The 142,879-nt window shown below is 44.6% G+C and overlaps 6 protein-coding genes across 7 annotated transcripts; 3 read left to right on the top strand and 3 right to left on the bottom strand.

The window, feature by feature from the left end:
* Positions 1-23,573: 23,573 nt before the first annotated feature.
* Positions 23,574-36,361, bottom strand: C2CD4C (C2 calcium dependent domain containing 4C). Its single transcript, XM_042480203.1, has 2 exons — positions 36,203-36,361; positions 23,574-27,644 (listed from the first exon to the last, which is right to left on the bottom strand). Exon 2 carries the CDS (start codon positions 27,581-27,583, stop codon positions 26,270-26,272), a length of 1,314 nt encoding a protein of 437 aa, XP_042336137.1. The 5' UTR covers positions 27,584-27,644; positions 36,203-36,361; the 3' UTR covers positions 23,574-26,269.
* A 12,062-nt stretch (positions 36,362-48,423) lies between these two features.
* On the bottom strand, positions 48,424-76,110 carry SHC2 (SHC adaptor protein 2). Its single transcript, XM_042480509.1, has 14 exons — positions 76,084-76,110; positions 73,785-74,789; positions 67,488-67,558; positions 65,801-65,861; positions 63,795-63,914; positions 62,294-62,347; positions 59,429-59,480; positions 58,080-58,206; positions 57,203-57,377; positions 55,839-55,905; positions 55,214-55,378; positions 52,566-52,873; positions 51,414-51,549; positions 48,424-49,569 (listed from the first exon to the last, which is right to left on the bottom strand). Exons 2-13 carry the CDS (start codon positions 74,364-74,366, stop codon positions 51,421-51,423), a joined length of 1,911 nt encoding a protein of 636 aa, XP_042336443.1. The 5' UTR covers positions 74,367-74,789; positions 76,084-76,110; the 3' UTR covers positions 48,424-49,569; positions 51,414-51,420.
* Positions 76,111-78,352: 2,242 nt separating this feature from the next.
* ODF3L2 (outer dense fiber of sperm tails 3 like 2) lies at positions 78,353-100,322 on the bottom strand. Of its 2 annotated transcripts, none has more exons than XM_042480510.1 (4): positions 100,148-100,322; positions 82,247-82,357; positions 80,932-81,045; positions 78,353-79,059 (listed from the first exon to the last, which is right to left on the bottom strand). In XM_042480510.1, the coding sequence occupies exons 1-4, from the start codon at positions 100,200-100,202 to the stop codon at positions 78,572-78,574; spliced, it is 768 nt and encodes a 255-aa protein (XP_042336444.1). In that variant the 5' UTR covers positions 100,203-100,322; the 3' UTR covers positions 78,353-78,571. The 2 variants fall into 2 exon arrangements, with proteins under 2 accessions (XP_042336444.1, XP_042336445.1); XM_042480511.1 differs by lacking the exon at positions 100,148-100,322 and adding an exon at positions 83,132-83,386.
* Positions 100,323-103,611: 3,289 nt separating this feature from the next.
* MADCAM1 (mucosal vascular addressin cell adhesion molecule 1) lies at positions 103,612-110,465 on the top strand. Its single transcript, XM_042479324.1, has 5 exons — positions 103,612-103,791; positions 105,108-105,374; positions 106,814-107,131; positions 107,623-108,378; positions 109,335-110,465. The coding sequence occupies exons 1-5, from the start codon at positions 103,740-103,742 to the stop codon at positions 109,499-109,501; spliced, it is 1,560 nt and encodes a 519-aa protein (XP_042335258.1). The 5' UTR covers positions 103,612-103,739; the 3' UTR covers positions 109,502-110,465.
* Positions 110,028-114,783, top strand: TPGS1 (tubulin polyglutamylase complex subunit 1). Its single transcript, XM_042478886.1, has 3 exons — positions 110,028-110,091; positions 112,383-112,773; positions 113,935-114,783. Exons 1-3 carry the CDS (start codon positions 110,028-110,030, stop codon positions 114,467-114,469), a joined length of 990 nt encoding a protein of 329 aa, XP_042334820.1. The 3' UTR covers positions 114,470-114,783.
* Positions 114,784-117,479: 2,696 nt separating this feature from the next.
* CDC34 (cell division cycle 34, ubiqiutin conjugating enzyme) lies at positions 117,480-135,151 on the top strand. Its single transcript, XM_042479821.1, has 5 exons — positions 117,480-117,740; positions 129,595-129,681; positions 130,183-130,280; positions 131,622-131,756; positions 133,829-135,151. The coding sequence occupies exons 1-5, from the start codon at positions 117,564-117,566 to the stop codon at positions 134,037-134,039; spliced, it is 708 nt and encodes a 235-aa protein (XP_042335755.1). The 5' UTR covers positions 117,480-117,563; the 3' UTR covers positions 134,040-135,151.
* Positions 135,152-142,879: the final 7,728 nt, after the last annotated feature.

The following is a 142,879-nucleotide window of genomic DNA, read 5'->3' as shown; positions in this document are numbered from 1 at the left end:
AACAGCCGCCTTCCCAGCTTCATCCCAGAATAGCTAGCGTACCCGATCATCTGTGCTTCTCCGTATGGTCCAGCATCTTTCCCATCTGCCCAGCAACCTGTTGCATGGCTCTCCCTTTCCAGCCTCTTTTGGCAGGGCTTCCCCCAGGGGTACAGAGGAGCGTGGCATGCCAAGACGCTGAACCAACAAAGGAAATTAATGCTTGGGAAAGAAAGAACAGAAGAAGGGAACCTTGGAGGTCTTCAAACAGAGGCTGGATGGCCATCTGTTGAGGATGCTTTGATTGAGAGTTCCTGCATGGCAGGGGGTTGGACTGGATGGCCCTTGTGGTCTCTTCCAACTCTATGATTCTAGGATCCCCAAAGAATCTCAACCAACACAGGGTTAGTGGCATCACGAAGGATGTGGAAACATAGGCGGTTTACAAACCGCCGAAAAGCAACGCTCTGCTGCCACCGCCGGTTGCTGCGTCTGGGAACTGCAGCAGCCAAACCGCGCGGTTCCCGGATGCAGCAAAGAAGAAGCGCCAAAATGGCGCTTCTTCTTGCGCCCCGGGTGGGAAGCCGCGAGGCACTACTCGCGCACTCGTGGCATCACATCTGGGGCACGATGTGCGGACGCTAAGCATCCAGCACGTAAAGATGGCCATCTTTACACCCTCGTCACGTGCTAGGGGTGAGGCTGGTATGGACGCTAGGTCCTCGGCCAACCCCTAGCACATGATGCGGGTACCGCAAAGGCCCGTTTGTAACGGGCCATAGAACCATAGAATCAAAGAGTTGGAAGAGACCTCCAGGGACAGCCAGAGATCCAAAGGATTTCCAAGGTGATGAAAATCAGGAAACTAGGGAATGATGACTGCAGTGCTCTCCTGATCACAGAGCGCCATGAAGTATCATAGAATCATAGAGTTAGAAGAGTCCAACCCTATTCTGCCATATAAGAAGACGCCATCCAAACAGTCCATCCCAACAAATGGCCATCCATACTCTGTTCAAAAATCACCAAAGAAGGAGGCTCCACCATTCTCTGAAGCAGCATCTTCCACTATCGAACAGCTTGTACTCTCGTGAAATTCTTCCTAATGTTTAGGTGCAATCTCTTTTCTTGCAACTGCAACCCATTGTTCTGTATCCTACTGTCTGCAGCAGCAGAAAACACGTTTGCTCCATCTTCTATATGGCATCCCTTCAGATATTTAAGCAGGACTGTCATGTCACCCCTTGACCTCCTCTTCTCCAGATTAAACATATCCAGTTCCTAAAATGCTCCTCATAGGGCTTGGTGGTTTCCAGAGCTTTCACCATTTTGGATGCCCTCCTCTGGACATGCTCCAGCTTCTCAACATCCCTCTTCACATTACAGGAAAATAGATTCCACCTAAACATTAGGAAGAACTTCCTGACAGTAAGAGCTGTTCAATAGTGAAATATGCTGCTTAATGGAGGGTGGTGGAATCTCCTTCTTTGGAGGTTTTTCAACAGAGGTTGGATGCCCATCTGTTGGGAGTGGTTGGGTTGTGTCTTCCTGCAAATGGGCCAAGTGGGGTTAAACCGGATGACCCTTGGGGTCTTTTCCAACTCTGGTATTCTATGTAAGAAGTCTGATGTCCCAAACGTTTACTCTGGCTGTACCTGCTTTAGGTTTGCAATCTCTCAAAGCTCTCAATCCCAGATTTTGATATGAAATGACTCACTTTGGACTCCATTGAGGAATGGGTCATAAGGCAAGTGGAAAATCAGAAGCCAGCACTTTTGTAAGCTGAGAAACGCACTAAGAATGAGACCTGGTTTTGTGAGTCAACGGGATATGACCACTCATCCCCCAGTGGGATTTGAAGTGAGATTTATCTATTCTAATTCCTACTTGCTTCTGGGGCATTGGCTTCAAGGGGGTTGTGTGTGTGTGTGTGTGTGTGTGTGTGTGTTTGCCAGGTAACCAATTGCAGTCCCATATGGGATAGAGACATTAATGACATCCTTTCTAATGAGAAGGGGGATAACAAGAGGACTTGGCAGCCGTCCTTTTTCTAATTAGTTGTGATCATCAGCTCCAGTTTGTTCCCCTGGAAAAAGAAAAGGAGGAGGGTTAGAAAAACAAATGAAGATCTAATTTGCTTGGACTTTCCTTCTTCTAACCTCACTACCATCTCTTTTGGGGGGGAGAAAAATAAATTGACTTACTTGCCTGAATAGATTATTCATTCCTGATTTGGAGCTGGTTGTGAACCAGTTGGCCAGCCATTTTATCATATCCCGGGTCATTAAAAGGAGAAAGTGGTGCTAAGTTCCTCAAATCATTGACCAAGCTGCTTGTGATGTCAAGGTGTGTCCGTGAGCGCTCGGAAAGTCTTCATATCTTCTGATATGTTGCAGATGAAAACCAGGACATATGCCCAGGCAACATCAATATGGGGCCAAGGTGCCAAAAGTTATTAATGGGGAAGGCCACACAAGTTTGGAGTGGCTGCAACAGTTTACTTTTGCCTGAGCCTACTGGGAAGGCAATGGCATCACTGTGGTTCATGTCACCTCACTGTAACACTCACAGCCCAACTGTTGTGGGTTCAAGGGTATGAAGCAGGCAAAAGGATCACTTGGGGCTGTACAGACCACCCCTAAGGAGTGGCCTGCAGCCTCCTCTCTCTGCGCTGGATTGGGGCTGTGGCAACCATATGCCACAGTCCTGATCTCGCCTTTCCACGATGCAAAAAGGAACCCCAAATAGTGTCTCCTTTTTGCTCCCTGGAAAGGGCGCCATAGCTGCTGGTGCCACGGCTTTTGGGCTTTTCAGCACTCCTTTGGTGCTGCATCATGTAGACACAGCGCCAGAGGAGTGCTATGATGCTGTGCACCATGTGGTGCAGCACGCAGCCTCACGCCAGCATGCGTGTCATTTAGGCTCCACATCCCAACTCTGCCCCCAGGCCGGCTTTATTGGCTGGTCTGTAAAGCCCTTCAGTCCTGTTTCTGAAAAAAGCTAGTTTATTTTGTTTGGTCGGCTCAGGCAAAAGCAAACTGCTGCAGCTTCTCCCAACTTGTATGTTCTTCCTTATTCATAACCATTGCCATTTTAACTACACTTTTGCGTTGCTTGGCCACATGTGTCCTGGTTTTCATGAGTGCCATGCTGGAGGGTATTTTTCCGGTACACTGACATTCAGTGGCATGTCCACAGCGAGGAGACAGGAGGAACTGACCTTTGCTTCCTCTGCATTAGCCCTAAGGAGACCTCAAGGTAGGCTTTGAGATGCTTCTTCAGCAGGTATTTTTCTCTTCAGGGCTGAACTCCTTTCTGATCCTCTGGTGGAAGCAAAAAGTCCATTTGCCTGGTTGGGAAACATCTCAGGAGGGCATAGAAGATGCTTTTTACATGAAAAAGAGGAATGCGACAATGGTGGCAATACTGTCTTGCCAAAATGCTGTTTTTGGAACCAAGATGCTGGGTCTGGGTTCATTTTTTGAGCAGCCGATAATCCCTGAAGCCAGCAAAACTGACTCATTCAGGTACCAGATCCATTCCTCCGAGAGTACAAGTGTGTGAGATTAGCTGCAGCACACCTGCTTTTCCGATAATATTATGCCTGATCTGGGGAGAGAAAGAGATTTTCCTCCCTCTCTCAAAACATGAAAATATAGTATCAGTTACCTGGCCATAGAATTGTAGAACTGTAGAGAGGAAAGGTCATCTTTCAACAGTCATCTACTCCAGGAGGAGACAGAAAGCCACCTATGGTCTGCATGTGGCCCCAGGGATGGACAGATGTGTGTGTGTTGTCTCCAAATGCCCCCAAATATTAGATGGAACAGGGATGTAGCCAGGATTTTAGGAAGGGGGGGTCCAGACTAAGTGCCCATTATAATGAGGCTTGTTGCGGCGACGCCAGCAGCACACAACCATTAATCTTTCTAATTGAAAGGGGGTCTGGACCCCAAGAACCCCCCCCTTGGCTCGTCCCTGGAGAATCTATCTATCTCTCCCTCTCCCTCAATCCCTATCTATCTATCTATCTATCTATCTACTATCTATCTATCATTGTCTACAAACACCCCCAAATGTTAGATGGCACAGGGACGTAGCCAGGATTTTAGGAGGGAGGGGGTCCAGACTAAGTGCCACCATTATAATGGCTTGGGTGCGGCGGCGCAGCAGCAACACCAATTTTTTACTGGAAAGGGGGTCCGGACCCCAAGAACCCCCCCCTGGCTACGTCCCTGGATGGAATCTATCTATCTCTCCCTTTCCCTCAATCCCTCTCTCTCTATCTATCTCTCCATCCCGATCTCTATCTATCTATCTATCTATCTATCTATCTATCTATCTATCTATTGTCTCCAAATGCCCCCAAATGTCAGATGGAAGAGACAGACAGACTGACAGATATCATTGTCTCCAAATGCTCACAAGTGTTAGATGGGACCTATTTTCTTGTAATTTGCTTCATGTTCTGGGATGCATCTACACTGCAGAATTGATGCATTTTGTTATTCTTGTTGTTGTGTGCCTTCAAGTTGTTTCTGACTTATGGCGACCCTAAGGCCAACCTATCATGGGATTTTTTCTGGCAAGTTACTTCTGAAGGGGTTTGCCATTGCCTTCCCCTGAGGCTGAGAGAGTATGATTTCCCCAGGGTTACCCAGCTGGGTTTACATGACAGAGCTGGGGTTTGGATTTGCAGTCTGGCACTGCTTTAATTGCCACGGCTCAAGGTTATAGTATAGAATGGTCGGGTTTTTCATTTTGTGGGATGTTTGGCCTCCCTTGTCAGAGACCACTCATGCATGAACAAACTACACATCCCAGGATTCCACCGCCTTGAGCCGTGGAAGTTAAAGCGGTGTTAAACTGCTTTATTCCTGCAATGCAGCAGCAGCCAAGCTTTCCGGATGACCTGGTGAAGCCAGAAGCAGTCCAACCTTGCCAAGGAAAATGGGAAACTAAGGAGTTACTTTTGATAGGGAAAATGTAACTACAACTGTAATGAGCTACCTTTGAGGGCGGAGGAACTGTAACTCAAACTAATTACTAACTGAATTCCCCAGTTGACGTCTATTGCAGCCCAAATGGTTGGAGATTAGGAACAGAAAAGGTGAGAGTCAAATCCAGAAACCTGGGCCTGGCATCACTTCTTTCCTCCTTGGTTTCTTTCCTACCGAAAAGGATAGGTGGCACAGTTTTGGGGACTTGGGGGAGGGAAATATACAATCAGAAGAGAAAAGCTGTTTTTATGCTCCATCTGTATTCCATGCCTGGCTATTGTACTAAAAACTCGACTCGGTTTGTATACAAACACCTCCTTAATTTTGTCTTCGCTTTCTTCACACTCCCCTGACTAAATTGCATTGTTTTTCCAAGGAAACACAGAATTAGAGCTCATGTTTGGTATGTGTGTATACAAAAGAGAAACAAAGAGAACAAAATTGGGTGACAGAAACAATAAAAAGGCATGGAAGAGCGGAGGTGAAGAATGATGCTATTATTCTAACTAGATGAAAGCTGGATACTGAAAAAAGCAGAAAGGAAACAGACCGACTCCTTTGAAATGAGGAGATCCCACAGAACATCTTCAGAGAAGATGCCAGCCGCAGATGCCGGTGAAACGTCAGGAATAAACTCTTCTGGAACATGGCCGCATAGTCCGAAAACCCCACAAAAACTATGGATGCCAGCCATAAAAGCCTTCAATTTCACAAGCCTGAATTCTCCTTAGAAGCCAGAACGGTGAAACTGAAGCGATCCTACTTTGGACATAGCATCAAACGCGTTCACAAGAAAAGAGAAAAATGCTTGGTTAAGTAGAAAGCAGGAGGAAAAGAGGATAAGTCCATTACACTGGATGGCTATAGAATCCTAGAGTCGGAAGGTACCCCAAAGGTCATCCAAACCAACCCCTTTCTGCCATGCAGGAAGACACCATCAAAGCACCTCTGACATCCGGCCTCTGTTTAAAAACCTCCAAAGAAGGAGACTCTACCACTTTCCAAGGCAGCGTCTTCCATGGTCAAACAGCTCTTAGTGTCAAGAAGTTCTTCCTAATGCTGAGGTGGAATCTCTTTTCCTGTAACTTGCATCCATTGCTCCGGGTCCTATTCTCTGGAGCAGCAGAAAACAAGCTTGCTCCATCCTCAACATGACATCCCTTCAAATATATTTAAACAGGGCTATCATTTCAAACAATAACCTTCTCTTCTCCAGGCTAAACATACCCAGATTCCTAAGGTGCTCCTCATAGGGCTTTTATGGTTTCCTTGTGGTCTCTTCCAACTCTAGACTCTATCAGGGAAACTACAACTGCCTTGACTTTGCAAGACCTAAGCAGAGCTGTTAATAAGCCTGATCTTGGCTACTGGAGGCCTCTTGGTCATGTAAGTGTATGATCATGGGCAAACCCCTATCTCCAAGCTCAGAGGAAAGCAAGGGCAAACCTCTTCTAAAGAACTCTTGCCAAGGAAACTCTCCAAGACAGTTGCCATAAGTCAATGTTGTCTTGAAAATATTTAGTGGGAACGGCACCATGGTGCACAGCTTTGAGCATTGGACTAGGACTCTGAAAGATGAGGGTTGAAATCCACACTGGGCCACAGGAACCTTGGGAGACTTGGGCAAGTCACACTCTCTCAGCTTCAGAGGAAAGGCCTTCTGAACATATTTCGTGATGTTATGGAAGCCACCTTAGGTCCTGGCATGGAAGAAAGGTGGCACATAAATAAATTTATTATTATTATTATTATTATTATTATTATTATTATTATTAGCTACTCTGGGTCCCAGTTCTGGGAAGAGAGTAGGATACAAATAGATGTAGTAGTAGTAGTAGTAGTAGTAGTAATAATAATAATATAAGTTGTTGTTGCTGTGTGCCTTCAAGTCATTTCTGACTGATGCCAACCCTATCACTGTTTGCTTGGCAAGATTGTTCAGAGCTGGTTTTCCATAGCCTTCCTCTGAGGCTGAGAGTGTGTGACTTGCCCAAGGTCACCCAGTGGGTTTCATAGCCGAGCTGGGAATTGAACCCTGGTCTCCAAAGTATTAGTCCAACATTCAAATCACGATACCATGGAGTTAGGGTCATCTGAAGTCAGAAATCACTTGGAGGCATACAGCCAGAACAGACATGTGCAGAGTGCATTTGTCCAGTGCTGGAATTTCAAGCTGGGATCTGAGGGATGCCGATTTTTGATTTTGCAAAGGGAGGACAGCTGGGTTGAGCTGATCCGCGTCCTTCAAATCCACCCTGAAATTTCGCCGGAGGGGGGAATCTGGCAGCTTTGCTCTACATTTCCGCCGATTATGGGGACACATGCGGCCTGCGCCTTGACAATTTTTGTCTGGGAAATTAGCCGCTCGGGGGTGACTCAACCCCGAAAGGCCCGGCTCGGTTCCTCCGCTACCTCCGAGCACAATATAAAGTGTCAAAATACGGAGCGCAAGGGGGCAATTAAAAATCACATCCCGTAGAGACCCATCAGCGCTGAGGCCGAGAGACTTGACAACAGAGCCAGGAGGGGATGCGGTGAAGAATTGGGCGGGTGGGTTGGAAAGACATCGCCGAACGTTGGTTGGCTTTCCCCCCCTTTGGTTGTTTTCCCTCTCTAAAAATGTAAAAAGAGAGAGAAAAGTTGCAGAATTGCTTGCAAAAAGAACAGGTGGTGAATTTAGATACAGCTTCCTTTTGCAATGATTCTCCCCCCCCCCCCCATCCTTTACTGAAACAACACTCCATCTCTCGGCCGATGGCAGAGATATGATAGAAAACATAGGATTGAATTTAGTATCGGGACTTACGTCTACATAGGTGAACATCTGCAGGAAACAGAATGGACATTCTTTTTAAATTTTAAACAGGATTATGATACAAACAGCCATGTCTTCTTGTCACAAACATCCAAATGGCTCATCATACCGCCTAAGAGAGACCATGGTGCCGTTCCCACTTGGCTTATAACCACTGTCTTTTTAAACCGCTTTATAGACCTATAATTCGGGTTTTCTTAGATAAATCGATTCAGATTCGAATCTCAATGGGAACGATATTAGAGCAATGCGGGTCAAATTCGCACTCAAATGGAAAGGATGTACCCATAATTCACATCCTGACCCGCGTTATAGGCCAGTGGGAATGACCCCCATCTTTGTTAAATTTTCCTCTATTACATACATTCTAACATTTTCCTCAATGCACTGTTTAATTTATACAAAGTTATAATGTTTGTTGTTGTTTTGTGTCTCCAAGTCATTTCTGACTTATGGCAACCCTAAGGCAAACTTTATCCTGGGATTTTCTTGGCATCCCAAAATGTAAAGACAGCTCTCATATTACCTCTGAATCTTCTAAATGTATTCTGCTACCTAAGATCTGCTGCCATGCGCACTTTTGCTCTCCCAAAGCTGAATATTCATGAGCGTTCTGTAACTGGCAAATTAGTAAAAGGCTCTGATTTCTTGTTTTCTGAGCCTTTTTGATGTGAGCTTGTTTTCTGAGCCTTTTACTAATTTGTTATGAGAATGCCCATGAATATTCAGCTTTACGAGAGCAAAGGGGTCAGTTGTGGAAGGCCCACACATTTCCAGACTGCCTGGAGCAAAAGTTCACTCAGTGGATGCTTGTGAATATTCAGATATCCATGGCTGCATCCACACTGCAGAGATAATCCAATCTGATACCACTTTAACTGCCACGTGCAATTTGGGGAACTGTAGTTTTTGAGACATTGAGCCTTCTCTGCCAGAGAGCTCTGGTGCCAAAACAAACTACAATTCCCAGTATACCATAGCATTGGGGCATGGCAGTTAAAGTGGTGTCAAACTGGATTACAGTAGTTTTCTCTGCATAAACAGTTTGAGGACAGTGAAACAAAACATATAGATAAAAGACTGATGGCTAACCCACGAGGGATAGAGACGTATGCTAGGATATCCAACAAATCTAGAGGGGTTTAAATGTTTAGTGTAACCAATGAAATGTGATTTCTAGTTTTCTTTGTTCAAAATGCTACAAAAACTTGGTTCACTTTGAATTCGGGGTCCCAGTAATTTGGATGACTTTCCTACTGGGAACAATGCTGCAGCTAATGTTTTGTTTGCAATCGACTCTTTGGTCTCCTTGCTGTTTTCAGGTTAAAACTCTGGGTTTAAAATAATCAGTAATCAATAATCTATAACAATGATAGGAAGAGATTGGACCATGGCAGCGGGTTGGATTGGATGACCTTTGAGATACCTTCCAACACTATGTTTCGATGATTCTATGCCCAAGGGGATGGCAAGGCCAAGATTTGGGAAACTACGGGGAATAGGGCCCATTATGGACATCTGTCAGGGTCAAGCAATGAAGAAAAGGGGGAGAAATTGATTGATATTCATTGGATTTCCATTTTTATTCTGCATTTTCCATTATGAATATTTTTAAGGGAAGGAAACTTCCACGATGCAAGTGGGAAGGGCACCCTGAACCTTGTTGGTTCTCATTCCACAAGCAAGCATTGCTTATTTTAAAAAAGCATTTCTTGAAGACCAAAAGACACCCAGCTTGGAAATGCTCCGTGTGCCATTTCCCAGCATTACACAAGAAGAGCCGAGGCATGTTTATGTTTCGAAGCCAAATCCGTTTGTGCATTTCCTCCCTACACAGAGTCATAACCATGATTTCATAATAATTCTGTTTCCAGTACTGGAAGATTTCCCCTAAAAGGTTTTATGCCTCTGGGAATGTGCAGTTTTGTTGCTGTCGTGGGCTTTCAAGTCATTTCCAACTTAGGAGTTTATCATAGGATGAATCCCATGCAGAAACTACATTTAAACTGAAAACAACCCGCATTTGCAGGTTGTTTTTCAGATGACGCTGAACAGAGAGTTGGGAAAATCCTCATTTGCGGGATGTTTTCCAGACGATGTTTGCATGAAAGAGAGCGTGAAAATAACCCAAACACAAAGTCATCAAAACCAGCTCCTTTTGACTTTGGCTAAATTCCCGTTATTTCTCCTTCACGCCAGTGCATCAAACACATGAGATTTTACCAATCCGTCCTCCGAGTGATAAACTTCTAAGGCAAACCTATCCTGGGTTTTTCTTGACAAGGTTTGTTCACAGACGGTTTGCCCTTGCCATCCTTGGACGCTGAGAGAGAGTGACTTGCCCAAAGTCACCCAGTAGGTTTCCATGGCTGAGTAGGGATCCGACCTTGGTCTCCAGGGTCTACAGTACCGGACTACAACTCCCATTTTGCTGTTGTTGTTACTGCGCAGTTACTTCATCCTTAACTACATAGCCTTTACCTCTTGTGTCCTCTCATGTTCCTAGAGGGATTGGCTCACTTCATTTGGGTGCAAGGAGATCCTTTGTCTGATGCTCTTGTTTCTCTTCCAACCCTAAGATTCCCAGGTTTTATTCGAAGGAGTTTATCACACTGGGACTAATTTCGGCATTAAAGAGAGAGTAAAGCGCATTTAAAGCATCCTGCAAATAAAGCGAAAATGGCGACTAATTGCACAAATGGTTATTACATGCAATTGTGCAAGTCAAGTGATATTGGAAATGCATTCTCTGTGTTGAAATGTTTCTCCCACAATGTAAAGGAAGTCAGAAAGAGAAGGCATTTGTCTCTTCTGTTCTCAGCTCATGCCTTGAGGGCTGCGCTTGGTGTGTTTTTTCTTCCACCTTGTGTTTATAATCCAACCTGTTTTGAAGATCTTCCTGAAACTCGGGGAGATTTATGAAGCCTGGCGACGGAGAAAGACAAAGTATCTCACTCCCTTTGCCTCTGCTTCAGGTTGTTGGAGAAAATAAAAGACAACAGGAAGAGCACACATGGTTTTATTGCTAAAGGCCCGAGGCTGAAAGGAAACCAGTTTTTCTCTTTCACACAGACATGCTCTTTGTTTTCTTCAAAGCTGCATCTGCACTGCAGAAATAATACAGTTTGACACCACTTTAATTGCCGTGGTTCCATGCTATGGAATTCTGGGAACTGCAGTGTGTTGGTGCACCAAAGCGCCACATTGCATTTTGTGGTCTTTGCATTGGGGTTGCGCACCCAATACTTTGTGTTGTGGTTGTGCAGCCTGTCTGTTCCATTGTGCCTGTGCAGTCTTGTGCTTTGCATTGTGCTTGTGCCGCCCTATACTCTGCATTGCCGTTGCGGACTGTGCGTCATAGTTGTGCACCCTCTTCTTGGGATTCTGATTCAGCACCCTGGTCTTAACATTGTGGTTGCCCAATCCTATACTTTGCATTGTGGTTGCGCATTGTCCATTGTGGTCGTTCATCCGATTCTTGGCATCATGGTTGTGCACCCCACACTTTACATTGTGGTTGTGCATTGTGGTTGTGTGTTGATTTCTTGGCATTATGGTTGTGCATCCTACACTTTGTATTGTGGTTGTGCATTCTCATCTTAGCATTGCAGTTGTGCACCCTACATTTTGCACTGTGGCTGTGCAACCCTATGCTTTGCATTGTGGTTGTGTGTTGTCTATTATGATTGTTCATCCTGTTCTTGGCTGGTTGGTTGTACATCTTAATCTTGGCATTGTGTTCATGCTTCCTACCCTTTACATTGTGGTTGTGCATCCTGTACTTTGCATTGTGCTTGGGCGATCCTATACTTTACACTGTGGTTGTACATTTTTCCTTGTGCCTTGCACAATGGAGCCTAATAATTGACATGCGTTGCACAAAGTTGCTGTTCCACAGGGTAGCTGTGTAGCCCTCACATAGCATGTCTCTACATGCAGATATTTACATTATGCTGAATGGATGTTGCACTGCAGTTGCACATCCAGTTTGAGACCACTTTAACTGCCGTGGCTCAAGGCTATGGAATCCTGGGAAGTGTAGTTTGTTGCGGCACCAGAGCTCTCTGACAGAGAAATGTCTCACAAAACTACAGTTCCCAGAACTCCATAACCTTGAGCTACGGCAATTAAAGTGGTGTCAACCAGGACTATTTCTGCAGCCAGAGTTGATAGAATACCATGCAAAGGCATTTTGATGCAATCCCAGGCATACTCACCTCAATATTTCTTCTTCTTCTTCCCTCCTCACACCCCTTTCCCCAATTTTGGAGTGTGTTAATAACATATATCGGGCTGTACAGAATTAATGCGGAGGTTGGAAAAGATGCCAAGAACTGAGGGAACAGAAAGCTGAGGCAACCTGTGTCTGAGATGCCAATCAGTCCTAGAAGTTATTTTAAAAAGACTTGTTCCCATAAAGGAGCCTTCTTCCCGCGTACCCCATTCCACTTTCTTTTCTGATTCTTCCTTTCAAACATCAGTCAGTAACTAGGGTTTCCAAGCCCCAAGGCCTGGTCCTGAGTCTCCAGATTCTTTGGGTCATCTCCAGGTAGGAGGCAAAGGCACATATGTTCCACTTTGGAGAGGATCGGCTTTGGGCAAGAGCAAGGGCATCACTAAGGAGGTGCGAGGAGTGCGCATTGCACCGGGTGACACCACTGCTTCCCAAATCTCTGTCGGCAGAAATGTTCTTTGGAATTTGCCTGCATCCCTATAAAATCCTGCAGCTCAGGGGTGAGGCTCAGCGAGTGGAAAAAGGAGAGGCCTTAGGCTTTGAAAAAATCCTTATTCGTTTTAAATTGTATTTAAAAACATCACCTCAAGTGTTGGTAGACTCCTCTCCATTTGAAGGTGTTCAAGCAAAAATTGGATGGACATCCGTTTAAGGCAGCGGTTCTCAACCTGTGGGTCATGACCACTTTGGGGTTGAACACCCCTTTCAAAGGAGTCACCAAAGACCATCGTAAAACACATATTTCCCATGGCCTTAGGAACCGAGACACCGCAGTTTTATGGTTGGGGGTCACCACAACATGAGGAACTGTATTAATGGGTTGCAGCATTAGGAAGGTTGAGAACCACTGGTTTAAGGGATACTTAAGCTGTGATTTTGTCTATTGGTGGGGATCTGAAATGGATGAGCTCTGGGGCCTCTTCTTCCTCCAAAATGCTGTTGTTGGATGGTTTTTTCAGCCTGACCTACCTCGCAGGGTGGGTGTGGTAAGGATAAAGTAGAAGAGGAAAGCTATCTTTGACTACTGAGACACCAACCTTCCTTGCCCCTGTGCCCCTTGGCATCTCACCGGTTTCAAAGCTCAGCCAAGGAATGAGCAAACTCTTTCTTCATGCCTCGACTTGGGGTGTCTGAGAGCATCTTGGCACCTTATCTCTTACAAAGCTCATCCTAGCAATGCAATAAACTTGCTCTCCGACTGCTAGCATCTCATTTCTTGCAAAGGTCCTCCCAGGAAGCACAGCAGTCTCTTGCAAAGCTGATCCTTCCTACCAACAAGATGGAGATGCAATTTCTGGCACAAAACAGGCAAATTTTGCAAAAGCTAAGTCCATTACAGTATCTTCTGTGCAGCAAACTGTTACTTCTTATAATATTTCTGCATAGAAATGCAATTTTCTGTGCAGAAAATGCTGTTTTCTTTGTAAGGCAAAATGTGTGAATTTTGTGCGGAGCAAGTCCTGAACTGCAAAGATTCCCACAAATTCTGAATTCTTCTCACAAGGGGTTCTCAACCCTCAAAAAAGCCATGTTTTCCAAGCACGTCTTCGATATTTTCAAACCGTCTTTCCATCCTTTTCCAGGACTCATTCCATGCCAAAATAAAAAATGCGACTAGGCAGAGAAAAACAGCATTTCCTGCATAGAAAGGTCATTTACTGTGCAATAAGTGCATTTCTTGCACAGAAAATGTGCTTTTCTTCATCAAAAACACCTTCATGTGCAGAAAAAGTGTTGTTTTCTGCCCAATGTGGATTTTTCACAGATTAAATCTGGAACTGCAGATAGCCTCAAAAGCGGCACAGTTTTTGAGCTGCAAGTTTACTCACGGTGGAGGAAAAATAATTCAATTCTTCCTTCTTACCCGTGAGAATCAAATTATGGAGATTTGCTCGCCGAGATAAAGGGAGTGATGCAACGGAAGACATTATTTTGGTGCTTATTTGTCTAGGAAGATTCTCTCGCTTTTAAATTATAGCGAGAGAGTTTGGAAACCCTGATAAGCAAACAAATAAAAATCCAGATTTGAATGGGTTGCATTCTATCTAATCCTTTTAAAGAATGAAGTGTTCAAACACTGTTCCTTCCCGGTTCTTTCTCAAAGGTTATAACGGGAGAATTTACAGCCCAAGATGGCTGCAGCATAGAAGCGAGAGCATTGTTAATTGCTCGCATTAATCATCCTTCTCCCCGTTCTTTTTTTTTCCTCCCAAGGAAGAATAAATATGCGAGGAAGCCAAGTAGTCAATGTTATAATCCCGCTATTAAAAATGATCTCGGCTCACGGATAATGTGCATCAATAAAGGCATCATCAGAGCCGTTTATATCAGCTAATTAGCAAATGATTGCGAGGAATTAATGCCACTTCAGGACCAAAGTGGATAAAGCGGATCATAGAGGAGACCTCCGGGAGATCCCCAAACTGCAGAAAGGTGGAGGGGAAATGTTTGGATGACCTGATTTAAGAGGAAAGAGGCTTTTTTCCCCAATCCAATTTTCTGCAAGGTGGCTTGCAGCTCCTTGGGGTGGTGCGTCTGCTTTGAGTCAAGCTGTCATTCCCAAACTCTGGCCTTCCAGGTGTTTGGGACTTCAACTCCCAGAATCCTAGACCATTGATCAAGATGACTAAGGCTTCTGGGAAGTGAAGTCCCTGGCAAACCAGAGTTTGGGAATCACTGGGTTATAATGTGAAGTTTAAAACAAATCTCTCTCTCTCTCCAAGGCGCGCTGAACCAATTTGAGGGGACAACAGTCATCGTTTCGGTATTACATTCACCACCTGAACGGTTTTGGTATTACATTCATGACAGAATCACTACCCTATTCCTCCTCTTCTCTCCTATTCCTATTTTATGTTCCCCAACCTGGAGCATTTCTAGGAGGGGGGCAGAGAGTGCGGTTCGTACCAGGTGACACCTCCAGTGTAGAGTGTACCATTGCGCTTCTCTGGGGATAGATCAGGACTCTTGGACACCAAATGTCCTGGAAGGACCAAGCCCACCCCCCTGGAAGCAACAAAGAGGCCTACTGAGATGCTCTCAACATGCCATGGCAAACTCCTGGAGGCCTCTCCATTTACCAAATGGCACCAGGGCTCCTTTGGGACTTGCAAACAAGACAGACAACCTGGGACAGGGACAGTTCCTTTAGGTGCCCAGGTCCACCAGCCATTGGCAGCAAGTAGACCTGAGTCTTTCTCTTCCATAGAGGCCCGATCTATTCCTGTGAGGCCATTGGCTTGGTGGCTCCGAACCTGGGGGTGACAACATGGGTTACACCACTGGGGTGACACCAGTCCTAGAGACGCTACCGCCATCAGCCCCATCAAATTTCTTCATTCATGACAGTACTGGTGGGAGAGAAAGGGCTGGTTTTCCTTGTGAATTCCAATGGTGTAACCAAGCAGAGAATGTGCTGATAGGAGAGGAAGCAAATGCAGTTTGGAGGTAGTGTGAGGCAGTGGTTAGAGGCTTGGGTCCAGGCTATCTGAAGGGCCGTATCTCCCTGTACGAGCCCCTGAGAATATTAAGGTCATAGAGAGAGGCCCTTCTCTCTGTCCCACCACCATCTCAGGTGCGTTTGGTGGGAACAAGAGAAAAGGCCTTTTTGGTGGCTGCTCCCAAGCTCTGGAAGTCCCTTCCTAGGGAGGCCCAGATGGCTCCATCCCAGCTGTATTTCCCATGACAGGTAAAGGCGTTTTTATGCCGCCAAGCTTTCGCATGACATAGATGCTGTTTTGTTTTTGTTTTTAAAGAGTTTTAAACTTTAAATGTTAATAATGTAATGTTTTGAACTGTTTGAATTGTGGAGTTGTTTTTTAAACTTGTATTTTGCATGTTTTATTGAGTTTTAACATGGACCGTTGTACATTTGTAAGCCATCTTGAGTCCCTGTACTGGAAGGAAGGCGGGATATAAATAAACATAATAATTATTATAATAGTAAAAAGGGACTTGAGTGAACTAGATTCCTGTCCCCAGTGAGTCCTGAAACTAACTGGGTAACCTTAGGCCAGTCACTCTTAGGCTGTGCTCCTTTGCAGGGAGTTTGTGAAGGGAGGAAAGGGAGGAAGAAAGCCAAGTACCAGTGATGCCTTCCATAACAATGCAGGAGGCAGTGCATCCACTCTGCATTTTAGCATGAACTCTATAAAGAAGCTACCTTGTCTGAAGGATTAGGCTGCTAATAAAGCCAATGCAATTCTAGGCTACATCAACAGGAGCGTAGAGTCTAGACTGAGAGAAGTAATAGGATCCCTTTATCCCGCTTTGGTCAAACCTCCACTGGGATATAGTGTCCTGTTCTGGGCACCACATTTCAAAATGGATATAGACAAGCAGGAGCATGTCCAGAGGAGGGAGACCAAAATGGCGAAAGGTCTGGAAACCACCAAGCCCTATGAGAAGCAGCTTAGGGAGCTGGGTATCAGGGATGTAGCCAAGGGGGGGGGAGGTCCATGGGGTCCAGAGCCCCCCTTCCGTTAGATACAATGAATGGTGTGCACCACTGCACCATCACACCCAAGCCCCATTATAGTGGTGGCACTTAGTCTGGAACCCCCCCCCCCTTCCCAAAATCCTGGCTATATCTCTGTGGGTATGTTTAGTCTGGAGAAGAGAACATTAAGCCCTGTTAAAATATTTCAAGGGATGCCCTGGTGAGGATGGAGCAAGCTTGTTTTCTGCTGCTCCAGTGAACCGGACATGGCGCTGCTCTGGAGACTAGGAAACGGAGCAATGGATGCAAACTACAGGAGGAGAGATTCCATCTAAACATTAGGAAGAACTTTCTGGTGGTTAGAGCTATTTGACAGGGAAATACACTGCCTTGGAAATTGGTGGCGTCTCCTCCTTTGGAGGTCTTTAAATAGAGGCTGGGTGTCCATCTGTCGGGGGTGCTTTGATGGTGTCTTCCTGCATGGCAGAATGGGGTTAGACTGGATGCCCTCTTGGGGTCCCTTCCAACCCTATGGCTCTATGACTCTCTTGGATATCTCTTTGATCATTTGGACTAAAGGAAAGATTTGCCATCTCAACAACGTGGAAGCTACTACGCTTTATATCCAGCCTTGAGCTCCTTGGAGGAAAGTTGAGAGAGAGAGAGATGTGAATTGAATGCATAAATAAATATTAGCTGAAGGGGAGACCCCCGCTCCCTGTACAAACTACACTGAATAAGAATCTATTTTCAAAAGCATCCGGTCTTCAGTCTATCGGTGTATTAAGCCCTGCGCTGTAGGAAGGCTCCCTCTGGAAGTCTTGAGTATTGTTTATTGGGAGGTGTTTGTGGTTATCCGCTATGCAATAAAGGCTGAGAAATGTGGTGCAATCCTTAATATGTTGGTGTAGAATCCAGACTTCTCACTTGTTCAGCTGGAATCCATCACATTTGTTCTCTTCCCTTTGCTTGGCCTGTCCTACTTTGCATGAATGTTGTACAAACCAAAATGTTGGTCATCTTGTTGGAGGAAGGACGAGATTGCATGCAAGTAAAGGAGCAAACACTCTGCACATGTTCAGAGACAGACATATTTGGCCTCCCTGGGAGTTGACTGAATCACCTGCAGCCACATTGGCAAAGTGTAATAAATAGAGGAAATACACTTGCACCTTATAGGGATAGGTAAATTTGTGAGTTTAGGTTACCACACACACAAATAATGTAGTTTGGGGAGGTATTCAGACTGGTCTCTCAGAGACATCTGATGCCTCCCCAAACTACAAATCCCAGGATTCTATTGGATGGTCATGGCAATCAAAGCACTCTGAAACTGCTTTAATTCTGCAGTGTGGATACACCCCAGATTGGGACGAGCAGCATCCCAAGTTGTACATTTTAAATGATGTATACATGTATTTCTTTAATGCATCCATTTGAGGTGCATGTTGTACCCATTAACTAGGCCATGTTTCTGAGTAGTTTTCCAATGCTATGCATTTTTTAAAAATTGTTTCCAATCAATGTGTTTTAAGTTTTTGTTCTTCAAGGTGTACCACAAGCCTCATAAAGGGGGGAATTGTGTTGAGCAATGTGTCCTTGGTCTCACAAAGTCTGGAGAGACGTCAAATAGTTTGTTATGGTGAGGATTTAGAAACTGCCCCAACTCTGTGCCGACCCCATAATTTGGAGCCATAAATCTCATTGAACACATCCACACAGCAGAAATAATCCAGTTTGGCACCGCTTTAACTGCCACGACTCAATATCAGGCAATTTTAGGGATTTAGCTTTGTGTGACATTGAGCTTTCTCTGTCAGAGAGCTCTGGGTCCACAACAAACCACAATTCCCTGTATTCCTTAGCATTCAGCCATGGCCGCTAAAGTGGCGTCAAACCGGATTATTTAAAGCATGACAAAAGAAACCCATCTGAAAGTGAGAATGATATTCTGGTGTGGAGAATGGGCAGAAAATAGTCCAGGACAAAAGCAACATTTGGATGTTTTTTTTAAAAAGAGAAAGAGAGAACTACAGCAACAAATATTACAGATTCCAGGTAATTCCTAATCCGTCTGCGTCTTCTGAAGGATCCCTTTCGCAGGTTTTATGTTTGAAATATTCCAGATTCGGGAACAGTATTCTTTTGAAGCCTCCGTGAGAACTCCAAAACGAGACCAATCCGTTGCCGTGAATATAATATCGGCGGCATGCAGATACATTGGGAAAGATAGCCAATTCCATGCTCTGTAGGAATCTCACCATTCAAATAAAACATGAGGGTTCTCATACTTATTATGTACAGAAACAACAGAGAGAATGAAAAGAGAGAGAGAGAGAAGGGGAAACGGAATAAACAGGTCCATAAAGCGCAATACCTTACGCCCCAAATTCTGCAGCTGTCATCCAATTAGCACAAGATCAAAATACAGCCGACGAAAAGTTCACAGACCGGAAAAGGTTTTAAACGGATAATGAGTTTTCAAAACTGGGTTGCGGAGGGGAAACTCAGAGTCAAAGCGGGTGTGCTTGGAACGTTTCCAGAAAGAACCATGCAGAAATCAGGCCGGTAGATAAAACAGATAATAGATAACAGATAGATAGATAATAGATAGATAGATAAGATATTTCTAATGCAGTATAAACAAAGGCCTAAATCCTAAAGTGGAACCATTGAACAAACTGGATTTGCTCATATCTTGACTCACCATTCACCAGTTGATTCAATGGATCTGCTCTATCTGGGCATAACAAACAAGATTCCAAACAAAGCAAAGGGATACATTAAATTAACATTGTTTTCTCTCGCTTTCCCCCCAAATGTTTTCCCTTTCCCTCTTTCTTTGGCAGGCCCAAAGTTTCACAACCGTAGGGCTTGGCCGAGAGATCTTTGGAGTCAAAGATCAAGACGCCAAAACTAAGGGGCTCCTAAAAGACCATCCAGACGGCAGCAGAGGATGGGATGGGCGGCAAACGTGCCCAACGTTGGCGAGGGCTGCCAGGATTTCAAATGAGCCATAAAGGGCAGTCAACATTCATGACACGCATGACACGCAAAGTTGACAATCAGGAAGGCATGAGTAATTACTTTATGGTATCCGTAAATACCAAATGAAAACATTGACTTAAGTTAACCTAGCCATGTGTTTCTCTGTAAAATCAACCTATGGTTCACACTCATAAATAGCATACTTTTCTGTCTTAAAGGACACTTGCCAGCCCTATTCCCAAAAGGTTCGAAAGGGAAGGCAACGACAAACCTCTTCTGAAGAAACTTGCCAAGGAAACCCCATGATCGGTTTGCCTTAGGGTCGCCATACGTCAGAAATTATTGAAGGCACACAACAATAACAACAAGCCAGCCCTATAAGGGACGAGTTTTCCGGCTCTCAGATAAGGAACATCCCTTATAATAAGGGACCCCTGCCAGCCCTAGCATCAGCCCTAGCCAACCATCTTGTCATCTTTAAAAATACAAACAGTCACAGACTGGCCAGCTGGGTTTGCACATGGTTACCAAGACTAATTTTAGTTTTGTTTTGTTACTTTAAAATCTATATATTCTTCTAAAATAGATGCACGGTGAATTGTGCATCTGGGCATCAGAAGTAAATGTCCCCTTATTCTTGTAGCCATGGCACAGCGTAATTTCAGCGAGTTAAAAATGCAAAACTGTATGTGCTCAGAGCATTACTAAAAAAAAATCTGGAATGGCTGCCTGGATTATCATTTCTCTCCATTCTCTCAAACCTATCAGTAATGGAGAAACCATTGTAAAACATGAAACGGAGGCAGAGGGTTTTTTGGGTGTGGGGGGAAGTAATGTTATATTTTGTTCTTCACGACCGATGCGATACAGATGGATATCTAAATATGGGAGGATGCCCATGTTACCATGAAATACAGGCTCTAAATTTTGGATTATTCAGGTTTTTGTTTTTTATGTTTGCAAATAACTTAGCTGCATCCGTCGGACGCCTGCCAGCATCCAAAAATGGCCCTGAGACTAATATATATGAAAACAATTGGCATTCTGTGAACAACTTTGTGTTTAATGGAAGAAAGCAAAGAGGATTAAGCCCCAAGTTGTTCTCTCTTTGAGATCTGCGGTTTGGTTTCTGCTTTAGGCGGCAACGAGAGAGAGAGAGAGAGGGAAGAAAAGATGCCGCGATTAGCATCTCCAATGAGAAAGCTCCGCCGAACATAAAGGCAGCAACCTTGGCCAAGGTGGACTCTTGTGTTTTGGTTGCGCCTGTGCAATTGCTGTGTACATGCGGGGGGATTTTTAAAAATGATTCCCCCTCCTGCCTGCTGGGGTTGCCAACCTGCCGCTCATCTGTTTATCCTAATTGGCCTCCGGCTGAGAAGCCAGAGTTTAGGTGGAATCGAAAGGTAAAAGAAAGTCAATGGGAAAGGGCATTTAGAAATGAAAAAGAGCACAGCCACCTCGTTGTCGGTGAAAGAGGTTTCCAGGATGAGCGGGAAAAGAGGTTTCCAAGATGAGTGGGAAAAGACAGGATATCCCCAACAGGCATATTTACTGAACTATGAATGCCATCTACAGCACTGACACATTACCAGGAAAACCTTTCTTTGAAGCTGGGATAAGATTCCTATTCACGTGCCACTTCTTGGCTCGGCTCAGGTTTCTAACCGTCCTGGCTTTGAGCAACACTGCAGGGGTGGCGTAGGGTCTTGTGTGCCGCATCGGACACCCACTGCGGAGGCGGAGGGCGAGATCCAAAATCCAAGCGTGAGAAAGTGACATAACTCCAGGAGTGTCATTTCATAGCCACAGTTATATGGCGTGTAAGCACTATTTGCAACATAGTGAAACTGAAATCTACAAAGACTTTTGAAACACATGATTGTAATGCGCAAGGTGCGTCATGTTTTTTTTAGTGTGGAGAAACTGTGATGAGGAAAATCCTGGATTAGCAAGAATTTTCACAGTTCTGGACTAATTCTGTGCAAAATTCACACAGGGTTATTTTCTGCACACAAAAAATGGCCTTTTTTGCACATGAAACAGCCTTTTCTGTGCAGGCAAAGACATTTCTATTCAGAAGTATTATTTCCTGCAGAGAAAAAAATGTTTTCTGGACAAAATAACCACATGTGAATTTTTGCACAGAATCCATCCCAAACTGCAAAGAAGCTTCAGAAACTAGTTTTCAAAGACTTTCTTGCAAAGGGAAGAAAATGGCTAAATTACTCATTGCTCCTTCAAGAAGAAACTTAATAAAACTGAATAAACCGCCCTCCTCTCCATCATATCATCACGGAGTCAAGACGGCAGCGGGTTCAAATCCCAGTCTAGTGCGAACAGTCTGGACAACGTCCAGCTCGTTCAGTGCCAAAACTGGAATATACACTTCTTAAACTAGTGTAAAATAAGTCCGAGTTTGTTCCAGATCCTTCTGGAAAATCCTAGTTCCTGGAAGATCCAGAGACCTCCATTCTGATGCCAGGTGGCTGTTTAAACCACTTCTCTCTGTGCCATTTGATGTGGCTGCCAAGTGACGACAAGGCACTTATTCTGAGATCAGAATGTGGCACCCAGACACACGACCAATGATGAGCAACTCACTTCTGTGGTGGCTGCACTGGGTGGCACAGTTGGACATGCATGAGAACCGCCACCCAGAATTTGAACGGAGGGCCTAAGGTAACTAGGAGAGGTTAGGACAGATCCAGGGCCAGGATACTCTAAGCTGCCTCCAGGGAATCCTGGCCAGTGCAGACAGGACCTAGTGAAATATGACATGTCTAGTCCCCGCAGGTATTCCTGCTTCTGCTCCCCACAGCATCATTCACTGGCAGGACAGGGCTGCTCACATCATCCTGCAAAGCCCCATTTAGCAGCAGCACAGACCTCCATTGCTCTGGATGGTTTTGAAGGTGGCTCTCTGGTTCATTTGCAGTTGCAGCAATCACGAGTGAGAATACAAAGCAGCTAAAATGTCCTAAGCCTAACTTAAGAGCCAGGGTGGTCTAGTAGTTTGAGCGCTGGACTACGACTCTGGAGATCAGGGTTCAGTTCCCCGCTCGGCCATGGAAACCCACTGGGTGACCTTGGATAAGTCGCATACTCTCAGTCCCAGAAAACCCTGTGACAGGGTTGCATTAGGGATGTCATAAGTCAGAAATGATTTCAAGGTACACAGTAACAAGAAGTGATTACAACAGTGATTCCCAAACTTTGTTTCGGACTTCAGCTCCCAGATGCCCCAGTCACCTTTTCCATCAGCCAAGAACTCTGGGAGCTGAAGTCTGCAACACCTGGAGGACCAAAATTTGGGCATCCCTGATTTGCTGCATCGTAACTCAACCACGGTATATTGTGGCGACCAGCAAAGGAGAATTGCTGGTCCTGGAAGCCTCCGGTCAACAGAGGACTACTTGATTCAGATCATGCCCAGCCCTGTTATAGAGAGCATATTTGTCCAGCCTTAGCCACCCCACCAAGCCTGTACTTAGAGATTTAAAGTGCGGCTATCTTTGGGATGGGAGATGAACTAGGAAGAAATTTCTGATGGTAGGAGCTGTTTGAGAGTAGACTATGCTGCTTTGGAGAATGGTGGAATAATGAAGGTTTTTAAACAGAGGTTGGATGGTAACCCAGAGGCTGAATGGACTGCATGGCCCCTCAGGGTCCCTTCAAATACTAGGATTCTGGGATTCCAGAAAAATTCAGCCTGTTATATAAGTTCCCACATGGGAGATTTCTTCTAAATCCAAATACTACTCCCAGTTATAGCAGACCTGTTGAATCAGTGCTAAGTCAACACTTAAGTAAATCGTGTTGCTTTAATGTGGTGGTTTCCAAACTTTGGTCTGCCAGAGGTTTTGGACTTCAGCTCCCAGAATTCCTGGTGGTTGGCCAAGCTGGCTGGGGCTTCTGGGAGTTGATGTCCAAAACATCTAGAGGATCAAAGGCCTGTTACAGACTGCCAAAATAAAGCTGCTTCGGGTCTCTTTGGAGGTATGCTATTTAAATGATGCATGGGTCCTAAGAGTCCAGAGGTCGCACCAAAGCCAGACTCCATTCCTAAGCACTGGAGGGCAGCTTTGGTGCAGCTTCTGGATTCTTAGGATGCATGCATCATTTAAACAGTATACCTCCAAAGAGACCCAAAGCAGCTTTATTTTGGCAATCTAATCATTGCTTTAAAGGATCTCTTTAGGCCTGGTTCTTTGCACCCATAAACAGAGCAGTTTAAGAGGAGCACACACTGAAAGGAGATGGCCAGATGAAATCTGGACAGAAAGGAAGAAAACAATGCCTGTTACGTGGCTTGAATAAAGCTTACCAAAGAAAGTGGCTAGGAACTCATTCCAATTCCTATTAAAAAAGGCCTCTCCTGAGGCTAAAATGGTCCCAGGGCGGCGGAGCATTGCTAATGATATCTCTATTTGAAAAGGAGAATAAGGATTTATCGCACAAAGACCTCATCTCGCTTATGTTATGCACAGCAAGGTTAGAAACTGTCAAAATGTGAAGAAGAAAAATAGAGAATTTATCGATTAAGAATTGGCTAAACATGATATGGACTATAGCCGATCAGAGAAGTTAACTTATAAATTAAGACTAGCAAAAGGAGATATAAAAGAGAGAGGAAAAATTGGTATCACATGGAAGTCATTTGTTGCTTATACTTGTCAGAGCAAGGCTGAATTTAAACCAACAAAAGACCAAGTTAAATTTTAGATTAATAATGAGAGAAATAAGATTATAATAATATCCAAAGGAATAAAATGTAAAGGAATTTGCAGGTGTTAAGAGTTTTAGCAGAGCTAAATATTTCTAATATGTCCTATGAGTTAGAGGAGGGATGGGAAGGAGTGGGTTGTTTGCAAAGAAAGGGGTGAGTTGTTGTAATACTGAGATTGTACTATTGTTAAATTTCAATAAAATTAAATTAAAAATAGTCAGGGAGGGGGGCAAAAATCTGGCAAAAATGCCTCCTGCCTCTCTAGAGGAGATGTGGGACAAAAGAAGAATATTTGACCAAATAAATATTTGACTCCCTGAAATTATGGAGTGACCCCATCACAGTTCATACCATCATAGTCCATGGGATGAAGGCATATGAAAATCTCCAGGGGGAAAAGCAAAGGAAAAGCACCCTCACTTCTTTTAAAGGAAGTGGAAACCCTTCCAGTTCTATTATTCTTTCCAATAGTTCCTTCACCCCTTAGGATATTAACTATCTCTTCTCTCCAGCCACAGGCCCTCTAGTCCACAAAGGGGATCTCTCAAGAAGGAGGAAATCCATACCCTCCAACTATCTTGATTTGCCAGGGACAGTCCTGATCAATCCTCTGCCATCCCACCTTTTCTGCTGCTTTTTAAATGTCCTGGTTTCTTTCTCCTCCTCCCTCTTTGTCTCCAGCTAGCTTCTGTTGCTGCAAAATGAGTTCAAAGTGCCAAAGGAGTTTGCATTCAGTTAGCTCAGTAGGGGAGAAGGGAGAGGAGGATACAGAATCTTGGCCTTTCCAATCACTCAGGCAAAAGCAAACTGTTGCAGCCTCTTCTAATTTGTGTGTCCTTCCTCTAATACTTTTTGCCATCTTGACCACACTCTGGTGTTGCTTGGCCACACACGCCTTGGTTTTTATCAGGGAAATGTTGGAAGATATGCAAACCTTTCATGACTGCCAAAAGCGCATTTGGATTTGCGTAACATTGCTCAAGCAAATACATTTATATGTAAGTTTGTTTGAACTGGGGAGAAGCAGTACCTTTGCCCTCTTCCAGTCCCAGATGCCAGTTGGGCTATTGATCTATGATTTTCCATTGCCTTATTTTCCAAGCAGTTTGGGTTTCACTCCTCTTTGCACTTTCCCAGTTTTAGGTTTCCTTCATCCTTGTTCTGAAATAGCTTCTAATTATTATTATTTAAAAAGATCCGTACAAAAATGCATGCACATGCTCATGTGCCTTCCTCTTAGTAAGTGCATTTGGCTTTGCCATTTTTGCCTAATGCAGGTACATCTCCCTCCTTCCCACATCTCCCCAAAATAGTGCATTTCTGAATATTATTTGCCTCCACATGGGTCTGTTTTGAAACACCTTTCCCTAGCATACATACTCGGAAGAAGCATCGTACCTTTCAGGCCCGAAGACCAAAGGAGAGCCATATTTCAGTTCCCCCTGTGGGTTCAAGAGGGGCAAAATCAAGTAGGTTTCCATCAAAATGCAAAGCGAACAAATCTCTCCCCATGCCAACAGTTGCTAGTGATGGGACATAATCAAATGCAGCCAGCATGAATCTAAAAGGAGATTGCTAACTAGCCGGTTAATCTGCCTCATTGGGAGCAGGGGCTAAAGCAGAGATGAACGCTTTGGTATTTTCATGCAACAGGCATCCACCCGCAGGAAAAACCCAATTTAAGGGACGCTTGCCAATCTTACTCGGACCACTCTTATTTCTACCTGCTTGACTAACCTCCATCTGAGCTATTTTCTTTTCCATCATATTCTCAGAAGAGGTCCCAAAGGATCAGCTCCACATTTTGCAAGATGTGGAACCTGGCAGGCAACGACAGCTACCACCTCCCTTAAAAAGGGGGTCCCACCAAAAGATTTGGTGCTACTATTTGGGGGGTCCCCACCCTATCCCTCTCTTTGCATGCAACAACTGTTTGGGGGGGACACCATTTGGCCATTGATGGTCAAATTGTTGCAGCAACATCCTACCCCTTCCTATTTACAAGGCAGGGAAAGGAACCATCCAAGGTCATAGGTAGGGGCGAGACGAGGTTGAAACGGACGTGCACAAAGAAAGTTTGAAGGGCAGTCTATATAAAAGGGAGCAATGAAGTCAGCGGGAGTTCCTTCTCGCCCATCAGGGTGTCCCGTTTCAGGCTACTGCCTTTGTTCACCACCTTGACTTTGAGGGACATCTTCTTCACGTTCCCGGCCCCCAAGCCGTCAAAGAAGAAATCTTCATTGAAGATGGGGTTCCTGCTGTTTTTGATGATGGTGCTCCGTTGCTTCTGCACCTTGCCCGGGTTCAGGTAGAGGGCCACGCAGCAGTTGATGCTCCGGGCATCGCAGTGCTTGTCATACAGGTCTTCGGCGGTGACCACCCGGATCCGCAGGCGAGCATTGGAAGGGTTGTACTCGGCCGCTAACCGCATGCTGCCACCTTTATTCAAATTAATGATGTGCTCTTTGTGGAGGCGGTCTTGGGAATCCACCACTGGCATAGGCTGGGGTTGCCCACCACCTGTTGCACCTCCGGTTGGAGGAGTGGCGCAGCGCATGCGCCGTTGTGAGCTTGGGCTGGTGTCGGCCGAGCTGTCATCGGTGGAGAGGGAACTGTTGCGGGCCACTGAGTGTTTCAACTTGATGACTTTGGACTGGCTTTCTTGGCTGAAAATCTTGAGGAGGGACACGGAGCGTGAGAGCAATGGAGAACCAAAAGGGGAAGACTCAGCTGATGAGCAAGTGTCACTCTCCCCGCCACTGAAATAGCGGTAGGGGTTCATGAGGGACATGCTGATGTCCGAAGGGTTGAGGTGGGCACTCTCACCATTTGTCTTGTTCCCCATTGAGGGGGACCTCCGTTGGGAGTTTGGTGAGGAAGACTGTGAGGGGCAGAGGCTGGTGTGCTCGCTGTGAAACAATGACTCCTTCCGCCGGGTATGAGGGCTCTCCATGAGGGTTGCGAACCCATATGACGTCTGGGCCTTGGGCACATATGGAAGCGACATGGCTGTCTGGGACTGAGGGTCTGCGTTGGTGCTGAAGTCCTCCTCAGACATCCATTCATCGGCACTCTCAATTTGAATGATGTGCCGACTTGCGGCCTTCAGGAGGTTCTTGCTCTCTGAGACAGCCTTTACGGGCAAGCGGGGACTCCGCTGGGGCTTGCGGGCCGAGAGGTTCTGCTCAGAGGCCGAAGTGCCCAGGTTGGATTTGGTCTTTCCTTCTGCCCCTTCTGCTTCAGGGGGCACTGTTGGGAGCTTGGGAGGGATGAAGAAATCAGGGATTTTATCAGGCGTCAGGACATTACTGTAGAGAGGACCTTTTGACTGTTTGTCTGTAGAGTCATTGCCCCGGGAGCCTCCATTATCCACCGAGCCACGGATTTTGTCTAGTAGCCACATAGTTCGGAGTCCTCTTTTCCTTCCTTGGGGTCGGGAGAGGAGTTGGGGAGTCTTGAGGAACCTGGTGCAAAATAATAATAGTAATAATAATAATAATAAGAAGAAGAAGAACAACTACAACTTACTACAACAATATGATGCTATTACGCCTCACTTTAAGAAGGATGCAGACAAGTTGGAGCAGGTTCGGAGGAGGGTGACCATGATGATAAGAGGGATGGAGAAAGGTTGAAGGGGTTGTGTATCTTCTGAGGCTGAAAGAGTGGGATGTACCCGAGGCCAGACACAGGGCTTCCGTGGCTGAGTGAGGATTTGGATCCTAGCCTAGTCTTAGTCCAACACTCAAACCTGGAATTTCTACATATGGAAAAATTCTGATCAAAAAGGAAGTATAACATAAAGTTCCCTTGGGCAAGTCACACTCTCTCAGCCTCAGAGGATGGCAATGGCAAAACTCCTCTGAAGAAATGTGCCAAGAAAACCTTGTGATAGGTTTGCCTTTTATTTGTTGTTGTTGCGTGCCTTCAAGTCATTTCTGATTTATGGCAGTCCTAAAGTGACGCTATCATGGGGTTTCCTTGGCAAGATTTGTTCACAGGAGGTTTACCATTGCCTTCCCCTGAGGCTGAGAGGGTGTGACTTGCCCAAGGTCTCCCAGTGGGTTTCATGGCCAAGCTGGGAATCAAACCCTGGTCAAATCGCTACAACACACTGGGTCTAGGTTACCCTTAAGACCACTGTAAGTCACTCACAACTGACTTGAAGGCAAACAACAACAACAACAACAACAACATATTTTCACAGGTTATTTGAACCAGAGGCTTTAAAAATACATCCAATTTTTGGGGGGGGGGGATAAGCAAAAAATGGCTATTCCACCTAGTAGAGTGATCAATAAGGTGCATCTTTTTCTTCAGATTGCACAAGGATCTGTCTCTGGAACCACATGGCATATAAACTCTCCCATGACACACATACACACATATACCCATCTTTCCAAAGAAACAACTGGCTGAGCAGAGCCACAAATGCTTTGCTCTGCTATAATATCTAGCCGCTACCATGCTCAGCTTCTCTTGTGCCCAGATGCCAACAGCTGAGCATCTAGGACTGGCAAAAGGGCTACATTCCCTGGAGATGTGCCCTGCTTCACCTCATCTCACAGACATTAAACTGTGGGCCATGCGCATGGGGTGGGATGCGCAGTTCCAGCAACAACAGAGTGACTGGCTAGACCTCTGGAGAAGTGGTCTGCCTTTTACAAAAGCAATAAACATTGGCCCGGTTTAACTTCTTTACCGGGGATGATGGCACTTTCTAGCTGTATCGCTGTAGCAAATTCCATCAAACCATCCTCTCCCCCGTCTCTTCCCCCAGATGTTTTCCTCATCTTTTGCAGTCACTAGTGTGTGTGTGTGAGTGTATGTATATAAATCAATGCCATGCATGTAGGCTAGCCAGACCCAAAGCAAGTATGTGAAATTCAGGAAAAGGATGAGGTTGGAAGGATAAAATAATGGGGCTATGGGCAATTAGAGGAGAAATCCCAGGTTGGAATGAAAGGAGGGTTGTAGCAAATGAAGCAAATGACAGGTCTGAATCTGCATTACAGAAATAACAATTTGTCACCGCTTTAACTGCCATGGCTCCCTCCTACATAACCCTGGGATCTGTAGTTTTGTGGGATGTTCAGCCTTCCCTGTCAGACTGTCTCAGGGATTAAGGCTGCCACCCCATTGCAGAATTAATGCAGCTGGACACCGCTTAAGCTCTCATGGCTCCATCCTATGGAATCCTAGGATTTGTAGCTTGTTGTGGCACCGGAGCCATCGGACCGGGACGACTAAATAGCCCACCAAGCTACAAATCCCAGAAGTCCATAGCCATGGCGGTTAAAGCAGTGTGAAACTGCATTCTTTCTGTGGTGCACATATAGCTTCTGTGCTGCTGTTGTTCCAAAAGAAGATCCAACTCAATTCATCTTGGCTTTTGTTTCTTGAATTTTGTTCCAGGAGAACCTCTCGGTGATCCCCTCCCAAAATCCTTTCGGGGTCTCCTTTTAAATGCTGCAGATATTTATAGCTAGAGAGGGAATTGGCTTAAAGGTGTAAAGTTGGCGTTTGGTGCCACGACAACATGGCATTGTTGTTGGAGAGGTCTTGTACTCAGCTGGAGGTTTAGAGACTTGGGTACAATGCGAAAAACATGATTCTCCTGTTATGGGATTTCCTTTATGACACAACACACTGTCAGATGCAGGTGAGGAATGAAAGCTAACCTCCAGGCTTCTATACTTGATAAAAACAGTAAATTACAAACCCGATAGGGCTTGGGATCAGAGCTTATCCTTCATTCCCCCATGATCAGAATCAGCTCCTTCGAAACATAACTCCCCCAGTTTTGGAGCTCTGCGTGAGCCAACCTTGTTTGCGGAGCAGAATTTATGCACTAGGAGCACTTCGTTCTTTCCATCTCTTTGTTTGTTTGTTTTTAATTTCTCGGTTTTGTACAGAGCGTTGGGAAGGTGCTGGGATAAAAGGTTACAGCGGTGGAAAATAACTGCATCCCTATTGCATGAAGATCTTTTGTGAGCAATGCTCAGGATCCCAAAATGCTGCACCCAAAGAAGCCTGATCCAATCATAGACACAATCCCAGCATGTTCATACTTTTGCAGTGCTTTACAGACACACCGTTGGAGGGGTAGAACAGTGCACCAAAACAGTTATGGTCTGATCATATGTACATTTTCCCCCCTTTTGGCAATGTTTTACTTATGTGCACACAAGTACCTCAGCAAACTGTGGTGTCGAAATAATCTTGCTGCAATCGTACACTCACCCGAAGATCGTTGCGTTTGGTTTGCAGGGTTTCCCTGACACAAAAGTGGGCATGGAAGTATTGGTAAAACAAAACGCAGCAAGAGTTGCAGTTCAGTTGCTCACAGTTGTGCATCGTGAATACTCTTTTGCAGTTTTATGTGTCTGAGCATCAGTAATGTGGAGGAGCAAACCAAGACGAAGCTGTACCTCTTCCAAAAAGTGAATGCTCTGATTCGATATTCTCCAAATTAAACTTGAAGCCAAGAGAAGTAGGATGTAGGAGAAGAGAGTCATGGCTTAGCGGCAAAGCCCAGGCTTTGCACTCATAAATCTCCTGTTTCGATCCCTGACAACTCTGGATGTGGTTTGGAAAAGACTGCCAGTCAATGTAGAAAAATCTGTGCTTGATAAATCAAGGGTCTGAGTTGGTACTTAGGGATATAATTCTTCACTGTGGATGCATCGACACTGCAAAAATTTAAGGCAAATCTATCATGGGGTTTTCTTGGCTAGATTTATTCAGAGTGGGTTAGCCTTTGCCTCCCTGTGAGGCTGAGAGAGTGTGACTTCTCCAAGGTTTCCACTGGGTTTCCATGCCCAAGCAAGACTTTGAATCCTAGTCCCCCAGAATACTGGAACAGTTCTAAACTGTAGAAATGATGCAGTTTGATACCACTTCAGTTGCCATAGTGCCATCCTACAAAGTCCTGAAAGTCCTACAAAGTCTTTTGCACTGAAGGCTGAAGACATTTTGTAGTAAAACCACAAATCCCAAGATTCCATATGATGGGACTACAACTAAAGTGGGTCCAAACAAGATTATTTTTAGAGTGGTAGATGCACCCAAAAGAAGACATTTTAGCAGTGAAGAAGCTTTCAAAAACCATTTTCAAACGCTGTTTGCATGTTAAGGTGCATTATGTGACAAAACTTCCACATGCTTGTTTCCTGCACAGAAAGATATAGTTTTCTAGGCAATTCAACCATGCGCAAATTTTGCATGCAACCAATCCCCAGTTGCAGAATTTTCTGTGCAGGAAAACATCATTTTTCTGCACAGGAAATAATATATCTATACATACAGATCATGTTCTGCATAGAAAATGCTATTTTCATTGCAAAACAACCACTTCTGAATTTTGTGCGAAAGAGGTCCCAAACTGTAAAGATCCTTGTTAATCCAGAGTTCTTCGCACTGGGAATCCTTAACACTTCTTTTTTATTATTTACTTTTTTTCCCTCTAAGATTTTCAAATATTTTTCCACCCCTCGTTGGATTAAGGAAGCCTTCTATGTTCTTGTTTAACTCAAACCCGTGAAGTCTGGAGTTTTGGAGTCGCAATGAGCCTAAACAGAGCACAAAATTCACACACAAAATACATAGGGGCTCAGTCTCTCGTATCTCCAGAGTTTGGAGAAAACCCACAGAATTCCAGTGAGGTTAATGGTAATATCCAGATGGATAATTTAAGGATGCTTCACATGTGCCTATATAAACCAGCCCTTTTTATTCAGAACCATAAGGGCTAGAGTATAGGGTTCTTTTATAGGGCAAGGTTTTGCTTAGTGGCAAAACAGTTCCTTTGCATGTATTAGGGCCCAGGTTCAATTGCTGGCATTTGCAACTAGAGCTAGAAAAGGATCCTGATTCATAGGGTTGGAAGAGACCCCAAGGGTCATCCCATCCAACCCCATTTTGCCATGAAGGAAGACATAATCCAAGCACTTCCAACAGATGACCATCTGGCCTCTGTTTCAAAATCCCCAAAGAAGGAGACACCACTACTATCCAAGGCAGAATATTCTTCTGTCCAGCTTTTACCATGAGGACGTTCTTCCTCATGTTTGGTTGGAATCTCTTTTCCTGTAGCTTGCATCCATTGCTCCAGGGTCTAATCTCTGGAGCAGCAGAAAACAAGCTTGCTTCATCCTCAATAGGACATCCCTTCAAATGTTTAAACATGGTATCATGCCCCCCCCCCCGCCCTTGAACCTTATCTTTCCTGGGCTAAACATCCCCAGTTCCAGTGTGAAGTTGAAAGCCTTCATGGCCGGCATCCATAGGTTTTTTTGGTGGGTTTTTAGGGCTATGTGGCCATGTTCTAGAAGACATTTCGCCAGCATCTGTGACTGGCATCTGTGGCAGGCATTCTCTGAAGATGCCAGCCATAGATGCTAGCGAAACGTCAGGAATAAACTCTTCTAGAACAGGGCCACATAGCCCAAAAAACCCACAAAAAACTATACCCAGCTCCCTTAGCCATTTCTCAGAGGGCTTGGTTTCCAGATCTGTCATCATTTTGGTCACCTTCTGGCTTGTCAGTATTAGAGGGGTAGCATTACTTCCCTCGATCTGGACACTATATTCCTGTGGGTGCAGCCTAGAATGGCATTGGATGAGGTCTGACCGAAGCAGACTATTCAGGAGAGTTGCATAGAAAATCCCAAATTGGAGCTAAATATAAGTTGTTTCTTGCTTTTTGTCCCCTGGGTCCGAACGAGTGAAACAAACATGTTTTAACCGAGGTTTGCATTTTGCAAGCCACGTACCTGAACTCTCATGAAGGACCAGGCTTATACTAGCTTTTGGACACATCGGAAGGGAAATCCATCCGAGACAGAAAACAAAGAGGGAATTTTGGGGGGAGAAAGAGAAACTCCTAGTCCTCCGATTTCTGAAATGGTTCCTCATGACTGTTTTGGAGGATGGGAGCAGCTTCAACTGAAGGAGAAGCTAACTTGGAGTTGCAAGAGAATATGACTCAGGGATTTGGTTTCTCCAAAGGCTTTACAAGGTCAAACAAAACCCATAAATCCCATCAAACAGACCGCCACCTCCTTACAACTCTATTCATAATTATTTCTACAGCACACCATCCACCTGTATATTCAGCGCTTAACTTGTTTTATGGAGTAAGAGAAGCCAATAAGAATAAAATTGAGGCCATCTCTTTGCTATAAAACATACATTCCAACTCAGTACAGTTGACCCTCCATACGCACGGATTTTGTATCCATCATCCACAGCTTGGAAATATTAGATTCCCAAAAGGAAAGCTTGATTTTGCCGTTTTGTATCAGGGACGCCCTTTTACTATGCTATTGTATTTAACGGGACATGAGCATCCGCAGATTTTGGTATCCACAGGGGGCCCTGAAACTAAATTCCAGTGGATACTAAGGGTCCATTGTATGGGCCACGTGTTGTGTGTTACGGAGGTCCAACCAAGGTTCAACTTTTGGCATCTCCAATTAGAAGCTTGTTCCTAAGCAAAGTTGGGATAGCTTTGACCTCACGGATCTTGGAACTCAGTTATGGAGAGCATCATTGAATCTGCACTAGCAACACGTCTGGATACCCTCAGCCCAAGACAGTGTGATCAAAAGGCAGAGCTAATGGGATTTGTAGCCCAAGACCATCTGGTAAGAGGAGAAAGAGTTAGATGGCTTCAGCAAACTCAATGACAACCATCTAGTATGGGGAGGAAGAGTTTGGCAGGCCTTAGAGTGGCCCCTCTCCCTCCCTAGATATTGCGAGACACATTGCTAACCAGCATTTGACACTGACTGGCTGGTTGGACCAATGGTTTGACCCAGTATAAGATAATGGTATATAACCAAAATTTTGCAACATTTCCAACACTGACTTGCACAACTCACTGTAGAGACACAATGCCTTTCTTGGACAAGTGCTGCTGATGTGTCATTGACCTCATCTGTGTTGCCAGGAGCCTTAAAGAAGAGCATTTCATATCCAGTGTATGTCAAGGGTCAGTAAAATCCTAATGGCCACTCTTGAGTCCACCCAGACATATACATCCAGGTGGGGAGACTTAAACTCTGGTGCCAAAATCTGACCCTTCAAGGGCTGACTCCAGCCTCCTGTCGTTCTAACCCAGCTGTCAGTCCCCTTCTCCATGAGACCACTGTATGTGATTTCCCAGTTTTTGTATGTTTTCAGCCCCATTTTAAAGGGTTGAAAGCCCCTCCTTAGGGTGCATCTACACTGTAGAAATAATGCAGCTTGGTACCAAGTTAACTGCCATGGCACCATCCGACAGAACCTGGGGACTTATAGTTTTGTAAGGCACCAGCACTCTCCGGCAGAGAAGGCTAAAGAGCCTGTGAAACTGTAAATCCCAGGATTCCATAGGATGGAACTACAGCACTTAAAAGTGGTTGTCGAACTGTGTTATTTCCACAGCGTAGATGCACCTTAGTTACCAGTAGTGAGACCTCTACGCTAAAATATCCTCGCCTTCTTGGCCCATGCCTGAAATGTGGCCCCTAACAACTTCTCTGAAATTCAGCCCTTAAAGGTTTCCCATCATCCGAAACACCGTTGTTTCTATCCATTTCCAGTTGTTGTAACTGAATAGGCTTGAGAAATTTATTAGAAAAGGCTGGTGTATGTGTGTTGTTCCCCGATCCTCCCCAGAAAAACAGGACCCCTCCGTCTTGGTAGCCCACATCTTTCTTTATCTTTAAAAGTGAACCTCCAAAGGTGAACCACAAAACCTATGCCCCAAGAAACACATACCTTTTCAAAAAGCACACGCACACACAGCAGGTAAAGAAGGGGAGACCGAAACATGGCAAAGCCCCTTGCCTGAAATCTACGACATGTTCAAAATGGGGATTAAAACACACACGCTCATATATATATATATATATATATATATATATATATATATATCTTGGTTGCAAAGATTTTAAGTATACAGTTGGTATCGGCTGGGGTTTGGTTCCAGGACCAAAATCCATGGATACTCAAGTCCCATTAAATGCAGTGGCACAGTAAGATGGTGCCCCTTGTATAAAATGGCAAAATCAAGGTTTGCTTTTGGGAATGGATGTATTTTAAAAATATTTTCAAACCATGGATGCTTGAGTTCGTGGATAAAAACATCTGTGGATATGGAAGACTGACAGTACTACGTTGCCAAATGCTGTATATTGGATCCATGAACCAAGAAGTGAAACCCCAGAAGTTCATTTGGTTGCACACAAACAAACAAGACATGCCCCCTGATCTCCGATACGCATGAGTTGAGTCTTGCTTGCCCATCACAAAAAGGACTGCTCCCTGCATAGGCGCAAGGAAACTCCTAATAGACTTGACACAGCCCAAAGAATACCTCTGGCTTTGTAAACAACTTCTCTGGTGGCGTCTAGCTCGGTTTAACCTGGTTTCTTGAAAAACTCTCCTTTTCTGTTGTCAAATATTTGGACAGGGCTTCTCTCAAACACAGACACTATGCACGCGTCTTGCGACGTCTGGTGCACTTGCAGGAATATTGCTGTTGCTGTTTTAACAGGTGCAAAAGTTTTCTTTCTTGGCGGGTACGGGATCCTTTGGTTCCCTCTGACACTCAAGAAAAACCCTCATATAAAAGTGGGAAAGGGAAGAGAGACCAATTTTGGACGGGTAATGGCTCTCTGCACATGCTCCGGCCATGCTTTCTGCATATGCTCAGGGTATCCCAGGGCTAGGATAAGTTACAAGGCTGTGCCCTGTCTCTCCGTTCCGAAGTGCAAAAGAAAGCCTTGGTCAAATTTGCAAACCACCTGTTCCAACCGTCCGGTATGTCCGGATGCGACAATATCTTAGGACACTTTCTTGACGTCGGATTTCCAGATGCAATTGGAAGTGAAATATACAACTGCAGTATATAGAGAGAGGGAGAGCTAGCAACAACTTCTAGTCTGAGGAAGCATTTCAACTAGGATAAGATCAAGTAAAAGAAAGATCTTCTTTTCCAGATATGGGAAAGTGCACAAAGAAAAGCTTCACCTACCTGTAAGCTCAAAAACTCTGCCAAGGAAGGCAAGGAGGACAGAGCTGTGATATCCCAGCCAGGTTTGGATCCTGCAAACCTTTTCCTTTGGCCACGAATGAGGAGACGAAAGAACCTGCGTTCTCTTTTTATACCCGCTCGGTTGGGCACTGTTCATTCATCGCAGACACCCGAAGAAACCTCCCAATTATGATCTTTCCGCAATGTGGCCGTATTCCTCCTAAAAGAGGGGCCACCAGCAGGGTGTTTCTGTTGTTGCCTGCCTGTGCAAAACACACAAACACACATATGTAACCCTGCCCCGGCTCTGTCGTGGAAGAAAAGCTGCCAACTGATCAAAGAGCCTGAGCTGATCTTGGAAAACTGGAAATTATTTGTATGAAATCTCTCCTGCTCTCCCTACCTCTACACCTGCTGCTGAATTCTTCTGTTATTGCAGAAGTGGAGGGGCTGCCTAATACCCTCTTCACATAATAAACCTAACAAAGACCTGGAGGGAAATATGCAGAATTTAATTTGTTTCCCTTGTTTCTTCCCCTCCAACTCCATGCAGATGACCTTTGGAAATTATATTATCATTCCCAGAGAGTCCCTCGGTTCGGTGGGTTTGTTTTTAAAGACTGTGGCTGTGCTGGGTTTGCCTTCCCTATGCAATGCTCTACTTTAGTTTTTAGTCTTGGGTTGTTTTTATTTGTTTGACGATTTCATGCGATGTTTTATTGCTTTGACGATTTCATGCAGTGCAGGATCTTGGGTTTTGTTCCCTGGCATTATTTCACGGTTCTGCGTCGGTTTTGGTGAAAGCGCACTGAGCGCTCCGGATCTAGTGCAGCATAGAAATGGGGAATTTAGGAGAGGGATAGCAAACAACAAACAAATGCAAATAGGTCTCGGAGCCAACCTAAAACTGAAGGTGAAAACACGCTTTGTGTTCATCTATACACACTTTGTCTTGATCCGAACCTGTTATCAGGCTGCTTGAACTACCCTCTTTTGTTTGGCTCAAGCCTCATCTTCATGCAGAAATAACACAGTTAAAAATGCAGAATTAATGCAGTTTGATACCGCTTTAACTGCCTTGGCTCAATGCTACAGTATCCTAGGATTTGTAGCTTTGTGAGATATTGAGTTCAGATGTCACAACAAACTACAAAACCCAGGATTCTGTAGGATGGAGACAAGGTAGTTAAAGTGGTGACAAACGGCATTATTTCTACAATGCAGATGCACATTCTTTCTCAATTCTCTCTTTTTTCTGTTTTTTCCTGCTTTCTCACGTTCTTTTCTCTCCTCTTCCCAATTTCCTCTCTACCTGCTGAACTGCTGAGAAAGGCTGCATCTGCACTGCAGAAATAATCCAGTTTGACACCACTTTAACTGCCATGGCGCAAACCGATGGAATTCTGGGAACTGTTGTTTGTTGTGGCACCAGTGCTCCCTGAAAGAGAAAGAAAAATGATGTCTCGCAAAACTACCATTCCCAGAATGGTTCTCCGGCCCCCAAATTTCCGACCTTTGCAGAAACTTGAGCGTTTGGAAATAGTTTCAGCAGCCAAAGAAAAGGAGCAGGCAACGTGACCCAGGGAATGCAAATACAGCAAATAGAAGAGTTGTTGGGGGTGAAGGATTTTCAGTGCCCTGGAGGGGTATCACTTTTACTGCCAAATGTAATGCTATGGAATCCTGGGATTTGTAGTTTTATGATATATTTTGCCTTCAGAGTGCTTTGGTGTCACGACAAACTGCAACTCTCAGAATAATTCCATAGAAAGGGAGTAGCCTCTGCCTGCATTGAGAGACCTCCGGACCTATTTGTCTCCAAACTTTGCTCCTCCATCTTTTTTGGACTCTAGCTCCCAGAAGCCCCACTCAGCTTGGCCAGCAGTCAGGAATTTTGGGAAATGACGTGCAAAACCTCTGGAGGAACAAAGTTTGGGAACCACTGCCCATCTTACCTGACATGCAAATAACATCTGAGAGATAATGTAGGCCTAGAGCTCCAACATCATCACTTTTCTTCTTCTGCATGATTTTTAAAACATCTTTTGTCTGATGTTGTCTGATGAAGAAGCCAGTACAACTTTGAAAGTTCACATGTTGTATTTTGTGCATTTTGGTTGTGGATTGTGGATGCTGTTGTACTCCACTGCAGAGGAGACCCCCAAAGACCTTTAGTTCAGCAGAGAAAAGGCAGAAGAGAAAGGCAATGGATACATAAAAGCATATTAGGCCATGCCAAGAGAAAAGAGGTTGGGCACAATGTGCGCTCACAGCAGTGGGCGTAATTCGCATCCTGGATCTAGTGAGGACATGGACGGGGGAGTTTCCCTAGCATTCGACTGAAGGGTGCTTGAAAAGAGATGCGTGTAATGAATCCCCGCCTGAGCATCTTGATCCACTGATGCGCCAAACAAAGCGGAGGGCACTTCAAGGACAAGGCAGCGGCATTGGAGGGCTCTGCAGAGTGCATTAAGTGCTTTAATATTGTGTGGATGGAGAAGAGCAGCAGAAGGATTGCGTGCGTGCATGCGTGAGTGTGCGAGTGTGTGCAGAGACTGCATAGAAAGTGTGTGCGACTGTGCGCAGAGACAGCGCAATATCATGTCAGGCCGAAAACATAGCATACCTTCCAACATGTCACAGATGAAAACCAGGACAAGTGTGGCCAAGCAAGCAACCTTCAAGTGGGGTCTACAGACAAACTAGGAGAAGGTGCAGTAGTTTGCTTTTGCCTGAGCCAACTGGGAACGACATGATTCTGCCCTCTCCTCTCCTCCTTGCTGATCTAATTGAGTGTAAACTGCTTTGGCACTTTGAACTGAGTTTGCAGCAACTGAAGTAAGCTGATGACAAAGGGAAAGCAGGACATTTTAAGAGCATCTGGAAAAGTGGGAAGGGAGAGGATTAATTGGGATTGTCTCTGCCAAATCAGGGGGGTATGGCAGCCTGTCTGCAGAGGCATAACTTCCTACTGGCATTTTTGAGATGAACTGCAGAGTGAAGTAGTATCTCTCCCAATTGCCATTTTGAGAGGAGCTGCGGAGTGAGGCAGCATTACATCTTGCTGACATTAAAAGAGTGTCTGCAGCGTGAGACGGCATCACATCCTGCTGCCATTTTGAGAAGGACTGCAGAGTGAGACAGTATCTCATCCTGCTGCCATTTGAGAGGGTCTGCAGGGTGAAACACCACCACTTCCTAATGCCATTTTGAAAGGGTCTGCAATGTGAGACTGATCACTTCCTGCCGCCGTTTTGTGAGGGTCTGCTGTGTAAGATGGCATCACGTCCAGCTGCCATTTTGAGGGGGATCGTAGAGTGAGCCACCATCATTTCCTGCTATCATTTTGAGAGGGACTGCAGAGAAAAACAGAGGGATTAGGGCCTGTTGTGTGGTGGTTAACTATGGAGGGGGTCTTGAGGGGGGAAATTTGTCCCCTGGCACCCAGAGATTTGCTTGCCCCTGTTCCAACCCATCAATGCACCCATACTGTTTACCTGCCAGACAGCATTTATTTATTTATGTTTGTTGGCATGACTCATGGCACCACCAGCAGGCAAGTCTCACCTCTGCCCATCTCTTCCTCATGGGCACCAAGGGAACAAGTCCGAGAAAGAGAGAGAAGGGCTGCGAAAAGTGGCCTGTGGCGTCACACCCGAGGAAATTAAGAAGATTCATGCCACCGGCAGTCTCCTCTTGTTAAAGGCCCCTCGCTCGTTAATTCTGCATTTCACCGTCAAGCTGGCACAGCGGGCACGGACATCTCATAAATTACACACCGGCATGCAAAAAGTCTCTTTCTTCTATGGCAAACAGTCAGAACCAGGGAAATAGACCAGTCAGCTGTGGTGAATGTGAGGGCCAGAAATAGATCTGGGCTGTGTTGAATTCGGCACCATATCCCACACTTAGAAGAAGATTTGGGTTTCAAGGGTTGAGGAAGTCAGAGCCATGTGCGGAGAGGGTGAACTGCATCTCCCAGTATATCCAAAATATGTGATGGTTGACTGAAGAAAAGTATCACATAGAATCATAGGACTTTATCACACGGGGAAAATTGGAAGGTTAACCAAGGTTAATCCAGGGTCATCCAAGATATTTCATGCACTTTTGCAAAAGATTTTGAAACAACGTCGAATGCAAATGGAACGCAATCCAAACGCAGTCATGAGACATTCCAGGAGTAGCTGAATTAGGAAAAATATTGAATTTATAAATCCTTTTCCACTGCGAATTCGCAGTCAATTCACATTTGCGTTAGTATGAAATGCATCTCCAGTTTGGCCATGGGATTACTATCGGCCATAGGATCCTGTCCTCCCTGTGCATACGCAAAGACGCTAATTTGAGATCAGGAAGCCGATGCATATGTAGTCATGCGATTAATTCATTTGCATTCGCACTGCTTTCTCTTTCGGATGGATGCTGTGTTCGTCTCTGTGTGTGATAAGCTACTACATAATTTCTTATATTTTCAGATTGCCCCCCTCCCTTTCTTCTTTTTTTGGGATGGTGATACCTTCCTTCGTGTGAAAAAGTCATAGAACAGAATAGTTCCATGTGATACTTTTATTCGACTAACCTTCTTGTACATTTTGGTTGGTCGGACAAAGGCATCCCTTTATCCATGGTTTTGTGGATTTTGGACATTGTTGTATTTTGCATCTCACAGTGGTCAGTCATCCCTGAGGATGGTGGTGCTGTCGGCCAGTATATACACATTATTAGCCAATGGTGTGTGTCTGTTGTGTGCCTTCTAGTCATTCCCAACCTATGGAGACCCCAAGAGTGTGTGACTTGGCCAAAGTCACCCAGTGGGTTCCTATGGCTGAGTAGGGATTCGAAACCCTGATTTCTAGAGTCCTAGTCCACAACTCAAACCACACTGGTTCTTCTGAGGATCATGTATTTGTAAGCTGGGCAATGGGGGAAAAGGGTGAGAAGAAAATGAACTCCTTTGAATGCATCCCCTAGCCAGCATGGGAGCTGCAGTTCTCTCAAAATTTTCCAAGCTTTGCCCCAGACAAAGATCAGAACAGACAGCATTGGACAAGATGCGGCGAGAGGCCAAGCCATGTCTCATGAAGGGGATTTTTTGGGTATTTTGCACTTATTGTTGATATTTGTGAGCAAGATCACCAACAGAAATGCTCAGGCATCCAGCCACAAGGAAGGTGAATTCGATTAACATCCCAAACCTTCTCACAAAAACCTGAATTTTGACACCTTGTTCTACACTTATCCAACCTTTTCTTCCTCCCCGCTACCAGCACCATCCATCTGTTCCACTAAGCAAGTGTACAGAATTTCTGCCCATCTGTTGCTGCGTGCACAGATTATTAGCAGAGTTTGGAAACTTTCCTCTCTTTTTTTTTTGGAGCCAGACTCAAAATCCAGGATGGGAATCTGGAAGCCTGAATTTCATTGATTCAACCAGCATAAGTCCAGTGAATCCTTTGTTAATGGATCTAGTCTATCTGGAGTACCAATAGGATTTGCCTTCTGTCGGGAGGACTTTGATGGTGTCTTGCTCCATGGCAGAATTGGGTTGGACTGGATGACCCTTGGGGTCTTTTCCAACTCTATAATTCTATGATAGCTGCCAGCCATACATGGCTGAGGGCGAGAATTCATGGCTGCCCCATAGAGATCTGTGGGTTTTGTGTTGTTTTGTTTGGGTTGGGTGTTGTTGTTTTTGCCCCAATGTCCCACAAAGCTAAACCAGGACTTTCTTTGCAAATAGTACGGTAAATGGTTGTCCTGACAGGTAGGCGGGAGGGAGAACAGAGCAGAGGCAGCAAACAAAAGCTCCAGTGTTTGCATTTTCCCCGACCTGAGAGAAGGAAAACAAATGGCCCAGAACCAGACAGGTTCCTTTATGAGAAACGCAAATGACAGCTGGAAATATTCCAGCCCTGCCCAGCCGCAAACAGTTGGCAAGTGGCTGGTTCCTTGTGTTGTTGTGTGCCTTGAAGTCGTTTCCGACTTATGGTGAACCTATCATGGGGTTTTCTTGGTAAGATTTGTTCAGAAGGGGTTTACCATGGCCTTCCTCTGAGGCTGAGAAAGGGTGACTTGTCCAGGGTTGACTGGTGGCTTTCCATGGCTGAGTACGGATTTGAACCCTCGTCTCCAGAGTCCAGCACTCAAACCACTAAACCATACTGGATCTCCCTCTGAGGTCTCACCAAAGCAGAATAGAGTGGCATTCTTATGTTCCTCAGTTCAGTAAGTGGGAAAGAGGAGTGTCATTTAAAACCATGCGGTTGGAACCAGGTGCATCATTCAGGAGGTGCAGGGGAATGGATTGCACCGAGCAACAGTTCGGGGAAGGACATTAACACCCAATGGGGTGGTCACTCTGCTCATCATCCATCTCAAACCCTCCTTCCATTGACCCCTGCTGCCCCCTGCTGCCAGCCAGGGCACCTAGAATCATAGAAGCCTAGAGCTAGAAGAGACCACAAGGGCTATGCAGTCCTGCCATGCAGAAACACAGAATCAAAGCACTCTGGACAGATGGCCATCCAGCCTCTGTTTAAAAACCTTCAAATAAGGAGACTCCACCACACTCTGAGGGAGTGTGTTCCACTGTCGAACAGTCTCACTGTCAGGAAGTTCCTCCTAATGTTGAGGTGGAATCTCTTTTCCTGTAGTTTGAATCCATTGCTCCAGGTCCTATTCTCTGGGGCAGCAGAAAACAAGCTTGCTCCATCCTCAGTGTGACACCCCTTCAAATACTTAAACAGGACTATCATATCGCCTCTTAACCTTCTTTTCAAGCTAAGGATACCTAGCTCCCTAAATCTCTCCTCATAAGGCATGATTTCAAGACCCCTTCCCCATTTTGGTCACCCACCCTCCTCTGGACACGCTCTAGCTTCTCAACATCCTTTTTGAATTGTGTTTCCCAGAACTGGACAGATTATTCCAGATGAGGCTTAACCAAAGCAGAATAGAGTGGCACTATTACTTCCCTCGATCTAGACACTATACTTCTGTTAATGTAGCCTAGAATTGCATTGATCTTTTTAGCTTCCGCTTCACACTGGTGGCTCATGTTCAGCTTGTGGTCTACTAGGACTCCTAGATCCCTTTCACATGTTGTCTTGTCAAGCCAGGTGTCCCCCGTCCTATATCTATGCATTTCATTTTTTCTGCCTAAGTGCGGTACCTTACATTTCTCCCTGTTAAAATTCATTGTGTTAGTTTTGGCCCAGCTTTCTAATCTATTCAGGTCATTTTGAATTTTGATCCTGTCCTCTGGGATATTTGCTACTCCTCCTAATTTGGTGTCATCTGCAAATTTGATACACATGCCCTCTGTTCCTTCATCCAAATCATGGATAAAGATGTTGAATACCTCTGCAAAATGTGTGGAAGGAGGGATGTAGACAAGGACGAGGATGCCGCCAGGTGTGACCAGATGGACAGGCAGGGCAGTGGGAGAGAGAAGATGGCATGGCAGTCCATTGCTGCTGCTTTACCGGGTGACACCAACCCTAGTGATGCCACTGCTCTGAACCCCAATACACATAGCACTGAAGGAGGTCTCTTTACTCAGATGTTCTCGCACATCCAAGACTGAAGCCCATCAACAGAACCAGCCCCATGGGTCTTCCTGGGATCGCCGGTCCTTTTCTTCTCCTTGCCGTCACAATGCCAACACCTTTATTCACTGCCAGGAAGCTATTTCCAGCCCGGCAATGAGACATCGGGCATTCTTTTTATCTTGCCTTTGTTTCCGACACAATGGCAAAGTGAAAAGTGAGTGGAGTGGTGGGAAGACAAGAGTTGCTAGATAAATAGAAACAGGAAGCCGGAGACAAATTATCAAAGACGAGGGCACAGGCTTGTTCTTTTTTCTTACTCTTAGCTAGGCAGAGGGGAAAGCAGTGGAAAATTAAAACCCAAATGATCAAAAGGCTTGAATACCTTTGTTACAGGTAGGACAAAACATTCCAGGTTTGGAATGGGAGGGAAGAAAATCCTTCATGTGTGCCCTTCTGCCTGTGTTGGTTTTCCTGGCTACTGACTTATACATTGGTTTCTTAACCTCTGGATCACCAGTTACCAATATGGGTTGTCTCCTCTCCCAGTGAATTGCAACCCTGCCCCTTATTTCTTCGGCTCTTGCCTACTCTTCTCTCACCACTTCATCAATGAGTCCCTTCTTCTCCACCTTTACCACCTCCGTGTGTTGTCCCTCTCCCTTTTTACCTTCGTTGCCCTTGGCTTCCTCTTCCCTTATGGCTGGCATCTTCATTCACATTAGTGCCAATCTGTGGCATCACTATGGTTGGCGTCACCCCGGTGCAGTAACTTATGGCATCTCCACCCTCCATTGACCTCCTTCCATACCACACCATAGTCATGTTTTTTGTACTAATGTTACACAAAACTTGCAGTTTCCATATATCACTGAATGTAAGGGCAATAGCTGTGACCTAAAAAACTCTGTGTGTGTGTGTTGTGTGCCTTCAAGTCGTTTCTGACTTATGGAGATCCTACCACAGGGTTTTCTTGGCAAATTCATCAGAGCGGGTTTACCATTGCCATCCTCTGAGGCTGAGAGAGTGTGACTTGCCCAAGGTCACTCAGTGGCTTTACATGACCGAGGCAGGATTCGAACTCTGGTCTCCAGAGTCCGCAGTCCAAAGCTCAAGCCACTAGGCCACACTGGCCTAAACAACCAACAAAATTAAAAGTATACCTTTAAATTACAATGTCTTATGCACAGGCTTATGCTTCACATGCACATCGTTTCATGTGGTTATTTATGGTGAAAATTTGTTAAGTGGTGATGTTTTTTCCAGAATATTTAAAAAGTATTTTAAAAATATATTTAAAAAAAAAAATTTCTGCTGGAAAGGGACTCAAGGCAACTTACAAAAAGCCATATGTGCGACTTCATCATCATTGTGTGCCTTCAAGTAATTTCCAACTTATGGCAACCATAAAGCAAGCCTATTATGGGGTTTTCCTGGCAATATTCGCTCAGAGAGGGTTTGCCTTTGCCTTTGCCTTCCTCTGAGGCTGAGAGAGTATGACTTGCCCACCCAATAGATTGCCATGGCCAAGCAGGGTTTCAAATCGTGGTCTCCAGAGTCGTAGTAACTAACTAACAGAATGCCAGCCTTAAATTCAAGCCTTTGAACCCAGGTAGTTTGGTGTAAAAATGCACCGAGGGAGTTACACCATTGTAAACTCTACTTGGCACCATTGTGGAAACAATTCTGCATACCATTTGCACAACTCCAAACAAGAGATCACCGTAGCATATACTCTCCTAGAAAATGCAACTGTTTTTATGGTGCACAACAGGATTCTGAAAGGTAGAAATTGTAGGGAGGGTCCCTAGAAGATCTTCCCTCACCTGAAAAAGAAAATGTTAACACCTGGTGAATTGCACAAAAACAATTGCTGCAAAGGCAACCGTGTTCAGGACAGAGACCCTATTTTACTTGCTTTTTTTCCTGGGAGGATGCATTGCACAACTGTGCTAAAATTGGGAATAATATGACATCTCTTCCTCTTCCCATTTTGAGCACTGGAATAATCGATTTTGCACAAAAGCAAAGGAGGCAAAAATGTTGGACTTGCAGTGAGTTTTAAAGATTTTGAGGCCGAAAAATGACCAAGGATTTTGATAATGTGAGTGGTGTGCGTCTGGAGTTGGCGTCCTGAGAGTCAGGAAATGTTGCAGTTCCCTAGCTGAGCTTTACAGCAAGAACTGGATTGTCTGTCTGTTTGTTTGTTTGTTTGTTTGTTTGTTTATCTGTTTATTTGTTTGCTTGCTTGCTTGCTTTGCCTTTGTCACTCTGATCCACTGCCATGTGTGAAAACAGCAACAAGGAATTGATGGATATCGGGAGAAGGGAGGAAAAGTCTATCACTGCTCGAAAAAAGCCCAGAGGGAAAAGATATATGAAAGAGAGAGAGAGAGAGGCAAATCAAATCAAGAGAACGCATAACAGAGAAACTGCAATACGGAATTATTACCTCCAGCAAAAACTCTCCCGATAGCTCTGAAACATGTATTGACACACATCTCCGCAAAGGAGCGGAGAATCAGGAGTTGCGGGGAACACAATATTGCAGACATCTCCGGTAAACTCACTCCTGTCTACTCATCCTCCTTGGATCTTTGTTCCCTTGGTGCTTTAGTTTCAAGGAAGCCCCCTTTGGCAAAGGTCTAGATAAGCCTCGGCAATTATGGCCACGGAGGAGATACCAAGGATGCAAAAGATCAAGATGCCTCTGAGATCAGAATGGCAGCAGTGATTCCAGAATCCGCAAAGAAGGCCTGCGCTGGGAAGAATTTGTGGTAATTGGCTGGAGCTGGTTTATCCGAGGCACTGCTAAATGAAGAAGCCTCTGTCTGAGTTTCTAAGCCTCGACTCCAGAGGTTGATGCAATTATCTCGCCGGCATTGAAGATTGTAACAGACATATAAAATTACAATAAAGAGGTTGCAAATAAAAAGTTGCACACCTCTTCTTGGCCATTGGTGGGAAATAACCATTGCAGAGGGATGATACCTTAAGGACTTGGGCACTCGAAGTATGAGCATTGGTATGAACACTAGAAGATGGCTTATGGTAGTTCAAGCCATGTGTCTATGGATCTGACCGGTAGCATCTCTCCACTGAGAAAGATGTGTGGGTTATTCAGATGGGGAAAAATAAAAATAGGACGTGGATTGAATTTTTAATGTCCACATGCATTTTGAATGCACCCGAGTCACTTATGGAGGAACTGCCCAATAACTGCCACATTCGCAGGGGCCCTTCATCCCAACCCCAGCAAATGTGGAGGGACCACCACTATAATCCCGGTGGAATATGAGTTGGATCTTGAATGTTCACTTGCATTTTGAATGCACCCAAGTAAATTGCGGGGCTGGCCTACTAAAAAAGCCACTTCACCTAGGATAAGTGTTTTTGTTCCAATCTTTTCCTAAAAGATTCGCATTGTTGGCTGTGTGAATAACCGATGTGAATAGATCCAGATAAACCGGGATAAAACTCCACGTGCCTTGAGCATGTTTCAAATACATTCCCATTGCCAGTTCCATCTTTATTTGACTGCTGACATGTGTGAGCAACAGAACTCACAGAGATGCGCAGAGATGTGGTTCTGGTTTAGAAAAATATTGTGAACTGCAAAACTGGAAAGTGTGAGTGAGATTATGTGCATAGCCACACTGGGGGGAAAACAATGTCTGAACGCCATCTTTTGCTATACATGGCTGTAGCGACAAAAGAGAAGAGCAAATGAGGGCATTGCTCAGCTGAAATTAGAATTTCTCCCCCTCTAAAATGAAATTTTTCTTCTGTCCCCAAATTTCTAGCATTGCAGAGAGTGTGATGACATGGGAAATGCGTTGCACCTAGAAGGCTTCTATGTGCTTTGTTTGCATCCCTTTTTCTTTGGCTGCCTAAACTCTATCTAAATGCTTGACTAAAATTTCCAGCTGTTGCAAATATTAGAATTTGGGGGAGCGATTTGAAGGAATATAAGGGGAAATGCCCTGATTTTGCCTCACTTCCAATAGCTACTCCTAACTCTTGTCTCCTCTTCCAACTATGTGAGACTTTCCAGTTTCAACCAGATTTGCAGAACCCCTCTGATCTTGGAAGCTAAGCAGTGTCAGCCCTGGTTAGTACATGGATGGGAGATTTCCAATGCATCCCAGGCACTGTAGGCTACATTTCAGAGAAAGGGATTGGCAAAACCACCACTGAGTGTTCCTTGCCTAGGAAAACCCTATGGAATTCATGAAGTCACCATAGGTTGACCTGAAGTCCCATATGTGTGTGCATGTGCCCATGTGTGTGTCTTCAACTACCCTGTCGACTTAAGGCAAAACTGAATGGCAAGCAATGGCACCAGTGACTGCAGCTCACCAGTTATAAGGAGCATGCTCTAGACTGCTTCCATACATTGCCTGGGCCTTCCTGCATTCCCACACTTGCATTGTGGTGTTTAATGCGCACTTTCCAAGTTACAGAGGAGAAAGGGGGCTTTTTTGCTCTGTTTTTTTTTGCCCTGGAGCACAGTTTCCTCCCAGTTTCAGCCTTGTGCATCGTCTAAGACCTAAAATGGGGTGAAACTGCTTTATTTTGCTAGTGCGGGCAACCCCAAAGAACAAGACTTGGGACATCATCAAACATTTCCATATTTAATAAGAAACATATTCAAAACAGCAATGCGTACTGAGTGCTCCTCTGGGGAACCGGATTATGATAGCATTGGTCATATTATATGCGCCTGTGTTAAAAATCCGGCAGACGTTCATCGGGGCAAGGAGAAACCAAAGCCAAACCAGCAAGGTGGGACGGGGAACCTTCAGATCAGAGAGAAGCTAGGGTTATATTCCTATAGAAGGGACTTACAAGCTGTCCTTGCACCGCATCTGAGGAAGTAGACTGAAGTCTACGGAAGCTCATGCTGCCAATTTCTTTCTTTCCATGGGTTTCAAAGGTGCGACAAGATCTCTCTGCATCCTGATTCCAGAGACTAATACGGCTATATCTTTGAATTCTTGCACCACAGTGAGGCCTAGTGGCGAAGGAGGGAATGCATCCTCATCACCTCTGGTTGCCAACTCTTAAGTAGGATTTCTGAACAGTCTTGAATAATTCAAAAGGAAGTCCTGGAACAGGCAGGCAAAATCCTTTACAGAGAAAACATCTGCAGCATCGCACTTGCAGTTGTTCCTCGGTTGTCTTCTCTCCAAACAACCACTTGCAGGAAAAAGGAGGGCAAGACTTAATACAGCATCGTCCCTGAGCTCCCTCATCACTGTTCAAGCAAACCGAATTAACAAAGAAAGCCCTGCCAAGCTTTCAGGGCAAAGTAGAAGCAGGTAATGGACTGGCTATGGATCTTTGCGGCTTACTTGCAAGAATGTCTTTTCGGGTGGAGAGGAGCTCAATTTTTTCCTGCTAAGCCTCCCATCCCATTTCATATCTTGTTCATTCCTGAACTCAACCAACAAGCTCAAAGTTAGCTAGGTCCTTCCCACTAATAAACTCTACTTGCAAGGTAGGCCAGTTTACCGTCAATTCTCATTTTATCACCAGAAACCGACAGAAGAGACTGGAAGCAAGAAGAAGGGGAAAGGAAGTAAAACAGATTTGAAGAGGCAGAAGTCAAGAGACAACGGCTGAGCTGGACCTCGCATTTTCCATCATGTCCTAGGTTTTCCAAAATGGACAGATCCTTCTGTATCTTTGGTTGGATCTCTCTTTTATTTTTCCAAAAAGGCATTGCTTCTGCTACCTATTGACTGCATCACCAGGCTCAGTAGGGTGGGCCGATGAGACGTCGAACATAGGATTTTGCATGGAGGGTTCGGATTCCTATCAACAAGAAAGACATTTTATTTAGAGTAATACAGTCAGCCCTCTGTATCTATGGATTCCTTATTCAGAGATTCAAACATCCACAGTTTGAAAATGTTTTTAAAATACATAAATTCCAAAAAGCAAACCTTGATTTTTGCCATTTTATATAAGGGTTACCATTTCACTATGCCACTATATTCAATGGGACTTGAGCATCTACAGATTTTAATATCCATGGGGGATCTAAAAACAAATCCCAGTGGATACCAAGAACCCACTGTAGTCGGGTTGCTGTAAGATGGAGGTGGGAAAAGTGTGGTCCGGGGGCCAAATGTGGCCCCAAAATCCCTTTGGGTGGCCCTTTCACACTACACAATTGTAACCCTATGGTTCCACTTTAAATGCCATGGCGACATCCTATGGAATCCTGGGATTCACAGGTCAGAGAAGGATATTTTGAATTCTCTAGTGCCTCCCCGAACTACAAAGCCCAGAATTCCACAGGGTGCAGCTGTAGGCTGTTAAAGTTGAATCATACGACATTATCAGACAAGGGAAATTGGAAGTATAATCCAATGGCAATCCGAATGCAATCATGGGGTTTAACGTTATTGCATGATAGACTACCACACGCAAATTCAGGCAATGGGAAGTCAGTCCGAACGCAATCATGGAGTTTCACGTTATTGCATGAGAGGTGATCACACGTAATTTTGGGCAATGGCAAGCTATTTTCGGGCAATGGGAAGTCAGTTTGAATGCAATTTGAATTCATGTAAATTCACTGAACTAGTGAATTCATGTGAAAGCGTTCAGGCCCCACTTTCTTTTCATTCAAAATAAGAGAAGTTCCTCCCATGTGATAAACTCCATAGACCTCTGCCACACTGCAGAATCAATGCGGCTTGACACGGCTTTAACTGCCATGGGCTCCATCCTAAGGAATTCTGGGATATGTAGCTTGTTGGGGCACCAGAGCTCTCTGACAGAGAAGGCAAAATACTGTATCTCACATAACGACAAATCCCGGAATTCTACAGCACTGAGCCATAGCAGTTAAAGTGGTGCCAAACTGCATTAATTCTGCAGTGCAGATGCAGCCATCATGGAATAATTATAGGGTATGAAAGAGTATTAAACCCCATTGTGGCAGAAGCCAAACTCATTTCAGCTCCCAGCTGGTGGCTTCCATGTCAGTGGGGTGGCCAAGCCACTCCAGGTTTTAGTTGGCACTTCGGAGGAGTTATTCATGGCACACAACCTTATCACCCCCAAAAGAAAATAAGTTCGGCATCTTGAATAGCTCCTTTAAAGCTTGGATAAGTAAAATTTGGGGGGAGAGAAGAAAAAGGAGGGCCTGTTTTGTATCTCCTCTTTTTTCTGCCCCCAAAACTGACAGGTAGCCCAAAGCCGCAAATGAGAATTAAAGGTGTCAAAAAGGAAGAGGACAGAAAGGCCAGCAGGAAAGGTGGCCGCAAGGAGGGAACGAGGCAAAATAATGCTGCAAAGTGATGATGGGGATGTGGTCGTAGGGAATTAAAGGAAGAAAAGAACAGGCACACGTCCAATTTTTATTTTAATAATTAAAAAAGCACTAATGAAGTAGGTGGCAATGAAGAGTCAGCCATAAGGCACTCAGTACCTCCAAAAACAGGGAGAAATTGGCATGATATATAGAGTGGGCAGAATGGCTAGAGCAGGAACCTTCCCTCTTTTTCAAGACCCGAGGTTTGAGATTTAGCTTAAATGTTCCTATTTTCATATCATCTCTTCTTGTGCAGTGAGTTTCGCAAGCAAATTAAGCAAGTGTCCAGAGATGCCCCCCCTTAAGCTCATGGCCAAGACTGGGGGGTACCTACCGGAGGGTCACTGCTCCCACCTTACCACCTGGCGCAGGTGTAGCTCACTTTCGGCGGCCACGATCGGCTGTTCGTTCTGCAGGTGGTAATTGATCAGATGGCTGATGCTTTCGAACAAGGCATCCTTTGTTCTCACCTGGAGCAAGAAAGCAGTGGGTTGAACAACTCCCATATCTCTCTCTCTTATCAAAACTCCAAAACACACATCTGAGGAAGTTGGCTCAAGTCTATGAAAGCTCACGCTACCAACTTCTTTCTTTCACTTCGTCTCAAGGTTGCCAAAAGATCCCTGTGCAGATTGATTTTTTTCAGGCTAATACAACTATATTTTTGAGTCTTATCAAAACAGGCAGTGTAGACCTGTGGTTAGATCACTGGACCAGGAGGTTAGAAATCAAGTCCTCCCAGAGCCATCCAACTCACTGGGTCACCCTGGGCCCATCACTTTCTGCAACCCTGGCTCACCTCACCTGGTAGTTGTAAATACAGTCTGAGCCCCATATCTGTGGGGTCATAACCTCATTTTCATTTACCCATGTCTGCGGGTAAAAAGATCTCACTGGAACTTTGTGGCAGATTGCTTTTACCTGAGACTACTGGGAAGGACAAGAATCTGTCCCCTCTTCTCCTTTCCTCTCCTGCTGAGTTAACTGAGTGCAAACTACTGTTGCACTTTGCACTCAGTTTGCAGGAACTGAAGCACACTGAGGACCAAAAAGGAAGGCAGGAGGAGGAAAGAGAAACTGGGACATTTTAAAAGCAGCCGAAAAAGTGGGACAGCAGAGGATTAGTAGAATCCCAAAAACCCAACCTGAGAAAACTACCCACATGCACCCTTGTGTAAGAGCCAGCATGGCATAGTAGCTTGGATGTACTACGACTCTGGAGAATAGGGTTTGAGTCCCAGCTCTGCCATGAAGCCCACATGGGCAAGTCGCAGGGGAAGGCAGTGGCAAACCTCCTCTGAAGAAATCTTGCCAAGAAAACCCCATGATAGGTTCTCCTTAGGGTTACCATAACTTGGAAACAACTTGGAGGCACACAACAAAAATGCACACACTTGCACTACACATTGTTCCTTTTTCTGCCACACATGAAGTTCCCCAAAAAAATTCTTCTGTGTCCAAGAAACCCTACCTCTCTGGTACTTACCACTCCTTCAGGGTCCACCAGGAGCAAATGCTTTGGCTGCCCGCTGTGCATTCCGGTCAGGACATATTGCCCTGGGTTGGTGATGCTATCCCTCACCAAAAAGTCTCCGTCCATCTGCAGCAGTTTCTCCGCATCCTTCCGGCTCATCTTGCCATGGTACCACGGCTCTTGCTTCAACTGTTCTTCTGTTGGGGCAATGGGGGCTTTCCGGGTTGGTGGGCTGGGCCAGTGGTCCTCTATATGCAGGCCGCTGCCCATGCCGCAAGCCGACATGGATTCGTGAAGCTTCAAAGCGTCTTCGAAAGGCCCTAAGAGAAACCCAATTGTCATTATTGGTTTGATGGTGATTATTATTACCATCATCGTTTATCCTCATATGCTCCCTTTTCCCAAGGATCTCAGTGTAGCATAGGTGCCACTTCCACCTCCCCGCTTTTATCTGCAACGTTTATTTATTTAGAGCATTTCTATCCCACCCTTCAGCCAAAAAGGCTCCCAGAGCGGCTTACGAATTGTTAATTTGACAGTTCCCTGCCCTCAGCTTTACAATCTAATAAGACACTAATAAGCCTCTTCTTCAGACCTCAAAGCAAGAGGTAGGAATCTCAGGGGAAGAGTGATGCCTTGCAAAGTACATGTACAGAATGATTCAAAAAGAATTGTGCAAAACCAGATAAGGACAGCTTTATTTTTGCACCATTCTTGTTGAATCACTCAGTATATGTGTGTATCCTTCATTTGTTAGAATGTGTGTGTTTTTACCTGAATGCTGTACTCTGTGCAACTATAATTAAAAAGCTTAAGATATCATGCCTAATGGCATTACCAGACATGCCCTTGGTAACATCGCATTGAATCACAGCTGGAAGGGACTTCAAGGGCCATCCACTCAAACCTCATTCTGCCATGGAGCAATAAATAATCCAGGCACCCTCAACAGATGGCCATCCAGCCCCTGTTTGACAATTTCCATAGACGGAGATCCCACCACCCTCCAAGGCCGCGTCTTCCACTGCCAAACAACTCTTACCATGAACAGGTTCTTCCTAATGTTTAGGTGGAATTTCTTTTCCTGGAGCTTGGCTCCATTGCTCCAGTTCCTATTCTCTGGAGCAGCAGAAAACAAGCTTCCATTCTCAATATGATATCCCTTCAAATACTTAAACAGGGCTAACATGTCACCCCTTAACCTTCTCTTCGCCAGGCTAAATATACCCAGTCCCCTAAACCCCTTTTCAGGAGCTGGTTTCTAGACCTTTCACCATGCTAAGAAAGGTGGAGGGAAATAGAAAGAGAAGAAGGCCAGATGCTAGATGGATGGGCTCTATTAAGGAGGTCACGGGTATGAGTTTGCAGGAACTAAGCAGAGTAGTGGAGGACATGGTCTTTTCTGACTCTACAATTCTATAATTCTAACTAGGGGTGTCATTGGAGGGGTGTGAGGGGTGTGGATTTTACTAGATGACACCTCAGAGGATGTTGTGACCTGGTGCGCTGGTGGGAAGGTGCCATCTTCAATTGCTAATCTGCTGCTCTTCCCTTTCCCATCAGTGAGCAGCTCCACCAGATCCAGAAAAGGCTGTTGAACAGTGGAAAGGGGGTATTAAAAAGTGACCCGCACCAAGTGTTAAATGTATTATGTATGGTACTGATTCTAACTGACAATCTGAGAAGACAGGAGAAAGGTATGAAAAACAAACGAACTGAAATGAAGGGAAGGTTAAGAGGTGATATGATAGCCCTGTTTAAATACTTGAAGGGATGTCATATTGAGGAGGGAGCAAGCTTGTTTTCTCCTGCTCCAGAGAATAGGACACAATGGAGCAATGGATGCAAACTACAGGAAAAGAGATCACACCTCAACATTAGGAAAAGCTGTTTCACAATGTAAGACGGAGGCTGGTGGAGTCTCCTTCGTTGGAGGTTTTTAAACAGAGGCTGGATGGCCATCTGTCGGAGGTGCTTTGTGTATTTCTGCTTGGCAGGGGGTTAGATTGGATGGCCTTTGAGGTCCCTTCCAACTCTATCATCCTATGATTCTATGATACTGATTGTAACCGACAATTTGAGAACAGAGAAGAAAGGTATGAAAAATAAATGAACTGCATAAAAACGTAAGGACATGGAAAACAGGAAAATCTGCATCCTCCTTAAAAGGCAGGAAGAAGGAAGGAAGAAAAGGTACAAACAATCCAAGCAACTTTCTGGAAACTATTAGTTTGCCTGGGAATGAAATAACAAAAACCTGGCACTGCCCAAACCATCCTGGGGAAAATGTGTTTAAATTCAGTATCTATGTATAATTGCCCCTTGAGGTCTGGATTCAAGAGCTTGCCCCAGAAATGTACATGGCCCAAGTTTCTGCTCCTTGTTCCTACTCTGGGAAGTTCTCTCCCTCCCATCCTCGGCATCTGTGCGTCTCGTGGATTTGGTGGTATTTCTGTTCCCCTGCTGCTGCTCTTATATAAATGCACCCAGAGCATCATTTTGGAGTGGGAAGGTGATATTAATAATACTATTATTCAGCTTGGCAAGGTGGGAGTGTGGTGTTCCGTTGGTCCCCACCGCCTCCAGGCGCAATGGAGAAATTAGAAACAGAACCACAAGGACCGCAACCCCCATCCTCCTCCATCAGCTCTGGCTCTTACTCATATCAAACAGGTCTTTGGGGGGGCTGTTGTCAAGCAGCCGGTGCCCCCCAAGATCCGCCTCCCAGTTGTCCAGATTCTGGGTGTTCACATACATGTGGTCTTCATAATCTTGGGATCCCAGTGGTTTTCCATCTGCTTGAACGTAGCCATCGGAGCTCAACCCTGGGAAGAGGAATGCCAAGAATATTTTGCAGTTTTTCCAGTGCTACAGCGCCAGAGCAGCTCTATTGCTAGTGTGAGTGCTGTTGCTTATTTGGCCCAAGAGAAAGGTTTTCGGCCTATTTGGGAGAACCGCAAGGTTTGTGGAAATACCGAAATATTAGCAGGGAATAGCAGGAGGGAATCAAAACTGAGGCTAGGATTTTCTCGGTAACAGTGAAATGCTGGCTGTTTGGAGGGAGACAAAAAAACAAGTGAGGGCTGGAACGCAGTTCTGGAAGAGGATGTGAATGGGACAGCAAATTCCACACTGCAACATTTTACTACAGCTCTCACTTCTCTACTAATGGTATGCCTATGAGATCTCAAAGTAAGCACTTTTTACCACATCTGCCAACCTATCTGTGTCTTCCCAGACCCACCCCATCCCCTCCGCAGAGTCTGAAATGAGTCCAGTCATTACCGTGAGAGTCAGCCTCCCAGTTCAAGTTTGCATGACTGCTGGGATCTCTCCTGGAAGGGGATCCAACCTTTGGGGAAGAAATTTTGGAAGACAGGGAGGTCACCATTGCATGTCAGGCCAAGCTGCTCCACAACTCTCTTCTAGGACCATTATGGATCTAGCTTTCCCTATAGGAATGTGGATGCAGGGGTGTCACTAGGTCAGTGCGGGGAGTGTGGACTGCACCGGGTGACACCTCATAGGGAGGTGAACTTCTGGTAAAGTGGTAACTCCTGCCTGTCCCAAGACACCCCCAGCTGCCCCCTTTCACCAGCTTGGCACCTGTGCCAACCATTGACTACATTCGCTGGTTGGGGTGGGCACTGCTGCCACCTTCTGGGTCTGGTGGGGCTGCTGGCTGAGCAGAAAAGGGAGACAACACCATGAGTTACTGCACTGGGAGGACACCAACCCTAGTCATGCCATTGCCTAGATGAGAGGGTGTTAAAACTTGTTGCATGGTTGGCCATTAATCCTGGATCAAAACCAGTGGCGCTCTTATAGAGGGATGATTGTGATTGCAAAATGGATCCTCCATTCAGAAGGGTAGCCTACTTCTGTTTACTAACCACCATCAACTCAAAGCAAGGAGATGTCAGTGCCTTTAGGTCCTGTTTATGGCCTTCCTATTTATTGTTATTTGTTTTGTTCAAAATATCGGCTATATCGAGAGCCAGTGTGGTATAATGGTTTGAGTGTTGGACTAGGATTCTGGAGATCAGGGTTCGATTCCCAGCTCATCCATGAAACCCACTGAGTGACCTTGGGTGAGTCACATTCTCTCAGCCTCAGAGCGAGGCATTGATCAAATCCCCCCCCCCAAAAAAAAAACAAATCTGGCCAAGCAACCCTGTGATAGGCTTGCCTTAGGGTCTCTGTAAGTCAGAAATGACTTAGAGGCACACAAGAAGAAGAAGTTTGAATTGTGTGTAGTTTCATTGTGTGATAGTAACACTTGCTGGTCAGTTCTAACAATGAAAGTCACCACATTGGACTTATAGGCCTGTTACAGACAGCCAAAATAAAGCTGCTTCGAGTCACAGTGGAGCTATCGTGTTTCAATGATGCATGGAAGTCGCCCACCAAAGCCACGTCTCCAGCCCTAAGACTGGAGTGCAGCTTTGGTGTGGCTTCTGGACTCTTAGGCATCATTCAAACACCATACCTCCACTGTGACTCGAAGCAGCTTTATTTTGGCTGTCTGTAACAGGCCATAGTTTCTTAATAAAGGTTTCTGAGTTTCTACTACCTAGCCTAAGTTTCTGAAATTTGGTATCCTGCTGGGCTTGACACCTGGTGGCCCAACAGGTCAAAGCGGTAGTCACCTGGCTGAAATGGCTGGCATACGAAAATGGCACGTGGCCAAGCGATGCGCTATGCTGGAGGCGAGAATCCACCAGGCCTCCAAGGGGCGGCTCTTTGCCAGGGATGCTGTTGTAGTAGTCATGCTCCGACGTTTCCTCCTCCTCGCCCCATCCCGAATCTTCCATCCCCATCGTCCTGACAAGAAGGACCAAAGAGTCGAGTTAAGGATGAGAGAGAGTCAAATATCCCCTCTGGGTTTAAGACTGAACCTATCCAAGGTGCTACGCTCTAATGCCCCCACAAATAGATTTAGAAACTTCTTCACCTCCTCTAATGTTCACACTAGAACTCAGAGCTGCTTTCCTGATTCAGTGACACAAAGCCAAAGCTGCCAAATGTTAAGGATTTGGTTTCAGCTGGGTTTCTTTAATACTCAAAGGAAGCAATAAGTTTGGAGCAATTTTGGCTACATCTGTACTGCAGAAATAACACAGTTTCACTTCCATGGTTCAATGCAATGGAATCTGTAGTTTTGTAAGATATTTAGCCTTCTCTGTCAGAGAGCTCTGGTACCACAACAAACTACAAATCCCATTACTCTAGGAACGTATTCCAAATATTTATTAATATTCGTTCCATCCCCACTGCAAAGTTTTTCATAACTTGGGACTTGTTTGGGAAAAATCTGGGTGTGTTAAAATCTTGGAGGTATTGTATTATTATTATTAATATTATTATTCTTTATTTATATAGCGCTATCCCTGCCAAAATGGACAATGCACCCAAATCCTTGCAAAGGGAAGTTTTTCCCCCCTTAATGGTCAATCTTGCATCCAAGATGGAAAGAAGAGAAGGCTGACAATCCCAGTTATATCTCCCATCTACCAAACTACCTACCTTTCCTGTGGGTTGATGGTTTTGGGAGGGCTGTGAAGGTATTGCTTGAAGCGGAGTTCGAAGGCCTGTCCGACCGTGCTGATGACGCTCTGCGCCAATCCGTTGCAGCATTCCAAGATGTGGCACGCTACGGAGGCAGGAAAACACACAATGAGTTGTTATTGTGGTGGTTGCTATTTATCCAGCCTTTCCCCCAGTATATGATTCAAGGCATCTTAAAACAGAGAGACAAACACACAGGTAAAATTCACAGAATGCAAAAGTTCACTATCAAAAAACCCAGTTAAAAACATGACCCGTTTAAAAAAAGGCACAACAAAAATCACAGGTAGAAAATCCAGCACATTATTTACAAGGATCAAGCCCTGAAATGTTGAAACAGGGCTATCGTGTCACCTCTTAACTTCTTGACCTTCAGGCTAAATATACCCAGCTCCCTAAGGCCTCTTTCCCACTTATGAAAAAAGCGGCTTGCGATCCAAATCGATGGATCGATTTGACAGCGGGGCATGGTTCCCACTACATTTGCCCTGGTCGCATTTTTCCCCCCTGTAAAACAACCCACTTGTGGTTCACATTCACGAATGAATTGGTTCAAAATGGACCCGCTCCAGCCAGCTGAAGAGCAAATTTAAATTGATTCCTATCCACATCTGGCTCACACTTGTGCAGAATCGATTCATCCAAAAAGACGCGGAAAACATCAGCGTCAAAAAAGACATGGGTTACATGGGTCTAGCGCATGCCCCCCCCCCCCCAAATCACTACAGCGAATCGCTTCGAATAGGAACCAGGGTCATTTGAACTGGTTCAAACTGATCTGCGATCTGGTTTAAAAGGTAGTGGGAATCAGGTCTTAATCTCTCCTCATAGGGCCTGATGGTTTCCAGATCTTCCACCATCTTGGTCACCCTCCTCTGGACACTTTCCAGCTTATCCATATCCTTCTTGAATTGTGGGGCCAGAATTGGACACAATATTCCAGGTGAGGTCTGAGCAATGCAATATAGAGTGGCACTAAGATGTCTCTTGATCTACACTCCAATTGAAAGAACACAGTCCTTCAGAAAACCTGGACCTGTGCCATACAGGGCTCTCTATAGGGACAGAGAAATGGCATCCCCAGCAGGTCTCAAAATGCAACAAGATTCATATGGCGGAATCTGGGCCTTCAAAAACTCTATTGGCAACCAGTATAGCTGTTACAACTTGGTAACTGTATGTTCTCTGCATCCAAGTTGACTTTTGGGAATGCAAATAGTGGAAAACCTTATGGGGAACCTGGGAATTGTAGTCCAAAAAAGTTATTTTTTCCAAGCAGAGTCACCCTCCTAAGGCAATTCCGTTACCTCGCTGGTTGATGGGGTCCTTTGCAACATATGCCACATAGTCTGTTGTGTCCTAGAGCAAAATAATAAGAATAAGGATAAGAATAAGAATAAGAAAGCAGAGACATGTTATTAAAGATTTCAGTTCCAGTTAGTGGAGATAAAAAGTGAAGAGAAGGACCCAAGGAAAACAAGGCAGTTGAGAATGAGGATCAGTACGGAAGAAAGAAAGATTTCCTGGTTTTTGCAACAGTACTAAAGATAATTCGACACAGCATTTGGGGGGGGGGGGGGGGGGGGGAACAGTGGCACCCAGTAGATGTCCATTGATACTGCCAAAGAGAAAAGAAGGGAAGAGGACAGAGATCCAAAAAGCTGAAAAGGAAGGATTGGGGAAATGAATATAAAGTAGGTGAATGAAGAACAAAAGGAGGGCCTTTTTGACCACCAATAATGAAATGCACAATATGTTTGATCCCCAAAATGCGTGAACCACCAGGAAAACATACTGAGAACCATAGAATCACGGAAGAGATCCCAAAGGTCATCCAGTCCAACCCAATTCTGCCATGCAAGAAGATGTAATCAAAGCTCTCCCAGCCAATAGCCATTCAGCTTCTGTTTAAAAGCCTCCAAAGAAGGAGACTATACCACTCTCTGCGACAGCATCTTCCACTCTCCAACAGCTCTTACTGTCAGGAAGTTCTTCCTAATGTTGAGGTGGAATCTCTTCTCCTGTAGCTTGATCACCAACAATGGTCTGCCCTGGCCTCACATCGGGAGGCATGGAGATGCACTATCCACGATGGTGCAGCCTTTTTCGAAAGTTCACGGCGAACGAGTCTCGAAGAGAAACGACAACGCAGAAAGAACTGCAACCCGGAAACATCACCCAAGGAGACCTTCCGCTGTGCTTTCTGCAACTGGACCTGTTTGTCCCAGATTGGCCTTTTTAGTCACCAACGCACTTGTACAAAGCGCGGGATGAGTCCTTCCTGAATCTTCATTCGCGAAACGAAGCCAGAGAGAGAGAGAGAGCTTGACTCCATTGCTCCATGTCCTAGTCTCTGGAGCAGCAGAAAACAAGCTTGCTCCATCCTCTATATGACACCCCTTCAAATATTTAAATGTGGCTATCATGTGTCCCCACCACCACCACCACCTTAACCTTCTCTTCTCCAGGCTAAACATCCCCAGCTCCCTAGTCCACTCCTCAGAGGGCTTGGTGGTTTCCAGACCTTCCACCATTTTGGTTGCCCTCCTATGGACACGCTCCAGCTTCTCAACATCCTTCTTCAATGGTGGTGCCCAGGACTGGATACTCACATCCTTGTAGGCCATGTGTTGTCCTAAAGTTCAAATAGTCAACAACAGGGTGTGTGATCTCACTCAATGGTGATGGTGGAGGAGGAAGATCACACGGTTCAAGTGCTGGCTCCTGCTTGTTTGTGAGCGTAGTAGAGATGCCATCAAGGTGGACTGGAGGCTTTTGTAGCTTGTATAATTCTGACATGTGTCTGGCTGGAGGATTCGAGAGCGTGCGATTGGAAGAAAGGACTCTGCTAACATCTACTTTTCATTTTGCACAGGACTTGAATGTTTTCTTGCTCTTAAGGAAAACACTAAACAATGGAATCGATTGCCCCAGGAAGGGGCAAACTCTCCTTCAACTGCAGTCCCTAAGCAGTGGTTGGACAGCCATCCATTAGGGATGCTTTAGCTGTTGGTTCTTGAACTGGCAGAAGTGGACTAGATTATGATTGGAGGTTCCCTTCCAACTCTTGCAATTTTTATGATAATATTAAGGAAGGAGGTGGAGGAGGAATTATGCTGAATTAGAGGTAACATGACAACTGAATTAAATACCTGGAGGGATGTCATGTAGAAGATGGAGCAAGCTTGTTTCTGCTGCTCCGGAGACTAGGATCCAGACCAATAGATTCAAATGACAGGGAAAGAGATTCCACCGAAACATTAGGAAGAACTTCTTGACTGCAAGAACTGTTCCAGGAGGTGGTGGACTCCAGTTTCCTGCTTTGGAGGTCTTTAAGCAGAAATTGGATGGACTTTCAGGAATGCTGTACTTGTGGCAGGGAGTTGGATTAGAAGGTCTTTGTGTCCCCTTCCAACTATGAGACTCTATGATCCCAGATCTAACTTCTTTTTGTCATGCGCCTTCAAGTCATTTATGACTTATGGCATTTCTAAGATGACCCTATCACAGGCTTTTCTGGGGCTGAGAGTTTGTAATTCAGTGGGTTTCCCAGTGACAGTCTGTAACCCAGCGGGTTTCCATGGACAAATGGATAATCGAACCCTGGTCTTCAGAATCATAGTCCAACATTCAAATCACTCCCCACATTGGATTTCCCAGATCTAACTACCACTCTGAAGGGGTTAGTCTAGATATCCCTTGGGGTCCCTTTGAACCCTATGTTTCTATGATAATAGAGTTGGCCCTATGTACCCACAGATTCTTTATCCACAGATTCAAGCATCTGCAGCTTGAAAATATTCCAAAATAAAAATTCCCAAAAGCAAATTTTGACTTTGCTATTCCAGATAAGGGACAGCATTTGCCTCTGCCATTATATTTCATGAGACTTGAGCATCTACTGATTTTGGTATCTACAGGGAGTCCTGAAACCAAACCCTAGCAGATCCCACTGTATTAAGGAGTGGTTTGGGATTATCCTGCATTTCACTGATCCCAGATCTAACTAATCCGGGGGTTGGACTACATGACCTTCAGAGTCCCTTCCATCACTATAATTCTCTGACCATCTTAATCCAAGAGAAGTATTTTTCTTGCATTTCATGGCTCTAAACTCTTTCTGCTCTCCCTTTTCCCATCCATGATTGAAGGTTTTGGAAGTGGGGGCTTACCGTATCGCCCCCCGAAGCGAAGGAGATGGATTGCATATGATGGTTCGCGATGATCTAGGATGGAAACAGACAAGGAGAAGATGGGATGCAGAGGGAGGATGTTGAAACAGATGCGAGGAGGAGGAGGAGGAGGAGGAGGGAAAGGTTGGAGGGAGGTTTTAGCAATCATCACTCAGCAGATCAGATCGATCAGAGCCATGGGAGAGAAGGGAATTGAATTGATCCCTCTGCGGGCCAAGCCATCCTCCTTGTAACCATTAGCCGCCTCTGTTCCTCCGGGCCTGAGTGGAGGCAGGGGATCAAAATAGACACAGAAAATACATTCCCAGAGATGGAGGCTTTTATTTCTCAGCATGCCAAGAAGATCTCGGTCCATTCTGCGTTCAATTCTCACCATTTTTCAAGCACTCTCCGTCACATTTATGAAGCGATTGCCTTGTTTTGTTTATGGCTTGAAGGCTATTTTTTACCACTATCCCTTTAGCGTTTTATTTTAACAGCTCCGAATATTCATCAGTCATCGCTTTAATATGTATCAAGCGAATGAAATGAATGCAATCATTTTTGCTTATTTTCTTTTGCTTCTACTGAACTGATCTAAAGAAAAACATCCAACTGAATGGCTGCCATTCACTTTTTTAATATAAATGACTATATGTGTGCGCAAAATTGAACGGACCTGTTTTGCCACCTCCATATCCACCTAGGGGCTGCTGTGACATTACAAAGTAGGAGCATCTGTTGTGCAGCAATAGCCATGAAGAGACTGATGTGTCACGGTCTGATGTGGCATAGGCATCAATGCACATTGGAGTGCTTCCTAATGTGCATCCAGTCACTGCTAGGAAATGTCAGAGCACAACAGGGGTGCCTGATGTATATCAGAAGTGCCCAATGTGCATCAGGTGCCCACTGCATATTAGAAATGCTCAATGTGCATCAAAAGTGCCCAATGCACATTAGAAGTACCCCATGCACATCAGAAGTGCCCAATGTGCATCAGAAGTGCTCAATGAACAGCAGAAGTACCAAATGGACATTAGAAGTGCCAAATGTGCATTAGAAGTACCCAAAGCACATCAGAAGTACCCAAATCAGAAGTTGGATATCATTCTTTCACTTTGTGATATGCTTATACAATTGGTCTAGGAAGTATCATCCCAGGTGTCATCCATTACCTCTGTGATCCCTGATGGCTAGGCTCACTGACCCATGTAGTATAAGCCAGATTTCATTGCCCTGTTACTATACTATTTTTGCAGCCTTGTATCTTTAGTTTCAAAGTAATATATTTTGGAAAGTGGGAAGAGGGTAAAATTGATGCTTAGCTCCTTTTGACACATGTCTGAGGAACCCAGGCTTGGAAACATTTCATATTTGGGGCTTCATCTGCCAGAATCCCCCAGCCAACACGGCCATTGGGGGATACTGGAAGTTGCAATCCAAAGTACACAACTTGGCACCTGACCAATGGTGAGAATGCAAATGAGAAAGGACTTACCTGCCGGGTTGTCGGGATCATGAGATTCAGTCCATCGATGGAGATGTTGATGACAATGCTAAGGCCAGCAAAATGGAGGTTACTCTTGCCGAGGATTGAGAAAAGAGCTTTGTTCGGGGCCTGGAAAGAGACAAAGAAGTCCAAAAGATTTTGACAAAACCGGATAGAATCAAGTGGGGAAGATGCTGGGATTGCTCCGTTTCACATTACAAATATGAGGAGAGCTTCAGAGGCTGGAAATATGGCTGTTGCTGAGAGTTTATAGCCTTTTTTTAATTATAATAATATTTTTATTTATATTTTAAATAAATTTATTTATATTTTAAAAACTCACTTTTCCCAGTTCTAGTACCACACCAAGGATGAATTTATATTTCAGGGAACAGTCTAGTCACTGGCAATTATAATGCGAGTAGGGTTGCTTTAGACATTTGTCTAGTCGTTCCCAAACTTTGGTTCTCCGGATGTTTTGGATGTCAGCTTCCAAAATTCCTGACCATGGACCAAGCTACCTGGGGCTTCTGGGAGTTGAAGTCCAAAACACCTGGAAGATAAAAGTATGGGAATCACTAGGTGGGGACCCCTCTCTCCAAAATAGAACAGGCAGAGAGGAAGTCATGTTGTTGCCGTTGTGTGCCTTCAAGTCATTTCCAACTTATGGCAACCCTAAGGAGAAGCTATGATGGGGTTTTCTTGGCAAGATTTGTTCAGATGAGGTTTGCCATGGCCTTCCTCTGAGGCTGAGAGAGTGTGACTTGCCCAAGATTATTATTATTATTATTAACCTTTATTTATAAAGCGCTGTAAGTTTACACAGCGCTGTATCACTCTATGGGTTTCATGGCTGAGCTGGGAATCAAACCCTGGTCTCCAGAGTCATAGTCCAATGCTTAAACCTCTACATCACACTGACTTCCGAGGAAGTCATAGTCCCTCTATGTTCAGCACTGGTCAGGCTTCACCTGGAATTTGTTGTTATTGTTGTTGTTGTGTGCTTTCAGGTAGTTTCCAATCATAGGACTTCCAGCTCTTTAACTTCCATGGCTCAATGCAGTGGAATTCTGTGTGGTATCATTCTGTGAACCATTTAGCCGTCTCTGTCTGAGCTCCCTGGTGCCACAATAAACTACAGATCCCAGGATTCCACAGAATGGCGCCATGACAGTGAAAGCAATGCCAGACTGCATTAATTGTACAGTGTGGCGGCAGCCAGATGCTTTGATGCTATCTGCCCACATGGCCAAATGGGGTTCAACTGGATGGCCCTTGGGGGTCTCTTCCAACTCTAGGATTCTGTATATTCCTGCGTGGCAAGATGGGGTTCAACTGGATGGCCTTTTGGGTCCCCTCCAATTATAGGATTCTATGCTTCTCTGACAACCTGAGGCCTCCTTCATGGAACACAGATGTATCTCTATTAAAGTGCAGCCCTTACTCTTGAATTAAATAACTCGACACCGTGGCTACAGCGGCATTAAGTATTTAACTCGATCTTAATATAACACACACCCCTTTGTTTCAGGTATATAATACCCAGCTCTCTGACGGATTTATTTTTAGCCTTCTTTTATTGTTCCGACAGTATTCTGATTGCAGGGTTTTGAATACACTGATTAGGAGTCTTAACCTGCTAATCAGTTAATAGATCCAATTTAAATACATCTGCATTTTCTCCAAAGGCACTAGATAGTTACCATTTCTTGCAACCAGAAAAGGAAAATAAAATGGTATGACTGTCATTTAATAAATGATTTACACCCACACATTATTCAAAGGAATTGTAATGTTTACCCTTGATGTTAACATTTAGCCTCCCTTATTTTATTTTATTTTAAATTGATCTCATCCCTTGATGGGAGTTATAGTCCAGCAAACCTGGAGGGTAGTGGATCAGAGGCCGCTGTCTAAAGATATGGATTTACCATTCTTCCAATACACAATCCTGCAGAAAAGATTTGGTTCCTGTTTGCTATATGCAGGAAAATCAGGTAGAGGATGTAACCCACCTTTTTCTTCCACGTCCCCTTGACCCCTGGGACTGCCTCATACAGTCGGTTGATGGCTTCCCTGCAGCAAAAGACCATTTCAAGGTGGAAGTTAATACCAGGAAACCCAAAGGAGACATGAGTTATATATACAACACTCCTTCATTGCATGCCTTCATCTCCATTGCCCTGCCTTGTCTAATATTTGCTCTGATGGGCCTTGCACAGAGTCTTCCCATCACCATCAGCTTTTTAAATGTCACATACCAGGATTGAATTTGAGATCTCCTGCATTCAAAGCAGGTGCCGCTGAGGATGCATCTGCTTGCAAAACTAATGCAGTTTTGACACTGCTTTAACTGCCCTGGCACAGTGCTGTGGCATGTTGGAAATGGTACTTTTGTGAGATATTGAGTCTTCTCTATTAGAGAGTTCTGGTGCCACAACAAACTACAAATCCCAGGACTCCATAGCCTCAAGCCATGGCAGGTAAAGCGGTGTCAAACTGCACTAATTTTGCAGTGTAGATGCATCCTCAGTGTGACTTTGGGACCATGATCCCCCAAATCCACAGCCAGCAGTGCCAAAGGATGGTGGTAGTTACAATCCAGAGAGCAAGCGAGCAACATTTTGAAGGTCTGAACTCTGGCTTCCTAGAGGCAACTCTCCTTCAGTGTAACTTGGCTGCCTGGCACTCAACTCCAAAGTCATTGGGGTCAAAAAGCAGAGGGGTAGAGGCTCGTGAATTATGCATGGCCCTCCGTGGTTCAGGAGACACCTTCCCCTCTCCGGTTACCAATGATCGATCCATGCTGTGCTTAAGCCAGACATCTCCTGCATGCAATGGGTTCTCCCCCTCAGCTGGCCTGACAAGTCAAGTCGTGCCTTGGCAACCCAGCCAGTCCTTAAGAGCCAGACAGAAACATCCTATGATATGATGTGATAGCCCTGTTTAGATATCTGAAGGGAGGTCATACTGACGATGGAGCAAATTTGTTTGCTGCAGCTCCAGAGGCAAGGACCTGGAGCAATGAGTTGAAACTACAGGAAAAGAGATTCCACCTGAACGTTAGGAAGAACGTCTTTATGGTAAGATCTGTTTGACACTAGAAGAAGCAGCTTTGGAGGGTGATTTAATCTCAAACAGAGGTTGGAGGGCCATCTGTCAGGAGTGTTTTGATTGTCTCTTTCTGCATGGCAGAATCGGGTTGGACTTGATGACCCTTGGGTGTCTTCCAACTCTAGGATCCTATCATTCCTCACCCCGAAAACAGATGGAAACCCACACTTGCAAAGCAGCAGGAGGAGAATGGGTCCACTATGTTAGGGCAGGTGGACAGTGGATCCACTCCAAGCATCATCTTCATTGCAAACCATGCCCATTCCTCACCCTTAGGGCATCTCACTGGCCACCATGCAGTAGAGGAGGGCAAGCAAGTTCAGAGGCCAGGTGACCATTTTTTCCTGTCCTTGGGCACTCTCCATGGGCTTTTCTTCTGAACTTGAAAGCAACTGGTCAAAGTGCCGAGGCTCAGTACTTTGGACAGCTCTTTTAAATGCTTCAATCGGGACCTTGGATAGCTCCTTCTCAAAAACTGCCACCACCATCCCACCTTTACAAGAAATAGGTTTCTTTTACCCTGTGCAGAAACACAAAGGAAAGGAAAGGAAAGGAAAGGAAAGGAAAGGAAAGGAAAGGAAAGCTTACTTGGTAACTTGCGTCCGAGTATTGAAATCCAAGGACCTCATAGAGCGGAGAATCTCAATACACCCCATGTACTGCAATTGAAGAGGTGAGATAGGGAAGCAGGCGTGAATTAAAGTGACATAGGAACGGAAAGACTATTTGAACATATTTGAAAAATGGTAAAAAAAAATAAAATAAACCATGTTATTTGAATGTTGAGAAACCGCAAGGAGAAGAATTCGAGACGGATGAGAATCTTTGCAATGTAGGGCATACCCTTTATAATACAGATGGCCCTCCACATTTGTGGTTTTGATTTTTGCAGATTTGATTATTTGCGGTTTTGATAATATATCCTCTCTAGGAATCTCTAGGTCCTCCTGCAGAACTCTGAGAGAAGCAGACCATAGAGTTGTGCAGGAGAACCTAGACATACCTAGAGAAAATGCTTCTCTAGGCATTTGTAGGTCCTCCAGCATGATTCTATGATCAACTTCTGGCAGATGGTGACCATACAGATTCCTAGAGAGGTGTTCACTCAGGTAAAAAGAATAGCATTTACAGCAGCCATAGGAACATCAGTGATGGGTTTGCAAGAACTTTGGTTGGAAACATTTTGGGGTTTCCATCATATTTGCAATACACCATTTGTTCTTGGCCTGGCTCTCTGGCCCTGCATCATCGGGGCTGAAACAAGCGGTGGAGTACAGCCAAGGATAAATTCACCTGGCAAACATTCCGGCAGCTCAGATACTCACATCCATTTCATCGTCGGCCACGCCAGAGACAAGAAAATGAACCAATGGATTTTAAATGGCAAGAAAAGAGATTCCATCTAAACATTAGGAAGAACCTCTTGACTATAAGAGCTGTTCAACAGTGGCGTGGAGTGCCTTGGAGAGTGTTAGATTGTCCATCTCTTGAGCTCTTTAAACAGGGAGTTGGATGGATATATTTCATAAAATCATACATTTGCAGACCAACCCCTTGCCATGCAGGAACACAGAATCAAAGCAATCCCAAAGATGGTCATCCAGGCTTTCTTTAGAAACCTCCAAAGAAGGAGACTTGGTGAAAGCAGAATCAGCGTGTTTCAGGAGTGCTTTAGTTGTGTATTCCTGGCTTCGTAGGAGGTTGGACCTTGTGGTCTCTCCCAGCTCTACCTTTCTATCCTCCCATGATCCACAGTTCACTTTTTTCCAGATTTCTTTTCCCACGCTAGCTCAGAAGTGGAGAAAGTGTGGCCCAGGACTACATCAGATCCACGGGCCCCGATTTTGTCGCCTCCAAAGTCCCCTGAAGTCTCCTCACCCTCTGAATTTAAAAAAAGTCCCTTCCAATTTTGGGGACAGTATTCAAATAAACACTGAGCAAAAAGCCATCCCAATATTGATCAGCCTCTCCCTTCTACAAACTTCCATAGAAGTCTCCAATTCTATGCTACTATCATATCCATATCCTTCCCAAAATGGCAACCAGACGTAATGCATTGCTTCTGATCGCCATTTTGGGAAGGATACGGACAACAACAGAGAATTTGGGGGAAGTGTTTAGGCTGATTGTCTTTCTGACAGAGAGGCGGGGTAAAAATAAAGCTATTATTATTATTATTATTATTATTATTATTATTATTTACACTGTTGGAAGGGTGCCATAGAAGGGATTCGGGTGGAAAACTGGGCCCCATCCTGCATATAGGATGCATCCACACTTAACTGTCATGGCTCAGTCCTGTGGAATCCTGGGATATGTAGTTTGCTGAGCCTGGCCTGTTGGAGAGCTGGGGAGCCTCGCCAAACTACCACTCCCAGGACTTTCTAGGACAGAGTCAGGCAGTTAAAGTGGTGTCAAACTGCTTTAATTCTGCAGTGAGGATATATCCAACATTGTGCACCATTGCACTAGCGTTTTTTGTGGGAAATATTTGGACCTTGCAGTTCTGGAATGCTGTGTCTTGGGACCAATATACATAGCCTTGACCCCTGCTTTTAGTTGCCCAAAGCCTTCTCAATACCCTCACTTGAGCTAATAAAATTCCCCTTATTAAATATTGGTTATGAATGTGCTCTGGGACTAGCATTTTGGGCAACATGATGGGCAAAATCATAGCCATTTTGCTCCATGCATATTCAAAGCCACTTGTGCACACATCTGCCCTCAAAACTGGGCTTCCCCTTCCTTCTTTATCATTTGAATTTCCCTCACCACTGTCCATTGCTGGAAAAATAATGCAATATTTCCCAGAGATGCAAACAGCTCCATAATTTTCAAGGGGCTTCATAAATCCTTCCTGCCCAGCCATGGATTATGCTGAGACAAGGCCCTTCAAAGCAAGGGAAATTTGGCACCGGCATGTATTTTCCCTTTTGGATTGTGCCAACTTCTGTAATCGGAACAATTGAGCTCCTTTTCTTCTGGAAATCCCAGCTGAAGGAGCCATGATTTGCAACCTGGGCCTGGGTCAGGCCAGATGGAGCAGCCAAGGGACACCTCCTATGGCTTCCGGCCTCCATTTAACTGTCAGCATAAATTACCCCTAAATTAATTAAGAACGAAGGGTTAGCGAAAGCCACCCCATCTTCTAATTGACTTAAGAGGACACCGATGAGAAGGGCTCTTTGTTCAAATCCTTTCCTCTCTGTTTTAGATTTTATAGCTCTGCCTTCTCTGATCTCAAGGGCTCCACCATAATATTTTTAACATGTTTATTATTGCAAGCATACTTCAGTTAATAAACCCCCTGACAAAGAAGCTCCTTTTTAAAAAGGCCTTTTTACAGGAGCCCAATCCAGACCAGCATGAGCCAGTGTGGTGTAATGGTTTGAATGCCAGACTAGGACCAGGGTTCAAATCCTGGCTCGGCCATGGAACCCACTGGACCCAAACCCCAGCAGATACGAAGGGCCTACTGTCTGTGTAGATAAGATAGACGATGGATGGATGGATGGATGGATGGATGGATGGATGGATGGATGGATGGATGGATGGATAATAGATAGGTGATATAGACAAACAGGCATACAGATAGACAATAGATAGATAGATACAGTAGACAGATAGATAATAGATAAACAATTGATATAGATAGATGATAGACAGACAGACAGATAGGCGATAGATAGATAGATAGATAGATAGATAGATAGATAGATAGAGATAATTGATATAGATAGATAGACATACAGATAGACGATAGATAGATAGATAGATAGATAGATAGATAGATAGATAGATAGATAGATAATCGATATGGATGGATGGATGGATAGATAGATAGATAGATAGATAGATAGATAGATAGATAGATAGATAGATAGATAGATAGATAGATAGATAGATAGTTGATATAGATAGATGACAGACAGACAGACAGACAGACAGACAGACAGACAGATTAACAGAGCCAGCATCATGACATAGTCGTTTGAGTATTGGACTATGACTCTGGAGACCAGGGTTCAATTTCTGCTTGACCATGAAACCCACTGGGTGACCCTGGGCAAGTCACACTCTCTCAGCCTCAGGGGACGGCCATGGCAAAGGCAAAGCCCCTCTGGAGAAAGCTGCCAAGAAAACCTCATGATAGGTTCGCCTTAGGGTCTCCATCAGTCAAAAATGACTTGGAGGCACAGAACAACAACGTAAACAAATGCGGCAACCATGTGCTCAGATTGACTGTCTGGGTGAAGTTCTTACTTTTGTTCAAAACCCTTCTTTATACCCATCAGTCTTGTCTTAATAAACTATGCTGGGGAATAAAAACTAAGCTGTGGGGTTTATTGATTATTCTGCTTTCCTTTTGCATTCCTGCCACCAGCTGCTTCCGGCCTCAAAAAGATGACTTAATATGAGAAAGTTTTTCCCCAGCTCTTCTCTTGTAATAACATCATCCTCATTGCAATATTAACTATTTCTACTGGGGCCTGAACAATAGAAGACCATCCAGAGAGTGATAGTGGTTAGAAACTTCACCAAAATATTCTGGAATACAAACATCTCTCTTAAGAGTCCTTCTTTGTCTCTAACGGAGACACCGGCAGTTGTCACACTGCAAAATTAATGCAGTTTGGCACTGATTTAACTGCCCTGGCTCAGTGCTAGGCAATCCTGGGATTTGTAGTTTGTTTTGGCACTGGAGCTTTCGGACAAAGAAGGCAAAATAGCTGCCAGAACCATAAATCCCAGGATTCCATAGCATTGAGCCATGGTGTCAAACCACATTAATTCTCTAGTATAGACGTAGCCATATGCAGAAAGTCTGGGCCTTCTTTGATGGCATGGGAAGGCCTGGCAGAGCCAAATAGGTGCTCAGTCTTTTCCCAAAACATGTGCAGAGTGCACTTTTCTGTCCATAGAGAAATGCAAACAAGGGTTCGCTGTCATCAATCAGATCTCCTGACCATCCATTCCTAGGCTAGTATCTTGTTAGTAACATATGCAGAAGTGTAAGGGCAGAGTGGGACTTTTGGACCATGTTGTTGTTGTTGTTGTCTTTGTCATGTGCCTTTCAGTCATTTCCAAATTGTGGTGACCCTAAGCAGGATCTATCATAGGGTTTCCTTGACAACTTTCTTCAGAGGGGGTTTGCCATTGTCATCCTCTGCGGCTGAGACAGTGTGACTTGCCCAGGGTCACCCAGTAGGTTTCATGACTGAACGGGGATTCGAACCCTGGCCCCCAGAGTCATAGTCCAGTGCTCAAACCACTCTGGCCCCTTTGGACCATGATCAATGGCCTTATCCAGGAGAAGGCAGCTGATGCAGAGTTGCACATGTGGCATCACTGTGTACATGATAGTGCATTAAAGTAGACAGAGTAACATGCAAATTGTGTTGCCTCGACACATTACCTTTGTGCATCATGCCTCGTAATTGCACACACTGCCAGGCCTGTGCATGACACTTGCCACATTCATTGTAGGGGTTCAGTAACACAGCTCTCATTTAGAATGGGTTGAGTAACGCAACTCAGGAACCATTATGGTATAGTAGTTTGAACGTTGGACTGCGACTCTGGAGACCAGGATTTGAATCCCTGATCGGCCGTGGAAACCCACTGGGTGACCTTGGGAAAGTCACACTCTCTCAGCCGCAGAGGATGGCCATGGCAACCCCTCTGAAGAAACTTGCCAAGGAAACCCTACAATATAGGGCAGGGCGACCTGAAGTCCTAACCACAAAGGAAGAGAAGGCACCGCAAAAGGGAGGACATTAAAAAAAATGTAGGACATTACCGAATAAAAGTTAGATATACTAATATCAATAAAAATTCATATTTCTTGAACAGCTCAACATGAAGAAACATGCCCAGAAAACTACATGATAGGTCTGCCTTAGGCTCACCATAAGCTGGCAGTGACCTAAAGGCACACAACAATAACATGGTCCAAAAGCTCCACTCTGTGCTTACACTTATTAGGGATTGCCATATCATCATCATCATCATCATTTGTACCCCACTTTTATCCCATAGGTAAGACTCAAAGTGGCTTCCTGTCTGAAAACACAGTCCTGTACAATTAAAAACCTACAAAAGTAACCATCAAAATGCAGTTGAACCGTTACAATATTAAAACCGATCAGTTCTTTAAAAACAGAATACAAAAGATCAAAGCCCTTAAAAATGAGAAAAGCACTTAAAGAGAAAAGCCGGAAACAACTCAAAGGCACACAACAACAACAACAACAACAGCAACACAACTCTGGCAGTGGATATTGACGCAACGTTGGAGCAATGTCAGATGATCTCGGCCACAATCTCCAGGCATTTCCACCACAGAGTAAGGCCCAGATCTGCAACTGTCAACAAGCAGCATCCCAAACCTGATTCCCAGCATCCCCCATAAGGGATCCTTAACAAATATGACCCAAGTGAGGACTCCACTCTCACAACAAACCATGGACGTGTCCAGAGGAGGGCAAGCAAAATGGTGAAGTGTCTAGAAACCATGCTTTATGAGGAGCAACTAAGGGAGCTGGATATGTTTAACCTGGAGAAGAGAAGGTTAAGCGGTGATATGATAGCCCTGTTTCAATATTTGAAGGGGTGTCCTATTGAGGAGGGAGCAAACTTGTTTTCTGCTTTCCCAGAGACTAGGACACAGAGCAATGGATGCAAATTACAGGCAAAGAAATTCCACCTAAACATTAGGAGGAACTTCCTAACAGTAAGATGGTGTTCTCTTTCTTTGCAGAGCTTTAAACAGAGGCTGGATGACCATCTGTCAGGGGTACTTTGATTGTGGGTTCCTGCATGGACTGGCTGGCCATTCCAACTCTATGATTTTATGATTCCAGTGACAAGAAAGGAACCACTTACCCGGACGACGTATGACACTCCTGGACTGATGACCCTTTCATCCGGATGGAGCCACCCTTGGACCGGCTTGCTGATGAAACTCCCTTTGCGGCTCCACTCCTCTCCGGCCACTTTGTGGCCCTCGGCCCGTGGCACTTTCCTGCCGCCGGCCGGCCCTCCTCGCAGCCGGTTCATCACCTGGAGGCTGCAGGGAGTGGCACACACCGGTTCGCAGGCACTGAGAACTGCGGCCAGGCCCGACGTTGACCCTGCCGATGTTGCGTTGTTGCTGTTGTCACCGGTTTTGCCCGAGAGCTCTTTACTGGCACTCGAAGGGCTCCGGCTGAGAAACCCAGAGGGACTCGTGAACTTCCATTGGGGCATCTTGGGGATCAACATGCAGAAAGTGGTCCCGGATTCCGGTTCCTCGCCTAGCGGAGGAGACGAAGATGCAGGAGGGCGAGGAGGGCTTAGGGGTCCAGTTCCTGGGGGTGCCGGGGATGGGTGCAAGGTGGCCGCCACGACTTTGCTGCTCATGGCTGCCTTCTCCGAGGGCGTCAGTGCGTCGTTCCAAAAACGATCATACTTGGGTACTGCAAGCATGCCCTACCCTGGCGCGTCTGGCTAAGTGGTTTTAGAGTGCTCCTCTAGCCCTGCTTTTCCCCCCCCACTCGCCTATCATTGCAGCCACACAAACAGAGGCACACACATATCCAGAGCCAAACCCCTCCCGGAGAGCATCACAACCTCCAGCAACCATCTCCCCAAATCTCTGGGGAAGATCGGTTCACGCAGTGACGTAATGGCACGGTCTCTTCGCAGCTAGCCAACTGCTGCTGGAATCAAGATGATCCATGCACACACACACACAAAGACACACACACACAGAGAGAGAGGGGGACATTGCCGAGTTAAATATCACAGTCTCCTTCCAAGAACAGATGACTCAGGCTGCACAGAGGGAGGAGTGAAGGAGAGGAATAAATTCCATTTTGATTTGGAGGAAAGCATCAAGATTCAGAGCAGCTGAAAGAGAAGAGTAAAAATATGATGACCAATCTATATCATCATCGTCATCATCATCATCATCATCTTATATCCAGCCTTTCTTCCACTACAAGTGTCACAGCTGAGCAGAGAAATTGAACCCTGGTCTCCAGGGTCACCGTTCAACACTCAAACCACTATGCCACACTGGCCAATACAAACTTTATTGGCCAGTGTGGCATAGTGGTTTGAGTGTTGGACAGTGACCTTGGAGGCCAGGGTTCGATTCCCCGCCTGGCCATGAAACCCATTGGGCGATTTCAGGCAAGTCACACTCTCTGAGCCTCAGGGGAAGGCAATGGCAAACCTCCTCTGAGCAAATCTTGCCAAGAAAACCCCAGGAGAGATTCACTGCCTAAAGGTCACCTTAAGTTGGAAATGACTTGAAGACACAACAATAACATTGGCCTTAGTGTTGGCAGGTTTTCAAAACACTAATAAGGGATGGATGATCTTCATGACCAGTGCGGTGTAGTGGTTTGAGTGTTGAACCATGGCTCTGAAGGCCAGGGTTCGAATCCCAGTGGGCCATGAAAACCCACTGGGTGACCTTAGGTGTGTCATTCTCTCAGCCCCATAAAACCCTGTGATACGTTCACCTTGGGGTCACCATAAGTCAGAAAAGACTAGAAGGCACACCACCACAACAAAAGACTATAATGAGAGCCAGCATGGCATAGTGGTTTGGGTGTTGGACTGCAACTCTGGAGTTCAGGGTTCAAATCCCTGTTCGACCACTGGGTGACCTTGGGCAAGTCACATATGCTCAGTCTCAGAGGGTGGCCACGGCAAACTTCCTCAGCCAAGAAAACCCTGTGATAGGTTTTCATAGGGTTGCCATATATCATTAATAATAATAATAATAATAATAATAATAATAATAATAATATATTTATTTATATCCTGCCTCTTCCCGTAGGATCTAGGCGGCTTACAATCACAATACAATACAAAACAATCATGCAATAATAAAATCCAATACACAAATAAAATATAGCGCAATTCTAGTAAATTCATACAACATAAATAAGCCCCCCCTCCCCTCGCTCCTTGCATACATAACATTTCTAATATAAGAATGATGAAATATACATAACTTGACAACAGAATAGAGTAGTCAAAAGCTCTCCTTCATTGCAGATTTTTCAACAGGGGTTGTATGGCCGTCTTTTAGGGGTGCTTTAGTTGCAGATTCCTGCATGGCAGGGGGTCAGATTAGATGCCCCTTAGGGTTCCTTCCAGTTTTGTGATTCTATGTGCTAATATTCCTTACAGCAGCTTCCGCAGTGGGAAAGCTAGCTAAACACAGCCGGACTTTCAGACTCAGGGGCAGAGGCTTGACACCTTTCCGATGGGATTGCGCCATCCCTATTAGGAGTGCTTGCAAATCTCTCTTAAGCTCCTGGCTTTGAGCGCCAAGGCTGGCTTTCACTTATACCATCCTTTGCTATCAAGGGGGATGTAATTAGTCCAAAGGCAACTTGGCTCACTAAGCCAGCTCCCGTTCCTCCGATGCAGCAAAAAGAGTTCATTACCAGGGATTTGGGCAGCGAGCTGGAAACTCTTCAGCATTTGTTGCTGGCTGGCCTTGTCTCTCTTCTATCACTTTATAAGCTCAGATGATCCCTTGGTTGAGTCGAGATGCCAGAACACTCTGAGGCAACAGAAGTTCACACCACCGCAAGGCAAGATGAAAAGGCAGGCATCCCGTCTTTTGGCAGATATCACTCAGAGGAAATTACTTTGGGTGAATACAGTTCCCACCAGCCAGCTAGCCATGGGTACCAAAATCTGTGGATGCTCAAGTCCCATTAGATTCAATGGCATAGTTAAATGGCGTCCCTTATTTGAAATGGCAAAATCAAGCTTTGCTTTTAGAAATGAATATATATATATATATTTAAATATATATTTTCAAGCCATGAACGGTTGAATCTGTGGATAAAGAACCCGTGGATATGGAGGGATGGCTGCATAATCCTGATCAAGGCCTGGCATCCCCAAAACAGTTCTTGCAAAATTGTAAGAAAGGGGAAGATCCAGTGTAGGACCTTAGACAGCTTCCATGGAACCAACACTCCATTAACAAAAGTCCAAAACACACTGCAGAAATGATCCAGTTCAGGACTGTTTTAACTGCCCTGGCTCAGTGCTAGAGAATCCTGGGAATTGTAGTTTATTGTGGCATCAGAGCTCTTTGACAGAGAAGGCTAAATGACTCCTAAAACTACAATTCTCAGTATTCCCTAGCATTGAGCCAGGACAGTTGAAGCGGTCTCAAACTGAATTATTTCTGCAGTGTGTTTTGGACCCAAGACACCGTGTTCCTGTGCTTCAGCAGAAAATTTTGGTACCACAGACAGAGATAACATGGAAAGAATAAGGATTGATTCCCACACTCCCAAAAAAGAAGAGCAATTTGAGACACATCAGCAATTAATTTTTATTCAAAACTAACAATATGCACATGTGAAATGGAGCAACCGGATCAGATGCACCTTGCATAAGTCAACATAAACATTTTGGACCTCTTGGAGATCACCTGAAGCCTTCTTCCAAAATGAAAGCAAGGTTTTGATTTCACTTTCCATTTCCACAAGGCTGCATCCACACTGCAGAAATAATCCGGCTTGACACCACTTTGACTGCCCTGGCTCAGTGCTATAGAATCCTGGGAAGAGTAGTGTGTTGTGGCACCAGAGCTCTCTGACATAGAAGCTAAATCTCTCAGAAAAGTACAAGACCCAAGATTCCATAGCACTGAGCCATGACAGATAGAGTGAAGTCAAACTACTTTAATTCTCCAGTGTAGATGCAGCTGATGATTTCCATTTTGGTGGCCAAACGTATACATCTATGTTTCTTCAACATGCTGGGGTGGTCAGTAATATTGCCTTTCTTCTTTTCTCTTTTACTGCTCATACATGCTCAGTAAGGAATTTTGGAAGCATAGACTCATAGCATCCTAGAGTTAGAAGGGACCTCATGGGCCACCAAGTCCAACCTACTACTCAATTCAAGATCTCCAGTTAAAGCATCGCCAACAGGACTTAATCCTCTGCCATCCCACTTTTTGCAGCTGATTGTAAAATGTCCCAGTTTCTCTTTCCTCCTCCCACATTCCCCCTTTCTTAGATTCAAAGAGAAGGCAGGACTCCTGTAGGTCATGAAGTCCAACTCCTGGCTCAATGCAAGATCTCCAGGCAGTGGTTCCCAAACTTTGGTCCTCCAGATATTTTGGACTTCAGTTCCTAGAATTTCTGACTGTTGGCCCAGCTAGCTGGGGCTTCTGGGAGTTGAAGTCCAAAACACCTGGAGGACCAAAGTTTGGGAATTGTTGAGCTAGAGCAGTGGTTCCCAACCTTCTTAATGCCGTGACCCTTTAATACAGTTCCTCATGTTGTGGTGACCCAAACCCATGAAATTATTCTTGTTGCTACTTCATAACTGTAATTAAATAGGTGTTTTCCAATGGTCTTTGGCGACCCCCATGAAAGGGTCATTCGACCTCCAAAGGGGTCCCGACCCACAGGTTGGGAACCACTGAGCTAGAGCATCCCCAGCAGGGAGCTGTCCAGCCTCTTTTTGGAAGACATCCAGAGAAGGACAGCCTGCCACCTCTCCAGGCAATTGGTTCCATTGCCAAACTCCTTTCACTCTCAAGAAGTCCTTTCTAAGGTTTAGTCAAAATCGACCCTCCTGTAGATCTACAAAACTGACCCTCAAGAGGCTGGCTTAAGAGGACCCTTGCTTGTGCTGCCCTACCATTTTGGAGGAGTATCTGAAATGAGAGGCATGAGGAAGTCTGAGTGACGAATGCCGAGGGAATAGGAAGGAGCCCCTGTCCTGTGAAATGTCACCTTCTCAGGGCTATGTGTGCCAGGCCCCGGTGTGCAAAAGTGGCTGGTGGGCTTCTTGGTCCTCCCCAGCATCGAGAATGCAGGCGAACGGCACAAGTAGACATTGGGGTCCGTAGCCTTGTAACATCCGGGCCCTGGTGTTTGGCTGAGGTCTTCAGAATAACTGCCTCTGGCATTCCAGCCGGTGATGGTGAAACTGGGGCTGGAAGGTTTGCTGGGGACCCGTGGGCCTAGGAGTGAAGGAAGGGTGTAGCTGTTAGGGGCAGGCACAGGGTCCACCAGGCGGTACTTGGTACGGCCACCTATGGAATAGGATGGTGGTCTCCGTTGGGATGGAGGAGGCACCCTCCCTGGACTGTATGTGGCTGGCCCAGGGGTCTCAGGTATACCTAGAGAAGGAAATGTGCGCCATTAAACTAAGCTTCTGCTAAAATGTAAGTACAACAACATCCAAAATCCTCAAAACAGTGATATCGCCATTGGACCAATGCACAAAATACAGCTCCAGTGGCTTTGTCATTAGGCAAAGGTGTTAGAAAATCACATACAGGTAATCATAAAGATAAGACAATTTTACTCAGAGATAGTGCAATGTAATGGTTGGAGCAGTGGCAGCCAGTGGCTCCATCATTTTGGGGCAGCAAGTCCATGCTAACCACTGCGTTTAATCTTATGCTCAAATTTGGTTCAGCGCGATGGATAGCACCCATAAAGATGGGACTGAATAGCCACCTCTGGCCTGAAAAGTTGAACTAAGATTCAAAACACATTGCAGAAATCAACCAGTTTGAGGCCGTCTTAACTGCCCTGACTCAATGCTAGGGAATTCTGGGAACTGTAATTCTGTGAGACATTTAGCCTTCTCTGTCAGAGAGCTCTGGTTCCACAATAAACTACAGTTCCAAGGATTCCCTAGCAATGAGCAAAGGCAGTGAAAGTGGTCTCAAACTGGATTATTTCTGCAGTGTGTTTTGGACCTAAGACTAGAGAGAACTAGCTTCAAATTTCCATTCATTGGAGGACCTTTGACAGATCCATTCCCTCTTTCCCTATCAACCCAGCCTAACTCTCAGGATTGTTGGACAGATAAAATGCAGGTAGGAGGGACAATACTATTAGAATCACAGAACTGGAAGGAACCTCACGGACCATCTAAGACAAAGCCTTGTCACCATAAGAATCTACTACTGAAGAATACCCAAGAGATGGTCCTTTAACCTCTAAAAAAGATGTGTTCACCATCCTGCAATGCAAATAGCATCTGTGGGTGGAAGGGAATGTATTTTGGAAAGGTCTTGTTAAGAATCATCGAAACTTAGAGTTGGAAGGGACAAGGCCCATGTAATTCAACCCCCTGCTAGGCACTAATACACAACTAAAGCACTCTTGAAAGATGCCCATGCAACTCCTCTTCAAAGACCTCCAAAGAAGGAAAGCCCTCCACCCCCTCAAACACTTCTTACATTCAAGAGGGTCTTCCTAATATTTAAGTGGAATGTCTCTTTTGTAGTTTCTATCTCTTGAATCCCTGTCGTAGTCTCTAGAGCAGCAGAAAATATGTTTGCTCCATGTAAGAGTTGCTTTACAGTGGAACCAATGGCTTAGAGATGTGCTGGTGGGAATGAGAAAGTTAAAAGGTGATATGATAGCCATGTTTAAACATTTAAAGGGATGACCAATTGAGGATGGAGCAAGCTTGTATTCTGCTACTCCAGAGACTAGGATACAGAGCAATAGATTCAGTCTACAAGAAAAGAGATCCACGTGGATTTCCCCCCCATGAATGGGAAAGGGCACCATCCATCTCAGGTAGCAACATGGGCCGGCCCTGCAGATATGTCAGGTTTCCTCCTAACATCATGCCAGTTTATGAGTTGTCAGATTCTGGCTTGTGGTTGCATCTGAGTTTTTCCCTGCAATCAAGCCATGGTTTCTTAGCAAGATGCAAACCACCATGTGAAGCCGTGGGTTGTTGTTAGCTTACAAGGAGGTTTTGTCCAACCATGGCTTCTTGTTCAATATGAACACAAAACTGTGGCTTATTTTCCAAGCTGCCTATTTTTAAATGAGAGGCGACATAAGGAGTGTAAGAGAAACAGACAAACTGTTAGTTGTCTGGAGAAGTTCATGTGTAAGTTCATAGAGTAGTTCACATCTAAGACAAAACCATATATTAATGCTATGTGCAATTGCACCATGTTACACTAATCTTTGTGCTCCTTACACATATTACTTGGTTTTTGCCCCCACTTCCAGCTTACCCTGAGGTTTGGCTCGTGCCAGAATGGAAAAGGATGGTCCCCTAGCTCTTCCAAAACGGGTCAGCTCAGGTTCTACATAGTAACATGGGCCAGGACTTGAGTCTTTCGGATGTACTGAAATGTAAAGAGGAAAAAAACACTGGTAAGTATGCCTTACAGAGCTAGGCAGAATTAATGCCATTGGGGCATTCATGGTTTTTTGCCTTCTCGCGTTCTGCAATAAGCCAACCGACTGATGTCTAAAGGCATAAAACCACACAATGCACTTCAGCACAGTTTAATACTCACCAATTAAATCAACTGCACTCTGAAAGAAAAACATGACAGTTTTGAGATAGGATGAAGATGGAGTAGCAGAGGGTTTTCCGAGATCTAGAACACACAGCATTCCATATAGAAAGAAAAGCACAGATCCAGATACCAGCTTTTTCCAAGTCAATTGGTCAGTCCCTTCAGCCTTGTACCACACCAACACCAAGGTGGGTGGCATACCCTCCAACATTTCACAGATGAAACTGGAGCACATGTGGATAAGCAGCATCACTATGCGATCAAGATGGCAAAAGTTATGAATAAAGAAGACCCAAAAAACTAGGAGAGGCTGCAGTGGTTTGCTTTTGCCTGTTTTTGTCTGTGAATTGTTGGAGGGTATGCTCTTTCCAGACATTTCTGGTGGAAAGCCATTCCCTATTTAGCTAAGATGGCTAATAGTCAGGGTTAATGAGAACTGGAGACCAAGAACATCTAAAGGTTCACAGATTCCCTGTCCCTTCTATTACATCTTGTTATCACATTATCACAGTGTGTGCACATTACCCAGTTCCTTTTTTCACCAACCAATTTCCCAGATCCTACCAAATGTATTTAGGTGAAAAATCACCCACTGGAGCACTGCATTCACTTTAAATAACCCACTCCAAATCCTTAAAATCAACTAAAAGTCAGGCAAAAGAAACTGGAAGTGACTGCTGGAAGTTAGAAAGGGGAGGATTATTTGCAGATTTGCAAGATTGAAACCTTCCATTTCTTTTCTTTCTTTCTTTCTTTGAGAATGAGAAGACTCAAAAAGTCTCAAATTCTTGCAATCCTAGGAGAAAATGTTGAAATTCTTCATACTTTCATATAAGAACAAGATAAGTAAAGATTAACCTCCCCACTAGAAGTAGATTCCTGGGTCAATTTTCTTTTGCTTTCATTTCTGGGGCCAATTTGGAGGCAAAAGACTGAATGTCTAGCCCTTAAGGAGCAAAGAGTGGCCCTTAGAGGTTGCTCATGCTGGAGATTATGGCTACTACACAGGTCTTCAGCTACTCACTGCTATTGTTGAGTCTCTGGTGAAAAGAGTACGCTGGACTGGCGAAGCGAGTGTAGTCATGGTTGACAAAACCCACAGTCGGAGGCAAGCTGTAACATCCAGGTCCGGGACCTGACAAAAAGCAAAAATGGTATTTGAGAAACAAACACCCTGTTACTGAAAATACTGGAAACTCCAGAGTCTGAGACCAAAGTCGCATCTACACTGCAGAAATAATCCAGTATGACACTGTTTTAACTCACTGCCATGGCTTGATGCGATCGAATCCTAGGATTCATTGTTTGGTGAGGACATTGAGCCTTCTCCATCAGAGTGCTCTGGTGCAACTTGTTGCGTTGCTGGGTGCCTTCGATTCACTTCTGACTCATGGCAGCCTTATTGTGATAGTTTCTTGGCAAGATGTGTTCAGGAGAGGTTTGCCCTTGCCTTCCCCTGAGGCTGAGAGAGTGTGACTTGCCCCAGGCCATGGCTGAGCCGGGAATCGAACCTTGATCTCCAGAGCCAGAGCTCAACACTCAGACCACTATGCCACACCTGACTCTGTGGTGCCACAACTACAATTCCTAGCATTCCATAGCATTGAGCCATGGTGGGTAAAGTGGGGTCAAACTGGATTATTTCTGTGGTGCGGATGCAGCCTTAGTAAACTGCAGCGATAAACCAAGCCTTGCAAATTGTAGTAAGCTGCTGAGCAAAGGTACCCAGCATTTTATTCTTACCTGGAGATGAGCACAGAAGAATTGGAGAATTCGCACCCTGACCCCCTGCCTTGAAATGACCCTCGAAAATTGCACACTCCAAGAACTGGAACCCCTACCTACAATTTCCTCCCCTACATATTAAATACCCGGCAGCAAGAAAGCAACCATGATGCCTCCTTTGTACCTGTCTCACGAGCAGCGATCATGGGCACCTTCTTTGTCCCTGGGTCCTCCATGTTAAATTTGCAAGATCTTCTCTTCCGAGAGGCCTTCCTCAAAGGGCTGGCGGCGATACCTCCAGTCCTTGGTCCTGCAACGTCTTGCAAAGAGCAAGAGCCCAGCCAGCTATCCAGACGCAAACTGTTCAGCCAGGTAAGGGAGAAAACAATGGTTCCTCTCCATACAGAGACCCAAGGTAGAGGAACGGAGCTGCCTACAAGAGAGCTCTGGAGCAGCGAAGCATAACTCGGGTGTTTATGATGTTCAAGATAAAAGGATGCGCTGAAAGGAGATACACAGCAGGTGGCCAGAGAGTGTTTTGTCTGCCTCCAGGTGATACAACCTCCTCCTTCCACAGGTTGGCTGGGGTGGCATGTAAGTCCATTGACCTGCCAAACAGCCAGGATCTCATTCTCTGCTGAATTTCTTCTCAAAGGAAGCAACGAGAGATTTGACAATTTTCTTCCTGTTTTCAAAAACAAGAGTTCCTGCATGGCAGAAAAGGGATTGGACTGAGTGGCCCCTTGTGGTCTCTTCCAACTCTGGGATTCTATGGAGTTTATCACATGAAGGAGAGCGGGAGCTGATCCCGGGGAAATTGCATAATTACGTGAGACGATTTCACACGATGTCGCACAAAATCTGCCATTAAATTGGTCACAAAGAAGCATTAATGCGCATCTTTATGGTTTCGGGATTCCAGCGACAATGCATTTCCAATATCACTTTATTTGCGTGTGATAATCATTTGTGCAATTATTCACCATTTTCGGTTTATTTACAGTATTCTTTAAAGCATAGAATCATAGAATCATAGAGTTGGAAGAGACCGCACAGGCCATCCCGTCCAACCCCCTGCGCACAGCGACGCAAAACCAGGAAGGAGCTCCGAAACGGAGCTCCTTCCGGGGCCGTGGAAAGGGCGCACTAGGCGCCCTGGGGCGGCCCCAATACGTCACAACCGCACCGCCTCGTTTGGAGGCAGTGTGGTCGTGACGTAGTGATGGCGGTGGCCGTGTCGAACGGCCGCTGCCATTTTCTACGCACAGAGCGCGTACTCCTAGTACGTGCTCGTCGCGTACTTTAAGGCCCGTTTGTAACGGGCCCAAGATTCTCTTCATAGACTTATGGCCACCCAAAGGCCACTATACCATAGAGCTTTCTTGCCATGCGTTGTTCACAGGTTTACCATTGCCTTCCTCTGAGGTCGAGAGAGTGTGACTTGCCCAAGGTCACCATGGCTGAGTGGGGATTCAAACCCTGGTCGCCCAATGCCCTAACCCTCAAACCATTGCACCACACTGGCTCTTATCACAATTGTAGCAAACAAATTAAAGTATGTGCACTTTTAAAGAAAACTAGGCATCCTTATGAAGGCTGACCTATAATTTCATTTGGGCTGCGTCCGCACTGAAGAAATAATGAATTTCAAGACTGCTTTAACTGCCGTGGTTCAAGTGCTATGGAATCCTGGGAACTGTAGTTTGTTGCAACACCAGAGCACTTTTGACAAAGAAGGTTGTGTCCTCCAAAACTACAAATCCCAGAATGCCATAGCATCAAGCCATGGCAGTTAAAGTGGTGTGAAACTGGATTGCGTCTGCAGCGCAGATGCAATCTGGCGCCACTTTAAGTGCTGTCGCTCCATCCTATAGAATCCTGGGATTTGTAGCTCTGCAAGGTCTTTAGCCCAAGAGTGTTGGTGCCTCACCGAACTATAAATCCCAGGATTCTGTAAGACAAAGCCAAGGCGGTTAAAGCAGTGTCAAACTGCATTATTTCTAAAGTGTAGAACCAAACTGTGCTCTTTAAGAGATTTTGGACTTCAGCTCCCAGAATCCCACTCTATTGGCCAACATGGCTGAGGCTTCTGGGAGGTGAAGTCCATAATCTCTTAAAAGGGCACAATTGGGCGACCTCTGGTAAATAAAAGTGGGCGGGGCTAATCAAAATGAGTCCTGATTGGTGGAAATAGGTAAGCGGGGCTTATCAGGAACAGAGAGGGGGCGTGGCTTATGCCCATGCACGGCCATTGAAAGAACCAGTCAAGCGAGGAACGCCTTGGAGCATGTGGTGAGCGGGTCTTAGTCAATCAGGGTGAGAGAGGTGATTGGTTGATTGAACGAGCGGGGGCGTGGCTTAGGCCTGAGGAAGGCGAGGCGGGAAGAAAGAGGCCGCGAGCCTGAGGGAAATAAATGGGCGGGGTTTAGGGCGGGGCCGAGTTGGTACCGATTGGTTCTGAAGCCCTAAGATAGGCGTGGCTTAGTCTTGAGGTGACAAGGCTGCGAAGCTTTTCGCCTTTGTGGGCGCATGCGCAGAAATCGCCACAGCCCTCCCTCGTCCTGGGTGGTGTTTTTTTTTGGCGCATGCCAAGAAGGGGCTAAAACCCTTTCCTGGGTTCATAAACAATGGGTCTAAAAAGTTATTTTGTTCCTTCGAGTCGACCTCAAAACCCTATTTCATTTTATTTACCTTTATTTTATTTTTAGGCCGCCTTTCTCCCCCAAAAAAGGGGCCCAAGGCGGATCACAAGATAAAAAATGGTTTTTTAAAACATTTTTAACCGCATTTTATTCTTTTAACATGATTCTCAAAGCTGGGCAAGTGTTCTCCAATGATTCTCTATGGGGCAAGTATGGTTTCCCTATGGGCAAGTCCTGTCCTGGTCTTTAGAGAGTGGGACTTGCCATGGGTCACTGAGTGGGTTTTTGTGGCATGATCTGAACCCTGGTCTTCCCAAGACCTAGTCCATCACTGCATCACATTGGCTCCCCACCTCAACATCATACACCCCACTTTTTGCCCACTTGGTCCTATGGTATCCCATGCCTATCTACTGGGGATAATGGGAGCTGCAGTCCAGTGCCTCTGGAGGGTTCAAAGTTGAGGAGGTTTGCGTAAGCTCCTACTGGAGCACATGGGTTTTGTAAGTTTATTGTGGCACCAGAGCTCTCTGACAAAGAAGGCAAAACATCTTACAGAACTACAAATCCCAGAATTCCATAGCACTGAGCCATAGTGTCTAGATCGAGGGAAGGAATGTGCCACTCTGTTTTGCTTTGGTCAGATCTCACCTGGATATTGTGCCCAGTTCTGGGCACCACAACTCAAAAAGGATGTTGAGAAACAGAAGCATGTCCAGAGAAGGGCAACCAAAGTGTTGAAAGGTCTGGAAACCACCAATCCCTATGAGGAGAGACTTTGTGAGCTGGGTATGTTTAGCCTGGAGAAGGGAAGGTTAAGAAGTGATATGATAGCCCTGTTTAAATACTTGAAGGGATGTCATATTGAGGATGGAGCAAGCTTGTTTTCTGCTGCTCCAGAGAATAGGACATGGAGCAATGGATTCAAGCTATAGGAAAGGAGATTCCACCTCCAAATGAGGAGGAACTTTGATAATAAGAGCTGTTTGACAGTGGAAGTCGCACCTTCGGAGAATGGTGGAGTTTCCTTCTTTGGAGGCTGGATATCTGTCAGAAGGGCTTTGATGGTGTCTTCCTGCATGGCAGAATGGGGTTGGATTGGATGGCCTTTGTGGTCCCTTCCAACTCTATGATTCTATGGGGTCTAGGAATCTCTAGGTCTTCCAGTGCAACTCTGCTGGAAGTTGACCATAACATTGCTCTGGAGGACCTAGAGAAAACACTTGTAGGTCCTCTGGTGTGATTCTGTGGTCAGCTTCAGGCAGATGTTGACCATAGAGTTGTGCGGGAAGATCTAGGGCAGCGGTTCTCAACCTGTGTGTCACAACCCCTTTGGGGGTCAAATGACCCTTTCATAGGGGTTGCCTAAGACCATCGGAAAACACATATTTTATCATTTATAACCACTTTCCCCCCATCATTTCCCTTTCCTTTTCTCCTTGTTTCTTTGGATACCTCCTTTTTCCTCCCCGATATCAATGAATGCTGATAAGTCAACGTTTTTAGCAGAGGGGAAGACTGGACAAATACACATAATCCTTAATACACACGCTTTTTAAAATTTGGCTCAGCAGCTAGTCTGCTCCAAAGGGCAGGATGCTTATTCCCGCGTGTTTCTTTTATTTGTACTCAGTTCGATGGAATTTCTTTTTAAAAAAAGATAATCAAAAACAGATTTGTATTTAGAGTTTTCTGGGAAATCGCTAAACTCATTTCCTCCCATTATAAAATTGGCATTTCTCTTTCTTTCTCTTGAGGGTTACAGTATTGAAAAAGTTCCTCCTAAACGGTCTTCCGACTCCTGTTTCACTTTCCTCTTCTGAATTTACTCACATCTTAGGTTTATCCCTCTTAAAACCGAAGAACCATTTTTTCCCCATCGGGTTGTTTTAAACCTTGGAGAGGCCTTTTTAAAAACTGAAAGTGAACCGGAAGCAACTTCCAGATCTCTTCCTGCTGTAGAAAAAGACTTCTAGCAATAGAATGGCTGCAAAAGTAGGGAAATGCCCCTTAAAGGTTGCCAGTAAGATCAGGGCTGTTAGCAGAAGCCTAAATCTTGCATTAGGGATTTGTAGGCAATAAAATGGGTTTGTCTTCCCCAGTACAGTATAGGAAGGGGGTTTCAGCCCTCCAAGGTCTTTTGGAGGGGTCAATGTAGCTCCCAACCCCTGATAATTTCTCACTCCTGCCTTACTTTGGGCTACCCTTGTACCAAGTTCGGAAGCTTCAACTAATCCAAAATGCAGCAGCCAGATTGGTCACCGGTACTTCTAGGTTTGACCATATAAGACCAGTGTTAAAATCTCTACACTGGCTGCCAATTATGTATTGTATTGTGCATTCCAGGTGTTGGTCATTACCTTTAAAGCCCTACAAGGCTCGGGCCCGAGTTACCTGCGGGAACGCCTCTCCCAACATAATCCGCCCCGTACTCTCAGAACATCGGGGAAGAATTTGTTGGAACATTGTAATACTCCTCGATTAACCACAACTTCCCATAGAGCAGTGGTTCCCAACCTTTCTAATGCCACGACCCTTTAATACAGTTCTTCATGTTGTGGCGACCCCCAACCATACAATTATTTTCATTGCTACATGCAAATATGTGTTTTCCGATGGTCTTAGGCGACCCCTATGAATGGGTCGTTTGACCCCCAAAGGGGTCCCGACCCACAGGTTGGGAACCACTGCCATAGAGCATTCACTGCTGCAGCCCCTAAATTGTGGAATACTGTATATACTCATGTATAAGTCTAGAAGTTTTAGTCAAAAAATTGACCCAAAAAGTTTTACTCTCATAAAAAGTGTACCTTAACTCTCATAAAAACAGAAACCATCTCCTGTGAAACGCAAGAGTGGAATCTCTCCTGGAAGCACTACTCTTTCATCCATCCATCCATCTTTCAGTGTGAACACAGTTATACCTCCTGCAATTTTGTTAGTTCTTTGGCACTGTCTTCCTTTGTTTCATCCTTTAGATCCTTTGTTACATGACCATAATTCTTACTCTCGACTTATCCACGGGTCATACTAAAATCCATAGTTTTGGCCCCAAAATCTGCCCTCGACTTATACATGAAGTCGATTTATAGTCGAGTATATACGGTAGTCTGCCGGAGGAGATCTTTCTTATCACTACCTTAAATGCCTTTAAGAAGGCACTAAAGACGGATCTCTTCCGGCGGGCTTTCCCATCGGATTTGGTATAGAGATGATGCTTAAGACCCCCTTCTCTAAGTATGATGGTATATGAATTGATGTTTGGAGATTTTAAGGAACTAATAGAGATGTGTAATTCAGTATTAGTGTTTTATTGACTGTTGAATTGCATGTAATTCCGTTTCGATCCTTGGAAGAGGCAGGACATATAAATTAAAATTATTATTATTATTATTATTATTATTAAACTCAGAGATGGAAATTCTGCAGCCCTCAAGATATTATTCACCAGTGTGGCATATTGGCTTGAGTGCTGGACTACGGCTCTGGAGACCAGGGCTCAATTCCCAATTCGGCCATGGAAACCCACTGGGTGATCTTTGGCAAGTCACACTCTCTCAGCCTCAGGGGAAGGCAATGGCCAACCTCCTCTGAAAAAACCTTGTCAAGAAAGCCCCATGATCAATTTGGCTTAGGTCAGAAACCATTTGAAGGCACACAACAGCAACAAACAACTAGATACTATTGAACTGCAACTCCCGGCATTCTTCAGTAGTGGCTTACAGATCAACATTGCACAGAGAAAAACTGAGACACAAGATCAGAGTGTAGTTAACCTTTCTCTCCTCTCCATGTTGGTGAGTTAACTGAATGCAGCGTACCTTTGCACTTTGAACTGCCTCTCATGACCACAGGAATTTACCACATTCGGTGTAGCTGCAGACAAGTCTACATAGAGACCACCAAATGCAGCATCGAAACACGAATTGAGGAACACAAGAGACACTGCGGACTGAGTCAGCCAGAAAAACCAGCAGTAGCCGAACACATTATAAACCATCCTGGATCATGCCAACAACTATCAGGTCAGAATGCACAGGGAAGCCACTGATATCCGTAAACATCTAGACAACTTTAATAGGAAAGAAGAAACCCTTAAAGTAAACAAAGTTGGGTTACCAGTCCTGAAAAACGCCCAAAAGCAAGACCCAGCACATGCAAATGAAAACCCACTCTTGGTCAGGGTCTTTCCCAGTGGACAATGGGTCACTAAAGAGACCCCATGAGGCCTGCCATTCAACAACAGAACGATACACAGATTAACATGCAAATCGCTACCCCTCAACCAACAGTATATCCGTTCTCTTCCATGCCAGCATTCTCTGAAGATGCCATCCACAGATGCTGGCGAAACGTCAGGAATAAACTCTTAAACCTACAAAAAAGTTTGTACTCTGTTTGCAGCAATTGAAGGTAAGGTGAGGATAGAGGTGGAAGGAGGGGAGAGCAACTCGGACATTTGAAAAACAGCTGAGAAAGTGGGATAACAGAGGATTAACCAGGACTGTCCCTGCCAAATCGAGATACGTAGTTGGAAGATGGACTTTCGCCCCTGCTTTAACTAGAGTTAAAGCAGGGGCGAAAGTCCATCTTCCAACTATCTCAATGCTGAATAGGAGCGGTGAATCTTCCCCCATCCAAAATGTTTCTTTGATACTGATGGCCCTGTTTCCCATATTAAAGCCACCAGGGTCCATCCAGAACTAAAACGTAGGAATGATGGTGTGACACACACTCTCCCAGTTGACGCTCAGCTGTCTTCCAATTAGTCTCTTTGCCCATATTCACACAAATCTCCCAATGGCAGGAAAAATCACATGAAGCCTTCCTCAATTAAAAGTTTTACAATACCTTGCCTGAACCAAGCGTTTACCTCCCTCCCTTTTCTTTTCTCTTCTCTTCTTTTCTTCCCTTGTCTTTGGCCTCAGCCAGAACTACTGCCAATTTAACTAATTGGGAGTCTTGGGCCTCTTGACAAGCAGCTGGTATTTTAATATTTCTCCGGTGTTTTTTGCAGCATGGGTCTGACAAGGCTGTCTTGAGCTGCAGACGTCTCCCGCTGGCGTGGCCCAAAACTTGGCTTCCATTTAGGACCATGCTGTGTTTCCACTCTCACACTGGATTTTTTAAAAAATGGAATAACGGTGGTTGATTTTTCCCTGACGTTTATCTGGATTTTCCCTGGGGTGGAAGTTTTAAAGTACTGTGAAGGTGGGAGACAGGCAAGATGGAAGGTCATACACCATTTTATCTTTTATCAGTGCTTGGAAATGTTACTTTTCGTTGCTTCAGACAGCCCCTCGATCAGAATGGTCTTTTCCTTCAGTTCCTACATTTCTACCATTGCAGACTGAGACAGTGAAAAACCCTCAACTTAAACTCTATTAAACATGTTCACCTTCCTTTGGTTGCTTTGCCTGCCACTCTTCTTTGGATGCCTAGGATCCCAGAATCCCATAGCATTGAGCCATGGCACTTTAAGCAGTGTCAAACTGTGTTAATTCTGCCGTGCAGACGCAGCCCCGTTTGTCTATCTTTTTAGTTTCTGCAGAAGTCTCCTCCAGCACCACATTTCAATGGAGTTGATTCTTGTAGTGAAGCTATCTTCACTATCCAGCTTTCAAACCCATACATAGAAATTAGAACCATGTCCATTGTTTGATAATACAGTACAATCATATATCCACATTATCTTCTGCAATACGGATGTATTCACAGATTTGTGCTGAAGTCCATAAAAGTCCGTGGCACTTAAAACATCCTAGATCTAAACCTGATTTCTTTCCCCCCAAAAAATTATCACAACTGTTCAAACTTCAGTTATGGACAATCGAGTTTAAACCCCTTCTCATTGCAGAATCTCCTGCTAAAGCATCTCCAGCATAGAGCTGTCTAGCCTTGTTTTCAAGAAATCCAGAGAAGGAGACTCCACCGCTTCTCTAAGCAATTGGTACCATTGCTGAAACCCTCTTTACTATCAAGAAGTTCCTTCTAATGTTCAATCAAAATCTACCCTCCTGTAACTTAAAATCATTATACAGCACTTATAGGTGGGCTTGCCTTCCACAGCTTTGAACTTATGCGGAAGGCTAGCCCCGGCAGAAATAATGGGGCACGTACTCACACCATGCGCCCCGTGCGCCACCGTGACAATACGTGCCATTATTTTCTTTGGGGCTTGAGCATACGCTCTTTTCCCCATATGTGGTGTGGGAGTCTAGAATGTATGGGGAGGGCGGACTGTACATGGTCCTCCCCTCTGGGAAAGCCAGCACTTTCTTCTCTGAGACAGCCCTTAGGTATTTTAAGGGCCATCATGTCCCAGCTCAGCCTTCTCTTTACTAGGCTGGACGTCCCCAGTTTCCTCAACCTTCTTTCCTCATAGGTTTTTGTTCTCTGTACCTCTATCATCCCTCATTGCCTTTCTCTGAACTCGCTCCAGCACACCACTTTACATACGCATACACTACCACTGCATAATTGAAATTCAAAGACTTGACTGAATAAAAAATGGCTTCACTTGCCAGTGGGTAAAAAGCAGGGAAGGGGCCAGAGGGACCTTTTGTGGCAGGGATTTCCACAGCTTCTCCTGAACGTATTGCCCCAATCTCTTTGCTGGAGTTTACCGCATACCGTGCAGCTGCAGACAAGTCTACATAGGGACCACCAAATGCAGTGTTCATACATGAATCAAGGAACACAAGAACACCCATCTTTTGCATGCAACATTTCAGGTAGCCGGTGGCACATTTCAGGCTGGGCACCTGAACGCTTCACACCCCAGAAATATGGTCTGAGACGAACTAGTGTGTCTTAGCCAACTTTCAAAAGAAGATAAATACACAAAAATAAACTACTTTTGCCTTTCTGTTTCCCAATATTTAGATTTCCTTATTAACAAGTAAATCTCCCCACTTGCTGTTAACAAACCAAATCCCTTCCCTGGGGGATTAATTAGCATTTGGAAGGATTAATTTCGTGATTAACAAATGAAATCTGCTCCCATAGCTGATTAATGAGTATTTGGAAGGGCTGATTTCATTATTCAATAAAATCCTCCCACTTATCATTAAGTCGCTCGTACGTGATTGATTATCCTTAAATTTACATTCAAACCTAAATGAACCTCAGGTGTATTTAAATGACATTGACTGTTAAAAACACTGGCTATGCTATTGACTCTGGAAAGAGTCCCAGTTCTGGGGGGGTAAGGCAGGATATAAATAATAGTAATAATAATAATTCATGCCTTTTCCATCGACTAAATCAAAAGCTATGGATAGCTCTTAAAGTCATGGGAGTGCCACCACATCTGATAGTCCTGGTGAGAAATCTGTACTTAGGACAAGAAGCTATTGTTAGAACAGAATATAGAGAAACAGAATGGTTCCCAATTGACCAAAGGGTCGGACAAGGCTGCCTAGTATCACTCCATTTCTTCAACTTGTATGCAGAAAATATCATATGAAGAGCAGCTTTAGACTCGGAAGAAGGAGGAGTGAAGATAAGAGGAAGGAACATCCACAATCTAAGATATGCGGACGACACCATATCACTATCGGAAAATATCACAGGCTTGGAAAAATTAGTAAGGAAAGTGCAAAGATGAAAGTGCAAAGGCAGGCTTAATACTGAACATAAAGAAAACATAAATAATGATGACAGAAGAAATACATAAATTCAACGAGGTGCTACAAGATCGCTCTACTTATTGATTCTACAGACTAACACTGCTATATCTTCGAATAAATTCAACGAGGAAGCTGAAATAGTTAAAAGAGCTTCTGTATCTTGAATCAAACATTGATCAGAATGGAGCTACAGTCAAATCAGAATAAGACTAGGAATGGGAAGGGCAGCTATGAAGTTCCTAAAATATAAAGATATACAACTGAACACTAAGTTGTAACCATCCACGCCATTGTATTCCCCGGCACCATGTGTGAATGTGAGAATTGGGCAGGGAAGAAAGTGGAATAAGAAGGAAAACAACTCATTTGAGATATGGTGAAAGAGAAGACTACTTAGGATACCGCGGACAGCGAAAAAGGCAAACAAATGGGTCCTTGGACAGTTCAGGCCTGAAATCTCCTTGGAAGCAAATTCGATCCGATGAGGCTGTCCTACTTTGGCCACATCATGAGAAGGCACGACGCATTAAAGAAACCGATAATGCTCAGAAAGGTGGAGGGAAGTAGAAAGAGAGGAAGGCTCATGCCAGATGGGTGAAGTCCATCAGAGAAACCATGAGCTTCAATTTGTAAGCAAAGCAATGGAGGGTAGGGCTTCTTGGAGATGTCTCATCCACGGGGCTGAAGGGCAGTTAGCAACAAAGTGCTTTCAGTGATTTGCCATGAAAACTTTGGTCCCAATTTGCCCATTCCAATCTGGTTTAAAGACATGTTTCCCTAAATAATCGCCTTTATGTCTCAATCTCTGACAAGATTCCCCCCCCCCCTCTTGATGTTGTCTCTAGTTCTTTCTTGGGAACCTTCCTTCTCCATGGCTCCATCCAGCCAGGAGAAGTCTTTCCAAAGCTGGCTAGCAGCAGGGCAGGTCATGAAACCAACGCTGGTTGGGATTTCATTTGATAATCAAAAGAGGGACTTTTTTTTCCTGCATGGGAATCAAAATTAGACAAGGAAATCAAATGATTACTGTATCCTTTTGGCTTCTCATTTGAGGAGAGAGATGTGTGTAAGGTAACCGTCGGTTGACTAAGAAAGAGGAAACTGGAAATGTTGTCCGTTGGATAAAATAAGACTTCTGAAGAAATTCCTTCGAACCATCTGTCATTTGCATGGTTTTGGCCCATTCCTAACCCGCATGCCAAGGGCCCCCAATCATTCTGTTTACATAGGGCTTCCGCTCCCATTAGGAAAAGCATTCTGCTGCTTAATGATCCATTCATCATCTCGACATCTAGAGGAAAACTAGTAGAGGCCTCTTATCACCGTTTCCTACACTGTAGGGGATTTTGTAATGCCCAGAAAGGCATAGCAGAAGCAGGAATACAACTCTTGCCAAGCTTGGCCTTGGAGATTTCTTTTTGGCCTGTGAGAGGATGGCGGAGAGAAGACAACCGTTTCTGATAGCCCCGTGGAAATCACCAAAATATACAGAGCGGCGGGTTTGGGGGTTGATTTACTGGACGTATTTATCCTTAAAAGCACCGGAGTCCATCTTGTCTTGGAATCTAAGCAGGGTCATTCCTGGCCAGTGCTTGGATGGGAGATTGGCAAGGAATCCCAGGTGCTGTAGGCTCTATTTCAGAGGAAGGAACTAGTAAAAACCCCTCTGAGGATTCCTTGCCTATGAAATTCATGGGGTCGCCGTACGTTGACAGTCTGCTTGAGGGCACACATACAAATACATTTATTGATCAATGGCCTCCTTACTTGTTTCTCAAACTGGTTGGCAAACTCTGTTGGTCCTTTGCTGGCAGATAGCTATGAGTACAGTGGACCCTTGTTTACGCTGGGGTTTAGTTCCAAGATCCCCCGTGTATAACAAAATCAGTCCCATTAAATCTAGTGACATAGCAAAATGGTGTCCCTTATTAAAAAGAAATGGAAAACCAAGGTTTGATATTTGAAATGTATACTTTTTTTGAACGTTTTCAAACCGTGGATGCTTGAATCTATGTATAAAAAATCCGTGTATAAGAAGGGCCGACTGTAATTGGAGACTTGACAGCTGAGTGTGTTGGGCTGCCACCACGCAAACCAAAAAGCCCAGCAAAGCTGATAAAAAATACTTACCGAGGATCAGTTCCTCCAAAAACCAACACCTTGCTCTCGGGTCCTTCTTGTTTTGGGAGGCTCTTCTTCAGCATACAAGGACACAACCTAGAAATCTCGCTGTCCTTTCCTCTTTAATACTTTTGATTAATACCTTGTTCCCCATTTTGCCATTTCCAGGGTAACTTCCCTTTATCCATGCACTGATTCATTTGTTTCATTACGATCTTACATTTCCTCCAGTGAACTCTAAGCTCTCTTTCTCCCTGCTTTATCTTTCCAATAAGTCAAGCTCGGAGCTGCAAAGTAACTAGTTGGAAATAACAAGTTGCTTGCACTGAATTTCTACTTCCTTTTGCCAGCAGCTTAGATATGACATAATTGTAAAGTCAAGGTGGACAAAGCGCAGGCCACATGCAGCCTGTGGATGCCACTTTTCTGCTCCCATTTCCATTAATCCAGGGTGGCAACAGTTTTTCAACCCTAGGGCCAAATTCCATTTCAGAAAAGCTGCGTTCCAGTAATGGAAGAAGCCAAAATCGAAGCTGGTGGGACTGAAAATACCAGCCTGTTCTAGCTTTAAGCTCTTATTGCCAGTAACCAAACTGGAGAAGAGGCATGTAGATGCCAGCCATGAAAGCCTTCAACTAGCCTTTTTTCAGAGATAGCATTCAGCACCTTAGTTCCTGCAAAACTTAGAACAAAATCAGTTGTGGATTCGCCACCCAATTGATGCAAAAGCCACCAGCCACAATTGTATATCTACATTCAACTCTGAATGGGGCAGCTTCTTATATTCCTTTTTAAGCCAATTCCTTTCACCTTACTTTTGGCTGCTCCCTACATCCTACAGATGATAGTGTCACTGTCTGAAAGATCCTAAATATTGTAGTCTGGGAAAAAATTTTCCCAATTCTATAACTCTTTTGTGTGCGTTTTTTCTCCATTAACACTACCTGGAAACACCGTATGTCTTTTGTACCTGGCCTGGGTTGGTGGTTCTCATGGGATTCTAATTTTCTTTTTTAAAAAGCAAATTCAACAAGGATGAAGTCTGTCTGTTTGGTTTTCAAAAACAGCTTCATATACAACACGTGGCAATTAACTCTGGAACGAATTGCCAAAAGACTTCCCTTTCCCAAGCTGGCACATGAAGTGCACTAGCTAATAGCCACCAGCCATCTGTACTCATCAAAGCAAGCATCTCCATCGCCGTTCGCATGTTTAAGAAGAGAAAACAACAGAGCTAACCTGGGGATGTCCCACCATCATGCAACACTTGGCTGCCACAGAACCAAGCCATGGCATTACAAAACATTGGGGTGGATGAAGATTTTGAAATGGTTTTTACCATCCTGATGGGGACATTATAGTGGAAGAAATGCTTTAAAAATAAAGCCAGTGTTATATAGTGGTTGGAGTGCTGAACAAGAATTAGGGCGGTTCATGTCCCCACTCAGCCATGAAAGTAACTAGATGACTTGGGGCCAGTCGTTGCCTCTCTCTCTCTCTCTCTCTCTCTTTCTTTCTTTCTTTCTTTCTTTCTTTTTCTCTCTCAACCTAACCCACCTCACAGGGTTTTTGTGAAGATAAAATGGGGAGGATTAGAGCTGCTGATATAGCTCACTGGAGGAAAGGCAGGATAGAAATATTACTAATAAATCACAAGAATCATCAGCTCCAGGCCATACATTAGAGCAGTGATGGCAAACCTATGGTACGCGTGCCAGAGGTGGCACTCAGAGCCCTCTCTGTGGGCACATGTGCTGTCGCTCCTGCATAGAGTTTGCCAGAGTTGGTTACTAGAAAGCCAGAGGGACATGGCACTTTCCAATAAGTGGATTTTGGGTTGCAGTTTGGGCACTTGGCCTCTAAAAGGTTCACCATCACTGCATTAGAGTCAGCTTGAAGGCACATAACTGCATGCCCCCTTTCATTAGAAAACTCCTGACCTAATTGATAACTTCTTGTTGTCAATTAGCTGGTTCCAATCCCTGGGTCATGGATTCTAGGAGCTGCATATGAGAACTATGAAGGATAGTTCTTTTCTATCTGAATAATAACTGAAGGTCCCCTTGTTGACAGTCACAGGGTCCCAGTTCCTTCAGTGCTGGGATTGGCATGACCTGGCCTTCAACGTGGAAACGGAGGATGCAACGGCACTTTTGTTTTGAACGTGTTCTTTATGGCTCCCATTCTGCTGAGTCCGAAGCATCTATGGGGCCATGGGCTTCCTGTGGTGGGGACAGCGAGCCCCTCACTGTTGCTGTTTTTGGCATTTGGCACATGCCTTCCCACCGCCACCGGACCTTGAAACCTCCTGCTTTTCACCCCTATGGAAAGCCTTGTGCAAAATAAGCCCATTGTTTTCCACAAGTGGGTTTGGGATCCTTGGCGGTAGGACACTTTCCCTTCCTGCGACCAAGGATTTGTCTCTGCCGTTTCAGCACTTTCTGAGCAAAAATAATAACAGTAATAACCCTTAGTCCACAAATGCTTCTTTTGAGCTATTGTAGAATAATACCTTGATCAGGATTCTACAGTGACTGGGGTCCTTTATCCTCCTTTTTGCCATGCGCAGCTTCTTCTAAGATTTGGATGAGAACGCTACAAGAACTTTGTGTAAAATCACAGGGTTGGAAGGGATCTTGAAGGTCATCCAGTCCAGCTCCTTGGCAGTGCAAGGATCCACAACTAATGCATTCCTAAGAGGTGTCCCTCCAGCCTTTGTTCAAAGATACCTGTCTCTTCCACTATATAGTGTATAGCCCACATCATCGGGGCATTAGTGGTCTAGAAGTGAGCTAATACATCCAATGAATCTTGGGGGGAATAAATTAGCAGTGGAGGAAAAGGAATGAAGTTTAAAATTAATCTATCATCACAGTCATCACCATCAACAAGACTGTTCTCAAATTAAAGTGAATGCAATATAGTTAAAAGCATCCATGTGATCAGTATCTAAACAGAACTTAACTATTCACAATATTAAAGCAATGTAAAGGACACGCTTACAAGTTAAAAAAGCAGTTTTTAAAAATAGCACACTTGGAATAAGACCCTAACATGTTTTTTTTTAAAGGCTTTGCCCTCTCCTTCATTATTTTAGGACTGGTAAAACAGGCTTATCTAGGGAGTTGAGGTCTGTTAGATAGTCTAGATCTAAACTGTATATAGACTAACTGCAAAGGGATCCTTCAGCACCTTTGAGACTGAGCCAAAGAAGTTGTAGCATAGACTAGTCTTACTTTTTCAGATGTACATTGTGTAGGACTTTGTGGTCGGTAACCAGCCCTTTTAATGTGGCTAAACAGCTGGATTTTTTTGGCAAGACTGTCTAAACTTCTCCTCTGTCTCCCCTGCCCCACAGCTCTCCTACCCCAGCATAAGAATTCAATGCAAAATCAAAATTGGATGCTGCTATATATACAACTGTTCCTATTGCCTTTGCTGGCCCCATCTGCTGGTAGGAAAAGATAAAATAACTAAAGGGACAGCCTGATGCGCCTTTGGACACAGTCCCTGCTATTTTGCTATTAAAGCTCAAGTTTTGATTGATTGATTTTTTTCTAGGTGCAGGAGTTCAGAGTCACTGATGCTGCCACTGGAGAGGTAGCTAATACCCCAGAGGACAGGATCCAAACTCAAAGTTCCCTTAACAGATTAAAAAGCTAGACTGAAACTAGCAAAATGAATGTCCACGGGGGAAAAAATGTAAGGTACTACACTTGGGCAGTAAAAAATGAAATGCACAGATATAGGATGGGCAACACCTGGCTGAATGAAACTACATGTGAAAGGGATCTAGGAGTCCAAGTAGACCACAAGTTGAACATAAGTCAGCAGTGCAATGTTGCAGCTAACAAGGCCAATGCGATTTTAGGCTGCATCAATAGAGGTGTAGTGTCTCTAGATCAAGGGAAGTAATAGTGCCACTTGATTCTGCTCTGGTCAGGCCTCACCTGGAATACTGTGTCCAGTTCTGGGCACCAAAATTCAAAAAGGATGTGGAGAAACTGGAGCATGTCCAAAGAAAGGCAACCAAAAAGGAATGACTGAGGAAGATGGATATGTTTAGCTTGGAAAAAGGAATGTCATGTAGAAGATGGAGTGAACTTACTTTCTGCTGCTCCAGTGAATTCAAATGACAAAAAAAGCCTCCACCTTAACGTAACTTCTTTGCAGCAAGAACTGTTCAACAGTGTAATAGATGGATAGGATAGACTCCCTTTCTTTGGACGTTGGGTGTTCAACTTTCAGGAGTGCGAGTTGTGCATTCCTGCATGGCAAGGGGTTGGATTGGATGGGCCTGGCAGTCCCTTCCAACTCTTAAGATACTATAAGTGATTTATAAATACCTGAAATCAATTCTTCTTCTTAGAAACGTAGCATTGGAAGATATCCCCAAGTATTAGCTAGTCCAATCTCCTGCCAGTGAAGCAGTCCACAGTTAAAATATACACTCCATTCTCCTTTTTCTCCTCCTCTCATGCTTTCTGTTAGTATACCAAGAAAGCTTCTGTCATTGTAAACATACAATTCCTATATGAAAACATTCATACATGAAAGTATGTGCAAAAATAGAGATAAAGACATTTAAGTGTATGATTCTTTGTATTTGAATTAACGTACCAACATTTGTACATGGTTTCTCCTAATTCTCTGTTAACTTTTAAACAGTTTGCGCTCAATTGGTGGATGAATCAATAGATCAAAAAACTGTATCCTTGCATCTCTGGCTACATATCCAACCAGTTTTCTGGAATCAGCAGATTTGGATTCCAACTTTGTCAAAGGTCTGGGTGGAGAATTCCTTACCTTGGCGGCCGGCAGCCTGGATCTCTAAGTACCGGAGATTACCCTTTTTTCTCATCCAAATATGTGTCCGGCCGAGGCTTGAGACAATAGATGGGGATTTTGTGGAGCGTTGGCTTAAAATATTAAACTGGTTTGTTTTGTGCCATAGGGCTCTCTCCTGGAAGCGGAGATGAGTTCCCGCAGGAGCTGGGAAGAAAAGGAAGGCAGCCAAGAGTCAGGAGGTGAAAACAGGCTTCCAGGAAGGCAGAGAAAAGGGGAATTGCCAGGTCTTCCAGAGAAAATATGAATGCGTTGACTGAAAAAGTTGCCTGTACTGTATGTCTCTTTTGGGATGGGATGAGGGATGGGATGCTTTCCTAATTTTCCTCTCAAAAGAATAAAACGGTGTTCTTACTCCGGCAAAAAAAAAGTCTTTGAAAGCTGCCCAGTTTTCAAAGATGATCGGCATGGGATTTTTGCGCAGAAAACAATGGCTGTAATTCAACATGGGACTTTGAGGAAATAAGAATTGAGCAGCTTCACAATATCCATATTCACTTAGGGTCTGCCATGGTGTTACAATGCGTGGGCGTCCGTTGCACAAGGGCAGCCAATGGATTGACTGATACACCATGGTGCTATGTGCAATAGATATCGATGAACATCTGGACACAAACTAGGAGATGCCAGAGAGCAAGAGGAGTGCCTAATGTACATTGTTAGTGTCCGATGAGCATGAAAAATCACACTGCGCATCAGAAATGACCAGCCTTCATCAGAACACTTGGTAGTCAGATGCCCATCTTCACAATTCACTAACAGGGGTTCATTGCATTTCTGTAATGTAGCTACAGATTTCTAAAGTTACGAAACGTAGACTGTGATGTAGAATCTCAGCCATCATTTTCCGCTCAGACGATAATATTTCTGCACAGGAATACTATTTTCTTTGCAGACAAATGTTCTCTCCTGCACAGAAAATGCACAATACATGTGAATTTTGTGCCGAACTAGTCCCATGATTCTTCTCGTATCTCATCAGGTTTTCTCAAACACATTTTCTAATAGTTTTAAAGCTACTTCCAAATATTGTTTCCACCCTTCTGCCCTTTAGTATATTGTTTTTATGTGTTAGCATTTTATAGTGCTGTGTTTTATTGTCCGTTTTTGATTATATACGTTTGACGTTCCATCCTTTGGTGGAAAGGGCATTATAAATAAACATTATTATTATTACATTGCACTTTAAAACTGAGCAACAGCAACAACAAAACTCTGCAGTTCTTTGTATGTTTGCTCACCCTGGTATTTACTAGCTAGAAATAATTGGTTGCTTGGAGAACTCAATTTCCCTCACGCCGTCACCTTCGCATGGGTCACCCGCTCTTCTCCGTATGGATAGATATGCAGAGCAAGCCAGGAAACTGTTTTCCTTTGAAATCCCTCTCAAAATGGCAGCAGAATGCTGTTGCCGTTTTGAGAGGGACTGCAGAGGGAAATGGAGGTATTTGGGGGTAGTTCTGGATTCCAGGATGCTTGCAAAATAAGGGCCATTTCTGCATCTTTCCAAACATTTTGGGAGCTTTCTGTGTGACTTGAGGACAAAAACTGCATCAAAATTGTGCTAAAATTTTTTGAGGCTTTGCAAGACTGATGGACTTTCAGGAACCTAATATAACCTATGGGCCACACTATGCCCACCTTTGGTGTTGAAGGAGATATACATGATCCTCCCTCCCCCCCATTTTGTCCCCACAACGATCCTGTGAGAAATGGTAACTCGTAGTTTTGTGTTGGTTTGAGCATAGGGTTACCCCAGTCAGACATTGATATCCGCAATACTAGGCCATTTGAAGCTTTCTGGATGTTGTTGGACTTCAGCTCTCTGGCTTGATGGTTAACAGGAAATGTGGTTTTTTTACTTATTATCCACACTTTGTTCTGATATCAGGGTATCTGGAAAAGCTCTGAAGTTGTATGCTTATGGATTTACCTGGGACGAAGTGGTACGAAGGAAATTCATCATTGGAACTGACGAAATTCATTGCGGGAAGCCTTTGGAATTTCTTTTTTGGCCAACCTTCCAGTTTATCTCTCCGTTCTTGTTAACCCATATTGCACTTGCAAAGATTCAAGGGTGTAAAACCAAAGTTGGAAATCTTTCCTGTTTGGATTATAACTCACAGAATTCCCCCAACCAGAATGATCGCTAGAAATAAATTATTGAAACTGAGGCGCAGAAGTTCCCTGTTGCTGGAGGTAATGAAATACTACATGAAGCTTGGGAAGAAGTTATCTTTGAGAGAGAAATATTACTCCCCCTTGGCTCAGGTATTTTGGGAATCGCAGTTCCTAAAGCTAAGGTTTGGCTCTATTCCTGGAAGTCTTCAAAAACAGCCCGGATACCTGTTGGTGTTTGGAGTAAATAAGTTCAGTGGCCTCAATCCAATTTTTAGATCTAGCCAAAGTAGACTCATTGAACCAGTGAGAGCTTGGTAAGTCAGCGCCTTTGTAAACTCCATTGCTTCAGTGGATCAAATCCAGTTGTGACTCAAATTTGGATTTTAGACCAGAGATGGGAATTATACAGCTTCTAGGGATTGCAACTCCCAGCAGCCCTAAGACAGGATAGATAGATAATGGTGAGGAATGCCAGAATTTGCAGTCCTACAACATCTGGAGGGGTATATGATTCTCACCCCTAATTTTGGTTAATGCAAATTACTTTCATTTATTAAAACAGGTTACAGGCAGTTCACACGTGAAAAGCAACCAGTTGGATCCAGTCCTGGTCATTCTTAGAGAAGACCCATTGAAAACTACAGGGCTTGACTTAACATTTACTCGGAGCCTCTTGATTTCAGTGGACCAACTCTCTTAAGCACAGCCACTCTGGAGTTTATCAGACAAGGGAAATTGGAAGTATAATCCAATGGCAATCCGAACGCAATCATGGGGTTTAACGTTATTGCGTGATAGACTACCACACGCAATTTTGGGCAATGGGAAGTCAGTCCGAGCACAATCCTGGGGTTTCACATTATTGCGTGAGAGGTGATCACACGCAGTTTCGGGCAATGGGAAGCTATTTTTGGGCAATGGGAAGTCAGTTCAAACGCAATTCGAATTCGAATGTGTTCTGGCCCCACTTTCTTTTCATTTGAAATTAGGAGAAATTCCTTCCGTGTGATAAACTCTCCCCAAATCCCCAAGAACTAGAACTGGATTTCTCTGTCGAAGGACTGAATTCTGGCTTTGGGAGAGTTAATTGCTCCTTTTCTTCTTATTTTTTGCAGGTCTCATAGTTTCATCACATTCGAGAAAAATGCTCCAGCCAGAATCCTCTCATCCCTGGGATCCTGGGAGGAGGCAAGTGTGGGGAAGGGAAGTGGGGGGATTTTTTCCCCTATTATCAGAGTGGGGCGGTGCCATGTACTTCAGATTTAAAAGGTGACAGTGTCTGTAAGTTTGGACCAGAAGGACACTTGGCAGCAGCACACACTTGTCTGACCAGCTGGGAGGAAGGAAGGAACTAAAAGAAAAGGGTAACAGGCCCCATACTACAAAAATAAGACTCTGCACGTGTGTTGATATATCTTCCAAAGCAAAAGGGATGGCGTTGATTTCTTTCGGGATCCTATTTAGCCTCGTCTGGTGTAACTGCGGTAAGTTGGACAGTCCCTAGAGTCAGGAAATATGTTTTATCTTTTAATCCATCCATCATTGGGATGTAAAGACTGTGTCTGTTATTTGCCTTCGAGTTGGCTTTAACTTGAATTACTGCATTATCTTTAGAAGCAAGTACAAGTATACCTCAGTTAGCAAAAGCAGATGTGTTCCTAGGCGTTACTCCTTTAACAGGAACGTTTGTACCAGAGGCAGGAATAACAGGGAAAGAATAGGGTTCCTGTACTCCAAAGAAGATGAACAGCTCAACATGTTTCAGCAGTGTTTTTAAATCCAGAACTATGTATGCACCTGTGAAATGATACCATCAGGTCAGTTTAAGCCTACCATAAGTGGGTGAAAACCATTATGAAGCCTTTGGACCACTTGAAGGCTTCTTCCAGAATGAATTCAGAAATAATTTTGTTTTTGCTCAGTCTCTACTTTTCTGATGGTTATGATATGGCGGCCAAATGTCCAGATCTCTGTTTTTAAATATGATGAGGGTAACTGTTAAGGCAAGTTCATTTTCTCTCCTCTTTTGATTGTGTATTTCTGCATGGCAAAAGGGGTTTAGACTGAATGGCCCTTGGGGTCCCTTCCAAATCTAGGGTTCTGTTATTCGATTCTGTGATTCTTTTTTTATTCACTTTATTTTTTCATATATATATATGTGCTTCTACATTTTATATACAGAAAGGATTATTGTAATCACAATAATCCAGAACAAGCAAATACAAAATAAAACTTCCCAATATACTCTCTATAACTGGTCATGATACATCATGTTATTTAAGAGTCTTATTATTATTTTTCCACTTATCAAATATCTTTTATAGTTATGTTCTACATTGTATATATTCATCACTATAAGCATTGAACAAGTTACGTTAATAGCAATTCTACCATACCAAAAGTTTGCCTGGATCTTATCAGTTCACTTACACTTCTCGTCTTCAACTGCGCCACTATCCTTCATTTCCACCTTTGTGAACAAAATTTAACTCTCAGAGACGATTCATCCTCCACTTGTTTTTTATCTTTGTTGTTTAGAAGAGCTGTAAATTTGTCCATCTCTCTCATCTCTGACCATTTCAGCAACCACTCATCTATGCTTGGTATGTTTTTACTTTTCCCATTCTGGGCTAACGTCATCCTCGCAGCGGTTATTACATATAAGATCCTGTGATTCTAAAGTAATAGAATTCTTGCCACAGGCCATGCTAGCTAGGAATTGTCATCCAAAATTGTGCTTTTCTGGTATCTCAGATAGCCATTGCTAATGCTGGACCTCTGTTTCCTCTTGGCCACGCAGGTCTACCAGCGCCCACCTTGACCATCCATCCCAAGAAACCGCTGGTGGAGCGTGGAGGATCCATCCAGTTGAATTGCTCCATGGACTGTCCCGGAGGGAAGGTCCAGTGGGAGGGCCTGGACATCGAATTGGGCAACATCATCTCCAACCACACGTACAGCATCCTGACGGTCACCAACGCCACCATCAACATGGAAGGCATGAAGTTTTGCACGGGGCAATGCAAAAAGAGGCCCTACCAGAACAAAGCGGCTTTGCAAGTATACTGTAAGTCCAGAGTAAAACTTGGCCTCTTCCCACTTTGCTCTTCTTTCAAACAAAATGCTCTGTGGAGATAAACTTGTTTATTCAGGTAGCAGTCTTGGAGGGTGATGGTGAAAGTGTACAGCCCATCAAAAAGCACATAAGAGCAAATTAATTCACTCCCAGCTCTGGAAATCAGAATTATAATGTTTATAACATCGTAATTATGTTTGCTCCTGCAAATAAAAAAAACCTATTTTTTGCCCCTAAACACCATCCCTATGTGTGTGCCTTCAGCTTATGACAACCCCATGAATTTTATAGGGTTTTCTTAGGCTAGGAATCCTCAGAAGTGATTTTGCCAACTCCTTCCTCAGAAATATAGCTTACACCTCCTGGTATCTGTTGGTGGTCTCCCATCCAAGTATTAACCAGGGCAGTATTAATCCAAATATTAATCACGGCAGCTTCCAAGATCAGAGGCGATCTGGTGCATTTAGGTTATGGAGGGGGACATTTAAAAATGTTTTCTTCAACAAGAGGAAGGGAGAAGGAAGTCCATTCCTGTTTTAAAGAAAGCCTTTTCTGGGCTTGAATTTGACCAAGGTGACCAAAATGTAACGTTAATGCCTCCCACATGCTGTAGATTTTGGAGCAGAAAATGGTCCTCACGCTCCTAAAAGGGACATGTTTAGCCGTGGGAGGCTGCATGTAGCCTGTGGCTTAAGCCCTAGGCAGAGTCACACCAGTGCATACAGTCCTGTTAAAAGGCTCTGTGGTTGTGTCTGACCAAGGCTAGGGGTTAGCTAAAGATGCTACGGTTACTTTCAAAATTTCTGTTTAAATCAACCTGCTATTCAGGACCATAAGGACTGGAGCCTTTTTTGAGTTTTAAAGGAAAGCCACCATAGCCCACCTGGTTTGCTTGCAAAAGAGCCCAGGTTCAATCCTGGCATCTCCAAGCAGGGGTGAGAAAGACATGTTCTCCACCGCCATCACCAGATGATAATGGTGGCTTCCAGGTTAGTAGAGGGGAAGATCTGAGTTTAAGTCAAAAATTTAAGGATTTTGGAAATGGGGCCAGCATTATATAGTTCCTTTAAAGATCAGAGCAAACTCCAAAGCAGATTCACCACTCTGCTGACTTAAAGCAACTACTACCCCATTCTGTAGGACATTAGATTCACTGTCAGTCAGTAACCCTAAGCCCTAAGCTTTCCAAAGGTGTTGGATTTTAAATGCCATCATTTCTTGGGTAGCACAGGGTTTGTATACCAGTGCATCTGAAAGGAAGAATACAGAGTTAGATGTTACATCAGGAATGGGGAATAGCTGGGCCTCCAGATATTTCCAGATTGCAGTTCCCATTGTCCCTTATTTTTGGCTATGCCAGCAAGGACGAATGATGGCTGTCCTATGACATTTAGAGGGTGACATTTCCTAATCCTTGCCTCATTCCTCAGCCTTCCCAGATACTTTGCAACTGGAATCCCAGCCGCAAATTCTAACAGCCGGACAGCCAGCCCGCCTCTTCTGTTCCATCAGCCACGTTTATCCCCCCGGAGCCCTTACACTGAGCTGGTTTCGAGGAGCTGAGAAGCTGGATGCTGCTCTGGAGGAGGAGGAGGAAATGGAAGATTCCCAAGAGCAGCTCTTTTTGTATCGCTCCATTCTCGAAGTCCCAACAACTGAGGAAGGCACGGCCTACAGATGCAGGGCAACTCTGGAGGTCGAGGAGAAGACGTTCTCCAGAGAGAAGGTAGCAAACGTTACCCTCCAAGGTGAGTTGGATGCCCCAATGGTCCATTTTGATTGGTCACGGAAATGTGGAGGCAATGTGGGCATATAGCAAAGTCAATCCACACACTACAGCATGAGATTAATTGTTAGGCTAAAGGCAGGGGTGGGAATCATATAAGGGTTGCTGCCTTCATGTCCTACCTGTGAAGGTTTAATCCGTGGCATCCTCAGAGGAATGCAACAGCAAACCTGCACTGAATAAATCTTGCCAAGGGAACCCCAGGAAAGTGTTGCTTTAGGGTCTCCAGAAATCAGAGATGACTTGAACACCCAAAAGAAGTCCATTAAGTCCCAAGAACGTTCCAGAGCAAAAAATGTAGCCCCTGGACCTGCTGCATTTGCCCATCCCTATCTGGGGAGGCCAAACCTTGCCCCAGGATCCTTCACTCCTAAATTAAAATGTGTTTCATTGACCTATTTATGCAAGCTCAAATTTGCAGAACACTGACTTTGTCAAACACTTGGATTGCAGCTACTCAGGGAGCACCCATCATGACGGAGCAGACCACCTTGACCCTTGAGACTGTAAGAACAAGCCACCTGGCTCCTTCAGTGCCATCCACCACCACTGATAGGATCTCATTTGTGGCAGCCACCAGTGGTCTTCCCACTCTCCGTTTCACCAAGCCCCATACCACAGTGGCACCTACAGTTTTGTCAAAAGCTATCCCCTCACTGGAATCTGTGTCCAAAACCAACAGCCCTGGCTTGAAGATGGTGAACAGAACTGTCTCGCACATAACAACTCCCGTTGCGGAGACGTGGAGAAGATCCTCAGAGCCTGAGGCTCGGGTCAACTCCACCTTGACTCTGCTACATGTGACAGCAGCTCCAGCTGAGCTTGGGGTTAGCTTGACAGACCAAGAGTTTACCATCAGTCCTGCTTCCACTGACAACAGTCCTCTGCTCACAGTTGCTACAGAAAAGCTCCATATGTTCACTACCCCTGAAGAAGATCTCTGCCATCCAGTGATCAAACTCATCCCTCCCCAAGGTACCACAGGTGGAGCGCTCCGCATCTCTTGCCACGTGACAGAGTGCAGAGACAGCATCGAAATCAAGTGGGTGGAAACTCCAGTGTCACAAGCCCAGTACAAGCTGGAAGAAGCTGAGGGACAGTCCACTTTGATGGTTGAGAGCGTTGGCCTGGAACACCAGGGGCTCTATCAATGCATTGCAAGGACCAGCCAGCCCCGGATGGCAAGTGTCCGTGTTGTTGTGTCTGAAGGTGAGTATATTAGGGTTTTGTGTTCAAAACCATCAAAGCAAGGGTAAAGCCAATATACCCAGAGTGCACTTGGCATCACACATCTTGGAATGGACCTTAATTTGTTACAACTAATTTGTTAATTTACTTTAGGAAAAGTTACACAGATGTCATGGCTGGACATGTTGCACCTGCTTTGGCTGCTGGAACCCCTTAGCATACCAGCCTCCATGACGCACCCAAGCAGCTCCCTAGGGAAGGGGTATGCCCACCCCCCTTCCCTAGTCTTTGCCTTTGAGCATAGACTGAACCCCACAAGAAGAGGACAGACCTATAATTCAGTCTCTCATAGTAGTGTCGCCTAGTTCAAGCTTCAAACAGCATCAGCTGCAAACCCTACGCACTGGTTAGAAATGTCTGCCAGCTAATGACTGGAGATAGTACTGCATGTTGTAATACACAGACATGTTTGCGTTTATTAAAATTCATATATTTTTTTAAAAAGCAAGTAAGTCCATAGTGCACATCTTTAAAGTGTTCAGGCTTTTGGCCTCCCAACCTGTTGCAGTCCCAAATTGCTTCCAAGAAGAAGACAGCAATACAGTTCTGGGGCTGTTGAAGGGCATTGAGCACAACAAGGTCTCTTTGGGCACATGGAACACTTGAGGTCCACTTTTCCCACTCTTAATTTATTTGACTGAATAGTATACCACTTTCTGCCAAAGCTGAAACCCAAGACAGTTCACAACTGGGTCACACTTTTTGTTAGGGGGAAAAATGCCTCTCTTGGGCTTAAAATGGCTGGTGGGGAAGATGTGACTGAATTCCCCCCACACCATGAAAATATGAGGGCACAAAATTTTCCCTGCCATTGTTATAAATGAAGGTTATATTTGTGATGTTTCCAAAGTGTGGAAATCACTGGATTGTACTATGTGTGGGTTCACCTGGTTTCTTCCGTCTGTCTCTTCTCTCAGATAAATTCAGTACTGACGCCCTCATTGCCATCGGAACTGCAGGGTCTCTCTTGGGATTGGTTATCACCGGCTACGTGTCCCGTCGGCTTTGGAGACAGCGAGGCGGCTATAAATGCGCAGCTCCATCGCTATCGATGCTCTTTGGCACTCTCTCTGGCCATCCATGAAGTTTTGCTGGGACGAATGACATTGAAAGGAAAGCAGCTTTGAAGAAGACACAAACGCTGCACCAGGAGGGTCTGGGGTGCTGAGTTTTTCGTTGCTCCCCTCTGGATTGTGCATTTGGAAAATGACAAGTCCAGTATACTCCTTCTCCAGAGGAGGCACTTTAATGACCCCTTGATGGGCATCAAACATCCCAAGTGGGCTCAGCCTACCAGCTGGTTGCCCTCTCTGATGTTTTCATTTCAGAAAAGACTGCAGCAGTCATGATCCTAAACTTACTTTGGAGTCAGTCACACTGAACTCAGTGGAACTTTTCAAAATACGTTTCAGCAGACCAGGTTAGGGCTGCAAAAGGTGGGCAGGTTTATGGTTTTGAATTTTGTATAGGTACAGTCTGACTGCCAAGACTAGAATGTATGCTCTTCTAGTTCTATTTTTTAAACCATGAGCCTTTCAAAATTGCAAACTGGCCAAGTAGGAACTAAACCTGAGACTTTTATTCATGTCATGTGCGGATTTTATCGGCACATGTTGCACCAGAAGCAACAGAGTCTAAATGAGAAACAGTGCTTTCTAGGCACATTGATGGAAGGCAGGTCCATTCATCTGCTTTATGGTAGCCAAGTTTAGAATGTCCATTTCTCTGTCTGGTATCATTATGGAGAACAACTAGCCACCCTATCTGCTTTTCCATGTCTGTCTTTTGGAAACCAGGGGTGGGAATTTCGGGTCCCTCCAGATGTTTTTGGGCTGTACTTCCCAGCAGCCATAGCAAGTGCAGCCAATGGGAGGAACGCTGGATCTTGCAGTCCAAAAACACGTGAAGGGCTGAATCACTCCTACACCTGTAGTTCGATATGTTCAAATCAACTGCTTGTATTTATATAAGGCATTTCGGTTGTACAGATTTGGGGGGTTTTCTGTATGGAGATTGTAACTGATGCCATTAAACGTCATCCTCCCTCCCCACATAAGGATAGTTTGTTTTATTCAATGAGTAACTCATTGAGCCCACTGTAGGTTACACTTGAATCCTGAACTTTTGGACTGCAGCAGTTGCCTCCAACCATAGCTGAATTGAATTCAAGATGTGGAAGGCTCCAGGTTACCCAGTCCTCTACCTTTACTTGTTTAATATTCTTAATATGTTCTTAATTATTCATATGCATCTTTGAAGGTGTTGGATTCCCCTTCATTGGAAGTTTTTAAACAGAAGTTGGATAGGCAACCCTCGAGGATATCTTAGGTCCAAAACACACTGCAGAAACAATCCAGTTTGAGACCGCTTTAACTGCCTTGGCTCAATGATAGGGAATTCTAGGAACTGTAGTTTTGTGAGACATTTAGCTTTCTCTGCCAGAGAGCTCTGGTGCCGCAAGAAACAGTTCCCAGGATTCCCTAGCACTGAGCCAGGGCAGTTAAAGAGGTCTCCAACTGGATTATTTCTGCAGTGTGTTTTGGACCTTAGCTGTGAAGTCTAACATTAGCAGAGGGTTGAGCCAGATGACCCAACTCAGATTCTAAAACCATGCTAGCAACTCAGTTTGTGTCACAGGGAAAAAATGGGGTGCATATAATTCCCGTTAAAGAGTCCCTGTTCATAAGACCTTTTTTGTTATTTTTTTACTGTGTATAAAGTTCATAAAGTATATATATAGTATTAGTAATATTGTGTAGTGGTTTGAATGGTTTGGAGTGAAACCAAGGTTCGAACCCCTTCTCATCCATGACGTTTGGCAAGTCCCGCTTTCGCACCCTTAAAGGAAGGCCATGGCAGCCCTCCCTCTGAAGAAATCTTGCTGAGAAAACCCTAGAAAAGTGTTTGCAATAAGGTCCTATCTTAAAACATGAGTCTAAATCAGATATCTTAAAACACAGAGGGGCACCTTTGGCACGTCTGTTTATTAGCATGGAAAGTTAGGGAAATCAATGTGGCCTTTTAATATCACACACACGTTTAATAATATTAAACATATATTATATATTAAATATGTATTGAAAATATTACACGTAGGAGCCTATCATAGAGATGTCAGTGTCTAGCATCTCCACAAGCCTTTAATAGACTGTAGGCCGTTCAAAGCTTTAATAAATTAAAAAGTTGTGTGTGTAGTTCAAATATTATATATATACACACACACATACATATATATATACACACACACACACACATACATATATATACATATACACACACACATACTGTGTATATATATATATATATGCACTCACATGTGTGTGTGTGTATATATATAAATAAATTATATATATATATATATATATATATAAACTATATATATATGCACATTATATATATATATATATATATATATATACACACACACACATATATAAATATATATGTATGTATATACTTACATTATTTGAATATATATATATATATATATATTTACTGTGTATAAAATTCATAAAGTATATATATAGCATTAGTAATATTGTGTAGTGGTTTGACTGGTTTGGACTCAGTCCAAACCACTCAAACCACTTTATACACAGCACACTATATATATATATGCACAATATTTGTATATATATACATACATACTATATATACATATTTGAATATATATGTATGTATGTATACACACATTATTTTTAATTTTTTAAATATTTGAATCCATCAAAGCCTTCTGGAGGCGCTCTAGACACTGACATCTCTATGATAGGCTCCTAAATATTTGGAAAATTCCACTTCCGCTCTAGACCGGAAGTTCTTTATAACCTTTGCCCCCTCTAAAAATCCTCAATGACAAAAATGGCCGCCGCCGCCTCAGTTTGGGTTCTTTCCCCTGATTGGCTGCCAGCAGCCAAGATGGCGCTGCTAGGAGGGACATGATTGGCGCGTCCTGACCCTCAGCTAAGATGGCGGCCGAAGTGCCCGGAACCAAGATGGCGGCCAGGGCCGAGCGGTGCCCTCAAGCAAAATGGCGTCCAGCGAGAAGCGGCGCTTGTCCCCGGGGGCGGCGGCGGCAGCAGCAGCGACGGCGGGGAGCGACCAAGGCCGGCCGGCCCCCGCGGCCGAGTTCCTCCTCCAATCCGGCGTTTCGGACATGGTGCGCACGGCTCTCCTCAAGGTCCTCGAGGCCCGGCCCGAGGAGCCCGTCGACTTCCTCGCCGGATACTTCGAGAAGTTGGTGCAGAGCAGCGCCGAGGCCGAGGAGGCGGCGGCCGAAGCCGGAGACCCTCCGTGGCAACTCCAGCTCCGCCTCGACCGGGCCGCCTGGTACTTGAGCCTGGCCCACCACGCGCAAAGGTTGCGCCGCCGCACTACAGCCCCCAGAAGGCAACGCGGGCAGAGCTCGGGCGCGTTCGCGGCTCTGGGCGGGCGGGGCGTTTCTGGGAATGGAGTTTGGTCCTCTGAGGGGGCAGGCGGGAGAGACCCCTTAGGGGTGTATTATATTATTATTATTATTATTATTATTATTATTATTATATCCAATATCCAAACGTATCCTATCATTATATTACAATAATAAATACAAAATGTACCTTGTGTCCTTTGAGGGGAAACCAGTAGAGGTGTAATCATAATAATAATAATTATTAGAATATCCAATATTCAAAAATATTCTATGATGATGGTTATTATTATTATTATTATTATTATTATAAATGCGAAATGTGCCTTGTGTCCTTTGAGGGGAAACAAATAGAAGTGTAATTATTATTATTATTATTATTATTATTATTATTATTATATCCAATATCCAAAAATATCCTATTATTATTATTATTATTATTATTACAGTAATAAATACAAAAATGTGCTTGTTTCCTTTAGGAAGAAGACAAGTAGAGTGTATTATTATATTATATTATATTATTCTTATATTATTATTATATTATATCCAATATCACAAAATATCTTATTATTACAATAATAAATACAAAATGTACCTTGTGTCCTTTGAGGGGAAACAAATAATAATAATAACAATAATAATAATGTAATAATTATAAGTAATAATTAATAATAATAATAACAATATTATTATTATTATTGCTATTATTGCTATTATTGCTATTCTTATTATTATTTTGTAAAGCAGAGCTTTGGAATGTCACTTTTTAACTAAGAAGAAGAAGAAGAAGAAGAAGATTTATTTGTATACCGCTCTTCTAAAGAATTAATCAAAGCGGTTTACAGCAATTCACAAACAATAACATAATACAGCATATCTCAAAAACATCATAACATCATAACATCAATGGCAATACATCTCAATACAAAGCCCGACAGCATTTCTTGTAACACTTGATCATGTCTGGTAACACAAACCCACTTTGATTTACTCATAATGCTATTGGGGTTTCCAAATGCCCCATCCAGTGCTGTGGGATTCTGGGAATTGTAGTTTTGGCCCCCGCCTCTGCCTTGTAGTATAACACTGTCCTCCCTGCTCTCTTCCATTAGGACAGCCTTCAGCAACAATGTCAGCATGGCCTACGATTGCCTGGGTGCTGCCGGGAGACGCAAGAAGCCAGGGGTCAATGGGAAGCTGTACAGTGAGCTGCTGAGGAGGCTGTGCCGAGACAGGGGCGTCCTGGAAGACATTGTCCAGCCCCTGCTAAAGAAGCTCCTGTGCCAGGACCACGAGGCGGTACCCTTTGATGTCTTCCGCTACGGGGCCCTCACCTGCCTGGTCCTCCTCGAGTTTATGGCCAAGACAGACACCTTGTACAGTGCGCTGGGCGGCAGCGACTCTGGAGGGGCGGATAAACGGGTGTGCATGGCCGTCCTTGGGACTCTGGAGGAAGCTCTCCAGCCCAGCGATGTCGCCGTTCCCATCCGTTACTTGGAGGCCGGATCCAAGCTTGGGCCGGACCACTTGGCACTGGCCATGGACAAAGCCTTGGCCGAGAGGAAGACCAGCCTGGCCATGAAGAAGGACGAGTTTCTGAAGAGGGCCTCCTCCATCTTCATCGCAAAAGTCAAACCCGTAAACTGAGCGCCGCACAAGGGACCAAACAATTAGGCTTCCTTTCTTCCCTCTGTCGAATGCCAAACATTCCTTGGGATGAACCAAGAAAGAGGACATTTTGTTAGTCTTTTCTAAGGCTGGGGGTGATGTGTTGGGGGACGTAGATTTGGAGGGGCGACTGTGGCTGTGGGTATCCTTTGTGCCTTCGCTAAAGCCCCACCTGCGTGAGTGAGGTCAAGCCGCTGGCCTTGACAGGACTGTATCTTGTTAAGTAGATTTTTATGGCCTGGAATTGAAAAAATGATGGTAGTATTTAAATTTGAGTTATTTATACTGCAAAATTTGTTGGTTTCTGTGTGTGTGTTTTCAGCAGAGATGGGTCATTTCTCTTGAACCAAACACATCTTTCTCAGAAAACCAAAATGTGAAATAGATGTAAGGACTCCCCTGCGTCTTAACTCTTTTCTGGTTCTGTTCAATTTGTCACGATTCAAAATGGATTTGGGAGCTCTGCGCATTCAAATTTCTCTTCTCACTTGAGCATGGCACTCTGGGACAAAGTCAGTCATGCCCTGCATTCTGACATTTTGAGGAAACAACTTGCTTTGGTGCTAAATTTAGAAATTTAGGAAATTATCAGACAGGGGGGAAAGCAGGGAAGAAAAAAGCATACTCCCAGCAAAGATTTTCAAATGACGTCGCATTTATCCAGGACTTAACCCACGAAGATCCAGGTCTTCCCAGTGAATGGTTTGTTGCTGTGGCATTCCTGGATGTTCATGGATAAGCATGATGTGTCTGAAAATCTTCAACACGATTGTGCAACTTTGCCAAGAGTATGCCTTTTACTCCCAGGTTTTCCTCCATCTGAAAATCTCCTTAGAAATACACAATTGTGTATTCTGCTTGATAGCAGGGTTGGACTGGATGACCCTTGGTTTCTCTTCCAACTCTATGATTCAATGACAGCCCACTTGGTCACATCTCCCAGGAGAGTCGACAAGTATTTCTTTATTTAGGGCATTTAAACCCCTTTGTTCAGCCACAAGGAATCTCCAGAAAATCAGTTGAAGATTAAGAATGGGGAGGGGGACTATGAAAGAACTAGAAAAGATGCTAAAATGCAAAGATATACAACTCAGCACAAAAGTTAGAATCATACAAGCCATTGTACTTCGTATTGCCATGAATGGATGTGAGAACTGGATAGTTAAGAAACAAGATAGGAAGAAAATCAATTCATTTGAGATGTGGTGTTGGAGAAGAGTGCTGAGTATGCCATGGACAGCTAAGAAGACAAGCAAGTGTATCCTAGTGCAGATCAAGCCATAAATCTCCCTGGAAGCCCAAATGACAAAATGTAGGCTGTCGTAATTTGGACACATCATGAGAAGGCACAACTCACTGGAAGAAATAATAATGCTAGGAAAGATGGAGGGAAGTAGAAAGAGAGGAAGGGTGCATGGTAGATGGATGGATTCTATTAAGAAGGTCACAGATATGAATATACAGCAACTAAGTGGAGCAGGGGGTCTTGGAGGTGTCTCATCCATTGGGTCGCCATGGGTCGAGATCGACTCGAGGGCAGTTAACAACAGCAACAAAAAGTATTATATATATATATATAATGTCATATATGTAAACTATATAGTATGTATGTGTGTGTATAGTGGAGTCTCCTTTCTTGGAGGTCTTTAAACAGGTTGGATGGCCATCTGTCAATGGGGATGCTTTGATTTGGATTTCCTGCATGGCAGAATTGGGTTGGAATGGATGGCCCTTGCGGTCTCTTCCAATTCTATGATTCTCTCTCTCTCTCTCTCTCTCTATATATATATATATATATATATAATGCTATATTGGTGGAATTCAATGATCCAGCCATATTAGTCTGTAGAATCAATACGCAGAGAGTTTATTTATTTATTTAGGTATTTATATCCCGCCCTTCAGCCCTAATGGCTCTCAGGGCGGCTTACAATAATATTTTTAATCAGACAGTTCCCTGCCCTCAGGCTTACAATCTAAAAGACATGACACAAAAGGAGAAGGGAATGGTGAAGGGAAAGGGGATGAGGTCCAGTGGTTCTTCTCTCCCTCTGAGGCCTGGACCAAGGCAGATGGATTGGAGGGAGGGTTCTTGTAGCATCTTTGAGACTAAGTAAAAGAAAGAACATGGCAGCATGAGCTTTTGTAGTCTCTCAAAAGTGCTACAAGATCTCTCTACATAATAATACCATACATAATATAACATACAACATGTGTGTGTGTGTGTATAGCATATATGTATATATAGTAAATTTATAGATACACATATACACTTATGGTAGAATTCAAAGACATAGCTGTGTTAGTCGCTGGAATCAGTAGTCAGAGAGGTTTTGTAGCACTTTTGAGAAAGAAAGTGGCAGCATGAGTTTACGTAGACTTCGGTCCACTTCCTCTGATTTATATTATTATTATTATTATTATTATTATTATGCACTTATTTATTTGTTTGTTTATTATATTTATTTATACCCCGTCCTTCTCCCAGGATTGGGAGTCGGGGCGGTTTACCACTTTAAAAACCAAAGCCATTAAAAAGATACCAATATGTACGTTAAATACAAATCCATCAAAATAATACAAACATTGATAGAAACTGGGATAAATAAATACATTAAAATAATATTAAAGTACAATAAATATTTTAAAAAAGAAGATAAAAATGTCTAAAGTAAATTAAAAACATTATAATAGCATTTCAATGTGTTTATTTGTCTGTCTATGTATATGGCCAGCTTCTGTCCTAATCAATACAGTATATCCAGCTCAAAGGCCTTCTGGGAAATGTAGTCCTTGGAGTCCCCGCCCACTCCTCCGCGGCCACTTCTCATTGGCCGACGCGCATGGAAGGGGGCGGGGCGGTGAGTGGCCCCTCCTCTTTCCCGTCCTCTTTGGAACTACGCCTCCCAGGCAACCCTGCGCGCGCGCCTGCCTGGCTGCCTAGCTGGGCGCTCGCCTCTCTATTCGCGACGCGTCTCTTTCAGGTCCGCCGCTCCTCCTCCGGGCCTCCCGTTCTACGCGAGCCCCCGGCTTCGCTCGCGGCCTAGCTCCGGATTCTGGCTCTGGGCTAACCATGGCGAGGCCGTCGGTGCCCAGCTCTCAGAAGGCGCTGCTGCTGGAGCTGAAGGGGCTTCAAGAGGAGCCCGTGGAGGGCTTCCGAGTCAGCCTGGTGGACGAAGGGGACCTCTACAACTGGGAGGTGGCCATCTTCGGGCCCCCAAACACTCACTACGAAGGCGGATACTTCAAGGTGAGAGGCAAGGGGGAGGTCCCTTTGCATCCACACTGGAGAGATAACCCGGTTTGGCCTCTGGCCCCACAACAAACTCCAACTCCCAGAATTCCATAGCAAAGAGCCACAAAAAGAGCTAAAGCGGGGCCAAACCGGGTTATTTCTCAATTTTATCGATTAATATTACTTATTTCCTTCCTCCAACCCTTCCACCATCTTTAATTATTGAGGCCTTAAACTGTCAGCTCTGATGCTAAGCAGGGCCAGCCCTGGATGGTCCTTGGATGGGAGACCGACCATAAAAGGCAACATCAGCGAGGGAGACCGAGTCGGTTATTCAGGGAAAGCCAGTCAGGAAAGATCCGTCTTGACCGCCTTTTCGATGCCGCCAAGGTTGGTAATATGTCGGATCCATAGGAACCAGATCCATAGGCGCCATCTGATCCTGGATACTGAGCAGGGTCGGCCCCGGTTAGTACTTGGATGGGAGGCCGCCAAGGAACAGCTGGTTCTGTAGGTTGCATTTCAGAAGAAGGAACTGACCAAAGCACCTCTCTGAGTCTTCCTTGCCTAAGAAAACCCTATGAAATTCATGGGGTTGCCCTAAGTCTTGGAAGGACGCACATATATATGTGTATATAGACATACAGACAGATACCTTAAAGCGGTGGTTCCCCAAACTGTGCCTTTTTAAGTGGTTTTGGACTTCAGCTCCCAGAATCCCAGACTATTGGCCAACATGGCTGAGGCTTCTGGGAGTTGAAGTCCAAGATCTCTTAAAGGGCACCGTTTGGGGACCACTGCCTTAAAGGCACCAGGTCCTGCCTGGCCTTGGAAAGTGAGCAGGTTCAGCCCTGGTTAGCCCTTGGATGGGAGACTACCAACCAATACCAGATGCTGTAGGTAAGATTTCAGAGGAAAGAGTTGGCCAAACCACATCTCTTGAGTCTACAAAGACCCTACAAAGGCGTCTGGTGTGTAAAACCGGAGCTGGAATACACACTTTGTGTGCACCGCTGGAGCTGGGGTACCAATTCAGAAATAGGAGTGTGTTGTGCAAGTGAGATCTCCATTCGGAACTAGAGTACACATTCTTTGTGTATAAGGGAGGTTGGTGTATACATTTGGGACACAAATACACATTCTTCTTGTACACAATAGCTGGGACGTCTGAGTTACTTACTGTCGACATTTAGGTGTACAAGGGGATAAATCTGAAGCTAGAATACAAATGTATCTGGAGCTAGAATATAAACACAGATTTAGAGTACAGTACGTGTTCTTTGTTTCAGCCGGTGTGGAAATCCAAGGCTAAAGCACACATTCTTTGTAACCAAGACTCGCTGGTAGTCTAAATTTGAGTTACTGCATATATTTTGGGTATACATGAAGAGCTGGTGTGTACATTTGGGGCTAGAATACACAGCCTTTGTGTTATCACTGGGGCTAGTGTGTGCCTTCTTTGTCTGCAATTGAAACTGCTTTGTGAATGTGCTAGAAAGCCTAGAATACAGGTTCTTTGTATCCAAGGAAAGCTGGTGTATACCTTTTCCGCTGCAGTATACACTGTAAATATAGAAATATAGAACCTCACTTATCAGCTAAACTGCATTTTGAAGGAATTGTATACATTCTAAAACGAGACATACGTACTAAGTTTACACACCAGTGTACACTTCTAAGAAGCGTTCCTGTTAAATTAGGGTAGTTCTTTGAGTTAGGGACTATGACTCTGGAGACCAGGGTTTGATTCCTCATTCGGACATGAAACCCACTGGGTGACATTGGGAAAGTCACACTCTCTCAGCCTCAGGGGAAGGCAATGGCAAACATCCTCTGAAGAAATGTTGCCCAGAAAACCCAAAGATAGGTTGGCCTTAGGGTTGCCATAAGTCGGAAATGACCTGGAGCTACACAACAACAACAACAGAGCTGTTAGATAACAACTCTATTGGCCATGTTGATATGGAGTGATGTCTATTATAGACGAACAAATCTCTTTCTATATATGTGTGTGTGTACATATATATATATATATATGCATATGTGTGTGTGTATACACAAACATATATACACAAATCTGTACATATGTGTATTATAGACAACCAAATCACTGGATTGGGAGAGACATTTCTAGGCAAGGCATTGAAAACGTATCCTTGAGGCTAGTGTATAAATTTTAAACGCTGTGTGTGTATGAATCACATGCCTACTTCCAAATACATATCTAAAGCAAGCGTATAAATCCTAAACTAGATTAATGGATGAGAAGGAATCAGGACAAGGCTAAGATTTGGAAGGGGAGCGATGAAAGAGCGAGACAAGATCCTGAAGTGCAAAGATAGATCACTGAATGCTAAAGTTAGGACTGTCCATTCTATTATATTTCCCGTTTCTATATTTGATTGTGAGAACTAGACAGGAAGGAAATCAACTAGTTTGAGATTTGGCGCTGGGGAAGAGTTTTGTAAACTGCAACAAAGACAAACAAATCGGACCTAGACAAAAATCAAGCCTAAACTCTCCTTAGAAGCCAAGATGACTCAGTTGAGGATGTCATACTTTGGCCATATCATGAGAAGGCATGATGTATTAGAAAAGACAATGAAGCTTGTGAAGTCAGTATCATTATCATTATTATTATCTCACTTTCCTCCCAAAATTGGGACCCAAAGTTGCTTAAAGTCTAAAAAACCCTATGAACACCGTATGGATAGATGGATTTCCAAGCTGGACAGACTCCATCAAGGAAGCCATGGCAATCTGCGAGACCTGAGTAAAGGATAGGATCAAGGAGCTCTCTCCTTCATAGGGCCTCTGTAAGTTGTTGACTTGAGGGCAGTTAACACAACAAAACTAGTGTGCAAATTATGAATTCTAGGAAGCGACAGTTTTACAGATGTTTCTACATTGTCAATACAGAAGCATAGGTAAGTAAACATATACAAGCACCACTTTGAGGGATTGTGTGATATAGTAAACTATGCAGAAGCTTATTAATTAATAACACCGATAATGATGATGTCAAAGCTAGCGTATACACACTAAACAAAAATGCTTGTGTCGCAGAAAGAAAAACAGAGCAATGTGGTCGTGTGTATCTACTCCACATTGGTGTCCACTGAGTTAAATGGGATTTACTTCTCAATAGTGACTGTGCGGCTCCTGTGTCAGTGAGATGGTGGATCTGGCTTTTAGTCCGAAGCTTACAGGAGCTATCCAAGGTGCTGAACTAATATTCACATGAGTTCTTCAGATATTAAATACATACATACATACATATCTGATATATTAGCTTGGAGAAGAGAAGACTGGGAGGGGATATAATAACTATCTTTCAATATCTGAAGGGATGTCACTGGAAAATAGAGTGAGTTTAACTTCTGTTGCTCCAGAGACTAGAATATGAACCAATAGATTCAAATTATAAGAACAGAGATTCTGCTTTGAGAAGAATTTCTTGCTTGCAAGAACTGTTTAAGAGTGGAATAAACTTATCTCAAAGAGCGGTGTTCTCTCCATCTTTGGAGATCTTTAAATCGAGGGGGTTTTTTTGGGGGGGGACTCAGTTTTTTAGAAGAAACAAACCTGTGTTTGTGTTTAAACCATGGTTTTTAAACCATTTTATTTGCATTAATATATAGGGCTGCACCAATATATGACTGAATCAGAAAAATTAAGTAGCAAAACGCAGTTCAAATGTTACTGCCACTAGTTTAAATAGTACTGTATTTGCTCTATTGCTCTATTAAAGTAACTTAAGTTAATTGTAGGATTTGTTTCTGAATGGCATTTCCTGCACTGTAAAATGAAGTGATTAAAAAGAAGCATCTAGGCACCGGATACCGGTCTGACAATGCACCACTTCCAATAAACTGTTAAAGTTAACATGTTGAAATGCATACAGTCATGGTTGTTCCAGTAAGAGGGTTGGAAAACAGCAATGACAGCCAGACTAAAAAAGAAAGAAAGAGGAATCTTTCTTTTAATGAGTGGTTATTTTTAAGTCATTTGGTTTAATCCAAGGGTTAAACCATGATTTAAACGAAACCTGGCTTAAGGAGAAGTTGGTTGGCCATCTTTCAGGAGTGCTGCTGTTGTGTATTCCTGCATGGCAGGAGGTCGGACCTTATGGCCTTTGTGGTCCCTTCCAAATCCATAATCCTGTGGTTCTTCGGTGTTTCTGGTTTGCAGCATGGCAGGGGGTTGGATGGGTTATACAGTCCTTTTCCGTCATTCCTTGGCCCGCTGTGCCTTCAAAGGAGTGTACACAAAGAGCAATAAAAAGGTGATTAAATAGAACATGGGAACATTAAACAACAGAGTTGAAAACAGCCGAGGAACAGAACGGACAGCAGCAAAATGAACAGGGAAGCTTCAACAAAAGACCCAAGTCAAAAGGGCATCCATATTGACAGAGTGTTGGGATCAATAAATTATAGCGTTGTTGTTGTTGCTGTGTGCCTTCGACTTATTTCTGACTTATGGCAACTCTATCGGGAGGGTTTCTTGGCAAGTTTCTTCAGAGCGGGGTTGCCATTGCCTTCCTCTGAGGCTGAGAGAGCGTGACTTGCCCAAGGTGGAGTTTCATGGCCAAGGCAGGATTCGAACCGGAGTCACAGTCTCAAACTACACCAATAAGCACCATTAATTGTTTAGTTACTTTTTATAGGTTTAGAAATCGCCTTTGAAACATTTCCCAAAACAGGATGATCAATTTAAGATGATACTTGCATTCGATGTACAGAATACGCACCATTATAAAAGTGATGAAATTGAATATGTTCGTGTGTAAATATGATGAAGAAGAAGTGTAAAGCTGTACCAAAATGGGAAGCCAATATTAAACAGAGAAATATTAAGGGGTGCTGCTTTATAAGAGAGGTAGCGAGGTGGAATGGGTTGAGCGTTAGACTACAACTCCAGGGAACAGGGTTCGAATCCCTGCTCGGCCATGGAAACCCACTGGGTGACCATGGGCAAGTCGCACTCTCTCAGCCTCAGGGGATGGCAAAAGCAAACCCCCTCTGAGCAAACCATGCCAAGAAAACCCCATAATAATTTGGCTTTAGGGTCACCGTAAATGTTGTGTAGGCCCACAATAACAACAGCTAGCCTACACCACACATAAAAACAAACCAGGCCCTTGGAAACAGCAAAGGTGACATCTGAGCAGACCTGTGTCGGCTGGGACTGTGAGTGTGTCAGCACCGCAATAAACAGAAGCTAAAATGTCAGTGTTTACACTTCTTGCTGGGTTTGACCTCAGCGGACCAACCCCAGTTCCAAGTAGTTCAGTTTCTAATAATAGATCTTAGGTTGAGTACCAAGTTACTTGTGAGTAAATAAGGTGGGAAAACGTTCTTTAACATCTCTGGGTTTCTTTTCTTCCATGGTGACTTTCATTATCTCAACAATAGGCCCTTCCCTGTTACACTACTAGGCCCAGCCTCACAGATATTTGAATCCACCTTTCCTTGCTCTGACCTCATTGCCAGTGGCTACAGTCGCCAGGGATAATGGGAGTTTCAGTCCCAACCCATTTTTATAACACCCAGCTAGAATAATAATCCATGTCCTCCTTCTTTTCAGTCTAAATCAGGACAGGGAACATATGGCCCTCTGAATGTTGGGCTGCAACTCCCATCAGTCCTAGTCAGCATAGCAGGTGGCGAGGGATGATGGGACTTTCAGTCTGATAATGTTGTTGCATTGGGCAAGTTGCATTCTCGCAGCCTCAGAGGATGGCATTGGCAAACCGCCTTTGAAGAAACCTGCCAGGAAAACCGTGTGATGGGTTTGCCTTGGGGTTGCCATAAGTCGGAAAACAACTTGAAGACGCATAACAACAATTCCTAAATAAGTGTGTATACAATTGCAGCTAAAGTCTCCTGTCTCCTTAGTCGCAAATGTCATATCATCATAGTTTAAGGTTTAGAAGACATATGTTGCTGCTGTTGTTGGGGTTCGATTCCCAGGTCAGCCATGAAACTCACTGGGTAACGTTGGGCAAGTCACATGCTCTCAGCCTCAGAGGATGGCAATGGCAAACCCCCTCTGAAGAAATCTTACCAGGAAAGCCCCGTGATAGGTTTGCCTTGGGGTCGCCATAAGTCAAAAATGACTTGAAGGCACACAGCAACAACAACAAAGCTATCCCAAAGTTTTCTTGGGGACAGAAATTGCTCTTTTTCTGAGGCTGGAAGTGTGACTTTCCCAAGGTCTCCTAGCAAGCTAAGTAGGGATTCGAACCCTGGTCTCCCAGAGTCCAACACTGAAACCACTACACCAGGCTGGCTCTCTAAAAGGGAAGCAGAAAGCTCTAATTTCCCACACTGTGCCATATGGAGAGGGAAAGGTGTGCAAGGTACGTCCTTATGGCATTCAGCTTTGCAGTTCATTTAGACCTGGCCTTTGTTTCGCTGCCAGTCTGGGGGCTGCTGAGAAACTAGGTGGAGGTTTGTTTATTTGGGTAAATGGGTCATAGAGAGTCAGAGGCTGTAAACCAACGGAGGCCCGGGTTGGGAAAGCCTGTTTTGCAACCCGTGGCTTCCGGCTTCCTCATCGTGACGAAAACAGTGGAGGCCTGGACTGTCTGAGTCAGCTTGGAGCTGGTTTGCCTCCATCTGAGGCCTGGTGGCTCTTTTCCTTGGCTCAGTGTCTTGTAAAACCTATGGCCCCAAGGCATGCCACTGTATAAGGAGTGTAACTCCTTCCCTTGGTTGGTCATGCTGAGAATAGGTTGGTTTTTTTAGTGTCCCAAACAAACTATCAGAGTTGCAAAACAGCCCTGTAAGGTAGGACACTCACATTTATCCTTACATTGCCGGTGGGTGTGTAGAAGCTAAAGCCAGTTAGTGATTTGGGGCCTGATAGGATACGGGACTCTTTTAAAAGCAGCCCTTCCTAGTCTGGCATCCTCCAGATGGTTTGGATGATAGCTCCCAGCATTCCCAGCCATTGGTTGTGGTGGTTGAGACTGGTGGGAGTTGAAATCCAGAATCAAATTGGGGGGAAACTGACTTAGAACTTCCCAGTTCTCACTTTGGTTCAGACCAGAGCTGGGCAAAGTGTGCCCTGTGGGCCATATATGACCCTGTAGGGCCATTTTTATGGTCTCCAGGAACCCCCAGAGGTAAAAATAATAGAGAGAGAGAGAGCTTGCCAAATGATCTTTAAATTCAGGTCATTTCTATATCTGCAGCTGCCGCCATCTCCAAACCCAAGAGAGTTCAAAAGAAATATATATCTGTAAAAAGGACCCAGAATGTCTCTTAGGACCCTTCTGACCATAGTATCTGCAGAGCGCTCCTCCAGCACTGCATCTCAAATGAGCTGATTTTCCTCCTCTCAGCTTTATTCCCTTTCTAGTTTTTGCACACTGATATGTAGAAATCCAAACTGAATTGATTGATCCTGAATTATTCTGGCTTTGGTATTTAATGATATATCTTTACAACTGGGTAGAAAGCTTGTTCCCTTTTTTCCCCCCCATAGTTGTTTGTTACTGTTGTTGTGCACCTTCAAGTTGTTTCCAGCATCCCTAAGACTATTGTGGGATTTCCTTCGCAAGTTTCTTCAAAGGGGGTTTGCCATTGCCATCCTCTGAGTCTGAGAGAGTGTGACCTGCCCACGGTGGGAGTACAGGGCCAAACTAGGATTCGGATCTTGGTCTCCGGAGTCCAGCGCTGAAACCACACTGGCTCTCTTGCATAGTTGTACCTTGGTATGATGCTCTTGTCACTTAGTTTGCCAGGTTTAGGTATGTTTTGCCATCAAAACTGGAGGTTTTCCTCTGGCCAAGGGACAAAAGTGGTATAGCCTTTATCAGAAAAGAGTTGTTCCTCTGTGACAACAAAGGTTGACTTTTAGTCAGCCATCCCATTCTGTTTGTCCGTGGAGCGGTTTTAAAATTGTTCTGGAACTGGCAGGTTGCTCAGTAGTTACAAAGCTTTCTGGAAACAGTTGGTTCCCAAAGAGAGAGCTGGGTTATAACATGAAAAGGAAAGGTTGAGGGGGGAAATATATACCTTTTCCAAGGTTTTTGTTTGTTTGTTTGTTTGTTTTTGCTTTTGGAAACAACCACGCTGCAGAGAAGCCTCATCAAAGTTGGGGACTGCCTTATGCCATATCTAGTTGCATATCGTCTGCACTGACCAGCAATAGGGTTTCAGCCAAGAGACTTTCCCAGTCCCACTCGGAGACACAGATTTAAGGTCTGCATGTGAAGCAGGAGCTTTACCGTTGTCCTATAAATCTTTTCCCACTCTAGAATTGTTGCCTGTGCTTGTGAAGAACTCTGAAGGCTGATTCATCCTGGACTTGTTGTCGTCATGTGCCTTCAAGTCATTTTCCAATTTATGGCAACCCTAAGGCCATCCAGTCTCCAATTTATGGCAACCCTAAGGCCATCCAAACCTTCAAAGAAAGGGACTCCATTGCACTCCAAGGCAGCATCTTCCATTGTCAAACAGATCTTACCATCCAGAGGTTCTTCTGGAATCTCTTTACCTGTCACTTGAATCCATTGCTCTGGGTCCTATTCTCAGGAGCAGCAGAGAATAAGCTTGCTCCATCCTCTATAGGGCGACCTTCCAGATATTTAAACAGGGCTTTCATAGGAATGTTAACAACTGCTCGACTCTGCCAAGGGGGCAATTCCTCCATGTTGTTCTTGTGTGCCTTCAAGTCATTTCCAACTTATGGGGACCCTAAGGCAAACGTGTCTTAAGGTTTTCTTGGCAAGATTTGTTCAAAGGAGGTTTGCCATTGCCTTTCCCCAGGACTGAGTGACCTGCATAAGGTCACCCAGTGGGTTTCATGGCTGACCTGGGAATTGAACCCTGGTCTCCAGAGTGGCAGTCCATCCTTCAAACCACTATGCCATACTATTGTTGTTGTGTACTTTCAAGCCATTTCTAACTTATGGCAACCCTAAGGCAGACCTATGATAGGGTTCTCTTGGCAAGATTTGTTCAGAGGTTTGTAAATTCCTCCCTCTGGCTATTATCCTTTCTTGAAGACCATGGGCACTGTCCTACCAGCCTTGTGTTTTTTCTATTTAGAATGGAGGGCACCATTTTGTCTTTTACCAATGCGTCGACCTTGAGCCAAGCCCTCTGCCTTGGGCATTGCAAGATGGTGTGTGTGTTTGTGCGCCTTCAAGTCGTTTCCAACTTATGGCTACCCTATCATGGGGTTTTCTTGGCAAGACTTGTTCAGAGGGGGTTTCCCATTGCCATCCTCTAAGGCTGAGAGAGTGTGACTTGCTCAAGATCACCTAGTGGGCTTGCATGGCCGAGCTGGGATTGGAACCCTGGAATCCAGAGTTGTAGTCCAAGGCTCAAACCGCTACACAATGCTGGCTCCTAATGCAAGATGGACTCCGCCACAATGCCAGCAGAATTGCTTTCTGAAGCGCCGTCAAATAGAAGATTTAATTAGTTGGTTTCTCAGCTAGAGGCTTGATAGCCTTCCTAATCTTTACATCTGGCCACGATCCTTCTAGCTCTGATCCCTTTTTAGTTTTAATGAGCCAGCCCACACATTCCTTGGTTGCTCCTGTCTTCGTGGCTTCAAAACAACCCATCCGAGTGTCAACTCTCTTTCTCGCTTTTCATTAAGGCATGGCTGGGTTGCCCGGAGTTATTTGCCGGGACAACTTTGCGTTAGCTGTTGACAAGCCAGGCAGATTGCAGTCCACACGGATTAAGGTTAAACCTGGGCGGTGATCGAAACTTAAAACAGTTCAGGAGGAAGTCATGCAGGGTGGATCTGTGTTGTCGTTCTGCCTCACATGATTCATCATTTTGTGTACCCGATATAAACCAGGTTGTGGTGGGGTTTTGGGGGTTGTGAGTATATAGGTTGAGGCTGGCAATGGAAGAAAGCATTGACTGCTGGGACTATGGTAGTAGTTCTCATGGGTTGAGACGCTATGATGCCACTGAATGTTTTCAAGCATGGTGGGTGACCATTCAAGCTACTCTGAGGCTGCCTCTGCACTGCCAGTTTGACACCCTTTAACTGCCAAGTCACAATGCTGTGGAATCGTAGCTTTGGGAAACGTTTAGTCTTTTCTGGCAGAGAAGCTCTGGTGCCACAGCAAACTACAATTCCCGGAATTCCATAGCACGAAACCATGGTTGTCAAACTGCCATCTCTTTTTTCCTCCATTGAAGTCCTGGCAACATCCGCAGTGCCCTTCCCTACTTTTCTCTTCACAACAACCTTCTGGAGTAGCACAGTCCGAAGGAAAGCTTTTCACAATTGCAATTTTAGGATTGTGTTTCTGGCAGTGTAACTGTGAAACTATGCCAGCCTAGCATCATGTACCTGGGAGTAAGCCCCAATTGGGGTTTCTATATAAGAGTGCATTAAAATAAACCACGGTGTTTCGTCGGCTATGGCTGAAGCCTAACTGGTTTTATTAATTGCTGTCATTGCATCCTCCCATTTCTGTGATGATTTCAAGGCTCCCCTACTTCCTCCCTGTTGTTGTGTGCCTTCAAGTGATTTCCAACTTACAGTGAACCTTTTGGAGTTTTCTTGGCAAGTTTCTTCAAAGGGGGGGTTGCCATTGCCATCTTCTGTGCCTGAGAGAGTGACTTGCCCATTGAGTTTCTGTGGCTGAGCAGGGATTCGAACCCTGCTTTCCAGAGTCATAGTCCAACTCTCAAACCACTGCACCACCCTTTATCCCCACAACAACATCCCTGTGAAGTAGATGAGGCTCAGGGGACAAAACAGTGACTGGCCCAAAATCACTTGATGGCTTTTACTGGCTTGTTACAGGAAGAGAGATTCTACCTAAACATTAGGAGGAACTTCCTGACGGTGAGAGCTGTTTGACAGTGGAAGACGCTGCCTTGGAGTGTGGTAGCGTCTCCTCCTTTGGAGGTTTTTAAACAGAGGCTGGATGGCCATCTGCTGGGGGTGCTTTGATTGGGTATTCCTGCATGGCAGATTGGAGTTGGACTGGATGACCCTTGGGATCCTTTCCAACTCTGTGAGTGGGGACTTGGCTCACCTGAGATCCAGCCAAACACTCTTAACCACGAGGCCAATTTACATCTCCTGCAAACCCATGTGGTTTGCCCTGTTGTTGTTCAGAAAAACCTCCTGACCCTTGTCCAGGCATGCAGACAAAGCGGTCCAGCCAGCTTGATCAGGGATAGGAAAAAAGCCTTTAGATAGATTTTCAGAAATAGCTTACTCCACTTCTTGGTGGGCTGGGAGAACAGGTCCCAGTGACTCACCTGACCTTAAAAGTACCTCTGCAGCCGGACAAGCAAAGTGTGCCCTATGTTTAGGCCTCGGGCAGACGCCAGCCTGACCTCCTAACCTGATGCCACAAGACAAGGAGGGAAGGAATGGCCCGCAGCCTGTGTGAAGAAGTCCTTCCGCTGATCTATCTCACCACTCCCACCATTCAGCTTCCATGGATAACTGCCATTGAGTTCCAGGACTATATTTGTTGTTATTTGTAGTCAGAGTCAACTTAGGACAACCGTATGAATGAGACAGAGCTGGTATGGTGTAGTAGTTTGAGTGCTGGACTAGGACACTGTAAGACCAGGGTTCGAATTGCTGATCGGCCACGGAAACCCACTGGATAGCACTCTCTCGGCCTCAGAGAAAAGCAAGAGCAGACCTCTTCTGTACGAATTCTGCCATGAAAAATTATGATAGGGTGTTTTGCATCATTGGGGAGCTTTTGGACCCAAAAAAAACCCCACACAAAATTGTACCCTTAAAATAAATCGAGGTTTGCCAGAGGTGATGGGGACTTTTGGTTACTCCGCTGTAGGATGATTCCTGTCCCACCCTACCTGTTGTTAATGTGTTTTCTCCTTTCTCTGTTTCCATACAGGCTCGTCTCAGGTTCCCCATTGACTACCCTTACTCACCGCCTGCCTTTAGGTTCCTGACCAAAATGTGGCACCCAAACATATACGAAGTAAGTTGTCCAATAACCATGAGGATAAGGAAAGGCTAAAAGCTTTGACATTTTGTTGTGCTTCTTGTTAATCTTGACTAGAGAACTGTTCCATCCATTGTGTTGACTCACCATTATTGAATGGGTTTCCTCTAGTGGGGATGAATCAAGAGGATTCCAGCTATTATTAGATATACAGTTGGCCCTCCATATTTGTGGCTTTGACTTTTGCGGACTTGATTATTTGCGGTTTTGATTAATACGTTCTCTCTAGGTATCTCTAGGTCCTCCAGCGTAATTCTGCCAGAAGTTAACCATAGAGTTGTGCTGGAGAACTTAGAAGTTCCTGGAAAAAACACTTCTCTTGGCATTTGTAGGTCCTCCAGCATGATTCTGTGATCAGCTTCTGGCAGGTGTAGACCTGCACTGGAGGACCTGGAGATTCCTAGAGAGGTCTTCTCTCAGGTAAAAGGAATAGCGTTTTTTTTTTTATTTTCGATTTTTCCATGGTTTCTCTTTCAGACAGGAGACGTTTGCATTTCCATTCTACATCCTCCGGTGGATGACCCACAGAGCGGAGAACTACCTTCAGAGAGGTGGAATCCCACCCAAAATGTCAGGTATGAGATCTTCCCTTACCTCCTCTCCCTGCACTCAGAGGATATGAAGAGGATGACTTTGGACTGTTTGTTTAGAAAAATATCCTTTAAATTAGCCCCCAGGAGAACATGGAGGGCCATATACACCCTCACGTTCCTCAATAATCCCCCCTCAAATTGCTCCCATTTGGGGGATTGGGACATTTTAGCCTCCCTATTTCCTCTTTATAAAGGAAAGTTTGCCTCTTCTAGGCTTAAAATAGTCCAGGAGGGAGAGCCAAAGATTGTGAAACTCCATTTGGGGTGGAGGGAAAAGGGGTTTGACCCCTGAGCCCACAAAAACAGTCCTGGTGCTGCATGTGATTCATGGGCCACACTTTGCCCACTCTTGGTTTAAAATGTGGAGAAGCTGTTAAGTGAGATCGAAGCATAGGATCAGGGACAGAAATAACACTGCATCCATCTGGTGCTGGGATTATTTGCACACGGTTTCCTGCGTGTGTCCTTGGTATTTCCCTGGTGTTTCCCTACGCTTCCACTTACTCGATGGCAGCTCCTGGTAGATACATTGGAGCTCATGGAGTTGAAAGGTGGTTTGAACAAAGGAACCAGAAAAGCATAGCCTCCAAAGGCCTGCTTTATATTATTATTATTATTATTATTATTATTATTATTATTATTATTATTATGTGTTTCCCCAAGACTCAAGGTGGGGTACAACATAGATTAAAATACAATATATAACTAAATTCATGAAACCATTTAAATCGGGGATTCCCGAACTTTGGTCCTTCAGGTTTTTGGGCTTGGACTCCCAGAAGCCCCAGCCAGCTTAGCCAACAGTTAGAAATTCTGAAGTCCAAAACATCTGAAGGACCAAAGTTTGGGAATCACTGGTTTAAACGCATAAACATAGGATTAAGACAAGCAGGATGTTCTTTCCAATTTAGGCCTTTAAAAAAACAGGAAGTGATTTCTGTTCACTTCCTGTTTATAAAAGTCCTTTCCTGGCCTAAAATGAGAAGCAGACCCAGCTCCAGATGTTTCTTTTGCCAGGGAAGGTCATTCAACTCCAGGTCTCCTGGCTAGAAAGGATGCCCATCTCCAGTTCTCATTCCCAACCGGGAAGGACACCTAAGCCCCAGGCTGCGTCCACACTGCAGAAATAATCTAATTTGCCACCACTTGAACTGCCCTGGCTCTGCTCTAGTGCCACAGCAAACTACACTTCCCAGAATTCCATACCATTGAGTTAAAGTGGTGTCAAACCAGATTATTTCTGCAGCTACCCTAAACTCAAGTTGCAATAGATGTGGTCCAACTGATGTTCTGATGGCTCCTCTTGGTGATTCTTCTTTCCAGAACAATTCTCCTCAGCGTGATCTCGCTACTCAACGAACCAAACACGTTCTCTCCGGCTAACGTAGATGCTTCTGTCATGTACCGGAAGTGGAAGGAAAGTAAAGGGAAGGATCAAGAATACACAGACATCATCAGGTTGGTGAGGGAGCCAAGCAGTCACTGGACACAGGGATCTCTTCACAGTTCAGCACCCCTTAAGAACTATACCACATATGCTGAGTTTAGAAAGATGGCGATGTTGTTGTTAAGTGCCTTCAAGTCATTTCCGACTTATCACAACCCTAAAGCGATCCTGTCATGTGGTTTTCTTGGCAAGGTTTGTTCAGAGGAGGTTTGCCATTGCCATCCCCTGAGGCCAAGAACATGCGACTTCCCGATACTCTTATCATTGTTGACATGTCAGCTGGAGATTTCATGGAGTCAGGAAACCCAAACTCGGTACACTTCATTGTACTGGATTAGAGATGCATTGTTTGCTGAATTATGGACAAACTCATGTCCCTGTGATTGTGAATTGTTGTGGTGGTTGTTCATTGCCTTCAGGGTGGCTTCAACATACAACTACCCTACAAAGGAGAGACCTCCAAGACACCCTTGACTGTATGTGATACTAACAACTTAGGTCCAAAACACACTGCAAAAATAATCCAGTTTGAGACCACTTTAACTTCCCTGGCTCAATCTTAGGGAATTCAGGGGACTGTGGTTTTGTGAGGCATTTAGCCTTCCCTATGAGAGAGCTCTGGTGCTATAATAAACTACAATTCCCAGGATTCCCTTGCAGTGAGGCCGGGCAGTTAAAGAAGTTTCAAGGTGGATTATTTCTGCAGAAATTTAGTTAGAAGTTTTGTAATCGGCTGGTAGCAAATGTCCCTTTAAAAATACATGAGTTGTAGTTTCTATGGGGAGAAAGGGGATCCATTCTGCTGGCAATTGGATCCCAAGTGAATTCGGTGTCCATCAGGTTAGGAAAGGCCAGGAGAGGTTATTTAGTTAAGTAGTTAAGTTTAGTTATGTAGTTAAGTAGCCGGAAAGGAAAGGAAAGGCAAACCACCTTAGGGTCGCCTTAAGTCTGATGAAACACGTTGAAGGCACACAATAAAGCTGTTATAGAAGCATGAGGGTTTTTGTGATAGCTTTTAATAAAAGGTACAAATTACAAACATAGTACAGTAGAAATGGGTCTTGTAGCACCTTTGAACTGAAGGAAAGAAGTTGATAGCATGAGCTTTCTTAGACTTGAAACCTCCAAACATGCATCTGTGAAGAAATAGACTTAAGTCTACGAAAGCGCATGCCGCCAACTTTTTTCAGTTAGTCTCAGAGGTAATACTGAAATTTTCCGGTCTAACATAGTACAGTGCAAAGATGAACTGTAAAAGCAAGCGACGGAAACACTCTTTGTCCATTACAGTTGCAAGAAAGTTGTATATAATCTGCTCAAAGGTATGGGAAAAGGTGTGGAAAAGGGAGATGGTACACTAACCAAATGCATTTCTTCAAATCTAACCCCTGAGACGCAGGGGGATGATGAAAGTCTTTTGTGTCAAGATTTGTAAAACAAATCAAAGTGAACTGCGTTTCCACAAATGGATCCGATTTGGAGCCGTTTGGACAGACCCCTGTTCTTAAAGCTCAGGGCAGCCCTGGCTTCTTCAATGGTGTCACTCCCTCTGTAACGCTGTCTTCCTCTTTTCTTACTGCCAATTATATAATGGTATTAGAGAGCAATATCTAGCTCCCATCCTCAGAAATTTGAGGGAAAGAGATGATGAAAGCAAGCTGTCTCTGCTATTGCAAGGAGACGATCCTTTTGTAACTCTTAGGGTTGCCTCGTTTGCAGTGAAAGCAGTTATTTAACGGAAGCAAGAAGTAGAAAAGGGCCCCGGATAGACTGCTGTGCAAATTACAAGAGGGTTGTAATCAGATTCAAATATTCCACATTGTATAGAGATTTTTATTATTATTATTCCTAATGTAAGTTTTAACTGTGTATGTTTTTAGAATCATAGAGTTGGAAGAGACCGCGAGGGCCATCCAGTCCAACCCCATTCTGCCATGCAGGAAATCTTTATTCTTTTTTTTTTTAATCATTGTAATGTGTTTATTTTTATTTGAAATGGTCTGGGGACTTATTCAATGAAGCTGTATCACTTCTTTTCCTGCTGCCCTCAGTTTTACCCTTACCCTTTCCTATCGCCCTCCAGGAAGCAGGTCCTGGGCACCAAGGCCGATGCCGAGCGGGACGGAGTCAAGGTCCCCACGACGCTGGCGGAGTACTGCGTCAAGACCAAGACCCCGGCGCCGGACGAAGGCTCCGACCTTTTCTACGATGACTACTACGAGGACGACGAGATGGACGACGAGGTGGACAGCTGCTACGGCGACGAGGACGATTCCGGCAACGAGGAGTCTTGACGGGGGACCCCCTTCCTCACTCCTTCCGCCCTCTCCCTCTTTTTCTCCCCCTCTGCCCCCTCTCCCTTCCGCCGCTGCCTCCTCCTGCTGCTCCCGATAGTAGCAATAAACTATCTGACTCTTTTACTTGAACCCAGGATGGATCCGGCTGAGACTTTGGAACCCCTGTTTGGCCCTGAGACAAAACAAAACACAAAAAAAGAGAGAACTCTACCTCAAAAGGGGGACTTGGTTTCTGCTTGGAGTAGCTGGGAAAGGGGTGGGGGGGTGGGAGGTACGCTATTTCGTTTTTTTAAAAGGTGGGGTGATAGATCGACAATTTGGCTTCGCGCGCTCCGTAGTTTGGCTTTTGTTTTTAGGAGGGGAAATAGCAGGGCATCTCGGGAGGGCAAGGGGAGCAGCTCGGGTGAATCCGCCGCACCGTTATTTCCCAGCGGTTCGATTCTCGATAGCATTAAGGCGACGGCAGACAGGAGACCGCCGGTCCGTCGAGGAACCAGACGCAGCGTCGGCTGTGAGGTTTTTGAGTGCGTTTGCTTTCTTCTTTTTTCTTTTTAACAAATATTCATTAGACCACAATACTTTTTACTGAGAGTCGCCTCAATGCGGAGCGAAGAAGGTAAGGGGTTCGCAAGCATGTTCACCGTACTATTCACTGGACTCTACAGAACCACTCCTGGGGATTGCGATGGTGGTGGTGGGTCGTCCTCCTTAGGTCCGGAGTTCAAATTCCCCTTGTAGTCACTGGCAGGGGGGCAAACCTGCTTTGCTCACCATCCTTCCACATTTCTGTCCCCACAACGGAGAGGTTGCATTCCTAATTTCTCTGGGGCAAAGCGGGGGGAAAGTATTTGCACCTCAGCTCTCTGTGTGCGTGTGCTTTTTAAACCGGGGAGCGGGAACCTATTAGAAAGAAGTGGAGAGATCATCGGCAGAAAATGGTGACTTTTGTGGAATCGGTAGAGGAAAGGTGGGCTTTTTTTAAAGTAAACAAGAGATTTGTTTGGGGTCTTTTTCCTTTGTGGTTTTGTTCTGTGTTCGGGAGGGGGGTTTGGAGGTTTATTTTTCTCCCTCCTGGTTTTGAATATTTAATAAAAGGACTTTGAAAGGAAGCGCCGTTTGGGATGGCAGCATTGGTAACAATACGTCGAGCGTAAGGGGAACCAGGGTGTGCAAAAGTTACCTTTTGGGGACTACAGTTGGAGGATTTTGTACTCCAAAAAACAACTTTTCCAACATGGGAGGAAAGGGTTGGGTTGGATCGGGGTGGGCAGAGTGCAGCTATATGGCCCCATGGACCCCACTTTGCTGCCATGTGAAACTCGTCCACTAATGCTCCCCAGCTCTTTAATTAAAAAAAAGTCTACTAGCTTTTCAGATGATTTTGGCCTGGACACCATGTAAAAAATCTCAGATGCATGAAAACACACAAATATATCTCCACTTTGCTCACAGAATCCCTCTACTATCTCCCCAGATACCTCCCTTTTCCTCTGTAGTCAGGATGTGACATGGCTTGCAGTGGCCATTTTGAGAGAGGAAGGCGGATTGGATTCCCTGTGTGGTAGTGGAGAGGATTGGCTCTCCTCCCCTGTACAGGTGCCCACCCCTGGATTAGATTTTTATTCCAGATCTTATTCCCTGAATGGTGTTGCCATTATCCCTGGCCAATAAAGTTTGCGGAGGAGAGGATTTGTTGACCAAGGCCCAGTGCAGACCAGCGTTGGCAGTGGAATCCGGACGTAGCGTCCTCATGACACACTCCAACTCTTCCACAAAGTGTGTGGCGTCACGGCGCTCCTCTGGTGCTGCGCCCGCACGACGCAGCGCTGAAGGAGCAACGTAAAGCCATGGCGCCATGGCCATCACGCCCTTTGCAGGGCACAAAAAGAAGCCCCAATCTGGAGAAAATGGAAGTGGCTGCAGGCCGTTTCTGACTTATTGCGACTGTCTCATATATATATATATATATATATATGGGGTTGGCATGGCCCTCAGGCTGAGAGAGTGTGACTTGTGAGTGTATATAATCATATATAACTATATAGAATCGTGTATGTGTGTGTATAATAATAATATTTATATGTTCTTGTTTTATGCCTTCATACATGGTTATATATACATATATATACAGTATATAAAATTTAATATATACACACATATATACATACACATATTAATATATATATAATACACAAGTTTATATATAGAGACATATACACACACATATAATTATACATATATATAATATAAACAGTCTTATATAATACTTTTGTATATATACATATATACACATGCATATATATACAGTATATATTATACACACAGTCATATATATACACCAACATATGTAATACACAGGTTTATATATATATGCAAACAGACATATACACAGTTATATATATATATATATATATAATATATATAATTTTATTGGTGACTTGAATCATGTCAGTGTCAGGGGCCTTGGAGGACAGTTCCCATCATCCCCAGACGATGCAGAAGGCGGGGGACGCCTCAAAGCCAGCCTTTCTGCGCCCTTGAGCCTCTACAAACGCTTTGGAATGGAATTCCCATCATCCTCTGTCCCTCAGGGGCGGTGGCGGCCATGTTTTCCCGGGGATGATGGGAATTGTAGTGCAAAACGGAAGCGCCTGCTGCTGCCTTGCTCTCGGGCGCCCTCTTATGGCGCCCTTTGCACACTGCAGTCTCCATGACTCATGGCTGCGAGGCTTCTCTCGGGCGCCCTCCTGTGGAGACCATCGGCCAGTCAGGATCGCATCCTCACAAAGGTCTTATCGCAATTCCGCTTTTGCGCTCTCATTATCTCGTAATTCCGCTCTCCTTTCTGGCTCTCTCTCGGGCGCCCTCCTGTGGCTCAAAGAGCGCACTTCGGCCCCTTGGCTCTTAGGCTGATGATACTCCTTCCCTGTCCTGGGGCGCCCTCTGGTGGCGGAAAGGGGGCCTTTCACGTGAGCCCTGGGAGGAGAGGGCTCTATGCAGCTGGGTCGATCTAGAGGCTGCAGTGCCCTGACTGTCCACAAGAGGACGCCGTTGTATTAGGAATGTTCTTTAATCTTAGCCACATCTTGATAAAAGCGAAGTCTATGGGGACTCCTGTGACTTTCCCATTGGCTCCCCATTCCTGAGGGGGGCGTGGCCTCCTTCCCTTTACCTGGACCTTCCTCCGCTCCCGTTGGCTGCCTATTCCCGAGGGGCGTGGCCTCCCTCTTTGCACGTGGAGCATCCTCATCATTTCAAAGGAGAATGGTTTATTATTATTATTATTATTATTATTATTATTATTATCCTTATTACCTACCTCTGGGTTCCAGGAGGAATAAGCAGTGGCCAGTGGGCTTTGCAAAAGGAGGCTCTTTCCCAGCATCCCTCCATCCTCCATTGAGGCCAATGCTGCTAGAAAGCCTTACACTGGACGGAGGAGGAGGAAAGGAAGGGCCCTTGACTTTGCAAAGCCAGGGATCGCTCTGCGCTTGGCACTTCCATGTGTGTGTGTGTGTGTGTGTATGTGTGTGTGTATATATATATATATATATATATGTATGTATATATATATATATATATATATCAGAAGTGTGTGTGTATATATATGTATATATATATATGCACACAAAAACACACCTACGTGCTTCTGCTGTGTGTATGTGTGTGTGTGTGTATATATATATATATATATACAAACTCACACACACAGACACATACTTCTGTTATATATGTATATATATATATATGCACACTTCTGAGATATAGATAATAATAATATTCCTAAGAACGTCAAGGTGGTTTACAACATTACAGTTACAAAATTACAAAGACACACACACATATATATCTATAGGCACAAACATATAACCACATATACATAATGTATATCTACATGGCTATATATGGACACTGATGGACATTGCAGTCCATCATGAGGAGAGGCACATGGGTCTTGTGGTGCGTCAGACACTTTCCTTGCCTCTCTGACCTGAATAAAGGAACGGAGCAGAGCTTGCCATCTCAGTCTTATCACAGCAAATTCATTGGGTGTCTGTTGTCGTTGTTGTCGTGTGCCATCAAGTTGTTTTTTTAGGTTCATTCTGCACATCCCTCAAATAAACCATTCAAAGGCATAGAATAGCCACCAACAAGCTATTCTAGAACATGGCCACATAGTCCAAAAACCCACTTGTCTAGGCATTTGTAGGTCTTCCAGCAAGAGTCTATGATCAACCTCTGGCAGATTTTGACCATAGAGTAGTGCTGGAGGACCTAGAAGCTCCTAGAGAGGTAAATCCAGAGAACGTGGAGGGACCAATGTAGCTTTGCCATTAATACTAATGATGCTATAGAAAGGGCCTTTTTACTTCTTTTGCTCCTCTTCAGCACCCGTAGGGGTCAGTCTCGAACGTGAGTGGGCGGAGCCATAGGTCTCGGCTCTCGATGATTGGTTGCTATAGCTGCGCTACCTAAGCGTGGCCAATCAATGACGCGTATTATCGGGATAGGCGGGAGATGTCATATTCCAGCCTTTTGATTGGATTAGGCGCACGCCAGTTGAGGGCCTCGCACTGTGATTGGCCAACGTGGGGAGGAACGGGGCCGCCCCATGTTTGGCGTACGTGACCGGACGGCGTCGGCCTTCTGCAGAATGGTTCCCCAGCCTTTGCTAAACAATGGGAATTGCTTCAGCGCCCATCTTTTCAATCTTCCTTCCTATAGGTGACTTGTCTTGTCAATCAAGTTTCTGCCCCAACAACAATCGCGCCTTCTAGCCCCGCCTTTGCCGCGACTCGAGCCTTCCTCTGATTGGCTCTGGCGCAGGCCTTTCATGACGTTACCGGGCCCACAGTGACGAGTTTGCAGCGCCCACTTCAGTCCCTTTTCTCCCTTCCCAACCGTCCACTCCGAGGCCTTTTCATTTGCTCAAACTACAAATCCCAGGGTTCCATAGGACACACCCATCCCACTTAAAACTGGTTCGAACTGCATTAATTAAAATCTCTCTGGGGGTCATGAGGTCGCCATAAGTCAACAGGGGACGCACCACGCACGCATACAATGAAATGCCAGCGTTCTTTCTCGCACTCCAATCTGATTGGTCCCCAAACCTGCCCTTCACATCGGGTGGACCAATCCCCGTCCGGCTCCGGCTTCGCGCCTTCTAGCCATTGGCTGCCACGCGCGTGCCCTGCTCCTTTTGTTCCCGCCCCCTCTTTCAAGAGGGCGATCCCCAACCGTCCTTTTTTTCGAGCTCCAATATGATTGGTGCAATCTCATGCCTTTCACGTCCCGCTGGTCCAATCGTCGTTCAACTCGGGGCTCGCGCTATGCGGCCATTGGCCCTCTCCTCTCTTTTCCCACCCACCCCTTCCTGAAGGGGAGGGGGATTGAAATCCCTGCGGCGACGGCGACCCCAACCGTCTTTCCTCGCGCTGTAAATTGATTGGCTCGACCACTTGCCCTTCATATCGGCTGGTCCAATCGGCGTCCGGCTCCTGGCCAGCGCTCTCCTGTCATTGGCTGCGGCGCGCGCGCCGGCTCCTCTCTCACCCCGCCTCCCGTCCTTATCTCTCTCTGCAGCTGAGAAAGATTGAAAGAAGTGAGACGAAAAGGAAGGCAGGCAGCCATGCGGAGGCCGAGCAGAAGCAGGCTGCTCTTGGCGGCCTTGGGAGCCTTGCTCTGCGCCCTCAGCGGCGCCTCCGCGGCCGGTAAGAAGCCAGAGAAGGGGAGCATGGTGCCTGAGGGGCCAAAGGGGTCCTTAGGGGCGTTGAGGCCAAGGCTCCCCGAGGGAGGCGATGCTTTGGGCGGCGAGGGAGGAGAGTGGAAGGGAGGGAACAACGGTAATCGATAACGTTTATTGATAACGCCTTTCCACCAAGAAGCCTCCCGTTAAAGATATTAACAACAACGATGATAATTAATGTTTCCTTGTAACAGCCTTTGCACAAAAAGGACAGTGCATTTAATAATAATAATAATAATAATAACTAGTAATGATAATGTAATAATTATTATTATTTATGTTTAAATATAATAATAAATAATGTTTTTATAATGCCCTTTGCACAAAAGTGCAGTGCATTAAATATAAATAATAATTATAATATAATATAATATTATAATATAATTAATAATAATAATAATGCAATTATTATTATAATGTTTAAATATAATAATGAATAATGTTTCTTTATAAAACCCTTTCCACTTAAAAGTGGCGCATTAAACATATTGACCATAATAATAATAATACATGATATTTGTTTATAGTGCTCTTTCCAACAAAAAAGCGGCACGTTAAACATAATAACAATAGCAGTAGTAAACAAGGTTTATTTATAAAGCCCTTTCCCCCTTTAAACATATTGACAATGTTAATAATAATAACAAACGATGTTTGTTTATAGCACTCTTTCCACCGAAGTGCAGCACATTAAACGTAATAGTAAATAATGCTTAATGAGGAAGCTCTTTCCACCAAAAAGCGGCACACTAAACAACGCTAATAATGTTAATAACAGTAAATGCTCCTAAAAAGCAGCACATGAAACACAGTAATGATAGTTATAATACTAATACAGCGTGTTGTTGCGTGCCTTCGAGTCGTTTCTGACCCATGGCGACCCAAAGGGTTTTTGTTGGCAAGTTTCTTCCATTGCCTTCCTCTGCAGCTGAGAGAGTGTGACTTGCCCAAGGCTTCATGGCTAAGTAGAGATTCAAACCCTGGTTTCCAGAGTTGTAGTCCAACGCTCTTGGGTCTAACCACTAGACCACACTGCCTCTGTAGTTACTTGGATGGCATGGTATGCTTCCAGAATAGGTTCGCTGTGGCTGCATCCACGCTGGAGAAATAACCTGGTTTGGCAGGGCTTGAACTGCCCTGGAGCAAATCCAAGGTAGACGACAGGGAAATCGAAGCAGTCCAAAGATTGGCCATGCCTTGGATCAGTCATTGGTGAGAAGGGAAACAGCGGTCAAGGAACCAGGAGGAGGCTAGGAATGGGAAGGGCAGCCATGAAGGAACCGGATGAGAACCTGAAGAGCAAAGAACTGAATACAAAAGTTGGGTTTCTCTAATGTGTTTTCCATCACAGAAAGCAGATAGAAAGAAAACCAGCTCATTTGGAAATGAAGGGGTGCTATGGATAGGATGTCTTAGAGATGTCTTATTCAGGCTCAGTTTAGTCAACTTGGCTTCTAGGGAGAATTCAGGCTTTATTTGCTCTATTTATTGCTGGTGTTTTTTGCAGTCCATGATTTCCATAGAACTCTTCATCAACATATTTCAGCTGAGTTGAGTTTCTTCCTAGCTGCTTTCTTCACGATACATTTTTCACAGCCCTGTTTGGAAATGGGAACTGCAATGGCATGAATGAGCCTAACTTTAGTATTCAGTTACAGATCTTTACACTCCAGACTCTTGTCTAGTTCTTCCAGGTCCTAGCCTTCCTTCTGCTTCCTTGACCGCAGTCTCCATTCTGAGCCAGGTATGGAAAACCTTGAGCTATTTAAATGTCACAACAGAGGAACTTTTGAAATAATGTTCAGGTCTCCATAAAAGTTGCCATATCAGTAGCTCAAAAATGTCTCTTTGTTTTAAAAAGCACACTCACAGAATCCCTAGCAAGCTCTTAGGGAACCTCAGGCCTGTTACAGACTGCCAAAATAAAGCTGCTTCGAGTCTCTTTGGAGGTATGCGATTTAAAAGATGCCTGGGTCCTAAGAGTCCGGAGGTTGCGCCAAAGCCACACTCCATTCCTAAGCACTGGAGTGCAGCTTTGGGGCAGCTTCTGGATTCTTAGGATGTATGCATCATTTAAACAGCAAACCTCCAAAGAGACCCAAAGCAGCTTTATTTTGGCAGTCTGTAACAGGCCTCAGTGTCCCAGGGGAGCCTGGTTGAGAAGCCCTGCATTAAGGGAATTGTGGCTGAGGAAGAGGGGAGTAGTCCCAGTTTTGCAGTGGCTTTAAGGGACAGCCAAGATTTTGAAGAGAGCGGGGATGAGAACATGACCCCACAGTACTTTGTGAGACGGATGGCAAGAGTAAAGGGAGTGAGGGAAGTGAGAGGGCACCTTCAGGATACATTGTGGAGTTTCCACCAGGTTGTGAGGAGGGAGTTGTTTTCATACTGGGAAGCAGAGGTTTAGAGAAGGTCCCAATTTTGGAATTGCAACCAGGGGGGAAAGGATGAGAGGGGAAGCAGGAGAGAGACTGAAGGAAGGGGGCTGAGGGAAGGAGAGATAAGAAAACAGCCCTGCAATGAATTGTGGGAAAGGTGTTGATCTTACAGAGGTGGGGCCGGTCTTATAATGGAAAGACTGAAGGGAGGAGAGCAGGAGAGGATAGCTCTGCAGTGCATTTTGAGAAAAAGACATTTTCATGAAGGGAGTATTTTCATGGGGAAGGTATTCCTTGCCTAAGGAAACCCTATGAAATTGATAAGGTCACCATGCGCCAACAGGTGACACACACACACACACTTGCACTGAAGAGCTGAATGGATGGATGGAGGGTGGCCTCACAGTATATTATCAGGCACTTTACTTTCATGGAGGAAGGGAAGGGTGTAAGGAGTGTCTTGGTATCCGCTGGGCTTTAGCTCCAGGACCCCCTGTGGATATCAAAATCCATGGATGCTTAAGTCCTATTAAATACTTGTAAAATGGTGTCCCTTATATAAAATGGTTTGCTTTTTGGAATTGATATAGTTTTAAAATATTTTCAAGCTGAAAAATCTGTGGATATGGAGTGCCAACTGTATAAGGCAGGACATTGAATGGTGTGATAGGATAGGATAGGATAGGAGGGAAGTGAAAATGATGTCATGG

The sequence above is a fragment of the Sceloporus undulatus genome, chromosome 7 (genome assembly GCF_019175285.1).
Source record: "Sceloporus undulatus isolate JIND9_A2432 ecotype Alabama chromosome 7, SceUnd_v1.1, whole genome shotgun sequence".
NCBI lineage: Eukaryota > Metazoa > Chordata > Lepidosauria > Squamata > Phrynosomatidae > Sceloporus > Sceloporus undulatus.
The sequence above is the reverse complement of the archived record's forward strand: the minus strand, read 5'-3'. Positions and strand labels throughout refer to the sequence as shown.

What these genes read in the sequence shown, in the direction of transcription:
- TPGS1 (XM_042478886.1), top strand. Translation starts at nt 110,028, where the DNA reads ATGTTGCACCAGAAGCAACAGAGTCTAAATGAGAAACAGTGCTTTCTA. An exon ending in TCTAGGCACATTGATGGAAG is followed by an intron (nt 110,092 to 112,382) that starts GCAGGTCCATTC and finishes CCCTCAGCTAAG; the next exon opens with ATGGCGGCCGAAGTGCCCGG. An exon ending in CTGGCCCACCACGCGCAAAG is followed by an intron (nt 112,774 to 113,934) that starts GTTGCGCCGCCG and finishes CTCTTCCATTAG; the next exon opens with GACAGCCTTCAGCAACAATG.
- C2CD4C (XM_042480203.1), bottom strand. Translation starts at nt 27,583, where the DNA reads ATGTGGCTACTAGACAAAATCCGTGGCTCGGTGGATAATGGAGGCTCC.
- MADCAM1 (XM_042479324.1), top strand. Translation starts at nt 103,740, where the DNA reads ATGGCGTTGATTTCTTTCGGGATCCTATTTAGCCTCGTCTGGTGTAAC. An exon ending in AGCAAACGTTACCCTCCAAG is followed by an intron (nt 107,132 to 107,622) that starts GTGAGTTGGATG and finishes CTTGGATTGCAG; the next exon opens with CTACTCAGGGAGCACCCATC. An exon ending in CCGTGTTGTTGTGTCTGAAG is followed by an intron (nt 108,379 to 109,334) that starts GTGAGTATATTA and finishes CTCTTCTCTCAG; the next exon opens with ATAAATTCAGTACTGACGCC.
- SHC2 (XM_042480509.1), bottom strand. Translation starts at nt 74,366, where the DNA reads ATGCTTGCAGTACCCAAGTATGATCGTTTTTGGAACGACGCACTGACG. An exon ending in CAAAGACCTGTTTGATATGA is followed by an intron (nt 52,874 to 55,213) that starts GTAAGAGCCAGA and finishes GGTTTCTCTTAG; the next exon opens with GGCCTTTCGAAGACGCTTTG. An exon ending in TGGTGGACCCTGAAGGAGTG is followed by an intron (nt 51,550 to 52,565) that starts GTAAGTACCAGA and finishes TTCTTGCTCCAG; the next exon opens with GTGAGAACAAAGGATGCCTT.
- ODF3L2 (XM_042480510.1), bottom strand. Translation starts at nt 100,202, where the DNA reads ATGAGAAAAAAGGGTAATCTCCGGTACTTAGAGATCCAGGCTGCCGGC. An exon ending in CCAGAGACTCAACAATAGCA is followed by an intron (nt 81,046 to 82,246) that starts GTGAGTAGCTGA and finishes TTTACATTTCAG; the next exon opens with TACATCCGAAAGACTCAAGT. An exon ending in GGCACGAGCCAAACCTCAGG is followed by an intron (nt 79,060 to 80,931) that starts GTAAGCTGGAAG and finishes TTCCTTCTCTAG; the next exon opens with GTATACCTGAGACCCCTGGG.
- CDC34 (XM_042479821.1), top strand. Translation starts at nt 117,564, where the DNA reads ATGGCGAGGCCGTCGGTGCCCAGCTCTCAGAAGGCGCTGCTGCTGGAG. An exon ending in AATCCCACCCAAAATGTCAG is followed by an intron (nt 130,281 to 131,621) that starts GTATGAGATCTT and finishes TCTTCTTTCCAG; the next exon opens with AACAATTCTCCTCAGCGTGA. An exon ending in GAATACACAGACATCATCAG is followed by an intron (nt 131,757 to 133,828) that starts GTTGGTGAGGGA and finishes ATCGCCCTCCAG; the next exon opens with GAAGCAGGTCCTGGGCACCA.